Source organism: Pseudonaja textilis, chromosome 1 (assembly GCF_049901715.1).
Source record: "Pseudonaja textilis isolate UNSWEBS1 chromosome 1, rPseTex1.2, whole genome shotgun sequence".
Classification (NCBI taxonomy): Eukaryota; Metazoa; Chordata; class Lepidosauria; order Squamata; family Elapidae; genus Pseudonaja; species Pseudonaja textilis.
In genome coordinates, this window is record NC_141990.1 from 267,545,283 (window position 1) to 267,680,909 (window position 135,627).

At 40.2% G+C, this 135,627-nt stretch overlaps 7 protein-coding genes across 7 annotated transcripts; all 7 read right to left on the reverse strand.

Annotated features, from left to right (window-relative positions):
* Positions 1-3,197: 3,197 nt before the first annotated feature.
* Positions 3,198-49,063, reverse strand: LOC113441768 (deubiquitinase DESI2-like). Its single transcript, XM_026708942.2, has 5 exons — positions 47,669-49,063; positions 21,088-21,160; positions 18,146-18,239; positions 8,784-8,925; positions 3,198-3,706 (listed from the first exon to the last, which is right to left on the reverse strand). Exons 1-5 carry the CDS (start codon positions 47,705-47,707, stop codon positions 3,464-3,466), a joined length of 591 nt encoding a protein of 196 aa, XP_026564727.1. The 5' UTR covers positions 47,708-49,063; the 3' UTR covers positions 3,198-3,463.
* Positions 49,064-68,040: 18,977 nt separating this feature from the next.
* On the reverse strand, positions 68,041-79,537 carry SYNJ2BP (synaptojanin 2 binding protein). Its single transcript, XM_026708953.2, has 4 exons — positions 79,285-79,537; positions 72,379-72,515; positions 70,898-70,993; positions 68,041-69,679 (listed from the first exon to the last, which is right to left on the reverse strand). The coding sequence occupies exons 1-4, from the start codon at positions 79,346-79,348 to the stop codon at positions 69,533-69,535; spliced, it is 444 nt and encodes a 147-aa protein (XP_026564738.1). The 5' UTR covers positions 79,349-79,537; the 3' UTR covers positions 68,041-69,532.
* Positions 79,538-82,669: 3,132 nt separating this feature from the next.
* LOC113438475 (disintegrin and metalloproteinase domain-containing protein 20-like) lies at positions 82,670-85,479 on the reverse strand. The gene is made up of 2 exons (XM_026703860.1): positions 83,471-85,479; positions 82,670-82,712 (listed from the first exon to the last, which is right to left on the reverse strand). Exons 1-2 carry the CDS (start codon positions 85,477-85,479, stop codon positions 82,670-82,672), a joined length of 2,052 nt encoding a protein of 683 aa, XP_026559645.1.
* Positions 85,480-96,550: 11,071 nt separating this feature from the next.
* LOC113439137 (disintegrin and metalloproteinase domain-containing protein 21-like) lies at positions 96,551-98,740 on the reverse strand. The gene has a single exon (XM_026704852.1). It carries the CDS (start codon positions 98,738-98,740, stop codon positions 96,551-96,553), a length of 2,190 nt encoding a protein of 729 aa, XP_026560637.1.
* A 13,528-nt stretch (positions 98,741-112,268) lies between these two features.
* LOC148128196 (disintegrin and metalloproteinase domain-containing protein 20-like) lies at positions 112,269-114,458 on the reverse strand. Its single transcript, XM_087923081.1, is given in 1 exon segment — positions 112,269-114,458. A coding segment is annotated over 1 exon segment (2,190 nt).
* Positions 114,459-119,103: 4,645 nt separating this feature from the next.
* Positions 119,104-121,293, reverse strand: LOC148128197 (disintegrin and metalloproteinase domain-containing protein 21-like). Its single transcript, XM_087923085.1, has one exon. It carries the CDS (start codon positions 121,291-121,293, stop codon positions 119,104-119,106), a length of 2,190 nt encoding a protein of 729 aa, XP_087779211.1.
* A 6,635-nt stretch (positions 121,294-127,928) lies between these two features.
* LOC148128198 (disintegrin and metalloproteinase domain-containing protein 20-like) lies at positions 127,929-130,118 on the reverse strand. The gene has a single exon (XM_087923090.1). It carries the CDS (start codon positions 130,116-130,118, stop codon positions 127,929-127,931), a length of 2,190 nt encoding a protein of 729 aa, XP_087779216.1.
* Between the last annotated feature and the right edge of the window lie 5,509 nt (positions 130,119-135,627).

A 135,627-nucleotide genomic window follows, 5' to 3' on the forward strand; every position in this document is an offset into this window, starting at 1 on the left:
ACAATGTGGACTTTTGAAAAAACACCTTTGGGACAATCATGACCTAGATCAGTGGCCCCCAACCTTTTTTGTGCCACGGCCCGGTACCGGCATCACAAAATGATCTGTGGCCCGGTACCGGCATCAGCACGCATGACAAGGCAAGGCAAGCCGAGCGACCGGCCAGCCAGCCATCTCCCGCTTCTCCCCACCACCTTCAACTCCTCCTTTGTACCTTTGTCGATGGGCTTCGGGACGGCTTCGGGACGGTCACTCACCTCGCCTTGCCTTGGGTGCTGAAAGAATCCTCGCGCCTTAGTTTCATTCGAAGCCACACACCCCCTTTGATGAAACTAAGGTGTGAGGATTCCTTCAGGACCCAAACGCCGCTTTCCAACCGGAAAAGCTCACCCGGAAGCACTTTCGCATTGAAACAAGATGGCGGCGCCCAGCAAACCGGCAGCCCGGTAGAAAATGTTCCACGGACCGGTACCGGTCCAGGCCCCGGTGGTTGGGGATCCCTGACCTAGATGACTGAGAATTTCCATAGACATTGTTCATTGAGAAATACATGTGTATGGATAGGAAACTGTATTGTACATAAGTTGATTTAAAGGAAGTATGGATACATCAAATAGCCTTGAATTACAAAATATATATATATATAAATGTGGAGTTCAGAGTTGGTTGCTGAATATGAAAAGAGCATTAGATATATACAAAATCAAAGGAATAGATTAGGAATTCTTATTGTGGATGATTGAAAAATGTTGGCTGCAGATGTCTACATCGGTGTGCATTTTTGTGTATTAATGATGCTATGTTGACTGAAGACTCAGTGGTTGCTGTGACTGTTAGATTTCGTGATGCAATGAGATATATGGGTTTGAAGATTAATGAATATTTGGTAAGAAAAAATAAAGTAGATAAAAATGGATATCCTGATAAAATGCTTCTGAAAGATGGGGAAAATGAAAGGCTAAATTTTAAGGTGTGCACATACTGGTAAAAAGGTTGTATGAAGTGCGTTGTGAATGTTTGTCAAAATAAACAAAAACGGCAGCATATAAGAACATGATTTTGCTTATGTTTTACATAGCAATAAGAACTGGCATGACAGTAAGTTAATGTAGTGAGAATGGGGTAAGATATGACATAACGATACTGAAACAACAAAAGTTTAGAGAACAAGAAGTAACGCACAGAGTGGCATGGTTGAAGCAAAGATGGGTTGCGATGATTAAAAAAACCATGATAAAATATAATAAATGTTGGTATGTACTAACTTTAGCTCTATTCCTTTTTTTCCTGATCCTTTTCATTATTTAAATTTATTATTCCTTATTCCCTTCCTGGGAATAACTGTGTGATATTGCTTATCTGAGAGGAATATGTAGCATGAAGGTTATGCATGATATATAGGTCAGTGCCTGTACTTGTACATCATGCTAAACTGTTCAAGAGTACCTCTGTGCATATAAGTGAACTTGTGTGTCAAAATTGTCAAGATGGCGACCACAAGATTGAACCCCATCCCTATCTGTTACATGAACAATATATTTTAGAAAGACAGAGCTTTGATGGTGTGGTCATGTTTGCCATTCTTTTACCACTGCCACCCCAGATACCCCTGAAGCTTTTATGTATTATTAATGGCCATGCATGGGCTACCATGTTGCCATCATTAAATACAGTTCCTTAAGGAGATGGTAGTTTACTATTCTACCTGGATTCAAAGCAATGCCATCTTGGATATCCAAAGAAGGAGACGTGGCAAACTGCAAACCTCAGTTAAAGAACTAAAAGTAGTCCTTGACTTACAACAGTTCGTTTAGTGACTGTTCCAAGTTACAACTGCACCGGGGTGGGATTCAACCGATGTTACTGCTGGTTTGGTGACTATGTTTTGTGCGCATGTGAAACAAACATCAGCTTTGCCTCCCAGACATTATTTGTTTAGCAGAGTAATGGCTTTCAGGAAAAAACTGTTCTTGTGTCTAGTTGTTCTGGTGTGCAGTGCTGCTTTTTCAACCTTAGCTGTGCCGCGCAAAGTAGCTGAGGTTGAAAAAGCAGGAAATAAAGGTCAGGAAGTAAAGGTCAGGTAAGAGCCTGGGTAGGTGGGTGGGCCAAACAGCAGCAAACACAAAACCAGTTCGGTGTCTGCTGCTCTTCAGAGCTACCAGTTCTTTAGAACTGGGCAGAACTGGTAGCATCCCATCCCTGAACTGTACTAAAAAAAAAAAAGGACTTATGATCCCTTTTTCACTGTTACAATCTTTGCAGTATTCCTGTGATCATGGGATCAAAATTCAGCTGCTTGGTAAGTGGTTCATACTTATGACTGTTGCAGTGTCCCCAAGTCATGCGATCACCTTTTGCAACCTTCTGACAAGCAAAGTCAATGGGGAAGCCCGTTTCATGTAGCAACCAGGTTACTAGGGGTGAAGGTTCATTCGCTGAGCTTGGAGAACAAACTTTCACCCTCATCCTACACCCGAGCTACAAATATTCACCACTATTGCAAAACCAGGTTATTAACGTATCAGTTGCAGTGATTCACTTAACAACTATGGCAATTAATGTCGTAAAAAAGGGGAAAACTCACTTAACAAGTTCTCACTTAACCACATAAATTTTGGGTTCAATTGTGGTTGTAAGTCAAGGACTACCTGTGCTTCCTAGGTGGGGTACCTGGAGCACTTCCAAAGGACTTCTAATATGATGGTGCATTCATGTTCATGAACTGAACTTCACAATTTAGGATGTTCTATAATCATCAAGTTTCTCTTTCTTGGTTTTAAAAAAAGCAGACTCAGACACAAATTTCTAAATAATTTTTGCTACTGTAGTTGGAGAGTAAAGTGTCCTTTAGTCTATTATACAGTATTTGAATTCACACACTCACACACACACAAAATCTGCAGTGGTTGAATAGGAGCACCTTTCATTGATCCTTCCTGTGGCTTAAGAAACTAGTGATTTAAAAAGAGTGAGGAGACAGTTAAGTGGAGCTTGCTGCTGGTCTGAGAGAGGAGAAAGTGAGACTCTTAGTTTCAGCTCCTCTTTTCAATATTTAAAGGAGATACAGCTTTGGAGGAATGAGAGTGAAGGCTTTCTGCACGTAATGACCGGAGACAGAGAATTAAAAGAGTTCCAGATGAAATATCTGTCCCTCAATATGGCTTCCTTTCGGGGCTGCTGTGTCATATTCCAGAGACCATAGTACTTTTTGCTTTATTTTCACAATACAGAGAATGTCAGCTCCAGAAGTTCAAATCTCAAGACACGTGTTGATAACAATTCTAAATGTTGCTTTAAGGAACAGCAGCAGCCCCTTTGAAAAAGAGGCAAAGGTTTTGTCTTGTCCTGGCAAGGACGCTCCACGGGTTCTTGGGGCAAAAGTTTGAGCAGACGCAGGAAAAGATGGAGGAGCAACCAGTGGGGTCGGGGGAAAAGATTTGAGGGCCACTTCCACGGGCAGAGTTTAGACCCTTGTATGACGGCAGGTTCGTGAAGGCCCTGGGGCCGAAGCAGCTGCGGAAGTCGATGGAGATTCCTCGTCCGTCGTGTCTCCCTGCTCTTCCTTATGAAGGCCAAGGTTGATGTGAGTCTGCAGAGCGGCAGGGGTCAGCCATTCCTTGGGGAGGCAGCTTTGCAGGAAAGGAATGCAGGAGCTAAAGTAGGCCAGGCGGTTCACCCAGCGTGGGATTTCCTTCCCACACAGGATCTGAGAAACGATAGGGGAACACACACAGACAAAAACAATTATTCTTCGATTGGTGGATAATTTCCTACTGACTTTCCTTTTCCCGCTGGCAAGAGAAAAGAAAAAAAATCACGACTATGAGGCATAGAAGCAAGAAAAAGAATCCAATAAAATGTACTAATCAATAAATGAGTGGGGGGAGGGAGCAAGGTGACCTTTCAACAAGTTAGCCAGCATAGCTTAAACCAGGGCGGTCTCCAACCTTGGCGACTTTAAGCCTGGTGGACTTCAACTCCCAGAATTCCCCAGCCAGCTTTGCTGAGTTGAAATCCACTAGGCTTAAAGTCACCAAGGTTGGAGACCCCCTGGCTATGCCTAACTATATTTAATCCTAACTATGTTTAATCCTTAAACTAAAGAATCTTGAGAGTTAAAACTTACTCCTGCCATTGATGTGTGGATCTTACAATTTTTCAGGCTTTACAATTACCCTGAAAATGGGGTTGCCTGTGGGAAGGGGGTACTCTGCTGTGAACTTCCCTGCAGAGAAAAACAGAAGCTTACAGGAATCAATAACATCTGGAGAAAATGGCAGGATGCCATGTAGTTTATTCGGCAGGCACATTCCAGAAATAGAGCAATTTTCTTCCTGCTGTGTTAAGAGTGTATAGTTCAAAATGTGATGAATGTGATGAACACAAGTCCCGCATGGCATACCAGGAAATCTTATTCTACATTGTGCGGTGAAAGGTTTAATGAGTACTTGATTTCCTTCCAAAAGCACTCGGCCAAAAGCTTTCTGTGGTCACATGGTTTCCGGTTTTAGGATCGTCAGAAAAAAAATAACAACAATAATAACCTCATCTAAGCTCTCTACTATCCTTCGTGCCTTCCCTCCTCTTACACCAAAGCATAGCACAAACACGCTTTTTACTTTGCTTTCTGACAGGTCATCAGCTTGTCTCCCTTTCATCCCCAGCTCATGCTTGAAGCTGCTAAAAGTGCTTGCTGACTGATGTGGTGTCACAGTGGTGTTTTCTCCTTTAAGCAAGCAACAGGCCCCACCAGGGGTTTTGTTATTGTTGTTGTGGATGAAATCTGCCTCACAATATGGTGCACTCTGATGAGGTGGGATGAACCCAGCATCTTTTGGGCACTTTAGTTGGTGCAAGCATATCCCTTCTCTTTTGCCCCCACCTCCCAAATAGTACCTTACAGCAGTGGCCCCCAACCCTTTTTGAACCAGGGACCGGTTTCACGATTATTTATTCTTCCACGGACTGCACCCAAACGCTGCTTTCCAACTGAAAACCCGGAAGCACTTTCCAACCGAAAACCCGGAAGCGCCGTCGAAACAAGATGGCGGTGCCCAAGCTTTGCGCCCTGGTAAAAAATGATCCATGGACTAGTACCGGTCCGGGGACCAGTGGTTGGGGACCCCTGCCTTACAGGGCATTGAAATAGGTTAGTTCTTTGAAAGTGGACTCTCCCTTGCACCAGCTAGAACAATAGTTGATCAGCAGTGAAGAAGAGGGGAGCAGGATGGTATTCTCTTTGCTGCTTCTTACCAGAACCTTCTCTGCACCTATGAATTGTTGTTCAGGATGCATGAGTTGAGAGCCTCTCTACTAGTAGAGTTCAGAGGCTTTCTCAGTCTTCTTTGCCACCCCTCATCCCGTAAAAAAAAGGTGAAAGAGCATAGTTATAAAAGCAAAGATGTGTCATGGGGCCGACTTCACTGGTGGGATTCAATTTTTTTTACTACTGGTTCTGTGGGCGTGGCTTGGTGGGTGTGGCTTGGTTGGCATAGCAGGGGAAGGATACAATAAAAGGATACAGCTGGGACTTGGGAGGCAGAGAATAGATGGGGGCAGGGTCAGAGAGAAGTGGTATTTGCCCGTTCTCTGAACTACTCAAAATTTCTGCTACCGGTTCTCCAGAACTGGTCAGAACCTGCTGAATACCACTTCTAGCTGCCTTGCTCTCCCCAATTCCCTGCAGGCACCCATACATTAATGACTGGCCTCCCAAAAGCTAAATACATTGATCCTGGTTAATGCTTGGATTGGAGACCACTAGGAAATTCCAAAGCTGAAGAGCAGATAAAAGTTGAAAAAAACACTCAGAAAGAAGGCCCTGGCAATTCTCATATTGTATAATATGAGAATACTATAATATTATAAACTATATGTAGCCACCAGTAGTCATGCTCAGCTAAACCTTAACTTTTCTCTAAGCAAGACGGTATGAGTTAAATTAAACATACTGTAATTCTACAAGCCTACTGGATGGGGTTACACATAACATCATGTCAAAACAAGTGAATGCTCAAAATAATAGCTTAGTTCAATTTGTGAGCCCAGCCAATTTTTTTCCCCCAATTCTGCTCATGATGGGCATTTTGGCAAAAGGGTCGGGAAACAATATGATCCCTTTGGATGATTATTTTTCTGACCCTGTTTTCATGTTTTTGCTTTATTATTTGCTTAGTGTATTGCATTTATAAACATTTAATAGCTGTCTATTAATGATATGCGCCATCCTCAGATGATTGCCAAGCAGGCAGCTATATAAATCAATCAATTAACCTACTTTACAATTCCCAGAATGGGAACCATGGTGCCAATCCCTTAAAGAAAAAGTTTTGTCACTAAGAGAACACTGCTTTCCATAAGTCAATCAAATCAAATAGAGCAAGCAAAAAAAAAAAAAGTCACCACTCAAGTGCCTTCCACTAATAGCCCTTGATTCTTCCATTTATTTAGCTCATTTCAGAAGCGAGAGAGAAGGTGCAGCAAATGAGAAAATGCCTTGAGATGCTTAATGCTGCCTCAATTTCCCACGGAGTCTTGTAGGGGGGAAAAAAACACCGCATCACACGCCTACACAACTCAATTCTCCACTGCAAAGGAAGTTTGAATACATCTCAGTAATCTGATCTCCGAAACTGCAGTTTCCTTGCAGTCATCTGCATGAAGCAGTCAACCCCTTTTTCCACTGCAAAATGCTGCTGTGGAATAGACATTGTGCACCTTCTGGGGAAAGGAAAATTAACTCTTTCCTCTTCGCCACTTCATTTCCTCTATGTTCCCCTGGATTCCTTTGATGTCTGCTAGTCTTATAAATCCAGGTTTTGTCTTGCAATGTTTGTCTGTATCCAGCTCCCACCCCCAGTCAGCAGGGGATTGTGACTGTAGAAAATCAAGTGTTAGGAAAGGATTATTGGAGTGGGGTTAATGGGGGATCTGCTCAGTGGTGGGATTCAAAAACTTTTACCACCGGTTCAGTGGGCGTGGCTTGGTGGGCACGCTTTGTGCACGTGCACACACTTTGAATGCACACGCGTGCCAGAGAGGCACTTTGCGCGGGCGCAGAGGCGTTCCAACTCACCTCCTGCAATCCTGCACTCTCCCGGATGAAGACAGGGGTGGGATTCAAATTTTTAACAACTGGTTCTATGGGCATGGCTTAGGTGGTGGGCTTGGCTTGGTGATCATGTGACTGGATGGACATGGCTTGGTGGTCATGTGACTGGTTGGGTGTGGCCAACTCAACATCACTCACATCGTGGCACACATCTCCTCACCTGGCCTCTCATGACTGTGGGGATGCTGCAACAGTCATAAGTGTGAAAAATGGTCATAAGTCACTTTTTTCAGTGCCATTGTAACTTTGAACGGTCACTCCGCACAAGCAAAGTACCAGCAAAGGAGGGGGAAAAAAATTCCAGAGAAGTTCCTGAGACAGGAAGTCTAGTCCTGCCAAGAATGTAATAAGGGTTAATGGAGAGGCAGTTTCTGTAAGCAACACCAGAATGTTTCCTGCCTGCCTTCCTTACCGGATTAGTCCAGTAATTTCTTCTAACAACCGGTTGTCATAACTGCTTGGAATGTTAACAACCGGTTCTAGCAAATAGGTGCAAACTGATAGAATCCCACCCCTGGATAAAAGTGAGTATGGGAGCCCGAGCGGAGAGAACCGGTTTGGTCTCCGCTGCTCATCGGCACTACCAGCTCAGCAGAACCGGGCTAAACCGGTAGCATACCACCACTGGATCTGCTCCTCTGTTTTTCATCTGTGAGACCATCAAGCAGGTCAGAATGACTGATCTGGCCTTTTCCTCTTTTCCATTCTCATTATATTAAAAAAAATGCACAGCTATTTCATGATGGTCCAGAGGCACATAAATAACTCAGGAAATGAGAAACTGCTACAAAAGAAATGGGAGCTTGCGTCCTTTTCTGTGACACTTCATTTGGCTTGTACTACAAATATCAAAGATATCAGTGTCAAGAGAAATGAGATGTGGGGTTTTTTTCCCTTTCCTTCTTTCTTTTTTTTAAAAGAGGAAAATATCCGATCCTTAACTAATAAGCCCTACTTAATAATTTCAGTGCTCAAGAAAAGCAAATGAATGCCACCCAATCATTTTGGTTCCTAATCAAATCATGGAACCTTCGTCTTAAGAACACATCAACCAAGACAATCACTGACAGGAGCAAGAATGGATTGATGTGTCAGTTGTGTTTGCCTATGTGGCTACCAAAGGGCGCAGGAGTGATCCTCGTGTCTCTCTCCAGCTGGACAGCTGCCAGCACTAACCACTAAAAGATATGCTTTTTCATTCCATTTTGAAGGATGTTCGGTAACAAGAAAATGAGGGAGGCAGACAAAATATTAGGAAACATGAGAAGATTCGAAAGAATAGAAGTCAGTGTATGGAATCACCACTACTTCCATACATGAATAAATAAAGCAGGATAATTGACCAGAAGAACTTTGGGTTGTGAATTACACAACCTCTTTTGAATATAAAGGCTTTAAGAAAATATCAGGGTAAGAAACTGTGTCAGATTGCTTGGATCTTGACCTGAGTGTTAAAAAAGATTCACCTTGGATTCTTAACAAATAGAGACCCCAGATACTAAGGAGGAGAGGTGTGATAGTATCAATTAGGGTACTCTGTTGTGTTATGATAAGTGATTCAGCCATAGTTATCTAATCATAGTGGGAATTGTTCTGGCCCACAAACTGCCTCACCAACATTGCCGGAGGATTATAAAGTAATACCCAGAGAAAGAATAGAAGGTGAGTCCACCTCTGCCAGAGCAGCTGAGAAGTGATTGCAATTCTTGTGCATGAGATGGTAAGCATTGCCCTTGTACTCTTTGCCCAGTTCCTCCATGATTTTATCCACATCTTCTTCGGTGAAGTCTGTGGTGCCCAAGGCAATGGATTCTCTAGTTGAAGAGAGAGAGAAAAGATAAGAAAAGTGAAACAACAGAATACGGGCAGTCAGAAAGACAAGACACCAGGCATTCCTTGAAAATGAATCCTTGCAATGAATTAAAATAGCTTGGCTTCTTTTTCAGGCTTCCACATCAGGCTAAAAGAAGATCCTCCTGCTCAAAGAACTGGATTAACTTTGAACAGTGAGTCTTTTAAAGCAGCCACATTTTTTTTCAGGCTACTTTAATGAAAAGCAGAAATGAGACCTGAATCACTTCATCCAAGTCTTTTTTCAAACTGCACAATGCAATCTCTCTCTCTCTCTCTCTCTCTCTCTCTCTCTCTCTCTCTCTCTCTCTCTCTCTCTCTCCAGTCTGTTTATCTGCCTGGTCTATCTAATATTGAATGAAGCCTCCAGGCATAGCAGTACTATGCATTTAAATATCCTTTCAGTTTAATTCACCGTACCATTCACTTTAAATTCCCAAAGAACTGAAAGCCATTGTTCTATTTAGTCTATATTTATATTCCCCTTAGACAAATAGCAATACATACATGGGGTGCAAATAGTACCACTATAATAGCAATAGCACTCAGACTTATATACCGCTTCACAGTGCTTTACAGCCCTCTCTAAATGGTTTACAGAGTCAGCATATTTCCCCCAACAATCTGGGTCCTCATTTTTACCAGCCTTGGAAGGGATGGAAGGCTGAGTCAACCTTGAGCTGGTGAGACCCAAACTGCCAAACTTCTGGCAGCCGGTGATCAGCAGAAGTAGCCTGCAGTACTGCATTCTAACCACTGCATCATCGCGGGTCTAATCATTTAGCATTTGCATAGCCCATGCTTTAAAACAAACGCCTAATGTCTACGCTGACTAGTCTAATACTGAGCCTACATGCTCTTGGAGAAAAAGTTATCCCTGCCCCTTCTGCTTCCCAGCACAATCGTATTCAGTGTCTCAATGGCATCCCAAGCAGCTATTATGGCAAACAGCCAGCCAGCCAGGAACCTAATCCCATAGGGAGTTGTCAGGAACCCACCCATACTGGAATTTTGGCAAGGACATTCTTTGAGTTTCTCGCTGCTGAGATTCAAATTTGTCTGTTGACAAATGTTTTTTTTTTCTTCTTCTCCTTCCCCAAAGCATCGATCATAGAGATTGCCTTTCACATGGATAGCCCCAAGTATTCTTATACCACCCTGGAAAGATAACTCTATGGTCCATTGCTGATCTGTGCTGTTTCTGCAGCTTTGACTAACCACAGCCCTTTCTGGAGCCATCATTCACGCCCCCGTTGCTCACAGCTGAATTGCAGCAAACTGCTCTACTCCAGGCTGCCTTTTGAACATGATGCACAGTGGGAGTAGAATGCAGTGGGTGGAATCACTTTGGCAATGTTGGCTCTTGATTTCAGGGGCTGCATTTGTTGCTAAGATGTTTTTTGAGCAAAATTCCAGTCGATACTTTTGGCCAAGGAAAGCCCTATGTGACTTGGGTCCAGGTAACCGTTGACATCATCTTCTCCTTTGCAATCGTCTCATGCCTTCCACTCCAGATATTAAATGGGTGGCTTTTTCTGTAGTTCCTCTAGCTCTCTGGGGAAGCCTTCCCTTTCCAAAATTGAGCTATGCTGTGTTATGCTTTTTGCCAGCAAAAGAACAGTGGAGATTGTTGCCTGTTTAAGCTTCGGGGTATTTTGCTGTTTTCCCAAGGCTTATTTTTAAATCTAATGAATTCTTATTGTTTAAATTTCTTTCAGTTCTAGGTCTTAAATCTTTCTTTCTTTATTAAGTTGTGTGCCACCCATCTTGTCTAGAGGCAACTCAGAATAAATCTTAATTTGGTTTAGTTTTTTTGCTGTCAAAATTGATGGCTAACAATGATTTTTTACATGAAAAAATCACCCAAAGTCTGCTGAAGGGGGCAAGTCATAAATTATAAAGTAAATAAATCCATCTGAATCAGTACTTTTTTTCAACAGTGGGGCCAAAAAGGCATTTATTTGAGCAAATCTATTCAAATTTCCTTTGTTTGAGTATGAGATCACTGTTTTGAGCAGTGTTTTAAGTATGAGATCAACTTTGTATAGTTCCCGTCCCCTTATTTCAAAAACAATGCTTTATATAAGAAAACGTGTGTGTGTGTGTGCGTGTGTGTTCGCAGGTATTTATATATATGGTATTCAGCTGAAACATCACTACAACTTTAAAAGCATAACTGTAAAGATGTGGGAAAATACCCGAACAAAGCTGAATACCATACATACCATATGTATGTATGTATGTATGTATGTATGTATGTATGTATGGTATTCAACATAAGAAAACATATATACGGTACACACACACACACATACACACTAACCTCATAGAGTTTGTATCTTTCTTTGCCCTGTGTTCTGTTTGGCTAACAAAGCAAGCAAGCAAAGCGGAACAATTACAGGAAGGCTCTGTGTGGCAGCTAGCACCTGCTCCCCAGCTTGCTTTTTCTCAAAAAGTCCCCTCCTCCTTGAAATGTGCTTTCCTCCCCCCTCACCCAAGGTTCTTCAGGCACATCATAAATTATTTATTTCAAAAGTTTCCAATATTAAGACTGAGCAATTACTCTGTTGTCTTGCCCCTCCCCCCACGCCTAGATGGGTTAGATCAGCACATCAAAGGCCTTCTCCATATTCAGACATTCGTTTGTCCCTTCTGATTCCTCCTGTTTCTTGGCAATTTCATTTACTATAATTTAGCTTCCAATATGCTGATGACAGCCGCAGGGATGTTCCACCCAGGTCTCTCTTATGTGGAAGAATTGCAGGAAGACAACTGACCCTGAATTTAATGTTATTTCTCTAGTGAGAAAGAAGCAATCTGGTAAATCATGGGATGAACTGCATTTGTGTAGTCCAGAGCATATCCCCGTAACACAAAGTTGTGCAGCAATAATAGCTGATATGCTGTGGGAGGAAAATAGATATTCATCACAGCAGTTTAAGTGGAGGGGGGGAGATGAATCTGGGGGGTGGGGAGAGCATGTGAGAACTATAGCCTGTGTTCCTATGCTTTTTTTGACATCCTTAACTCACCATGGCTCTGAATTCAAAGGATGCCAGAACCGGTGCAGTCATTCAATGAATAGAGGTAGCAATGGCTTTTTGTTACAAATTTGGCACGTATGTTCCTCTTGGCTTCTAGGTGCTCACTAAGAAACTGGATTTTTTGAAATGACCATCAAAGCATTAGTATTTTGTATATTATTATTAACACACTCTGATACTAAGGAGTTCTACTCCCCGTCCCCACCTGAAAAGGAATCTGTTCCAAATGCAAAACACAAGCAGAAGAGAGGAGTTTCAGTTTCAGGTTTAGTTTCACAGCACCAAGCAGCTTTAGTACAGAACAGCTGAGCTAAGCCATGCCCAGGCTCCTTGCTGTCTCCTTCTTCCTCACACAGCAAATATTGTTTCACTTTCCAAACAGCCCTCAACTTTCTCACGCACTGACAGGACGCTAGCCAGATGAATACCGATGGATGCTGGTAGGCAGAGGCAGATTTTTTTTCCCCTTTATTTTCCTCCCCCAAAACTACGCCCGACCATAGTTTTGTAGCGAAGCATGGGTCTCGAGCTAGTAATCTCATAAAGGAGGTTGAGGGATAGAGACTGCCCTAAGGTGGTCCAAGATTCGAAACTGGAAAAGAGTTAAGATCGCCTCCTTACACCAACTTTTCCCAATCTGGCGTCAACCAAATATGGTCCCATTACCAAAGCCACCAAGGCAATTCACTGTATTGGCTGGGGATGTTAGGGGTTGGCCCAAACACATGGTAGATACCAGGTTGGAAGAAACTGCTGCACTGCAGGATAGGACAGGTTTTAACCCTCTAAAATCTACAACCTGTATTGTTTTAAATAGAGTGGGGAGACCATTTATTTAAAAAGGGCTACACTTAAGTCTGGGGAATGAAGCTGGGGGCACATTCATTTTAGCAAGATGGGAATTAACAGATAACAGATAACATAATCAGAGTTGGAAGGGACCTTGTAGGTCATCTAGTCCAACCCCCTGCCCAAGCAAAAGACCCTACACCATTTCTGACAAATGGCAGTCCAATCTCTTCTTGAAAGTCTCAAGTGATGGCGCTCCCACAACTTCCGAGGGCAAGCTGTTCCATTGGTTGATTGTTCTCACTGTCAGAAAGTTTTTCCTTATTTCCAGGTTAAATCTCTCCTTGTTCAGTTTCCATCCATTATTCCTTGTCTGGCCTATCGGCGCTTTAGAAAATAGCTTGACCCCTTCCTCCCTGTGGAAGGTCCTCAAATATTGGAAGACTGCTATCATGTCTCCCCTGGTCCTTCTCTTTACCAGACTAGCCAAGCCCAGTTCCTGCAACTGTTCATTGTATGATTTAGCCTCCAATCCTCTAATCATCCTGGTTGCTCTTCTCTGTACTTCTTCTAGAGTCTCAACATCTTTTTTATAATGTGGAGAACAAAACTGGATGCAGTACTCTAGGTGTGGTCTTACTAAGGCTTTATAGAGAGATATTAGTACTTCCCTTGATCTTGATTGTATCCCTCTGTTAATACAACTTAGGATTGCATTAGGTTTTTTGTGTGCTGCTCCACACTGCTGGCTCATATTTAGCTGGTTGTCTACTAGGACTCCAGGATCCCTCTCACAATTACTGCTATTGAGCCTAGTTTCACACAGTCTATATGTGTACTTTTGGTTTTTCTTGCCTAAGTGTAGGATTTTATTTTTCTCTACATTGAATTTCATTTTGTTAGATATGGCCCAGTATTCTAGTCTGTCAAGATCCATCTGGATCTTGAGACTGTCTTCTTGGGTGTTAGCTATTCCTGCCAGCTTAGTATCATCTGCAAATTTGGTAAGTTCCCCTTCTATTCCCTCTTCTAAGTCATTAATAAAGATATTGAAGAGTACTGGGCCTAAGACGGAACCTTGTGGCACCCCACTGCTTACTTCCGTCTATGTAGACTTAGACCCATTAAGGACTACTCATTGAGTACGGTTTGTCAGCCAGTTGTGAGTCCATCTAGTGGTGGTGCTATCTATTCCACTTTTTTCTAGCTTACTAAGAGATAGGTTGTGATCTACTTTGTCGAATGCTTTGCTGAAATCTAAATGTATTATGTCCACACAGTATTTTGCTGGTCTACTAATTTAGTCACTGTGTTGAAGAATGAAATAAGATTGGTTTGGCATGATCTGTTCTTAACAAACCTGTGCTGACTGCTAGTTATTACTTTACTTGTTTCTAGATGTTGGCAGATCTGTTTTTTTATTATCTTTTCCAGTATCTTCCCAGGTATTGATGTTAGGCTGATCCGTCTATAGTCTATAGTATCCTGGGTGTCAGCCTTCAAGATTTTCTCCCTTTGCTTTGCATCTTTCGGCTGTCATAAGTAATGGGGGGAGGAGGGGGGATTTGGTTATGGGAAGTGAGCTGGAGGTGTTACGAAACAGAATTGTATAAGCTGGGGGAGGGTAGATTCTTGCTTAGGCTTCTATCCTATGCTATGTGCAGCCGCAACTCTTTATCAAAATATGTCAAGGTCAACAGACAGAGGCCTCATCACCACCTGGAGATGTCCACATGATGATATACACAACTTTTAATTGGATGAGCCAACTGAACTATTGTCCGAAAATCCCATCTGTGCAAACATTGGCTAAACTGTTTATTTTACATATCTACAGGTTACATGGGGTTCCTGAATATATAATCTCAGACAGGGGTGTCCAGTTTACCTCAAACTTTTGGAAGGAGTTTCTGAAGTTGTTGGGCTCCACCCAGGGCTTAAGCTCCGCCCACCACCCACAAACCAATGGGGCTTGTGAGAGAACTAACTCGGTATTGGAACAATATCTTTGATGTTATATAAATTATCAGCAAGATAATTGGGCTGACCTATTGCCATTCGCTGAGGTGGCATATAACAATTCGGTACATAGTAGTACTGGGTTTACTCCATTTAAAGTGGTCTCGGGACAAGACTTTGTACCCATACCCGAGCTTCCACAGGAGAAACCTAACATTCAGTCATTAGATGAATGGATAACACAACTCCAGCTTACCTGGCCAGTTACCCGTATAGCATTAGATGGTGCTCATCAAGCTCATAAAAAATTTGCAGATAAAAGGAGAAGTCCACAAAAACCATATCAAGTTGGTGACAAGGTCTTTTTATCCATCAGATATTTGCAGACCACGCAAAAGTCAAAAAAGCTTGTACCTAAGTTTGTCGGACCTTTCTCAATTGAACGAATTGTAAACCCTGTGGCAGTCCAACTGAAATTACCTAAAACCCTCTGACGAATCCACCCTGTGTTCCATGTTAGTTTATTAAAACCGGAACATACCTCCAACTTGAGACCAACTCAGGTTGGTCCCCCTGTGCCATTGCTAATTGAAGGTGAACAGCATTTTGAGTTAAAGAAATTTTGGATTCTCGAAAACGAAGGGGTCGACTCCAATATTTGATTGTTTGGAAACATTTTCCTCCTTCCCAGTCTGAATGGGTGAATGAGAAGGATGTTAGAGCTCCTAATCTTATCAAGGCATTTCGTACTAAATATCCCGATAAACCCTAAAAAAATACTATTATGGTGTTACATGTATATTTTCTGTTACCTTCTATTTTTATCTTTTCTAGGACTAATGTCTCTTTTGCAGGAGGGCCAAATGTCAGCCTTCAAGATTTTCTCCTTTTGCTTTCTATCTTTCGGCTGTCATAAGTAACAGGGGGAGGAGGGGGGATTTGGTTATGGGAATTGAGCTGGAGGTGTTACAAAACAGAACTGTATAAGCTGGAGGGTGGTTAGATTCTTGCTTAGGCTTCTATCCTATGCTATGCGCAGCTGCAACTCTTTATCAAAATATATCAAGGTCAATGGACAGAGGCCTCATCACCACCTAGAGATGCCCACATAATGATATACACAACTTTTAATTGGATGAGCCAATGGAACTATTGGGGGTGGGAATGTCGCCATTACTTTGTATATGTGATTTATGCGCCCATTTTTTAGAGATCAGAATTCTTTTTTTGCTACCACTTGATTTCCAGCAAAAGATATCTTTTCTCTGATTAATAGAGTCTAAGTATTTCTTTCTTGGATTTTGAATGGAGCACCAGCTGACACTGGGTCTGTTTTTTTTTTCCTTTTTGAAGATGGGAACAACATCAGCTCTTTTCCAGTCCTCTAGTAGTTCCCTGGTGCTCCAGGATTTTTGAAAGATATGGTGCAGTGGTTCTGAGATGACCTCTGCCAGCTCCTTTAAAACTCTGGGATGTAATCCATCAGGCCCTGGTGATTTGTGTTCATCAAGATCAGACAGATGTTCTCTTACTATATTTTTTGCTTATTTTAACTTTTATTTCTGGTCTGTCTTTTACAGTTACGTTTTTGGTGGGTTGAGCTATAGTTTCTTTTGCGTGAAGACAGATGCAAAGAATGAGTTAAGCAGTTCTGCTTTCTCTCTGTTGCCTGTTATTTCCTTGCCATCTTCTCTCTTTAGTAGACTGACTGTTTCCTTTCTTGTTATTTATATGTTGGAAGAAACTTTTTTTATTATCTTTGACTTTTTTTATTATCTTTGACTTTGACTTATTATCTTTGTTCGTTCTGAGCCTTTGCTATCCTGACTTCATCTTTGCAGATTCTGGCTATCTGCTGATATTCTGCCGTAGTTGTATGTCCTTCTTTCCATTTTTTGTACTTGTCCTTTTTTTCTTTCAATTTGCCAGAGAGATCTTTGTTTCTTCTTGGATTTCTTGTTTTTCTTTCTCCAGTGGTATTGTGCTGGTCTGGGCTTCTATGATCATACTTTTTAGAGTTTCCCAAGATTCTTGAATTGTTTTCCCCTTCAGGATTTTCATCTATGGAATCTTTCCCAAGTTCTCTCTGAGTTTATTGAAATCAGCTCTTTTAAAATCCAAGACTCTGGTATCATTATATTCTGTTGCTTGTGATTGTGTTATGTTGAATTCTAGTATGACATGGTCACTCTCACCCAAGGTCCCTACAGTTTCAACTCCCTCTATCACTTCTTCTCTGTTTGTAAGAATTAAGTCCAGTACGGCTGTCCCTCTAGTTTCACCTTCTACCTTTTGGACAGCAAAGTTGTCAGCTAGGTTGGTTAGGAACTTATTTGATTTCTCACTTGGTGCAAAATAAGTTTTCCAATTGATATTAGGATAATTGAAGTCTCCCATTACTATTGCTGTGTGTTTCCTGTATATGTTTGTTAGTTGGCTGGCAAAAAGGACACCTATATTTTCTGTTTGATTGTGTGGCCTATAATATACACCTAGGGCCACATCATTCTTTTTTTCTTTTATATTGACCCATATGCATTCTAGGAGGTTTTCATCTTTGGTTTCATGCATTGCTGTAGCAATATAGTGGTCCTTTACATATAGTGCAACTCCACCTCCTCTTTTATGGGGTCTGGTTTTTTTTAATAGTTTGTATCCTTCTACCAGTATGTACCAGTCATGGGTTTCATCCCACCAAGCTTCTGTTATTCCAGCTATATCATATTTACCTTCATGTATTCATAGTTCAAGTTCACCCTGTTTGTTCTCCAGACTTTGTGCATTTGTATATAGGCACTTGAGATCTTTATGTCTGACACTGTGTTTACTGTCTCCATAACTGGTGTTGTGCCTACCTGCCCCTACTTTCTTGCCACCAATTTGATTAATGCACTTGGTATGGCACCCACTATTGAATGCTTGGTTTTGGTTGGCATCAAGGTTGATAATCTTACCTGCACAAACATCTATTTTGCATGCACTGGTATCCCTTATTAGTTTTAGGTTGCTGGGCACAGAAATGTTCTGAATCCATTAATTAATTAAGTTTGAGGCGGTTCTTTGTTTGCTACCTGTGATGGATTTCTTTTAAGAGTTATACTACAGTTATTTTCTATTTTCTCCCTTAATAGGAGACATTTTGCTGGCAGTTTTCAAGTTTCATGGTCAGAAGCAGCTCTGAAGAGTACAAAATGAGATCTTGTCCATGGCTATTTTATATTACACTATAAAATTAAGATGACAACCCTACATACTTGTGTATATGCTGATTTCCACCTGCTTCCTTGATTCTCAGAAGGAATCAAAGAAAGGAATGCCTTGGGAAGGGAGCAGAAAATGGGACAATGCCCTGCAGGTGTCCAATCCAGAGAAAGGGTAGAAGAGCTCTTACTTGAATTTAAAGGTCTCTCCAAGCTCCACCGCACTGCCTGGTGTGATCTCAAAAATCCCACTGAAAGGATAGGGATGTCCTCCATAGGCAAACTCTAGCAAGAAAAGAAAAAGACCGTAATTAAGAACGCAAGAGCAGCATTTGCGGTGGGATTCTGGCTCAAGTTAAGATAGGGTACAGTGCGACACTTTCCATCTACAGCTACGTAACTTGCTTCTCTTCCTCCTTCAAAGAGACCGGACTAGTCTGCAATCTAAGGTAAAGGTATCTCTGTCAGTCATGGTCATGCGGTCAGCGTGGCTATACACCAAAGATGCACACGACACTGTTATTTTCCCACCGAACTGGTACCTATTGATCTATTTGCACTTGCATGCTTTCGAACTGCTAGGTGGGCAGGAGCTGGGGAAAATAACAGGAGCTCACCCTGTTGCACAGAGCTCGAATCTCAAACCCAGGCTGTCAGTACTCCAGCTGACAAGCTCAACATCTTTAACTACTCTGCCCCTTAGTCTGAAATCTACTCCTATCTACTGCAATCTACTCCAATGTATTTGATCAAACAGGGCCTTTATGCTGAGCTAGCTTTCAGTCGGCATCAAGCACCAAGACTGAAAGGTAAGCTGATAGATTTCTGGAATATTCTGCAGCTTGCTCCAGTCCATATAATACCATGTGCAAAAAACAAACTTTTAATATGAATTCACTAAGTATTATTATCACACCTTGTTTCTTTTCTGGGATTAAAGGGTGGCAATCAAACTTTCTATGTGTGCGTGTCAGATGTAAATCCTGGATGGTCAGCTGCTTTGGAAGTGTCATCCAATGATTGGATAATGGTAATGATGGTAGAAGATATACTTGTAACAACACGTATAGCAAAATACCGATGCATGAAATGAAGCTGTACATGCCATTTGACTTGCCATAAAATGTCCTCTCCTTCCATCCTACTTTCCATTAAATCTTCCAAGATGTAATTCTGTGGCCCTTGAGCAGATTCAACCTCACTGAACTACCTTGATCCCTAAAGGATCCCCCCACCTTTTTTTTCATCATAACTTTGTAGTAGAGTTTGAAGCAACTGAATAAAAGTGTAGAGCAAAGGAGAAAATTCAGCAGCCTGAAACTCAGCCCAACTCTCAGATTATCTTGTTGCAATTCTAATTTTCTTTGAAATCTGCTCTGAGAGTTGAGTCCAATGACTAATACGGTAGTCAGATTCAGGAACCAGTTGATAATATATTTGTTCTTTCCCTGAAAGCAAGAACTAGCTAGTCTTAGTCCCGGACTTTTGTTTTTAAAATAGGACACTGCTGAATAAATATACAGCTTTGCAAATGAGGTTGCATTCATTGTTGAATAGTCAGAAACCATTGGAATAATTATGCTCAATTCTTAGCAACTCCATACAATTTCTAACAATGGCTGGGAATTGTTGGAATTGCAGCCCAACAAATCAGGAGATCAATCATGGGAATGCTGAGTGATGCATCCATTAAAATACAAAGAAGCTTTTGCATCCGAGAGCAATGTGACCAAGATCTTCAGATTATTTGTATTTATTACATGTGCCTTTCCAATAAGAGTTTAAGACAAATTTATTTGAGACTCTTCCTTCAAGTTATCCCAATTGTAACAACCCTATGAACAAAATTTGGCAAACATCACCTAATTAGTTTTCATGATGGAAGATGAATTTCAACTGGGATCACCCCAATCTTAGTCTAACACCTGTATCACAGTACTTCAAGTTCTGCAGAGCTACCATGCAGCTCAAAGCAGTTTAGCAGCACTTCCTTCTTTGACTGCACACCCCCCGCCCCCGAGTCATCTCCTCGACTCTTTAAGGCAGAGATGAGGAACTATGGCCCCTCTATGATTTGTGGACTTCAACTCCGAGAAGTTCACAGGTCATAAAAGGGCCATAATTCCCCACCCTTGCTTTAAGGTGACTCATAGCTCTTAGAACACAATTGTGTAAAATTGCGGAGTCTGTAATTTGAGTTGCTTTCTGCTTCCAAAATGGATCCCATGTTTGTAAAATGCAAGAAAAAACAACAACTCTCTTTTGGAGTGAGTAAAGAAATATATTGAAATAAAGGAAAATATCTGTGCTGCTAGAGATTTTCCATTTCAAAGATGCCGAGTTTCAAAAATTGCTGCCTCGAATCTCACAGTAACTCCCAATGATATACGGTATTGGCCTACAGTTTTAATGTACCTTATCATATCTGCAGTCACATGGTTGTTTACAGCCTTTGATGTCGAGACTTGGTTCACTTAGGGAGATGTCTTTGAATCAGAATCAGCCCTCATGACGGTGGACAAATGTCCACCATCTCTGCCTGTCTCAGCAGCAATCCACAGATCTTTTAAGGATATTTCAGTTATCCAGATCCTGTCCATCTGTTGTCTTTCCCTTCTCTTACTTGCCTCAACTTTGCCAAGTGTGGACTGCCATCCATTTGTATCAGATGCCCGTAATAGCTGAGTGCTACTTGCTGCGTCAGGGGAGCCATCAATCTTCATTTCATCCAGGATGGGCTGATTGATTCTTTTTGCAGTTCATGATCATCTTAGCAACCATTTCCCAATCCATAATTCAAGAGTATCTCCTATCCCTGGCTCTTTCTTAGTATCTAGTTCTCACAGCCATACATTATACCATTAGAAAAGCCATTATATTATTTTTAATATAATTTTTAATCTATTCAGTGGGTTTCCACCTGCACTTTTGCTTTCTTAAGTGACTGCTGCTCTTAACAGCTGTGCCAACCCTTCACCACATGTAGGGGTTTTTTTTTTTTGGCAGCCCTATTAAAAAATACCATTTTTAATTCTCCCTAAAACAACCTCAAGGAGACACCACCCCCTTTGTTTGTTTTTTAAAGTGGAATATTATAGCTATTTTTAGGCATAATTCACAGAAAACTCCATACCTCTACCGTAGATCTCAATTCCAGAATGGAAGACTCCAATACCCAATGTGGAGGTGTATTCATTTATCCAGTACTAGAGAAAAACAGATTTAAAAGCATTTAATGACAGAGCAATGCTAGAACATGTTTTTTTTCTTTCCCTTTCTCCTGCAAGCTTTGGATTTGAAGCTAAAATATAAAACCTTTAACAGTTGAAAATAAAATTGCACAAAAGGTAACAATTTTTTAAAAAAAAATCCTTAAGATAGCTTAGTCAACATCTGCTTAGATGTTCAGACTTGAAGAAGCTTCTTGGATGACAAGCCTTCAAAAAAAAAAAACCAAGAACACGTAGTTGCCTCTTGAAAAAGCACCTTTGGGACATCTGCTTAGCAGAGATTCAAATGTTTCTAGAAGGATCACTTCCTGGGTTTTTGAAGGCCATGACACATTTTTGGACAGCAGTTGTCTACAGTCTGTAGAACAACAGAACTGAGTGAGAACACAGGTTGTGACAGTATGTCAGAACTATCTCAAAAAACAGCCTGTCACATAAAATTGTCATTGGAGATTGTCAGGGGAAAGGGGTGGAAGAGTCATATGCTTGCACAAGAAAGGGCTGGTGTCCTGAGGTACATAAAGTTGGAAATGGGAGCTCCCTCAGATTTCAGAATATTACATGGCGTGTTGATTACAGCTGAGCAGAGAAAAAGAACTGCTTCCTTGAAGTAAAATGCACAATAAAGGAAGCTCAAGTTGAAAAAAAGTTGAAACATATTTCACAATTATCACCCTGAATGTGGTATAGATTGATATAATGATGACATCTTGTGTTAGCTTATCAGCCATTGTCACCCAAGCCTGTCTCTTTTAGCCTGGGCTTCCCCATTCTTTTGAGACTTTTCTTGATAGCTTGTATGTAATGTATGTGGGAATGTCCTTGGGAGACAGGAGGGGCAGCTGCAGATTGGACAACCAGCATATAAAAGTCCTCGGAAAAAGAGGATGCTGTGGGAAATATTTCAAAGGGAACCCTCCCTAGTTTTCTGGAGAGTAAAAGGAGGTTGGGGTGGGGGATACTTTCACTCTAGCAACATTTTGTTAATGTAATCTTATAATAAACAGTTCATACTCCTGGTTATGCCTCTTGTCTGGATTACATTGCTGGGATAACACAGCTCTGCAGAGATCTATGGGAAGATGGGACTATCGAAGAGAAAACATCACCCCCACCAATACTGACAGGACAAGCTATTGTATATGAACAGCAAATCCCACTCCCTTCCAGCATTGAAGATGTTACCTAGCCAGGTAATGAAACATCTGCACAAAAGCAGCCAAGCTCAAAGAGCGCCACGAACTACACAAGATGGGATTTTTATGGAAACTTTCTCTGCCATTTCTGAGGCATCTGCTTTTTGCTTGGTAAATTTCTGTAGGTCTTTTCAGGATAAGCACTGAGCCTTATTTAAGTGAGAGATGGGAAGGAGAGAAATGTGAAGGTAGACCCTTCACTGTTGAAAATACATTGATTGTAGCCTGTGACAACAGAGCAAAGGGGCTCTCTATGAACTGTGGAAAGATGACATTATAGATGGATGGAATTTCTTTTACTTTCTAGCTCTATCTCAGAATTTGAAGAAGTAGGGGACAAAATTCTTTCTTATACCTTTTCGGTATGAGGTGTAAAAACTACTTCTAGGCACCATATTGTTTTAATTTATGTAGAACTTCCCTTTCTCCTTCCCTAAATTCTGCACTTACTTTGTCATCATTTATGTTTGGGAATATTGAATGAGTTGTCACATAGGGTCTGGAGGGATGGTGATATTTTGGAACAGGAAAAAAAATGGGTAGTTAAAAAAAATGCACAGATTCCAAGACTCAGCCAACTTATCTGACTGCTAACTCTTTCCAGAAAGTTTACTGTCAATATACTTCTGCAAATTCTTCTGCTCTTTCATTCAAACTAGGAAGACAGACTAGGAAATCAGCTCCAAAGAAAATAAGAAGTACTTTTATTGAGGTTGGTTATAATAGCAGAACTCATAAGTCTGATTTTGAATATCTGCCTCCTCTCCCTTCTTATACTCCAGTGAATGGGAGCTGTATCTGCCTAAGCCACTTCCGAATGGTTTTTTATTTCTTAAGGCTTAAAAAATGTCCCCTTTGTCTAGGTAATGTTTATTTCCATCACAGTCTCTTTCTAATTCTTTACATTCACTGGTGTGGACAACTAGAAATCTTGCCTTTGCCAGCAACAACTTAACTGTACAGAAAGTGATTTCTTGATCAGTTTTCAAATCCTACAGTATGTAATACACATGCATGCAATGCTTTTTCCAGCAATTTAGTCCCAGATGTGTTAATAAGGGGTAGCATTTAAAATAATTTTCAAGAAACTTGCACTGGTTTAAAACTATTGTGATTCCCTTCTTCCTCATCACAAGGAATAAGCATGCAATTCAAAGAGAATGAATCTTCAACCTGTGTGTGCTATATTAATTTGCAAAAAAAAAAAGTGCTTATCATAAAGATCCACAGTGCTGGGTGAATGGTGGTGTCAAGAGAGATTTTAGGGTTTCAGTGTATTGGTTCAGTTTAGGATTTTCCAAGATCAGATTTTCACTTTTGAGAGACACACTCAAGTTCACTTTGGAGGGAGACACTCAAATAAATACGTTAGAGGTAATTGTTCTTCTTCTCTTTGTTTATATTGGAGCAAATATGTAGTTTGGGGGGAAGGGACTCCACAAGGATGAAGCATAGAGGCTGTTCTACTGTAATGATGAAAGTGAAATTAGATACAAGTTTATGGATTTAATATCTTCTTCAGATGAAATCTCAGCCTTCTGTCACAGATATTGAAGATCTAAGCCCTTCTGAATCTCTCTCTGCATTTTAATATGCCCATGAGGATATTCCATGTATTTTCAAACATCACAAATGTCTAGAAACCTGCTCAGATTGTCAATATGCTGATTTTATTTGATGTGCTAGTTTCAGAATCATTGATTCTGATCCTCTGATGATAATGAATCAGTTGGCAAATTTAGTTAATTTCTCCTGGCTAATTGACTAAGTTGCTGTCAACCAATCCCTCTGCTACAATGAGACTTTCTTGTCATCTGGACTGTATAGATCGACAATCTCTAGATGATCCTAATATGTTGGAATATCAATGACTGTAGCATGTTCGTGCATAATGATATGCATAATCTACTTTCCTTGCCTTTCTACTTGCATTATTGATAGTCTGCTATCCCTAGTAGCTCACTAAGTATCTGGCGATGCATTTTGAGTGTACATTATGGTTGCACATAAAACAGAGTTGCCTTATTAGTCAACAAACAAACCCCAAAGATGCTTCAAAGGAGGCAGCTGCAACTCAAATAATGTAAATTCCTAATTCCAAACAGCCCTGCCAGCAAATTTCTACAGCTCCACAAATGTATTTCCTTCCAGAAAGCCCCCTAGTATTTCTTGGTTACTGTCTGAGAAATCAAGGCCATTTAAGAAACTCTCAACAAGTGACAACACCTGGTTCATCTTGGGTAGACTCAGAAGCTAAGCTGAATTGGGTTTTGTCCACAATAAACAATTTTTAGTCCATCTGAGTTTCTCTATGAGACTTCTGCCTGTTCTAGAATAAGGATCAGTGTCTGGAAAAATCGAGATTGACAGCTATGCTAGGGAAAAGCCTGTCAAGAAAATTACATGGACCCACTCACCAGGAGTCAAGCTTGACCTATAGGAGAAACTTTACCTATTAGGAAAAAAATCTTGGAGATAACCCAAGTATTTCAACCTGTCAAGTCTTCCATTAAGGTACACATCTCAATATACCTGTAAAAAGGGAAACTTCTTTAGCTGGAGCTTTGCATAATCTTCTAAATTTGACAGCAAAAGAAAGGTGTTATAAGAATGTACGGTATCATGTAATTTTCTGAATGCATACTGCACTCGTCCTGACCCATGTCTGTTGGAGAAGCACATACTTTGTACTAAGCCAAAGTGTAATTAGCTTTTGGCTTAAAATATTATATAAATACAAGTGTTCCCAGGTAGGAAAGAGGGAAACAATATGTTTCTGAAGCTGACTTAATCAAATGCTGTGACTTACAGTATATACTTTCATTGGATGTTGAGATCCAAACTCTGTCAAGGACCTTGGAGTTCTTGTCTCTAATGATCTAAGTGCTAGAGCCCACTGTAACTACATAGCCAAAAAGGCATTAAGAGTTGTTAACCTAATCCTACGCAGCTTTTTCTCACACTACTAACGAGAGCATACAAAACATTTGCTAGACCAAAACTTGAATACAGCTCATCAGTCTGGAACTTGCATTACGTATCTGATATTAACACAGTTGAGAAAGTCCAGAAATATTTCACAAGAAGAGTTCTCCACTCCTCTACTTGTTGCAGAATACTTTATGCCACCAGACTTGAAATTCTAGACCTAAAAAACCTAGAACTATGCCGCCTTAGGTCTGATCTAAGTATAGTATATAAAATTATACATTGCAATGTCCTACCTGTCAATGAATACTTCAGCTTCAACCATAACAATACAAGAGCACACAATAGATACAAAGTCAAGGTTAATCGCACCAAACTTGATTGCAGAAAATACAACTTCAGCAACAGAGTGGTCAATGTCTGGAATACTCTACCTGCCTCTTTGGTTTCTTCCCCAAACCCCCAAAACTTTAACCTTAGACTGTCTACTATTGACCTCACCCCTTTCCTAAGAGGTCTGCAGGGGGTGTGCATAAGCGCACCAACGTGCCTACCATCCCTGTCCTATTGTTTCTTTTTTATTTTTCTTATAGGTATCCATTTCATGTATTCATAACTTTGTTTATACTTATACCTGTTATCTTATAATTGCTTGACAAAATAAATAAAGTAAGTAAATAATGGTAGCTTTTGTGTGATGACAACATTGGGCACTTGTCATTCTGAGAGGTCCTTGGTGTTCTCTGAGCTTGATTGTTTTCTTACAGACGTTTCATTACCCAAACTAGGTAACCTCATCAGTACTTGTGATCAGTGCACTAGCACTGGTGATGTTTACCTAGTTCAGGTAAAGAATATCTGCAAGAAAACAATCAAGCTCTGAGAGCACCAAAGTCCTCTCATTTCAACCCTGAGTTACAAATATTTTCCTTTATTAGTATTTGCCATACTGATCACATCACATTTTGCTGTGGACAAACTTGGCCGTCCTAGTTAGAAAACAATGGATTAGGGTTCAATGATTGATGTGAATCCAGCCAGAGTTGGTAAGTTTAGTAAATCATGGCTGAACACCCCATGATTTAGTGAGGTTTGGGAACCCTATGAAAACCTATAGAGCAGAAACATTTCATTTATCACTAATGTTATGGCTGAAAATGCCATGGTTCGGGTAGCTAAAATGATATCATTGGTATACCAGAGGAATTTCAGCAAGTTTCGGGGATACACACACACACACACACACACACACTGCAGAAGTACAGATCCCTGCTGAAGAAATTAAAGAATGCATTCTGATTCCAGTCTCATGACTGTTAGGAGAAAAAGCAAAACTCCCCAACACCGATGGGCTACAATTGAGTATAGCTGCAATTGAGATGCTTCAGAATAAAATATGGTTCAATTATAAAACAATGAATGACAAACTTCACTTAAATATTAAATATACCAGCATACGGTCTCACAAGGGGTCTGAGGATCTCATCTTGGTACCTCATGGCAGTCAGGCTACCTCTGGCGAGCACATGGAGGGCTGTGTGGCCCCCTAAAGAAATACCACCCCATACCATTACTGACCCACTGCCAAACTGGTCATGCTGGAGGATGTTGCAGGCAGCAGAACGTTCTCCATGGCATTTCCAAACCCTGTCACGTCTGTCACATGTGCTCAGTGTGAACCTACTTTCATCTGTGAAGAGCACAGGGCGCCAGTGGCGAATTTGCCAATCTTGGTGTTCTCTGGCAAATGCCAAATGTCCTGCACAGTGTTGGGCTGTAAGCACAAACCCCACCTGTGGATGTCGGGCCCTCATACCACCCTCATGGAGTCTGTTTCTGACTGTTTGAGCAGCCACATGCACATTTGTGGCCCGCTGGAGGTAATTTTGCAGGGCTCTGGCAGTGCTCCTCCTGTCCCTCCTTGCACAATGGCGGAGATAGTGGTCCTGATGCTGGGTTGTTGCCCTCCTACAGCCTCCTCCACATCTCCTTATATACAAGTCTGTCTCCTGGTAGCACCTCCATGCTCTGGACACTAAGCTGACAGACATAGCAAACCTTCTTGCCACAACTCACATTGATGTGCCATCCTGGATGAGCTGCACTACCTGAGCCACTTGTGTGGGTTGTAGACTCCGTCTCATGCTACCACTAGAGTGAAAGTACCACCAGCATTCAAAAGTGACCAAACCATCAGCCAGAAAGCATAGGAACTGAGAAGTGGTCACCATCTGCAGAACCACTCCTTTATTGGGGATGTCTTGCTAACTGCCTATGCTTTCCACCTGTTGTCTATTCCATTTGCACAACAGCATGTGAAATTGATTGTCAATCAGTGTTGCTACCTAAGTGGACAGTTTGATTTCACAGAAGTGTGACTGACTTAGAGTTACATTGTGTTGTTTAAGTGTTCCCTTTATTTTTTTGAGCAGTGCATATATATATGTGTGTGTGTGTGTGTGTTTTCTTAAGTTTTCATGGGTACTTACATGTATGGTATTCAGCTTTGTTCAGGTATTTTCCCACGTCATTATAGTTGTGCTTTTAAAGTTGTAGCAACGTTTCGGCAGAATCTCATCTGCCATCATCAGTGATGGTGATGATGGCAGATGAGATTCTGTCGAAACGTTGCTACAGCTTTAAAAGCACAACTATAATGATGTGGGCAAATACCCAAACAAAGCTGAATACCATCCATATATACACATATACACATATACACACATATACACATATACACATATATACATACACACACACACACACACACACAAATACACACACACACACACACACACACACACACACACACACACACAGTCCTAACACACACACAAATACAGTCCTAACTCACACATAGTTCTCCCAACATGTTTCAGGTCCTTTCAGCACTTTTAAGGTTAGCAGGAAGACTATAAGGAATGTGAAGGATTATATACCCAGACAATTAATTGCTGCTATTACAGCATTTGATTATGTCATATATCATATTCATTGCTTTATTAGATGTATTTCCATCCTGGTAAATTGCTCCCTTTTTCTTTGTGCAATTACCTATTTCTGAAAGCGCAAGAACAGAAAGAGACAATAAGCTGCCTCCTTTCCTGTTTCTTGTGATGTTTTCTTTTTCTTTTTTAAAATAATTGAGTTATAAGGATGATTTTGGGGGGGATGGTTGAGGAAAGCACGAGATGTTTCTCTTTCTTCGTGTTATAAAGAATTTCAGTTTTGTTCTGTAACCTCTTCATATTTGTTATATTTGTTCTGTACCCTCCTCATATTTGTCTGGTCCTTAAGAGAGTGCTAATGTTGAATCCTTCTGATTTGCTCCCAAGCACAGCAATATGGAGTGTATATTCTTGACCCCCCTCCTGCTCAGATGTGGTTAGGGGGATTTTACCTATTTCTATATTGTTTTTCCAGTAAAGAAATTTCCATACTGTTATAGTTACAAATCCTCAATAATCCTTGCTCAAGTTAGATTTCAGGTCTTAGAGAAGCTCAAACACATACACAGAATGCTTCTATTTCCAATGGAACATCCAGTCAATGAGGTTGGGGCTGAAATGGTGCATCTCAAAATATTAAATTAGGGAAAGTTATACATATTTTCAGATGTCAATGATGATTGCTTTCATATTGCTTTTATATTCTTTTTTAAAAACTTTAAGTTCCTCTATTTATAGTGTGTAAGGGAGCAGAAACATAAAAAAGGCAACTTGAGCTGAATTTTAGAGGGGAAATGTTGGGGAGGAGGGGGAGGAAGACAGTCTCTCCATGCAACATACTGTACTATTACAATATTCAGAAGCTGAACATTACATACAGCTTGTGACTTTGTTGTATTTATAAGCAATGTTGTTGTTTGAAAATGAGCAAGAGCTCCTAATCCAAACCTTTACTAAAAAAATGGACATTTCCCCACCGCCACTATCTCTACTTGTACAAAAACAATTGGAAGCTTCTGTGATCTTTTTCTTGTCCACAAACCTGCCTCACAATACTGAGACTGATATGAACTAATATTCTTAAGGAGAATACAAGGAGTAGCCTCCAGTCAAGGCCTTGCACTCCCCCATCCATTGGTTTGTTTCATGCAGTGTACATTTGCTTATGTGTTCCCCCCTTCCCTTGAAATGATGTTGGGAACAGAAAGCAAAGCTGTGAAGGCACAATTGTCCTTAACATTAAGAGATTTGTTGAAACGAGAGCACTTTGGCATGATGCCATGGCAGCTCAACCTCTACAGGGAAGAGAGAGAGGCTGGCTTAAATCCAAGAGTTGGAACAAATCAAGTTTCCATCAATGGGAAAATGGTCTGCCTGCAAGTTCTGCAGAGCTTCACTACTGCAAATAGTAAAATGGCCTTTTGGGCAACTCTACGTACACTGCAGCTGAACCAGAAATGAATCAGCGGAAAGCGAACAAAGATGACAGCGTGAGACTATGCACAAGAAGGGCTACTTCTGAAGGACCTGTTGTGGATGTTTTCCTTACCGAACAACTTTAATTAAATTTGACATTGGAGTCTGATAAAATGTTCTGCAGACATGGGCTTCCTGAGGATATTTTGCTTGTGGATATGCCAAACCTTCTTAATGGAACTTTTTGAGGGTCCAAATGTTGTCATTTTTCATTTATACTTTGAATTAGGGCTGCACATATCTTCAAAAGTTGTATTTTGGAATGCTTGGGAATGGGGAAGAAGCAAATTTGATGTGCATGTGCCCACATAGAAAAGCAGCAAGGAACTGCATCTCTGTTTGGTTTGGTGGCTGTGGTGCCTCAGAGAGAAAGTCCATTCAGAGAGGGGTAAGGACAGCTGAAAAGATTATAGGAAGCTTGCTTCCTGTCACTCAGGATACAGCTTATAAGTGCTATGTGCTTAGAGCTCAAAGCATTGTTAGAGACACCACACCAACTTCACGGTCTGTTTCTGTTGCTCCCCTCTGGGAGGAGCTTTCGAACTATTTCTAGCAGGACTACCAGATTCTGTAACAGCTTTGTTCCCTATGCCATCCATTTGATAAACTCGCAAGATTTGTTTCTCTCACCATGTACATGTATACATTTGAACTAGACTGTGTTGTTTCTCCATGTCATATAATATATGTGGGTATATGCATAATTTTGTATTTATTTATTTGTCATGTTTATGTACTGTATATCAGAGGTGGAGGCCCTTTGAGAGCTGTATGCAACGGAATTTCATTTTAATGTATTCAGATTAGTGTACTTTCAAAGTGATAATAAAGTTAGTCTAAGTCTAAGAACTTCTGAAGCAATTGTGTAGGGCTTGAAATATTAAAAAAATTTAAAAAAAGAAGGATTTTGTTATACCTCTTATATTTTCCAAAGAACTGTTTCAGTCAGAATCACAGCACTTGCAAAACTCCATTTTGTATGCTTCAGAGTTTCATACTTCTCGTTCCCTTGTTCTTATATCATCACGCCTGATAAATGTTCTAGGTAACTTGAAGGCTTACCTGCCATTTTCAGATACTTTGATTAATGTATCATCCAGCTAAGGTTTGGGTATTTTTTTGGATCAATAAAGATTCCGTTTGTAACCCAATATTCTTTACCCAACGCTGCTTTTAATGTGTTTTTTTTTCCAGAAAGAATTAGTGAAGAAGAAAAGGTCAGGATGGCTACATGTCTCTTTTAATGAATGATCTTTGGATCCCCCCTGAAGCAGTATTTCAGACTTTGGATTGAGCCAATCAGTGGAAAACAAAGTCTTGGTGTAGATGTGGGTTTGAATTTAGATTCCAATTTCCTGTACGATCACTAGATTTATATAACAATTAGTAGTATCTTTACCGGATGCAAAGAACTGAGTGAAGAGAAGAGAAACAAAAATGATTAGGGGATTGGAGGCTAAAACATATGAAGAACGGTTGCAGGAACTGGGTATGTCTAGTCTGATGAAAAGAAGGACTAGGGGAGACATGATAGCAGTGTTCCAATATCTCAGGGGCTGCCACAAAGAAGAGGGAGTCAAGTTGTTCTCCAAAGCACCTGAAGGCAGGACAAGAAGCAATGGGTGGAAACTAATCAAGGAGAGAAGCAACTTAGAACTAAGGAGAAATTTCCTGACAGTTAGAGCAATTAATCAGTGGAACTACTTGCCTCCAGAAGTTGTGAATGCTCCAATACTGGAAGTTTTTAAAGAAGAGATTGGACAACCATTTGTCTGAAGTGGTGTAGGGTTTTCTGCCTAGGCGGGGGGTTGGACTAGAAGACCTGCAAGGTCCCTTCCAACTCTGTTATTCTATTCTAATAATTGCTTTTATTTCATTGAAGATCCTGCTTTTTAACACTCTCTCTCAGACCTCAGTAGGCTCAAAGCCAAGGGTTACTTGCGTGTTCCTGGCCATGACTACCAAGGATTTACCTTCCAAGGAGGGTTCCCTGGTTTGAATTAATCATCTTACCAATAGTAAGAATTGGGTTCATATTCATCATGGCAACACAACTTGTTCAACTGGTTCAGTTCAAAAGAGAATTCTTGTCTTTCGGCAGGAAAATGTACAAGAGGTATACAAACTTTTTTTTAGGATAGGATGCATAGTTGGACAAGAATAAAAGCAAGATCGGTTGAAGAAAATCCCAATCGATTTTCATAATAAAAAGCAGCCTTAAGTTCCTCAGAGAAGTATGAGGGAGGAAGTATTTACAAAGATATTTAAGGATCTTTGGATCTGTGGGAGGAATGTGGCCTTAGACATCTATTCAACAATCTGTTTTGCAGTTTTTTTTCAAAGTCTATCAGGGACTTTTTACATAGACGTCGTTCCATCAATATGTAGCTATATTCTTACTGTGCCAAAACCAAACAAACCACATGATGCTCTAAGGTGCCATTTAAATTCAGCCACTGTGTCATATAAAGTGCACAAAATGTATAAAAGTAGAAAGGTTACTCAGATGTGGCCTACCACAAATAGTACATTCTGCAGCTATAAATCACTTGAAGACTGCCCTGCCTGATACTGTGAACAAAAGCAACCCACCCCCCCCCCGCAACTTGCATTTCACAGAAAAAAGTCAGGTTAAATCTCCTTTCCTTTCATTGGGATGACCAATATTCTCAGTGCTGACCCTTGTTTGAGAAATTCCATTCGCGGAGTTCTCCTTTCAACCCAAAGCAAAAGTGTTCTGATTCCTGCAGTTTTTTTTTTTAATGTAGTTTAACCACACCACAGGCAAATGGTATTTTCAAATGGCCCATCAAATGTATTGGCAGAAATATTAAGGCAAGGTAGGTCTCCAAATGTTTTCAGTGGTGATTGTAGCATGGTTCATTGAAAAAAGAAACAATGAGAGGATGTCTCTCTGGGATTAAATCCCAGGGTGGTGGGTGGGAGACATCCCTGAGGCAGACAGATCATTATAAAAGTGTTTATTTTGTTCCATTTGTTTAGAATATTTTACACATAGCTTTTAATGGCATGTTTAAGAATAAGATGTGCCTACCAGAATAGATGTACAACTCACATAAAATATCAGAGCACCCCTAAATAACCTCAAGATTGAAAACTAAGCCTAAACCATGATTCCTCAAAGTGATATTGATCCCATGAACCAGCTGGGTGCATGGAAGTAGAAGGGAAGAAAGAGGAAGAAGAGGAGGAAGGGGGGGGAGGAAGATAGCCCTTCCATGAACATCTTGAGCTTATAGCAACCATGTATAAAATAACAGCCTGAAAAAGGAAAGAAAAGCTGAGATTGTTTGAAAAATATAATGAAAATCGATGAGCGGATTTGATAGCTAGGATGTCGGAGCCTCAGTTCTTTGGTGAATAGGAGGCAGGAAATGAAGAATGAACTGCATGAGCAGACATTTTCCTGTCCCTCCCTTGCTTGTAATGAGAACATGAAAGGGGTCCTGCGGCTCAGATCTTGTGACTCCAATTCTGAAATCCTCCAGGGGTCAATCAGATATTGGAGAGTTTTGCATCGTGCATGCCCTGGAAGCAATGAATAAGTGCACCATTGTGCCTACCATCCCTGTCCTATTGTCTCCATTTATTCGTACCTATTTCCTGTATTCTTACTCATGTTTATACTTACACCTATTATCTTGTAAGCGATTGACAAATGAAATAAATAAATAAAATAAGTGCAAATGTGGATAGAAAGCAGCCACACCTAGCAGCACATTTCAGTTTTCAGCCCCTGCTCTTTAAACAACGTGCACCAGGAACCTTGCTCTGAGTTGAATCAGAAGGAGGGGAACAAAAAAAAAGGAAAAATAATCTAACCTGTAGCTCTATTCCTCTGTCCTGTTTCTTTGCTTACTTCAGTGGGATATAAGAAAATAAAATGTAGGAACCAATCACACCTCTTACTTCCTTTTAGCACTCTCTGTGTGCAGCATATAAATAAACTTCTTCCAAGTCTTTCACCGTGACATGCAATTATTTTGCAGCATGTAATTCAACACTTACATTTTAAGTGTACATTTCTGGAGTCATTAAAGCTATTACCAGCTGGAAAAAAAAAAGAATATGGTAAATTTAAAAGTAAAAGTAATGACTACTTGCATGCTTTCTGGCATGCTGAGCACTTTTTAAAAGTTTCTCCTCTCCAACCTTTTTTGTTCATCAGAATTCATGCAAGATTTCCCACTTTGTCCATTAATCTTTTCAAAATCTCATAGGCTTGTCTTAGTAAAACAGAATTATATCTGTGTTGTCCCTGTTCTCTTTCTTTAACATTTAAGTGACCTCTCATTTAAAGTCATCTGGGTTTAAGCCTAGGCAAACTTTACAGTATGGCCATAAGTATTTTAAAAAAATCATCATATAAAGAGTTTAAGTCCTGGATGACTGAGAATCTCCATGAATACGAGGAAATCCTACACTTTCTTTAGATTAGGGCAGGCCAGCTTCAGGCTGAATTTATATATGATCTAAGCTAGCAATCTGAGAGTTTTTTAATTAAACAAATTAAGTCAATATTACAGTCTAAGTCAAACTTGGCAAAAAATATGGTGACCAAAACTGGTGCGGCTCTACTAAGGCTTTATAAAGTAGTACCAATACTTCACATGAATTTCATTTGGTTAGATAGGGCCCAGTGTTTGTCTGTTGAGATCCATCTGAATCTTGGCCCTATCTTCTGAGGAGTTGGCTGTTCCTGCCAGTTTATCTGGCATCTGAAAACTTGATGAGTTCCCTTTCTAAATCATTTGGGCAAAGTCTAATCATTTATGAAGATGCTGAGAAGTACTGGGGTCTAAAATAGAGTCTTGGGGTACCCCACTGCATACAAGATGCAATTCCATTGATGTTGTGGTTAGCCAGCAGCAGGTACAGATGGCTGAGGAGAGTGAGGACTCAGATGAAGGGCTAGGACCATCAGGGAGTGGACTGCTGCCTTCAGAGATTGTGGGGGCCGGCAGCAGTGATGAGGGAGTTCCCAAAGAGCCTGTGCCAAGTGTGCGTGCGTGCAGGATTGCTCGCAGAAAAGACCAGCTACAACAGCAGGGGCAACTCGGGAGTGAGGCTGCAAGGTAATGCCCCTCCTTCAAGAAGGTAAAAGCCAGCTGTGAAGTGAATGTTCTTTGTAGGAAGCAAAGACATTTTGAAACTCAGCCTCATGGACATTACATTTGGTATATGAAGACTCTTGTGTTGTAAACTATTTCTTATCTTTTTTTTTTTTTTTGGCAGCCTTGCAAAAACTTGGCAAGGCTCTTTCTTGTCAGAGCTAATTAGTTGGAAGCAGCCTTTTATCTGTGAAGAAACAGAATTCATAGATGAAACACTAAAAGGTTCTGCTGCTGCCTTTGTCTTGTGTTTGCTCTCTTGGAAACAGGTTTGGGTCAGAACAATTAAGGATTATACCAGTGGTGAGATTCAAATTTTTTTACTACTGGTTCTGTGGGTGTGGCTTGGTGGGCATGGCAGGGGAAGGATACTGTAAAATCCCCATTCCCTCCCAATTTCTAGGGGAAGCATACTGTAAAATCTCCATTCCCACCCCACCCTACTAACCTGGTTTCCAGCTCCATTCTCCTGTGCAGGGCAACAAAAGACGGGCCAGACAATCAGCTGGGACTCAGGAGGCAGAGAATAGATGGGCATGGGGCAAGTCAGAGGTGATATTTGCTGGTTCTCTGAACTACTCAAAATTTCCACTACCGGTTCTCCAGAACTGGTCAGAACCTGCTGAATACCACATTGGACTACACATTGAGCGCACTTGGCCAGCCAGTTATGCATCTGGTGGTGATGCTATCTATCCCGCATTTTTAACTTTCATTTCATACCATCCCTTTATCACCATATTCATCTGAATAGTTTGAACTAAGATCAAAAATTTCAAGACTGCCCTAAAATGGAATAATATAAATGGGCAGAGCATATTGTACATTTTTCTTGCATGCCCAGACCATGGGGAAAAAATGTATAGGAAGATCTTTTCCAATGTTGTTTATAAAATTTACTGCAGAGATGATGATGAGGTGGTTCATTGGAAACTTGTCAGACAACTTGCTAACCTGCTTCAAAGAGTAAAGATGAAGATGTTTTTACCTGTCAACTTGGATTAAACACAATGAAAAGCTAAACCCCTTTGCCCAAAACTTGCGTTGTATTGACCTATTCCCAATGCCTGGGTTCTCACATTATGCTAAACATGTTTAGCCCCGGTTTATTGGATAAACCAGTGACTGAGCTTGCACAGCACAGGCAACTCAAACATTGTTTGCAATAGGAATATAATTCCTATTTGCTTGACAAGCTTCTCCAGTATCTTCTATTTTAATTTTTTAAAGTTAGAATCACTTTATTGTCACTTTAAATGTACACTAATAGGCATACATTAAAATTAAATTTCATTTCATACATCTCTCAGAGGGTCACCCCCTCCCATATATACTACATAATCATGACAAATAAATATATATATAAATGCATATAAGTTCCTTTCTAAGAGGCTTTTTCTGAGCATGTTCTTTTGGTACTTGCTTCATCCACGAAAGATTTATCTTCCTCTATTGTTAGTGTGATCTTATTCCAAACTTTTAAGGGGAAAGAATAACTGAAAATTTGTCAAAGTTATAATAAACAATCTTAGACAGTGTCTTCCAATTGGCAGCTTCACACCTAAGATCTCACGAGTTTACTATTGAGTTAAGAATGGCTCAGAGCAGAGCACAGAGATTTTTGAATGAGATGAGCTAGAGGTAGACAAAAGCAGGTGCTAATTAAAAATGTATTTTTGATGATGATAATTTATTTATACAGTGGAAATGTATTTTTAGAAGTGGATTTGGGAGATAGAGATGAAGGAATGTTTATTTTCAGAAAGTGGCTGCAGAGTTGCAAACACATTCACTGCTGTCTCGTTCAGCTTCGGTTGTCTGCTTTCATTAAGCTGTGACCTTGATGCCTTTTTTAAAAAAAAAAACAAAAACAGGAATAAGCCTTGGTCTTGTATATGAATAGGGTCCTTATAGGATGCACTGCACTTCTAATAATTTATCTAACTTTTCTATAGGAAAAAGGGGTACATGCAGATGGCTTTGTTCTGTTCAAAAAAGATGTGAGATAGAGAGATTTCTGTGGCAAATTTATTGAGGCTTCCCTGTAAACAAGCTACAATTTCACCAATTAACTGGGAATAAGCTCTATTACATTTACTGGGACTCGGCTTGGAGTCAGACTTAGAACTTAGAATAACTTTATTGTCATTTTTGAATGTACTCTATAAAATGCACACAACTCTCAAAGGGTCTTCAACCTCCAATATACCCTACATAAACATGACTAAATAAGTAAATACAAAATTATGCATATACCCACATATATTACATGACACAGAGAAACAACACAGTCTACTTTGGATGTATACATATACATGGCAAGAGAAACTAATCTTGTGAGTTTACTAGACGGATGGCATAGAGAACAAAGTTATCACAGAATCTGGTAGTCCTGCTAGAAATACTTCGAAATCTCCTTCCTGAGGGAAGCAACAGAAACAGACTATTACACAAACAGACAAACAACATAAACAGACCAGAAACATTAACAGAGACAGAGTTGACATGTAGTTTTCTCATCTGATGTGCTTGCTTGTTTCTGTATTAGCATTCAGGAAAAATATGTGTAACTGGGACCCTGACTTTGGAAGAGGCTAATACTTCTCGGCTTTGATGGGCTTCTGTCTTCAGAACTGATGGGCTTCTGTTTTTATGAAAATAGAGTGAATTTTTGATTGATCGATAATGTGCTGTTTTTAACTTTCAGCAATCACATGGATATATATTTCCTTCATGATAATATCATAGAATAAATCTTTTTAAAATGGATGACTTGAATCTTTTATTTGGTTAGATTCTCCTTCTAGGAGTTAAGAGGCAGAGAAGTGCCTGAGGAGGGATTAAAACTATTTCACACACGTTGCACACTATCCAAGGCACACTGAAATTAGCCATGATTCTGAAATGTTGATAGGCATCAATATACCAAGGCAAACCACTTTGGGTTTTTAGCACATTGCATGATCCAACCTGCCCATTTTCTCTGCCCCTCCCCCTCACTCCGACTTTAAATTTGATCTGCAGTCAAATTACATTTAATGGAAAAAGAAATCCCATTGAAACCAAATTCCTCTTTGTGCACGTAGCAAAGAGTATAATCCAAGTTTATATTTCAACAGAAAATGGGTGATAGAAGTATTTGGCAAGACAGCGATATGCTATTTATACATTGGGAAAATGATCAAGGAAGACTGTGTCGTTCTTTAAAACATTTTCCTTTGTATTGGATAATTAATACAATTTGTCTGTATATTCCCTAAGCAGGCATAAGTAATTTATTCACACATTAAAAGACAGGTAACCTGGGGACCATGTCTTCAAAGATGACACTATGCACAATCTTGTAAATGGTTGCACGATCTCTAACACTTTTGAGCGCAAGCAATATTCTCATAACCAAAGATGCAATGACTGGTTGCCAAGCAATGTTGCTAAGCACAATCTCTCCATTGGTGAGAAAAGAGCTATTGAATGCTATGATGCAACCACCCACGCCATGGATTCTTTAAAACTGCTTAAAGCCTGGACTGAGAATTGTCTACATATCTATCTACCTATTTATCTATCATCAGAAATGCAGCCACTACTATGGTTACTCTCTCTCTCTCTCTCTCTCTCTCTCTCTCTCTCTCTCTCTCTCTCTCTCTCTCTCTCTCTCTCCCCCCCTCTTATATTTTCCAGATGGGTATGATTTTTTTGTTGTTGTTTCATTGTTTCTGTGTCCTATGATGTAAGCCACTGAGTCATCTTGGAGTTCGACTTCTACGGTTTTTTGTCGGCATCTAAATAGCGATTTATCAATTCAAGTGTTATTTAAAAAAAGATTGGTGTTGTTAAAAGCTTTCCAAAACCTTGGGATGTGCATTATCTCTGTTATTTTTAAGACGTTAGGAAGCCCTTAAACTGTTGTGTTCCAATCTGCTGGAAAAGTAGATGGTATTATTTTGTTTCCAAACAGTGATCAGAAAGAACCGTGCCAGTGGCTCTTAAGTTTATCTTTTTAGACTGAGAACTTTATCATCATTGGGAGGATATGGAGACTTCCCCTGGCAATGTGGCACCCAGATTGTGTCTCCAGATATCCCAAAATAAGTACAACTAATAAGCATTTAAAAGAAATTCAGAATGCTGAAATTGCATGAAGTTATTGAATTTCATGACATTTTGGAGTTCTTGTCTGAATACTGCAAGCTTTTAGCTGGAAAGGCAAAAACCTTGAATGATCCAGCAACCTTCTAAAATTTTGGTCGTGTTTTATTTCATTTCACTTTAGTGCTAATCTTAAAGTCTGCCTGGGGATTATAGTGGAAACCACTGATCTGGTCCAATATGAATAAAAAAATGATCCAATCAGTAAGTCTCATTCCAAGTGTCTTCTGATCATGATGCATTTCTGAAAACAATTTCAGGAATCAGATTTGGGGTAACTACTTCATGTGATTCTCAACAACAATGAACAAATATTTGTTTTCCTTCCTGACTTTGATAAATAAACGTGTGTTGCATTTATGGCTTTCTCACATAGTAATATTGTTGTTTTAATGATGCTTCTTAGCTGGAAAAATGAAAGATCCATGGATAAAATAAAGTCAGAATGTAATCAGTACAGTGCATATACAGCTATATGTGTAGAGGTGTAAATGGCAGAATGGGAAGACAAAAGCCACAGAAGTTACCAACTGCCAAAGAAGTGATCAGTCACAAACTTGCTTGTCAGAGATATCACCAGTTTACCCATGGCTAAGTCACTTTGGTGGCCTAAGAGTTCAATCTGTCACTTTTAAAATCACTTTTAGTGTCATTTGTTCCACTTGCCTGGACCACTGAGCAAGAACTTATAAAAGGTTACTCACCCTTGCTTAGTTATTCCTATTGCAATCAATTAACAACTCTATCTAGAACAATTTCTATTTCACATAAAAAAATTTCCTTCCTTCCTTCCTTCCTTCCCACAGCATCTGCATTATTTTTCTATGGGTTATGGGAACAGTTCCAGTTTTATAAAACAGTTAGCTTGCTTGGTGAAATACAGCTGCTGATGTTCCTTCTTTATGTAACCAATTCTCCTTTATGGTTGGTTATTCTGCCCTATGTTCTGAATAATTTGGTCGTTGATCCACCTACATTTTAATTAGGTTGAGCATTTAAGTTGCATTAAAGATGCTCCCTAATAGGAAACAAAATTTCAGACTCAGAGGAGATATCAATACCAGAAAACATAGCAAAGATTTCTAGCACTTGCCTAATTTGGTTTAAGATCTAATATAAAGCCTCAATCACAAGATGGTCACAGATGGATGGCTATCAGGCTTGAGGTTAATGTGAGTTAACTGTTTGAAATACAAATTGTACATGCAGGTTCCAAATGACAGTTTCTATTTAAGAACCCCAGTTACCCTTTTCTTTACTGATTGCCTTCTCTTCTTTCTCTCCTGCTTCAAAGGAAACTAGGGTAAATGGTTTCTGGATTCACACCGTGCATTGAATTACAAACCATGCCACAGAACTCAGGTGAGGATTAAAAGTAATGGAGCACAGCATGGTTTGAGTGAGTGCAGCTACTAGGTCTTTAAACTGACCCAGCTAAACTCATTGTGCGAGCTCACTGGGGAGTTTGCATCTTGAACTCTCTGATTAAACTGTCCTTTAACATTATTTTATGTTATAACTGCTATTCATATCCTGACGTCATGCTGTTTTCGATTCAGAGTAGGTATATTTCATCTAGACTGAGCCTTGTTAGTTCTACAACTGCAGATGGATCACTGATCTTCTCGGGCCCCCATATCTGGGCTGTAAAAATCCAGATGAATATTGAATATTAGTTGTTATTCAATGATGATCTGGAGTTTGGCAGCATTAGTTCTGTTCACTAGTGTTTGGAATCCTCTAAAGCAGGGATCGCCAACCTTTTGGACCTCAGGGACCACCAAACTTATAATTTTAAATCCCAGGGACCATTAACGGGTTCTGTGGACTTGGCCTAATTTGTGGGTATGGCTTGGTGGTCATGTGACTGGCTGGGCATGGCTTGTATGTAAATATTATAAGTATTTATATAAACATTGAATTTTTTATTTAAAAAGAGCAACTTTTACCCAAAACCAGGCAAAGCAGGCAGGCAGACTGAGTTGTTCACAGAATCACAGATTCATTCAGAGATCTATCTGCCATTGGCTAGCTTAGTCTGTCACATAAAATTTGCTTGCAAGCAAACTCATAAAATTTGCTAGCAAGCAAACTCACATAATTAACTCACAACACACCATGTATGTAAATATTGAATTTTTTATAAAAAAGAGCAACTTTTACCCAAAATCAGGCAAAGCAGGCAGACAGATTGAGTTGCTCACAGAATCATTCAGTGATCTATCTATCTGTCATTGGCCAGCTCAGTCTCTCAAATTCACTTGCCGTGAGTCTGCACTGAATAATAGAACCTTCAGTCCTAAGGGAGGTTCGGCTGTGCTTAAAAGCAGAGCCGAAGATCTAAACTATCTAGAAAGCAAGAAATCCAACCATTTCCTGTTTCCTAGCTAATCTAAATCTCCCAGCACAGCAGAACAGCTGATGGTCAGAAAAATAGCAATTTAGCAGGCAAGTTTGCCTGGTAAGGAATGAGTGGGCAAGGAGTGTTCCCACGAGCCATGTGGGCAGCACAGCTTTGTGTTTCTGTGCAGCCTAGATTAATTGCTCTGGGGATGATATTTCTCTGTGGCCCACCAAAATTTTCTCACGGTCCACCAGTGGGCCGCAGCCCACCGGTTGGTGACCACTGCTCTAAAGTCTCCTACTTCACTCAAAGTTATCTTGGTTCTAGGTTAAAAGCTGTGATGGCACAGTAGGTAGAATGCAATATTGGAGACTAATTCTGCTGTCTGCCAGCAGTTTGATCCTGACTGGCTCAAGGTTGACTTAGCCTTCCATCCTTCCAAGGTTAGTAAAATGAGGTGCCAGATTGTTGGGGACAATATGCTGACTCTGCAAACTGCTTAGAGGAGGCTGTAATGTCTAAGGGATATTGCTTTTAATAGAAACAACTGAAATAAAACTTTCAATAAGAAGATCCCTTAAAATTTTGTTTTACTTGCCTTTTGATTGCATGGCCAAATGCTAACTATTTAAAGGAGATTTGGCATAGTTGGCAAAAGAAGTTTATTAATCTTTGGAATATTCTAGTTAACAGCCATTTACCTTTCCCATCTTTTCCTCAAATTATGTTTGTATCTAAACAAGAAAATATCTTCAGTCATGTGCAATGCTTTGAAGTCAAGAAAGTGCCACAGAAAAACCTAATCTGTCTTTAGAGTGGAGGATTCTTTTTCATAAAGTAAGTCTTAGATGTTCGTACACCTTATTTTATGTGACAAAAAATAAATCTTATGTACATGGTTCTCTATTCCAGCTATTAAAATTTCATTAAAGGCCATCTAATTCCTTCTGGTACAACTATCCAGCAGGGTGAGGATAAATTTCTGCAATCTGTAAATACACAAGACATCCAGGCTTCAAGAAGAAGCTATTTCATATCGGCACAGATGCTCATAATTGCGCTTTCATCCTCAGGCTAAGCTTTTCTTTGGCTAAAGTACTCCCATGTGCGGGAAGAGGATCATGCCAGCCATGGCAGAGCTTTAAATCCATGGTAATTGGTATCCCTCCTACCTGCCAAAATTGCACTTGATTTATTTTGTGACAATGGATGGAGCACTTCTATTCCGCCTCTCCCATGCTCACAAAAACACATACATACATCCTGGAGTGCTTTGTTGTATACTCACTATATAATTCATAGAAAATTATGGATTATATTCAAAACCCTCATAACAAGCCAGATCAGTTGTATCGTTTTTTTCACCCAGGTTGAACAAACAGTAAAACGGTTTGTTACCATTTTTATAGTAATAAAAATCCCTGTTTCCCTAGTTAAAAGTGAGTGACCAGTGGGCTCATATTTTAGCAGTAAACCATAATTTGAAATACCACTTCTTTGGTTTGTGGCTCTTTGTTGGAACCAGCTATGCTATGTGCGTGATGCTTGAACTCTGTCAATCATAGTCTATTCAATGTGTTAGGATTAAAGAAGCTGGGACTTGAGGCAGTAAGTTAAGCCAACAGTAGTGTGAGACTGGAATATACCATGACATGGCCATGACATGTTTTGATGATTAATGAAACAAGAATGAAAAAGAATGTCTTACTGCCCTTGAGTACAATCTAGAAATATTAGGTGATCCAGAAACTGCTGCCATAGCACTCTGGAAAGAGCTATAATGTGCAGTGCATTGTAACATTACTGCAGAAATGATTTGAATGATGCCATTTTATCCTACCATATCATGACATCATGGAGGAAATGGTGTACATGTACCATTGGTTTGTGAGATGTCAATTCCAGAGGTGGTATTCAGCAGGCTCTGACCAGTTCTGCAGAACCAGCAGTGGAAATTTTGAGTAGTTCAGAAAACCGGCAAATACCACCTCTGACTGGCCCCCATCTATTCTCTGCCTCCAGAGTCCCAGCTGATCAGCTGGGTCTTCTTTTGTTGCCCTGCACAGGAGAACGGAGCTGGAAAGCAGGTTAGTGGGGTGGGGAAGGAATGGGGATTTTGAAGTAATTTTCTCCCAGGGGAGGGGAATGGAGATTTTGCATTATCCTTCCCCTGCCATGCCCACCAAGCCATGCCCACCAAGCCAACCCACATCTACAGAACCGATAATAAAAAAAAATTGAATCCCACCACTGGCCAATTCCCTGGTTCTCCTCCCTCAGATTGCCCATGAATGTTGCTGAATTGTTACCAGCAATTACCAGGAAAACCTAAATTATTACTAGCTTTTTCTTATCTGACAAAGATTTCTTATCTGTTTGGTTCATCCGCAATTCCTTATCTAACTTCAAAAGCCTTCTACAAGAAATCTGTTTGACGTTTGAGAAGCATTCTTTCTTTCCTGGCAGCCTACTGGCAAGGAGGGAAAAGGGAAAGCAAAAGAAGTAAGTTTTAGAAAGAGTATGAGAGAAGGGCCCTCCCTCCCTCCCCCTTCCACTCACAGAGTTGGTACAACCCAAACTAGAAGAAGTCCCTCCTTGAGGGAACATGGAGCCCAACAGTTCTTTATAAATCCAAAACTACCTGGATAAGAGCATCCCAGGATTTGCTCGTCCTCTGGGACTTTTCTGAACCCTAATGAAGAAAAACCTTTGTTTATTCGTATGAATCTTTTCTAGCACTGTGTGGAAAATTGTGGAAAATAGCAATAGCACTTAAAATTATATACTACTTCACAGTGTTTTATGGCATACCCTCAGCAGTTTACAAAATCAGAATAGTGCCCCCAACAATCTGGGTTCTCATTTTACCAACTTTGGAAGGAAGGAAGGCTGAGTCAACCTTGAGCCAGCTGGTCAGGATTGAAGGAAGATTTAGGAGCAGTTTTAAATAAGCATTTTTTAAAAATCAAGGTAACATGTCTATTCTGCTGCTTAATCTCTTTTCCCAATTGTTTCAGTTTGTCTTTTGATTTTTGTCATATCTGGGGGTTTAACTTCTTATATAAGCATTTGCTTTGAGAAGTGGATATGTGAGGTATTACTATAAGGAATAGCTGGGTCACTGTGGGAATTTGCTCAGCTGATGGGTTCAGGATTACAGGAAATGTGTCCTGATGGGAATAAATTTCCTTGATAAATCAAGCAGTCCAGTGTAGTTCAATGTTCTTTTTCAACTAGGTGCAAAGTCAATATGTGATTATATTGCTAGACGTTATATAATGAGCTTCTTCTGCTTTGATCCATTTTTATAGCAGATGGGAGCACTTAGGTGACTTTGGTAGATAAAGAAACTATCAGGAAATTCCAAGACTGTAGATTACATTGGGAAACTGGGGGAAAAAACATTTCAGAAGAAGAAGGCAATGGCAAACCACATTTGTAATCTGGATAAAATTTTGGTGAAAATAGGAGGAGGAAGAAGTGTTGGATATATTTGCAGTTTTGGGTTGTTTGTAAAAATAATAAAGTCAGGATACCAATAAATAAATAAATATTTTTCCAGGTAGATATGTCATTGCAGTCAAAAAATAGGGGTTGACTTGGCCTTTAAACTCCTTCACAAAAATCTTGTTAATCTAGCAAAACTACTAAGTCCCATTTAAAGAGCATCAGCCACATTTAAATTGTTAGGTGTGATAAACGAATGGAATCTATTTAATCCTGGGTATAATGCCAAAGTAGCATGTAAGATCTACTAATGTTCCTTAGTCATACAAGGCCAAATATTACACTTCTGAAGCTTAATAGTTTAAAAGATCAGTGATGTCCATCTCAAAATGTATAGTGAAAGATAAAATCGCTTCCCTTCCATATTCCTTTCTGAAATTAGAAGCCAATTGGAACAAATTTCCAGCAAGACATTTAAGAACAATAGTCAATGGTTCCATTCCATCTTATGTACTACCGAAAGTAATGGGCTCTACATATAAAATAAAGAGATTATAATCCATTTCTCAGTGAACAATTGTTCCCCAAGGAGATGCAAATGGTAACCTGACTGACCTGCCATGCTACAAAAATAACTCCAAAAGTTGTTATTAGCTTAACAATTAAGCTAAAATCAAACGTTTTTTAAGTTTCATCAATCAACACAAGGGATATTTAAGCCTGTGCAAAATTTTCATTTTAAAAATCAGCAGACAGGCATGCATACAAAGCGAATAATCTTGGCCAGAGCATACTAGCCAAAATGTTCAATGTTCAATGAACAAATGTTCAAAATTTGTTATCATTGGAATAAGGCCATTGATTTGAGCACAGTGGTGAATGATCTTGAGCCAAAGCTTGTTCTCACAACACACACGTATGATGGCTCATACAAGGATAATCTGATGATAGATAAATAGATAGATAGATAGATAGATAGATAGATAGATAGATAGATAGATATAGAGATGATAGTGTTGCAGCATAAGAATATTTCTACATTCAAAGATAGGGTATGGAAAGATCAAAGAGATATTTATCACAATGTTATAGAGATATTCTTCTGGTAGCCAACATGGGGGACATGGACTTATGGTGCAACACATCTAGAGTGAACGCAGTTGAGAATGGTTATTGAAGATCTTAAATTCTATTAACTTATACATTACAGATTTATTTCAATACCAAGTGAACATGATTACCATCACAAATATCTCTTAATATCCTCACATATGCACTTCTTTGCTGACCAGTTCACAGAGAAAGGTTGTAACTGTTCAAGTGGCAGATTGATTATAATCAAAGCATACATCCAACAACCAACAAAAAGGGAAATATGTTATTTACTTGCAAGCAATACAAGACACAAAGTGTAATTTGGAACAGTTCTAGTTCAGTCTTATAATCAGGTAAGACCTTTATATTAATATCTTTCATTAATGGAACAACACTTTCTTTTTCACATAAATTTTTAATGTTTCTTTTTCTGATTTACTTCGCACTTATTAATCATGGAGTCAGCTTGAAAACAAAGTGAACTGAGATGCTTAAGATGACAGTGAGTTCCTAAACACCAGGAAAACAAATGACATCCCAAATTGCAATTTTATATTAAGCAATCCCAACAAATGAAGAATTACTGAATATTCCAGGGTTAACTGATTCTTCCATTCAGGACTTTTATCACTGAAATCCACTAAAACCTTTTACTATAATTCATATCTTGACTGAATAATAGAGCTTTTGTCTTCATAAATTTTTCAGAAGTGGAAATGAGCACTTTAAAAAAAGCCAATAGCTGAATCTAAATTGACAATCAAATTGGTTATTATTTTGCACATCTGCTAATCCTTTGAGTCTTGGATGAAAAAAAAAACAGAAGAAACATCTTATTAGTCAAGAGAATTCAAACTCATTTGTGAAAGTATCTTTTATTAAGAATTTAATATTGATAATCCAGAGGAAGATATAAACTAAATTTATCAGTGTACTTCAGACTTTCCTGTTTTTTAATTGATGTTGCTGATCTGATGTTGCTGATCTGAATATTCTTTTTTCCATTGACTCTAAACTTATTATCAGCATCACAAAGATCCAATGTAGAAAAGCAATGAAAAGTATTGTTAATCCAAACAACCTAAAAATAATATGTTCAGGTACCAATTATGCTTTAAAAATAATAATACAAAATTAAACGAACTTTGCTATAAAGCAATAATAAAAGACTTGCCAATTGAACCAGTTCCCCTGGTGTTAAAGCTCATCTTAGAATATTTCCAAAATACAGGAAAGAATTTCTTCAATCACACTCCTGAGGTCCTAATGTGGAATGCTAAGCAAGAAATAGCATGGTTATTTTGGAGCAATCCTTACAGAACACTACTGTATAAAAAAAGATCAAGCATTATAAGGGTTTCTCTGATATTTCATTTCACTATCCCCCCCACCAAGCTTCCTTCTTAGTCCAGAGCACTTGATTGTCTAGAAAGTCAAGGGTATTCAGTTCAGGATATAACCCATACAACTCATAGCCTTTCTTCTACCTGTGCTACTAAAAGGAGAGAATCTCTCCAATAGTAATTTCTTAACTGCATCTTTAGTCTGTTGTGATGGACTCCCTTCAAAACACAGTACTTTCTGAAGAAACCCAGGTGTGTGGGCAACAGTAGCTTCTCTGTCACCAATGGCTTTGGAGATTCAACCCAGCCAAGTGCCGTGCATGCTGCTTGGCTCATCATAATAGATTCTCTTGCCCAATCATATCCCAGAATTGTCTCCCCTACCTCCCACCTTGAAATGAAGGCATCAGCTTGTTTCTTACTCACCATGTCATAAACATTCAAGATCACCGGTTCATTTGCCATTGTAGATTGCAGTGATGCTTGGATTGAAGCCCTTCAATCCCTGCCAGATGTGGCAATACCCAAGGGGCGTGGGGGGGTTTTCACCCTTAGTTACACCAGAAAACCAATGCCCATGCTATTGAGGAAGTATCAGCTATGGTGGGGAGATCCAGAGTTGGTTTTCCAAGCCTTTTGATGTCAAAGTTTCTTGGTAACGAGGCTCCTTTTAAAAACTCTCAGCTGAATATTCAATCTTTTTTTAAAGAAAAAAAATCACTGCAGATGATTGATGTGCCAGTGTTTGTACAGCATGTTCCAAGTCAGTCCTTATCCTCCTGTCTCCTCATGGCAAATCATAACTAACCACCATCACAAGATAGAGTGGCTTGCTTTAAAAATGAGTCCCTCTAAACCTCCCAGAAGGGAAGAAACACAGAAAAGATTACAGGACAAGTGGATGGACGAATCCAAACTAGACATTTAGCCAAATTTGGAATACTTTAAATGAACATCAAACCATGGAGAAGGTGCACTGAGGGGTGGGAAGGGGGAGAGCTTAAAAGCAAAAATCTGCACCCTGTTTCAAGGCTAAAACAAATCCAAGCAGACATTTACAGGAAATCTGAGTTCCTCTGTATGTTGAGTCTCTAAATTCAGCAGAAGGGGGGAAAAAATTAGAACTGTCTACCCTGCTACTGTTTTGTTTTTCTTGTGCCTCAATCCCCAAAATGTAGAAATAATAGAACCTATCCAGGTGCTGAAATTTACCTTTCAGAGCTTCAGTTCCTCCTTCAATCTAGGTGATTATTTGGGGGGAAAAAATAGAGGTGGGGGGAGGCTTTGATACCAACTCCAGCTCACAAAATAAATCTGTGGGGAGAAGAGGAAGGTAATTTTTCTTAAAGGAAAAGGAGAACACGGCACTAAAGCAGTTCACTCAGTCTGAACCATAACAGGGAGCCGAGAGGGAACTGTCCAGGGTACTGAAGCCTCTTCAGCCATCTATTCCACGGAACAGCACTCTTGGTCACCCTTTAGGAGAATCGCGTGCAAAGCGCTCTCCGAGTGCTGATGCCAAAACCGTAGCAAATCAGAAAATGCCAAGCACCAAGTCTTGGCTCTTCTCAGCACTTTGTACAGGAAGCTAAAAAACCCTTTTCCCACACCAATTTCTCTCAACAGGAACATTGTCCAGAGACTGGAAAGAGCTGAAAAGTACCACTCCATCTTTTCCAGAGAGAAGGCATCTCCAAAGGGAGAAGTTTAAACAACCAGCAAGCGAATGAGAGCAGAAGGAATACATATTACTTTTGGTGGGGGTAGGAGTAGTTCTGGACTTTCTCTTATCCCGCGGCTGGCTAGGACTCTCGGGTCTGGCAGTGCTGCAAATTCCTGCTGGAGTCTCATAAATCCCATTCAGATTAGACCTGGAGGCCAGAGTAAATTGTGAAATCCATTGCGGTAAATTTCTTCCTGGGTTTGCTCCTCCCTCCCCTCCAAAGCATAGTGAGATGTGCATTAAAGAAAAAGGAGGGGGAGCTTGGGAAGGGAGTGAGGAGGGGGGCTCTTCCTGCATCCAATGAGTTTCGGGGAGGCGAGAGAGCTGACCTTAAAGCTGGAAAAGCACAGATCCTGCTGTAATATCCAAGAAAGGGTGCTGGGATTACCTCATCGGAATGGGAGGGGTAGCCGAGGCGTTCTGCCAGCTTGCAGCCAACCACATCTGAATGAAAATTGCAGAGAGCCTGTTACATCAGCATTGCCCAGCATTCCCCTGTCTTTCGCAGGCAACAGCTGCCCACTTTTTCCAGCTGAGGGTGGACCATTCAGCCGAAGAGAAAAATGTGTTAGCATCCACCAATCACATGTCAAGAACCAGCACTCGCTACAAATCAAGGGAAATAAAGAAGCAGATTAGCGTAGGGCAGCATGTATTCGTTTTGGTGCAGGCAAAAAAAAAAAAATCGACAGATTCATATTTCAGTTGATTTGAAACTTAGTTAATGATTTCATACACCTTCATTTACACATTTTATTTTGAATTAGAATAGAGAATTAACACTTAGTGTATCCCAGGACAGGACTGGATAATTAATCCAAATGCATATCCTATATATTTAAGCTACCAGAGCATGCTTCAAGTGTGTTCATATAAAAGTGTTTACATGTGCTAACAGCAGCTAGGATTGTATTTGCTAAAAACTGGAAAAATGAGAAAATACCATTGCAGGAAGAAATTATTAAGAAAATATTGGAATGTGCTGAAATGAGTAAATTGACATTTGAAATTAGAGAACAAGAGGATAAACAATTTTATGAAGTTTGGGGTCTTTTCTATCGATGGTTGGATGATAAAACATAATAAATAGAATATTTAGAATTTTAGATAATAATGAATATATAAAGAGACATTTTTTTCTTTTTTCTTTAATATTTATAAAATGTTTTTAGGATAGATTTGGTATGATTATATGATTTGTTATTAAATAAACTAAGTAAATTATAGCTATCTCATAAAGCATGAATGAATAAAATCATAGTCAAATGATTGTTTAATAGTGATACTAGGGTATATAATTTCCGATTGATAATATGAGTCATTATGTAATGTAACTGTAATTGAGACTATGAAATGGATGCACAAAAAATTGGTAAACCAACCGACACACTGTTTGAATACTTATGGGAAAGTTGGATGTTTTTACGTCTTGTTTGTTTTGTTTGTCTTTAAAAACTAATAAAATTGTTTTTTAAAAAAAAGTGTTTACATGTGCAATGAACAAGCACTTGTAAGCTTCCTCCATGTCATCTGCCAAATTAAAATTTTAAAAGTAACGCCACCTTCTTTGATAACTCAATAAGAAAACCTCCACCAATTGTATTGGAAGTGACTTGAATCCCAAACTGCTAACCTACTAGTTGAATACAATTCTCCCCCACCCCCATCCATTAAAAAAGAATAATCTCCTTTTAGGGGTAAATTTTATTTCTATAAATCCATACATCTGTTTTCTGCTTCTCATTCTTTTTACTAATATATTATGTTTCGTTACCAGCTTTATGGTAAATGCATAAAAAGATTTGAGGATCATAGTTATATGTAAAATGTTACTGGAAGATTTGGAAGACTGTGGCTGGCTCATCCGTACATGCATCTTTCTCTCTTGATTTTTCAAAGGAAGGATTCAGCCACTCTTCTGAATTCTGTGGCGATGTTCTAAAGGTTACCAAATGCACTTAAGCTAAGCATTTTCTTTGGCATTTTCTAAGGACACCAACCATAATCTGGTACTATGTAGATAAATTTTAAATGGGGTAAGAGTTTGCATGTACTGGAAGTTCCTTGAAGCAGATTTTATGGAGGAAATGAAGTGTGAAAGGCTAAAGAGAAAGTATATGACATTTCCCAGCAAGTCTGAAAACTGGAAAAATCTATCTCTTCAGAGGATCTGGTATCAGAACAACAGCATGTTGTACTATCAGGGTACATGTAGAAATAGAAGACCTGACCACAGGTTCTATCAGCAAAATGAGTTCACTGTTGGAAGCAAATAATTATCATCCAGGTTTCGATTTTCATCCACGAACTGGGAAAAACAAGAAATGAGGTTGAAAAAATAAAAACAAATTATTTTTGGAAGATTTAATATAATGAGCCACCACAATTTTTATCAAACCAGTTATCCCCACTACAATTTTTATCCATTTGGAACCAGCATGTGTTCTTTTCATCCAGCTGACCAACTTTTTAAAATTACACTGCAGGGCAAATGGAAGAAGACATAAACGGCTAGGTTTATATTTAAAATGCTTATTGAAATCGTCAGAATTATTTTCATGGATTGGGTTGGGTTGAGTTGGGTTGGGTGTAGCAAAGGCCACAGTGAGAGAATGCATTGGGCAGGAATAAAAAGAGGACAACTGTTCAGATGTGCAAAACTATAAATTAAATCAGTGGGCTATTTGGCCTCCCAGGGTGGCATGCCATATTTCTAAAAGGTCACAATAAGTTTATAAGGAGGCCACCCAGCTTTAACTGCCAGGCTTATGATCAATTTGTCATAATCTTCATTTCTGATTCTCTGTGTTAATTTCACTCGCATAAATATTGAAAATTATTAGAATTGGCACTAAGTAACATTAGTATCACCGTGTTTTGAGAACTATTAGATACTTCATCTTCTTTATCACTTCAGCACTCACTAGGCTTTTTTCAAGCCATAAAACAAAAAATCACTTCATTTATCTTAAGTGTTATTAATAACTGCAGATCTATATATTTGATTGTTGTGCTTGCTGTCCAAAGGACATCATAAAGGTTTGGTTTGAACCACTCCTACCTAGCATGAGTGTCTTCTTTTTTAAAAAAAAGAAAAAAAATGATATCAAAGTATCAAAATTTCAAGGGCTTCAGTTGAAGGTTATTTGTCTTAAAAGTGGCTTTTCCTAACTTGGCTCACTTTAGAAAAGATTTTAGAAAAGATTTCTAAATATACAATTATTTATTGAACTACAAAATGGAGGAAGAATTAGTCAAAGAAATGATGATCACCTGGGCAAAAAAATGTGGTTATAATATAGAATTAGAGAATTGGCAAAAACTTTGGGTTAGAAATTACAAAATGACTATGGCCTCAGCTTACAAAGAAAATCTCTGTAAGATGTTTTACAGGTGGCATTTGTCACCTGCAAGATTGGTGAAAATGTTTAGCAACTTATCTTCCAAATGTTGGAAATAAAACCAGGTCACAGGCACTTATTACGATATGTGGTGGACGTGCAAGAAAATATTAGGAGAATATACAAAAATGGCTGGAAATGATAACTGAGCAAAATACTGAGTTTAAACCAGAAACATGCCTTTTAGGTATACTATCAAAGGATTTTGACAAAGGGACCACATATTTAGTGTTACACATATTGATAGCAGCAAGGATTACATATACAAAATACTGGAAAAACATGAATACTCCACCGGACAAGATTGTAATTAGGAAAATTTGGGACTGTGCTGAAATGGACAGATTAACTTTAAAAATTAAAGACAAAGATGATTCAGAATACTATTAGACATGGAATTAATTTTATGAATGGATAGAGAAAAGAGGTAGAAATGAGAGAAAGTACAATTATGAAGGTTAATATTATATGTATTGAAAGTAAAGAGGTAGATAAATATAAATGTAGTAATTGATAAAAATGTAATTAATCTAGTGAAAGAAGAAACCTAGATCAACTTCTTTGGTTATATTATTGGTATTGTTATTATACCTTTACTACTGCTAATAGTTTGTATGTTGAGATTTTTTATCAAAGTATGTTGGTCGTGTTCTATTTGTAAATAATGCTCTGTCAATGCACTGTTATTCAAAAATGTTTATGAATAAAAACTTATAAAAATAAAATTAAAAAGAAAAAGAAAAGATATTTCTTCCCTCCACCTAAATTTGCTCACTTTTGGTTACCAAATTTTACTGATGCAGATTAAAGCGACAGAACGCTTAAGGGTGTTCAGGGATTCATACATATTACAAGATTATTTCCATCTATTTAGCTTAACTTCAGATACAGTCTTACATACTGTTATAATGTTACTTCTACTGAGTTAATCTTTCAAAAATACTGTAAATTGCCTTGTGAAAAATTGATTTAAAATGCAGGATATAAAGAAGTGGAATTATGCAGCTACTATTAACTAATAAACAATGAATAAGTTGTGTTTGGTTCCTTCCAAAGATTAATAATGGAAGTTCGGTGTTCTTTTTCATCTTTGAATGAAAGTTTATGTTAAGAAAGAGATTGCCTTCTATTGGAGCAAATGAATAATTGTATTGCTGATGAACTGGAACTATCCGATGCATGAGAAGTGAGGCAAATTCCAAGGAGGATGAAACTTAAATCTAAATTTAGTTAAAACTAAATCTAATTAAATGATCAACATAGTTTAACATCACTGAGGATTTTTAATATGATGCTGTACAACCTAAGTCCACATTTGTCAAAAGTTTTTTTTCCCTTCCTTCTTATAGACCCCTCCTCTAATTCTGTCTTCAGGCAAAACTTTGGTTAAAAGAGGCAGCCCAGTTCTCTGCTATTAGTTTCCAAATTAAATTCAATCAGTTTTAATCAAGAACAAAGAGTGTATTTAGCTCATGACATTAATACCATGTCTTTGCTACTCTAATTGTTAACCATTTTTGAAAGAAAGGGAATATTATTCCCCAGAGCACATTCTTCATCCAATTTTAAATACTGCCCTAAACTATTGTGGTTTGTATCTACCTACCTAGAAACTCTCAGATTTAGTCACTCTTCATCTTGCAGCTAAACACAGCTTTCAAAATGAGAAAAGCATGCCAAAGCAAATATTTGTATATTTATTTCTATATTTGAAGCATTCTTGATTACTTTAGGTCACAATTCTTGCCAGTTTTCTGAACAAAAAACTGAAGGAGAAAATGAAAAAAAAAGCCCACCAATTTAGGGGCAGAAATACATTTCTTTCTGCTCATTGCCATGCATGGTCTAGAAAGAATTCTAGGCCATTATGTTTCCACACATCTGCGTAAATCTTCCTTTTCTCCCTGTTTACAGTACGTTCCTTATTCTTAGCGTCTAAGGACATCTAGAGAAGATTTAATATATTATTCCATAAGTGTTTTTTGTCACAGTTTTATACAAGTAGCCCTCATTTAGCAACTGCCTTATTTAGTTAGTTACAGTGGTGATGAAAAAAACAAAAACTTGATGACCAATCCTCACATTTATGACATTTGGAGAGGTTGAGGCTGAAAAAGTCATTGACAGGCAAGACCTTGTAGCAGACAATTTACTGAACCATGCTTAGACTGGATGGCAGGTAACGCAGTTCCAGATTGTCCAAGCCCAAAATTTTGAGCCTGGAGGAATAAGGAATTCTATTGTGAGTAGAGGAGTGGAGTTACTTTTCTTGAGAAATACCTCTGAACCCACTCAATTGTGTTAATGTCCAATAAACAGTGTGGGTTCCAGGCTGATGAGCTGTATTCAAGAATTGGTCTGGCAAAGATTTTGTATGCCCTAGTTAGCAATCCACTGTTACCAGAGAAGAAGCTTCGCAAAATAAAGTTAACAACTCTTAATGCCTTTTTGGCAATGCTGTTACAGTGAGCTCTGGGGCTTAGATGAGCTCTGGGGCTTTTGAGATGAATACTCCTAGGTCCTTGACAGAGAGAGGGTCATCTACGAGATCATTTCTGCACAACTTGTATTTGGTGTTCCAATTTTTATTGCCAGTGTGTAGGACAGAGCATTTCTTCATTGAAATTTGGAGTTGCCAATTACACAACCATTCTGACACATAGTCAAGGTTGCTTTGTAGGACAGCAGCATTGTCAGTGATGTTAAATAATTTTACATCATCAGCAAAGAGGACGCAGATGCTTTTAATATGATCACATAGGTCATTGATGTAAAGCAGAAAGAATGTGGGCCCTGAAATGCTGCCTTGGGGGACACCGATGTTAACTGGTGCCGGATTTGATCTTGCAAGGCTTAAACATCTAAAGTTTATTTTAAAAGCAGATTTAAAAAAACATTCTGGGGAGCTTCCGGTTTGAGTCTCTTCGGCGACAGACCGAAATCCACGATCATGCACAGTTTCGATCTGTGCTCACCGCCGGAGAACCCCGAGCCGGCAGTTTCGAGGCTAAGCCACTCCGTATAGGTGGTGAAGAGGGGGGAGACTGCCAGCAGGGTCGAGGAGAGCTGCATCTCTCTTCCCCAGCTGGCCATTACTCCCTTTCTCAAAGGCGGTTACAGCGGTGGTCAGAAATGGCCACCTCAAAGAAGAATTGAACCAGAAAAGAATGTGCAGGAGGAAGATAAGAAGAGAAAGTTTTGGTCAACCGGGTTAAACTGAAAAAGCAATAACGTAAGGTACCCTGGAATTTAAACTAAATACCATTGTTCCCAAAGAAGATTTTGAAGCCGTGAAGGAGAGAAAAAAGGGAAAGGATTAGGGTTTTTTTTCTTCCCTTTCATATACTGACAGCTAAGAGACTTAAGCAAGAAATTGAAAAAAAAAATCCACCTTGCCATTAATAGGCATTTAAGCTGAAAATAAAAGTCAAAGGGATAATAAAGATTTCTGGATATTTAAAAGTTTTTAAAAGCAGGAAAGGAGGGAAAAAAAGAATAAAAGGGTAGGATCTGGAAAAATGGAGGAGACTGCCTGGAACTAAGGAATGGAACTGTAACTAAAAGGAACTTACAGTGAAACTTTAACAAGATTCCCCAAAGATACATCCTAACTGAAACTTGGCAACAAAATAATCTAACCCCAGGAAGAGAAAGTGGAAAAAAGAAGCAAGAAGAAAAAGCCTTGAATTATTTGGATTACTTGGTGATTTTTGGTTTTGCATCTAATTGACTAAAACTAATCGAATGGTTGTTTAAAATGGCATCACTCTTAGAAGAACTAAAAATGGAACTTAAAAAATGGAAAGAAGATGCACAAGAAGGGAGAGGTTCTTTTGGCTTCGTATTTCAATTCTTAAATATGGAGATCTGGAACTATGAGAAACAACAAGAAACGCTTGCAGAACAAGAAGATTGGGACAAAGAAGAAGCCATCTTTAATGATCAAATAATTTTAAGTGGGGGAAAAAAAGGAAAGGGGGGAAAGAGAGTGAAAGGTTTAAGACTAGAAAAAACATTCTGAATAACTCTTGCCCCAATATTCTCCCAGTAATTTTACATACTTATCAACAAATGGGGCAACAATAATTGACTATGTGTGTGTCCCTTTTGCTAAAATAGGAAGGTTATTCTATGAGTCTGTAGTGATCCCCAGTCTATCACATTCCAATGTATTGGCTTTGCAGATAGTGGAATGTTGAAAATAAATAATGACCACATACTTGCCTTAAGTTTCAGACCAAAAAAGAATTAAATGGTCTGTTAATTTAACTGATAGTATTGGTGCAATACTTCACCCAAATCATCTGGCAGATATTCAGTTTAAATTGATTAATGTTGATCCAACTTCTAATTATCTTGAACTCCGACTTGTACAAGCAGAGTCTTCTAAAGCAAATGAATTTCTCCACTCCTTCTTGCATCAGTTGCCTACATGCTCATCTAATCATGTGCATTCATTTAGTTTATGCCTAGAATTTCTTTTATATTCAAATAATGCAAACAATAATCTATTATTTAAAAAAAGGATACTGGGTATCTTTAACAACCCCCCCCCCCCCAAATGACTGTTTAAATGACCAGAAAATAAAATTCCCCTGGTATACACTTGATAAAGCCAAAACTGAGTGTGAACATTGTCTGAAATGGGTTCCAGTGCTATCCCACCATGTGGTAAAGCACCCTAAAACACCTCTAGGCCAGGAATAAGGAATAATGGATGGAAACCGAACAAAGAGAGATTTAACCTGGAAATAAGGAGAAACTTTCTGACTGTGAGAACAATCAACCAATGGAACAGCTTTCCCTCGGAAGTTGTGGGAGCGCCATCACTTGAGACTTTCAAGAAGAGATTGGACTGCCATCTGTCAGAAATGGTGTAGGGTCTCCCGCTTGGGCAGCGGATTGGACTAGATAACCTACAACCATGTTGGTGAACCTATGCCATGCGTGCCAGAATTGGCACACAGAGCCATTTCCCTGGCATGAGAGAGGTCACCCAGAAGAGCCCCGCTGCGCATGCGTGTGTGTGCCGCTGCCCAACAGTGATTGTCAGGTATCTGGCGCACATGTGCACAGAGCGGAGGGGGGTGCACAGGAGATGCACGTGCATGTGCAGGGATGCACTATGCGCGAGGGAATCACATGCACATGCGCAGATGTGCTGTGCGCAATGGGGGAATCTCACATGCATGTGCAGATATATGGCAAGGGGGGTCATGCATGCATGCGCAGGGGGCATGGGGCGGCCAGCACACGTTGCCTTCTGGGTGCTGGCATGCGAGTGCACACAAGCGAGCGAGCGCACAATTATCGGCATGGGAGCCAAAAAAAGTTAGCCACCACTGACCTACAAGGTCCCTTCCAATTCTGATTATCTGTTAATCTGTTTATCTGGTACTGATAAGACTATAGTTCAGCAAATGGTATCAGGAACTAGGGAGGGCCAATTTCTCAATATCCCATCCAATATGTGCCTCTGCCCTTGCTCCAAGGAAATTGTAGAAGATTTTATCTATTATGTATTGTACTGTCCTATTTCTACTTTAGAACATGGAAAGTTTCTGGAACCCCTCTTGATAAGAAGGGTTTTTTTGGCCTGATTCATATAAAATTGAATGTCTAATTAATTCAGACAATGAGACAATGCCATGGAAATTAACAAGCTTTGCACTGGCTGCTGCTAAACAGAAAGAATATTTTGTCACAAGTTTCTATTTTTTAATATTTAACTTGCTTTAATAACACTGTTTTAATATGTTGTGGGTTTTTGTACATTTTAATGAATTTTATGAATGTTTGACCGTTTTTATGCAGGTTTAAACTTATTTGTTACAAGTAGTGTCGATGCAATACATGAATTGATCGCTACTCCAATATTCATGCTCTGATGTGGTGCATGCCATAATCTGCCAGCAATACCTTATTACATCTTTAATGTTATCAAATCTCTGTAGAAGATAAGTGTTGTATATAGACATTTGCATACTTGTAATACTATATTCGGATTGGACCGCTATTGCCACGTAGTGATTGGTTACTTAAGACGGTTGCAATTGGTCCGCCTGATGGCGGGAAGTTTAAGAAAGTGTCATTGGCCACGAGCCGCGAGCAGCCGCCATAAAAGAGGCTGCCGCGGCTCCGGTTTTGTTGAGTTTACTGAGAGCTAATAAAGAGCTGAAATTCACACTGGTCTCGAGTCAGATCTTTCCCGCGACAGAACAATAAGGTAAGATATAATCTGACATCAGAAATGCCAAAACTCAGTAAGGAAATGCTTCAGTTCTCCAGGACAGTCTGTCACTACCTCAAAGTAACAAGAAATTAGAAACACTAATTTTAGTATGAAACAGCGGTGTTAAAATTCATTAGAAGAATGAACATCATTTCACACCCTCACAGATTTTAAAAAACAAAACAACTACAAGCGTTTCGTTTCACTACATGTATTAATTAGCTCGTCAGTGCAAGAACACTTTCTTCATTTTAGCAAAGTCACAATAGAATTACAGAATGTAAGGGTTGGCAGCAAACTCTGAAACCATCTAGATTGCACCTCTTGCCTGAGTTTAAACTTCCTTTTTACAACCCTGTAATCCCTTAATTTGGAGTAGAGTCGTGGAAACTGGATGAGCAGTTACTAGCTGGGTGCCCTTCCTGACATCACATGGAGTTCACAGCAGATTTTTTTTCTCCTTTCATTCAGATGCCCACTAGGAGAGAAACATCTGCTGCTACCTAGGATTGAACTCTCAACCTTCTGAGAGGTGAGCGACTTCACCACTAGGCCACCATACTGCTCACCTCTTGCCCAGGTAAATTGCACAAAAACAGATGGTAGGTCCAGAAGTGATTCTGGAGAGATGCAAAGACTACCTGTGAAAAAGTCCTAAAACACAATGTGGGAAATCCACTAGATGGATCTCTGAATTCAGAACATTAACTAAGAGTGAGAATACGAGGAAAGACAAATTAACTTTGTTTACAAGAGAAAGAGGAATCTGATTATTACAAGATGTGGGGAAAACGGTATGATTGGATTGAGCAATGATACATTGTTGGATAGATAAATGGATTGTAAATAAATAGGGATAAGCACTAGATAAGTTAATTATTTATATCCGCGCAAATTCTATATATTTGTAAATAATGCACAGAATATTAGTATAAGATTAATGTCACAAACTGTTGATGTTATAAGATTTATATTTTTTGTTGTTTGTCTTTTTAAAATTATTAAAAATTAAATAAAGTTTACTTAGAGAATATGAGGAAAGACTCAGAAAGATAACAATTTTCCCTTCAGAGATCTAGACGATGCTTAATAACCCAAGAAATGTGCCACAGGAAGTTGGTAAATTCAAAAATAAAATAGAATTGGTTCTATGTGAAACAAAGATTACTTGTCCACTATGAATAAGTGACTAGTATATTTAGCATGCAGAAGTTCATATATAGGTAAGGGGAAGGCTAACTATTTATCCTGATATTATCCATGCAAAAACTGACCAAGAACCAAATATGCAGGCTAATCAATTACCTTTAAGAGATTATTGATATTTTCATATAAACATATACTGAAAATTGAATAAAATCAATTTTAATGGGGTCCCAGTGACAGAAAATCAAATTTAAGAAGTCATTTAAATAATAACTCACAACTGTTTTAAAGCAGTGTCAAGCACAATGCATTTTAGAAATCAGTCTGGTCCTATACAAGTTGCTGAAAGCATTTCGGTTTTTTCTCTCTCAGCAACATGGCTGTGACACTTTTTCCTTAGCAGAGCCATGACAGATGAGGCATCCTGCCCTGTTGAAGAAAACATTGCCATGTAAAAGAAGTTTAAATGATTGTTTGGAAATCTGCCAAATCTTGGATCTTTTCGTGAGGCAGCTTTTCTTAACCTTGACAACTTTAAGATGAGTGGACTTCAATTCCCAGCATTCCTCAGTCACAAGTGAATCTGGCTTCTCCATTGACTTTGCCTGTCAAAAGGTGTTCACATGACCCTGGGACACTGTGATGTCATCAATATGAGTCAGTTGCCAAGCCTCTGATTTTTGATCACATGATCATGGGGATACTGCAATGGTTGTAAGTGTGAAAAATTGTCATAACTTTGAACGGTCACTAAACAAAACTGTTGTAAGTCAAGGACTGCCCGTATTGGGTGCATGGGTAAGAAAGGATAAACATATGAGAACTTTTTCAGGTCATCAAGGAAAAAGCAGATGGCAATATTCATAGACAGGTTGAAGCTATACACTAAGACATAAACTCCAGCCATGTACTCCCATAAATCCCATGCCATTTATTCCTTAGTAAATGTTAATTGTTGCCACCAAGGAAAGACAAGACTGAGGCGGCCTTAGTTTTGTCAGGAGTTGATCTACAACTAATGATGACATACTATTAGTGGATGTTGTGGTAAACCTCTTTAAGTGAATAATAATGAAGCCTGCAATTAAAGCATGCAGCTGGAACGGAGAACTGATTGGATTTGAATGGGAAAGCAGAATTTCCCCTTGAGTGCACTTTGTGCTCAAACCAGCTGAAGCATCTCTAACACGGAGGAGCACAAAGGAAGAAAGTGTGACTGATCTTCCATGGGCTTAATAAGCTCCATCGCTATTGCCCGGTCTGGTAAGTGGCTGGCATCCAATCACTATGGGAAATATGATGGCATTCTGGAATTTAAATATGGCATGGCAGCCTTTGCCCGAAAGGAAAACAATCCTTTAAATGTCATTGGTTCCAGAGAGTGACAGCCTTAAATCATGTCAGAGCAGAACCTCCCATTAAGAGAAACACTGTATGGGCATGTTATTTTCTTGGCACCATATGAAAATGGTTCGTTCTTACCTTATCTTTTTGATGTTTTTCATTTTTTCAATTCAGCCCACCACCCTGGCATTCCCTGATAATCTCCTATTCAAGTACTAATTGCGTCTGGCATTCTTAGTCTTTTCCAGATCAGCCCAAGTACAGTATGTGCTTTCAGCTGCAGAAATAGCTCCGTCAAACTTAAGGCTGCCTCTTCAGTTGAGCTTGATACGTAATGACTTCTTAAAGTACATCTATATCAGTGGTGGTATTCTACCGGTTCTGCCCAGTTCTGCCAAGCTGGTAGCTGCGATGAGCAGTGAAGACCGAACCAGTTCTCTCCACCGCTCTGCTGTTGGACCCACCTGCCTGCCCGGGCTCCCATACTCACTTTTATCCTCTGAATTTGAAGCGCAGCTGCTTTGCGCGGCACAGAAGAGTGCCGCGCGGCAGTTGCTGAAGTGACTGGGATCGTGCAGGCTTGCAGGAGGTGAGTTAGAACGCCTTTGCGTCTGCATAAAGTGCGCATTTGGCCCGTGCACTCAAAATGTGTGCATGTGCACGCCCACCAAGCCACGCCCACAGAACCGGTGGCAAAAATATTTGAATCCCACCACTGATCTTTATGTATATTTATTTTCTTCTAGATTGTCTGCATTAATTAATGGTGCATCAGGGCTAGCCTTTGGAGCAAAAGGCAAGGGCCTCACTCAGCAGAATGAGTAGATCTTTTCCAGGGTTGGGATTCAAATTTTTTAACAAATGGTTCTGTGGGTGTGGCTTAGTTGATGGGCGTGGCTTGGTGGTCATGTCACTGGGTGGACATGGCTTGGTGATCATGTTATTGGCTGGGTGTGGCCAACTCAACGTCATTCACATCGAGGCATGCATCTCCTTGCCTGGCCTCTCATGACTGTGGGGATGCTGCAATAGTCGTAAGTGTGAAAAACGGTCATAAGTCACTTTTTTCAGTGCCACTGTAATTTTGAATGGTCAGTCCACACAAGCAAAGTGCCAGCAAAGGAGGGAAAAATAACTCCAGAGAAGTTCCTGAAACAGGAAATCTAGTCCTGCCAAGAATGTAATAAGGGTTAACGGAGAGGCAGTTTCTGTAAGCAACACCAGAATGTTTCCTTCCTGCCTTTCTTACAGGATTAGGCCAGTAATTTCTTCTAACAACCAGTTCTCCTAACTGCTTAGAATGTTAACAACAGGTTCTAGCGAATAGGTGCGAACTGGTAGAATCCCATCCCTGATCCTTTCCCATAATACAGTAGGACTGAGGGAGTGGGCAGAAGACTTTAAGATAATTGAGACCTAACATGATGTAAAAACTGGATTGATTTCTAACCCTCCTGTTTTCACTTTTGATATCAGAACTCACAAGCAAATTCACTATTTAGGATACAAGAGCAGCTCTCTCAAAGCCCTGAATTAATGCTTTATAAACTAATACCAAGAGGGGGCTGTAAACCAGAATTATTGCTTTCAAAAAGCCCAAAGTGGCTACCAGGATGGAAGAAAAGTTTGAATAAAAAAAGCACTAGAAAATGTCATAAATTCTCCCCATTTATAGAAAATCTAAGCCCATTTTTCTGTTCTTGATCCCTACCTAGTTGAGAGTTGTATCTTTCTCAGATATATGGTGACTGAAATTTATCTCCTCTTTCCAGGAGACTTAATTTTCACCCACCGTCTCAACTATGAGCAATTCATCAAAAACCATTCAACCGCTGGAAAACGAATAGCCTATTTAAACAAAAGTTCTTTAGTAACGGGAGTACTCCCTTGGAGAAGGGAGACTTTATAATATTGGTGGTGCTGTTTGGATACTTGGAGGGATTTTGTTTGTTTTCAGTTTCTCTTGTGTCATCCAAAAAATGAAATTAGTGCACCCAAAGTTCATTAAAAAAATCTAACTAGGAAGCAGACAGGAGTCAATCTGGAGTCAATAGACTCAATCCCAAAGGCTGCAGCATTTGAAGCTCAGATAAAAGGTTCAGATGAAAAAAAGTACTTACATGTAACTGAAGGATAAGTAGATTCCAAACCCCTTCCCCAATAACTTTACTTTAACATGGGAGGGGGTTGTCTCTTGGGTTCATTGAAAACTATAATGAAGTTTCCCCCTTCCCCACATCTTCATCTGGAGCATCATGTTCAATGTAAAGTAACTTTTCTTTCAGGTAATTAGGGCAGTTTCCAAGAAGATCTGTGCATAGGACATAGCTGGCTTTTACAGATCAAAACCAATACTCTTCCTGATGATTGTTGGGTCTCTTCAGTAATAGGCACCCAGCTACCAACATTTGTCATTTATGATCAGCATCTCCAAGTGCTCCTCAAAGGAAACTCACTATTTGAATGTATTTCTTTAGTCTAAAGAGAAAACCCTATGACAAGTGATTAAAAACCAAACCAAGCCCAGAAGGTAGACTATATTAAATTTTAAAAAGCACTCCTAAGCATTGCTGTATCCAAAAGCAGAGGTAAATACAGAAAATTCTGCAAGCTGTGGTCCTAATCCTTTAAGGGAAATATTCTCAAATTTTCCAACACCACACCTTTTAAAATGATAAACACTTATTAATCCCACATGATATATAATACCAGCATGATATATAATAGTACTGTTTGCTTCACCTGATACCTCCTTCTCTCCAACACTTTCTCTATTCCACTAGCATGAAAAGTAAAATCTAGGAGAAAATAAAACTGAAAAAAGCCGAACTCATATTCAACAGTTTTGCTGCTGGCCACAATGTATTCTGCAAATGCAGTGTCCAACTTCAACACCAGGTACTGCATTAAAGGTAATCTCACAGAGTGGATGGTAGCTATTCCTGATGGGAAATGTTTGGATGAGTGGAAAGCTATGATACATGAGCCAGAGCCAACTTGTGGTGGCTGAAAGCAATGACAGGACTCTGCCTTTGTTATCTGCTCACAATCCCACAAAGACTCATGAGCCACACTTAGAAAACTCCTTTTTAAGCCATGCACGATCCCTTCCATTATAAAGAGGCCAGAGTCTTACTGGCTGACAGAGCATCCAATATAAAATCCACTTGGATATTAATATTTTGGTCTTTTATTAACTGATCAGGTGGGAATGCAAAATTAACACATCTTAATTTCGTTTCTTTTTTTCTCTCTTTTAGTCAGTGTTGATGACTCCTGGGGACTGGAAAAGTCCCAGAGTTTTCTTGGCAAGATTTCAGAAATGATTTGCTATTGTCTCCTTCCTAGGTCTTAAAAATTAGTGACTGGTCCAAAATTATCCAGTTGGTTTCATGTCTAGGACTAGGACTCATGGTCTCTAGCCTCAGGCCTTAAATACTGCACTATGATCAGACTGATTCTTGAACAGCAATAGCACTTAGATTTATATACTGCTTGACAGTGTTTCAGAGGCCTCTCTAAGAGGTTTAGAGAGTCAGCATATCGTCCCCAACAACCTGGGTCATTTTACCAACCTCGGAAGAATGGAAGATCGAGTCAACTTTGAGCCTGGTGAGATTTGAACTGTCAAATTGCAGGCAGCCGACAGGCGGCTAACCACTGCACCACCTCAGCTCTTTGCATTTTGGTAGTGCTTCATGCACTGTGTAGATCTTCATGATCTGTGTAGGCCTGAATGTTTATGGTGGCTTCAGCCCTAATCAATACAATACCTGTTTTGTTTTTCTGTTAACACCTGAAGATGAACAGCTGCAAAAGAGAGTAGTAAAAATTAGTAAATTGATACATATTAAAGAAATTAATCTAGGAAAGGAGCAGAGTTAGATTTATTAAGCAGCACTCTTTGGGTTTAAATTCAGGTAATAATACATGTGTTTTTCCACCTTTTTATGTATTTCCTCTTAAACTGTATTCCTTAGAAGCTGCCACCTTTTTTTCATGCTTGCAATAAAATTGCCACAGTTGTCCTGTCTCTAGTCCATAATTTATTATCACCCTTTCCTCCATTTCTTGGTAATTCTGTACAATATACCTTTTCTGAATCTACTAAAGTTACTGCTGCCAGCGCATTGTAGCTTATTGAGGTAACTTTAGCAGGCAAGACAAGAAGTTGGTCCAATCCTCCATTCTAAATACCACTCCATTGTTGTATTGATTGCCATTTGGATGCCACAATATATCTGAATACCCCTAGAGCTCTAAATGGTCATCACAAATTAGAGTAAGAAATGGTTTAGCCTTCTCTGCTGGCTGCAAAATTTAGTCTAAATTTTCAAACAACTGTTTTAAGCTGCATCCCTGGTTCTTTGCATTAGGTTTACTGAACCTCTTCTATGGGAATTCACTGTTCTTTGAAACAGAGGCATGGGCTGTTCTGTTCTTTGAACATTTTCATGTAGCTTCATCCACTGCTTCCAATTGCACTGGGAACACTGCAGCTGCATTGCAGTAAGAGTGACTGGGACATATTTACTGTGTGTGTCTTCATGGTAAAAGGAAAATTTCAACAACAGAGATCTGGATTCTTTCAAAATTTAATTTTTTAGGCAATAAAAATATTTATTTGTATACAGTTCTCATTTTCTCATTGCCAATAATTAATTTACCCACTTACTTAATTCAGATTCCCAACTCTGCTTTTATCCAAAACAAGAGAATTAAAAAAAAAATCCAAAGGGACATCTTTGATTACTTCCTGTATGGTTGTGTCAGGTACAGGGGAGGAAATCCCAAACATACTGTAGAGCAATGTTATTCTATTTTACTTACTCTACTCTTTATTCCTCATAGCTGATGCTACAGGAAAAATGTACAATTAGGAAATGAATTTTCTGCCTTCTTGTTTCCAAACCTTTCTGAAAATGTGCACACGAGCTTTGTTCCCTATGCCCATCCATCTGGTAAACTCGCAAGATTCATTTTTCTCACCATGTATACATCCAAACAAGACTGTGTTGTTCCTCTGTGTCATATATTATGTGGGCATATGCATAGTTTTGTATTTATTTTGTCATGTTTATGTAATGTATATTGGAGGTGGTGACCCTTTCAGAGATTATACAATGAAATTTCCTTTTAATGTATACCGATTAGTATACTTTCAAAGTGCCAATAAAGATATTCTAAGTTCTAAGAGTTTTGGATTTGATACTTAAATATTCATGTGTTTCCAAAGAGAGAAAAAATTCAGTACCAGTTATGCTTGTTTTGCCTGAAAGGGAAGCAGGAAGGTGAAGAATTTTGACAGCTCCCAGTAAAAACTATTGTGGCCTAGATCAGAGTTGCAAATCTTCTGATGGCATGAATGTTGAGAGCATGAACCAATCTGAACAAGTCAAGGACATAAAAGAGCAGAGCTAAAATTTTTGTGGGTTTGGGACTGAAGCATTTGGAAGAGATTACTACCTTGAAGCGTATTTGAAGAATTTGCATTTCACTATTCAGATACTCCCTTCAAATGGTAGGAAAGGTTTTTGATGTTAGTGGTCCTCAACCTACAACCACAACTGAGCCCAAAATTTCTGTTGCTAAGTGAGACATTTGTTGTGAGACTTTACGAGATTTCTTGCCACATAAGTGAATCACTGCATCACTTAACATGGTTGTTAAGTGAATCTGGCTTCCCCATTGTTGGCCAGGTCGCAAAAAGTCATGATCCCAGGACACTGCAACAGTCATAAATATGAGCCAGTCACCAAACGTCCAAATTTTAATCATGTGACCATGGGGATGTTGCAATGCTCACATGACAAACAGTCCTAAGTCACTTTTTCAGGGCTGTTGTAATTTCAGTCACTAAAAGAAAAGGTTGTAAGTTGGGAATTACCTGGAGTTGATGTTGAAGGCGGCTTTGGAGACCAAAACAGAGAGCTGCACCAAATGGGAGCTTCTGAAATATGCCAGCTTTTTACATGCCAGAAAAAAGGCAACTATGGGAAATATTTTTTTGGGGGGGGGTAGAGGGGGAGGGCAGAGCAACTAACGGGCATATATATCTATATCTATATGAAGTCCACAAGTTGCCAAGTTTGTAGGCCTCTGCATTAAGCAAAGTCAAAGGAGGAAAAAGCGGGGGCTGTAAACAGTGGTGGAATTCAAAAATGTTTACTACTGGTTCTGTGGGCATGGCTTTGTGGGCGTGGCAGGGGAAGGATACTATAAAATCCACATTCCCTCCCCACCCTACTAACCTGCATTCCAGCTCCGTTCTCCTGTGCAGGGCAACAAAAGGAGATCCAGCTGATCAGCTGGGACTCGGGAGGCAGAGAATAGATTGGGGGGAGGGGGCAGTCAGAGGTGGTATTTGCCGGTTCTCCAAACTACTCAAAATTTTTGCTACCGGTTCTCCAGAACTGGTCAGAACCTGCTGAATACCACCTCTGGTTGTAAAATCAGAATACCTTGGTAACAGATACTCTGATTTCTATTGGGGTCATAAATCAAGGATAATCTTTATCGCAGGAGATTCACAATACTCTAATACTTCCTTGCACACTAAAAGCTTCTGTTATCAGAGTTCCCACTTTGCACCTGTCCGCAAAATTATACTGTTTCGATTGTACCATACTTGTGGAAATTGTCTTTTCAGTTACAACAATCCTAATAATCCCTCTCCCCCCCAAATTGGAGAGGTCTCGTTGGTGTGGCTAGGTCCTCATTTACTGGAATAGGGTTCCCACAAAGGAACGACAACTTTCTATCTCAAGAAAGGCTGGGCATATTCTAGGTAAATGTAATTGGAGGACGGGCCTCCTTCCACTGTGCTAAAGGGATAAAAAAGGGGAAAACACAGCAGGCACGCAGCAGCATATCTCAAGCATTCTCCTGTACAGAAGTGTTTGAAATTTTAAAAGTTGAAAGAAAGAAAAAAAAAAACACCATTCAGCACAGATTAGTTTCAAGAGGTACCGCACATACATTTTTTTTGGCATTATGTGTTTCTCATACATCGATTTTCCTTTGCAAAATACAAAAACAGATTCCATTTCAGAATAAAATCAGTGATACTTTAAGGAGTTTAAATCATCCAACTCTGTGATACAGTCAACGTATGAAGGTTTGCCACCTAGAAAGTGAAGGCATTGTAGCTTTTCTTTCAAGTAACTTGTCATCGTTGCACAGACTTTTGCTTCTATAAACAAGGCTGCCTTGTTGCATGGCTAGAGAATTCCACTGGTGTAGTTCACACTCTCCCACACAAAAAGCTATCATGAATATATATTGCTTTTTACTGGAAAGAGCTATCTGGCACTTTAGCAATTTAAGAAAAGAGTATGTTTGACTATCCAATCTGAAACAAGTTGTGTGGAAGGAAACTCTGCAAGGGTCTACTTCCCAGTTACAGCTTGCAACCCACAGATAAAAGCAATGCATTCTTCCCCATCGTTCAAAATAAACCATCAAGTGTACACAATACTCGAAATTGTCTATTCTTAGAGAACAGAAAGGAACAAAGTATCATCTTTCCATGCTTAGGTTGGAGGAAATGTTTCGTTGGAAGGGAATGTTTTCAGCTAGAGAAGCGCTACAAAAATACAATTACATTTAGCCATAATTTAAATGATGTTTAGCCTGCCCTGCCAAAAATATTTTAGTCGTTAACTAAAGATGTGCTCATTATCACTTTCATCTCTCATTATTATGGACAATATTCTTCTGAGAAAACATAAAGAACAAAGATAAATCGGCATTTTTTTTTAAAAAAAAACACCTAATACCCTTTTCACTTTTACACTAGATTCTGCACCCGTAATCCACAATACTCCTGATCAGGCAAACCTGCTTTCTTGCATTTTCAAGGTCACTTCACTTCACCTGAGACTCAACCCTCCCCACGTCAAAGCATAACTATGCTGCAATTGTTCTGGAAGTTTCCTTCATGTTTCAGAAGCAGTTTCGCAAGTGGCCAAAAGGACAGTTCTCTTATCTCATCTGTTGGGGGGGACATAAAAATACAACCTGTGCCCTGTTGCTTAGCTACATGTGAAAAAAAAATGTTGAGTGTAGGAAAACTCACATGATAAAAAGAATAAATCCGAAAAGACCGGATTAATTTTCTCCAGGGCCAGTGAAGTCAGATTGTCCAGCTCATCAGTTTTCAGATTCTAAGTGTATGAAATTTGAAACTTCCCTAAAGGCAGCCAAAATGTTTAGTGTTCTCCAGCCTTTCCCAAAGTGATACCCACCAGATTGGAAATAATGGGAGTTGCAATCCAACACCATCTGAAAGGCACCATGTTAGGGAAGGCTGCAGTGAGCAATGATTCTCTATTACTCCTCTCCCTGTGTCAGTCCAGAGTGAAATGTCTGATTTCTTCTGTTTGAATTATTTTACAGGTACATAGGTTTTCCTAGACACCAAGATCTTTGGGAAATGATGCTCATCACGCCCGCTGTCGATATCTAAGGAAGGCCCATAACAGAGTTGCTGCTGCTGCTACGGCCAGCCCTGGCACCAAAATCATAGCCAAAGGAATGCCTCCTGGATCTCCATCTCCTCGGTGGCTTGAGGGACCATTCTGGGGCAGCAGCTGCAATCAGAAGGAGGGGAAAGGCATTAGCAGTTGAATCAAAGAAGGAGGTGGTTCAACTTTCTAAGGAAATTCAGAAAATCAAGGACAACCCATGTCTTCAAGTTGGCAACATTGACAATTCTCTTCCGAGGACGTATTCAGTCAAACTACTTTTGAAAGTTTGTGCATGTCCTAATGAGATTAAGTGAGGTTCCCATGTTATACTTGAGAAAAAGACAGAGGCCTTTGGGGAATTACTTTTCACCTTTGCTTTATGGAAAACTTGAAAAGATCTCCTTTTCACACCCACCCTAATGAGGAAGCTCTAGCCACCCTTCCGATCAATCATTTCCATTTGCAATCCCACCAAAACAAACAGAATCAAATAAAACTCCACTACATGCAACAACAGACATCCACATCTCTCTCTTCTGAAAAAAAAAATTCCAATAAAACTATAGGGATAAGTCCAGGCAGCTGCTAATTCAAAAGCTAGCTGTCTTTCTTCCTCTCAACATTAATCAAACCAACCTTCAGTGGAGATTTTGCTATGGCACGCTGTTATAGGTAATCTGAACATTTTGCCACTTGGTAGGTTACTTTAAGGTCTTCATTTGCTATGCATAAAATTTATCAAAATGCCCAGGGAAATTTTAAATTACATAACAGATATACAAGTGTACATCAGCTTCCCCACATTGCTCTTGTTCAGATGTGTGGGACTACAACAAGTTATTTGCATTCCCAACACAACTGAAGAGCACAACATTGAGGAGATCTGACACATTCTGCTCACATCCAACTTCTGCTACTTATGTTACGTTTCCCCCTAGTTTCTCTTCTTTATCTCTTGCCCAACTTACATTATAAGTATCCTAATTTTCCCACACCGTGGATTTTACTTGGAGGGGCGATATGGCAGCAGCAACAGTTTAAAGACCTTTTTTTCCCAGCATGGTGCTCTTCCTATACAATACACTGCAACTCCCCAAATCCCTCAGTCATTTGGCCTTGAGGATGGGAAAAACAGCAGTAACTTGTTCATCACATCTGGAGGGCACCAACTTAGAAAACAGTAATTTATAGTAGAGATGTTCAAAATCAAGGCTTATGTTCCTCATCCAAATCATGCCAATCCAACTACCTGGTGTAGCTTGGAGTTTTCCTGAAGTAAATTCTTTGAAGCCTTTTGGGGAAGTTCTACCAAGCAAAAACTAAGGAAGAGGGCCTACATACCCTGTGTTGAACTTTTAATGATACATTATCACCAGCTGTCCTGAAAAGTTCCACAACTTTCTTGTGCAGCATGTTCTTCAACTCCTGATCATTAACCTGGAAAAAAAAACACATGTAAAGACAATTAGGTACTCGCCTAAAACTGCCTGGACCCAAACCATCACTAAAGAACAAAAGCCTAAATAGAATGAATAATTCTACTCCATTAGATAGAATACAATAATTAGTACAGAGCATTTAAATAATGCATTCCAAGTGTTTTAAGAGCTCGAGTTTTCCCCTCATATTTTCATTAACTGCCAGCATTCTCAGTACATTCTGCACACAGAATAAGCCAGAACTGTATCTAAGTATTTAAGAGATGAGCTAGTATAGAATGCCATCAGCTTCAAAGAGCTTTAAAATGTTAAGAAATGGAAACAAAACTTCAATCAATATAGACACAATGCTGTAAAACAAAGGAAGGTAATTTGTGGCTCTTGTAGCTTCTTTTTGTAGACTTTGGACCGTCTGGTGAGGTTTACTAAAAACTGATAGCAGCTCCCTATCATTCTGATAGAATATAATTCTTTTTTGGCCGAGTGTGATTGGACACACAAGGAATTTGTCTCGGTGCAAATGCTCTCAGCGTACGTAAAAGAAAAGATACTTCTGTCAAGAGTCAAGAATCATAAGGTATAACACTTAATGATAGTCATAGGCAATCAAATCATACTAGGAAACAGTCAATATAAATCGTAAGGATACAAGCAACAAAGTTACAGTCATACAGTCACAAGTGGGAGAGGATGGGTGATAAGGAGTGATGAGAAGATTAATAGTAATAGTAGTGCAGACTTTGTAAATTGTTGAACAGTGTAGAGGGAATTATTTGTTTAGCAGAGTGATGGCTTTCGGGGAAAAAACTGTCCTTGTGTTTAGCTGTTCTAGTGCACAGTGCTCTATAGCATCGTTTTGAGGGTAGGAGTTGAAACAGTTTATGTTTCATATTGCTAAGGTTTCTTATCCCCCAGAGGCAAACTTTCAAGTCAGACAAATCACATACAGGATGGATTATTTCCATTATTTCTCAACCATTATTTATTTATTATTTCCATTATTTCTCAACCATTCTGGCTGGGGGATTCTGGGAATTGTCCACACATCTTAGGCTAAGGTTGAGAAACACTGAATTTATGCAGTTGGGGTTGAGGCAAACTCATATTGTGGCTGTGATAAAGCCTGCTCAGATGTTATAAGTGATCGTCAACCTTCCCCTCATACCAGTATTAGCTAGAAAAGACAGGTATTGGATTGAGGAAATCTGTTACACAATGGAGTGATGTATCAATTAAACTTTGGTCTTGAATTTTCAAACAGCTTAGTGAATACAGATTGGATGGATTTACAGAGCCAGCTAGTATTGTGAAGAAATTGAAAATGTTTCTTCATCATTCTCCGCCCCACCCCTCAATGAAACAACTTCACAGGACAGTATTTACTGCTAAAATCTTGTCTCCTTCCTGAAGGCGACCATCAAGTGCAGCAGCTCCATTTTCTTTGATCCGGCTAACGTAGATGCCACTGTCATTGGGGATATACTGCTGGTCAGTCCCGCCAACTATATTAAATCCCAAGCCTAAGAAAAAGATCAAAAAGAAAAGTTATTTTAAAAAATGGGATCACTCCCCAGCCCAAAACTAGCAAGAAAGAAAAAAAAAAACTCAGAACAATGAAAACTATTCCTTGCGACCGTCATAAAGCTTCTTGAACCAAAATAAACAGCGTTTGGAAACGATGCATATTTGGTTTGTATTTTCAAAACATGTAATTTTCATTAGCCACAGTGCACAGTCTGGATGGCAGCACTCAGCCTACCAGGCTGACCTTGCAGGCTAAATTTAGTTGGACCCTTGATATTCCGTTGTAGGCTATATCGGGAAGTTTCTTTTAAAAAAATCAAATCAAATCAAAATAGCTTTTGTACTATTGTGCAAAAAACTGTACTGCTTATGTAACTAACTGGAATCAACATAAGGGTGTTTGTACTTTATTTGTATCTACACAGATTTACGGAATACCAACTCCAACCAACTGTGGACATATTATATAATAAAAAGTCAGAACAATATCATAGATACCCATCAAGAAAAAGACATATGAAATAACATATAAAATTTTTACAAGGGCTCAGTCAACACCCTGCCCTAGGGAGTAGGGAAATAGCCAGGCTTTCAATGCCTCTTAAATTATCATCCCAATGGGAATCAGGCAGCTCTCTAAGGGGATACTTTTCTAAGGGCAGGTGCTGTGACAGAGAAGGTATCGGGTTCTGAGTTCACCCAAAGCCCATGAACTCCAAATATTCCTCACAGCAAGTCAGCTGCCCATGTCACCATATCTCTGCTGATGGCGGATCTGTATTTCTGCTTGTGTGCTGGCCGATGGCTTTAGAATGACTCAGCAGAGCTGAGGATGGATTCTGCAACAACTGCAGGGCTGCAGGATGGATTCTGCAACAACTGCAGGGCTGCAGGATGGATTCTGCAACAACTGCAGGGCTGCTGGAAATGCCTCCTTATTGATGGTGGTGCATATTGTTAAAGTGAGTTGGGGCACATATAGGTGGTTATTAGGACTTAGGTTAAAATATGGTGAAGGTGGCACCAGGTGGGAATCAGTTAGTGAGGGTTGGAATAGGGTAGGAATGTAGACATAGGGTTAATAGCATTTAGGGATAATGGGTTAGGCATGGCCAGAATTAGAACTGTGTATAGGCCTGGGTGTGGTGGGGTGTGTCTCATGATAATGGAGATAAAAGGGAGCAAACTCAAACCCAACTCTAACCTTGCTTGGCTTTTAGCCATTCTTGCCTGATTACAGTATTTGTTGTTTAATGCTATATTGAATAAAACATCATTGTCCTAAAGAGGGGCTGGAGTTTGATTTAAAGACAAATCTTCAATACTCAAGGACTGGCTGAGAGAAGGATCTATAGCAGAGTTCCCCAACCTTTCTGGGTTGGCGGCCCAGAGGGGGGGGAAGGAGGGAAGAGCAGAGTCCTTTATGTGTGCATCCACGAATGGGGCCACAAGCGTGCAATGCAAGCAGGGTAAGAATGGTAGCTGCTGCTGGCGTTCATGGCAATGGTAGCACCTGCAGAGCACTCACAGACAGCAGTGCCCTCATGGCACTCGCACAAAACTAGCACAATGGGATGTGCGCGCACATACATGCACTAGCCAGCCAGTTATACAGCCTGGTGGCCAGCCGGCCATGGCCCAGTAGTGGGCCGTGGCCCACAGGTTGGGGACTCCTGGTCTATAGGTAATATGGCTTACTTGGCAGAACCTCAAGGACACCTCACTCTGCCAAATCTTACTGGATGGGAAATAGCTTTCTCTCACAGAACCAGGCCCTCTTTTATTTCCTGGCTATGCAGGTTGTCCTTGACTTACAATAGCTCATTTAGTGACCGTTCAAAGTTACAACAGCACTGAAAAATGTGACATGACCATTTTTCACAGTTACAACCTTTGCAGGATCCCCTTGATCATGTAATCACAATTCAGATGCTTGGCAATTGGTTCACGCTTATTACTGTTGCTGTGTCCCAAAGTCCCAAAAATAGAATAGAATTGGACACACAAGGAATTTGTCTTGGTGCATATGCTCTCAGTATACATAAAAAGAAAAGATACATTCATCAAGAATCATAAGGTACAACATTTAATGAAAGTCATAGAGTACAAAAAACAATCAAATCATACTAGAAAACAGTTAATATAAATCGTAAGGATACACGTGACAAAGTTACAGTCATACAGTCACAAATGGGAGGGGATGGGTGATAAGGAGTGATGAGAAGATTAATAATAATAGTAATGCAGACTTTGTAAATTGTTGGACAGTGTTGAGGGGATTATTTGTTTAGCAGATTGATGGCCTTCGGGTGAAAACCGTGCTTGTGTCTAGTTGTTCTGGTGCGCAGTGCTCTAGATCCTATAAGACAATACTAAGCTAAATGGTTGCTTCAGGCACAAGTTGTGAGATATGAGATGCAAGTTGTATGCCATTTGTCTGATTTAACTTTGGTAAAGTAATAAAATGGCTATAAAAATATAAAACATTGGAAAAATATTTTTACCTAATGAAGAATATATTATGGTTACACATCATTTTGTTTTGATTTTTGTGATTTTAATATTTTTGATTGTACATTGATGTTGTTTTATCTTTTGGTTACGTGTTGCCCAGAGTTTGATACAAGATGGGCAGATATATGTTTTACAACAGTGGCGAATATCTGTAGCTCGGGTGTAGGATGAGAGTGAAAGTTTGTTCTCCAAGTTTGTGGGTTGGTTTCTGAACATTTTGTTACCAGGCTAGGCAACATTTTCAGCGGAGTTTAGGGGATGTCAGTGTCGTTTTTCTATTTATAACGGCCTCAGGTGTGGGTGTATCAAGTGAGGGTCTTGTGATGGATCAGCTATGCGTCATCCATGAGACTTGTGCAGGAATGGGATCCTACCAGCATAACAACCGGTTCGGTGAGCACGCGCTTTGCGTGGGTGTGCAATACTTGTAAATCAACTTCTCCTGCAAGCAATAACCTTCTCCTGCTGATGCGCGACACTCAGCTGTGCCATGCAAAGCAACTAAGGTTGCTTTAGCAGGGAATAAAGAACAGCCTGGAGCCCAGGCGGGCGGGTGAGCCCAACCAAAAAAAAAGACTATCTTCAGAGAGAACTGGTTTGGTGTCGGCTGCTGTTCGGAGCTACCAGATCTATAGAACTGGGCCAAACCAGTAGAATCCCACCCCTGGTCTTGTGAAGGGTCCAATATGTGTTTTAAATAAATAGATTTCTAAAGGCAATGAATACACAAAGTAGAAATGACAAAGAATGCAGCAATGATGTACTTGCAACAGCCTTGTGAAGGAAAAAAGAGGAATCATACAAGTGAAAGATATTTGTCCCAAGTAAAAATTGTTAAATGACTTCATATTATTAGGAGTAAAAACAAAATCTAGCCATTTTTGCCTACTATACAACTAGAGAAATTGGAAACAATACAGTTGAATTCAGGAAGGAGAAACCATGTTACTGCAATCCCAGCATAAACATTCACTTTTAAGACTGCCACACATCAGGTATTCTTTCTACTGTCACAATGGGTTAAAATTAGCATTCTTGCATACCTTTAATCTAAGAAATGCTTTAATCTGGAGTATCAAATGACATCCCCTTTCTTTGAGATGAGATATACAGTTGTCACTCGCCTTACCTTCTCCTCCCCACAACTCCATTGCTTTATTAAATCCATAATGACCAAAACAATATTCAGCAAATATAGACTCCTAATACACACTGAATTAAAATAGAATAAGACAATCATAAAAAACACATGCATGCATGCAGGCAAATAGACCCTCATTTAGACACTATAAGACACACATTTATTTCTGGACTAGGATCTGACTAATCCAGATTTAGCATAATGCTTGATATTCCACTAGGTGTCACTAACGTCCAGTAGGGCCTTCACGTACCCCTATTTTTAAACTATAGCTTGCACTTTTAAGATTTTGTTTTTTGTTATTTAGTGGCTACCTTTTTAAAAAAAACAACAACTAGCCATGCATTTTACTAGAGTTAGTGGGATGTTGATATTAAACTTAGCAATTTTGGAAATGCGTGGATTGGAATTTAGATTATGAATATATTTAATATAAACATAAACACTATCATCCCATAGTTTATTACAGAATAAATGAATCAAATTACCCAGACTGCATGCTAAGAAACCAGCAAAACTACAAAGTTTAAAACTACAGTAACTCAATAATTCATGGTTGGGTTTCCCTTGCATGTGCTTTTTATCCAAACAAGGATTAAACTGAATTTAAAAAAATGTTTGCCCTTAATTAGAGGATATAATCCCAAGAATGCCTTTATTTCTTCTCTTGCCAGATCACTTCTTTTAACAAAGAAACCTAGTGTGATCCATTTGCAACATAGTCTAGGCAGCACAGTGTTAATGAGCTCTCAGGAAGAATTTTACTGTTTACTTCAAAATGTGTGATATCAAACTTTTTACTGTAAAGCAGTAAACAACAGTATCAAGCATAAGCCATCAGACACAAATTTAAAAACACCTGTAAATCTAACTAGATTAAGTATCACATATATTCACTTCAAATCTCTGTACACACAGAGAAAAATACTTAAAATACTTTAATTCTACAATTAAAGACACATCTTTTGCGCCAATAAGCTTGGAATAGGGCAGACAGGAACCATCTGTTTTTCATAAGAATTATCCATAAGTAGAGTATGAGTAAGAAAATTACTTTAATAAATAGCTAAACAACTGTGAAGCTGAGTTGAGCCCAGAACAAGTCCAGGATGCTATCTTATAAACTGTTCTCACTGGTCAAGTTGATTGGAGCTTCCGAGAGTGGTAATTTTGCAACATCTGGAAGACCACAAATTGTTCTGCCTTAAACCATCCAGCTTGACTCTTGCTGTAATCTCCAGTGTGAAAATCAGATTATAGAATGAGATTTACATAGAATTCTCTCTCCCACATTTTCTGCATAACCAGCAACTCCCAACCTTCAATTTCCCTTTATAGTGTAAATCCTGCACGCCGACTTTAGAAGAGCCCCGTCAAGTTTAATAGGAACTGAAGAAGCTTCTTGGATGAGAAGCAAAAACGTCTTCAAGGAAAAACAAGAAAGTCGAGTTGCCTCTTGAAAAAGCACCTAATGACTGAGAATCTCCACAGACAAGTTTAATACAAGTAGTCTATGGAGATTCTCAGTCATCCAGGTTGTCCCAAAGGTGCTTTTTCAAAAGGCAGCTGGCCTTTGTTTTTCCTCGAAGACGTTTCACTTCTCATTCAGGAAGCTTCTTCAGTCCTGACTGAATGGTGCAGAATGGAAGGAATTATATTTATATAGTGTGCAGCAGCAGCCATAAAAGCCAATGCAAACCTAAGTGGCATTAACAGAGGGATTCAATCAAGATCACGTCCATTACTACTACCACTCTATAAAGCCTTAGTAAGACCACACCTAGAGTACTGCATCCAGTTTTGGTCACCATGCTATAAAAAAGATGTTGAGACTCTAGAAAGAGTTCAGAGAAGAGCAACAAAGACGATTAGGGAACTGGAAGCCAAAACATATGAAGAACGGTTACAGGAACTGGGCTTGGCTAGTCTAGTCCAGGGGAGACATGATAGCAGTGTTCCAATACTTTAGGGGCTGCCACAGAGAGGAGTGGGGGTGTCAACCTATTGTCCAAAGCACCTGAAGGCCAGACAAGGAGTAATGGATGGAAACTGATCAAGGAGCTTCAACCTAGAAATAAGAAATTTTCTGACAGTGAGAACAATCAACCAATTGAACAGTGGTGGGAGCTTCATCACTGGAGGCTTTCAAGAAGAGAGTGGATTGCCATCTGTCTGAAATGGTGTAGGTGGCGTCTCCTGCTTGGTCAGGGGGTTGGACTAGATGACCTACCAGATCTCTTCCAACTCTGTTATTCTACTCTATATTCCTCGCAGTCACCTAATTTAATAGGGGTTCCATACAGTGCTGCAGCCTCAATATAGCGCCACTAAAAGGCTTTATATTTTTGCTTCAACTTTCACACAGAAAAAAAAAACCCTCAGAGTTCAGTTTCAAGGGAAACCTGTTCTTTGAAGATTAAAATCTGTTTTTATAAAGTTTTCCTTTATTAGTCAAACACAAACAAGAACAGAAATTACAATAAAACGTTGAACCTGGCACAGTCTTCCTAACATCAATCTTTGTCATTACTTCGCTAAATCCAATAATAATGTTACATCATTTTATTCCATATACGTTAAATATACATATAATCATTCCTTATTTACATGAATCTTCCGTCTCTAGCCAACCATAAAACTTGTCCCGTGTTTTATAATAATCTGAATCCTCCTGAGTTTTTAGCCCCTTTTGTTAGTTTATCCATTTCTGCGCCTCTCATTTTTCAACTTCATTTGGGGATATCTTCACGTTTCCAATTCGTGCATACGCCAATCTTGCTGCAGTTATTGCATGGATTATTAGATATATATTTTCTTTAGAAGATTAAAGCCTTTAAAAGCAACCCTCCAGCGCTGTGCCGAGGATCCGAAGCAGCCCTGAAAGCCAAAGGGCCCCTTTCCCTCTCCTTTCAGGAGCAAAGGACCGAGGGAGAGGAGCGCCTTCTAAGCGGCGTAGCTTCCCCGGGACCCCGCTTCGGACTTTCCCCTTTCCCCCTCCCGACAAAACCCAGCCTGGCGCTCGCCTGCCCGCAGCAAGAGCAGCTGCTTCAGCCAAAGGCGGCGGCGGCGGCGGCGGCTCCCGGAGCTGCCGGCCGCGGATTTTCTAATACCTGAAGGTCCTCGGGTCAGATGGATCACTTCTTCCGACAGCAGATAGTCCACCCCGCCGTTCATGCTGCGCTCTCCTGCGGGGTGGGATCTCTGCTCGGCGCCCGAGTCTCGCTCCGCCAGGCGAGCGCTTGAAGGTGAACCCCAGCCAAGCCAAAGTCGAGGAGGAGGAGGGGGAGGGGGCTAATAGCGGCGGCAGGGGTGGCCGCGGCGGCACTTTCACTTTCAGCAGCTTCGCAAACCGGAAGGACGATGGCGGGCGCTAAGAATTCTGGGGCTTGTGGTCCTCCCGGTGCGGAACGCTTGCTCGCCCAGTCACGGGCGGTGGACGGGAAGCGAACCGACTGGGCTAGTAGTACACACAGTGCAGTTATCACATAGCGTGAAGGTGGCACTTTTTCATTCTGTTTTGAGACATACTTGTTCCCAAGGAATTAATTTGGAATTAGTCAATGAGGGGAAAACACCAATTTTCTCATATCCTTTATTTTTATAGGATATGATGGGGGGGAGGGTGATGTAATCCAGTGTGATCAGGGATGGGGAAAAGATGGGATGAGAGAAAATGTACAGATGGACCCTGTAGTCCACCTGTACATTTTCTAATATTTACATAATATTAGAAAATAATTATAATTAAATAATAATTAATATAACATTAAAATAATAATTATTATTTTCTAATAATATTACAAAATATTAGAAAATAATAATAATAATAATAATTGATAATAATAGTTACAAAGATTGGGGAAAAGTAGATTCAAATATAAATGTTATTTATTCTCTTCTGTTTTGTATAGTATTTCTGCTTTCCTTCATTTTCAATTTTTGAGACTTTTTTGGGGGGGGGGGTGTTCTCACTTCCAAAACCTTTTAAAAGTCCATTATATTTCTCAGCTTGCCATCTTCCTCGCCTTCCCACCTTTCTGTGACCACTTTATGATGTAATTCTTCTGGCTGTTCATTTCCTTACAAAAATACTGTAATAGGAACAAAGATTCATAATTACTGTGATATTGCTACAATTTGTGAGTTGGAGACTCTGGGCACTTCCCTAACATTTTAATTATTTATATTATTATTTAAAGGGGAAAAAGGGAAAACTAATTCTGATATACAGTAAGTACACATTTAAAAGAGAAAAGGAAGTGTAGTAGAGAAGAAAAATAATAATACAGATGGATAACTAATAAATTTTGAATTCTAAAGTAACATATGACTAATATACTCTCATACACCATTAACAACTTACAGCATTATAAAGCATTTCACGTCCATTTTCTACTCAAAATATGTCCCTGTGTCATAGTAAAATGATTCAGTTGGCACAATTGAAATCAATTAAAAGAGAAAAAAAACTAAACATAATAAATAATGCATTAAACAAATGCTCAAAGTCAGTGCTTCTCAAACCTGAATAAATTATCCAAAATTGGGTAAAAGTGTTTTTCCTTTGGGTAACAATATGTGGACTCATTATTGATCACAAGGGGACATTTAAGTTGACTTAAAAGATTGCCATATACATTACAATATATTCAAAAATATCTCAAAGTATCTCATTACAATGAAAATCAATGAAACTGCTAATGGTGATTTGACACGAAGAGTTATAACCATTCATTCAATAACCACTTGAAGTTACAACAGTGCTGAAGTAAAGGACTTAGCAATGAAGACCGCAAAGTTCATTAAGAGTTTTTGGTAGGTGGGTAATGGGTAATGAAGAAAAAGTTTGAAAAGCACTGCTCTAAATAATATACAGGCTATATAACAGAAATTATACAACACAAGGTTCCCAAAACCATTACTTTAGTACAGGGATCCTTCAAACTTGACAGCTTTAAGACTTATGGACTTCAACTCCCAAAATTTCTCCAGTTATGTTAGCTCAGGAATTCTGGGAGTTGAAGTCTACAAGTCTTAAACTTGCCAATTTTGAAGACCCTTGCTTTAGTGCTTGTTTATTTACGATGTTATTTATCTGGGTTTTTTTTTCTGGACTTCTCCAACAGGACTGAGATAATAAATTCTAAGGCTGAACTGGTTCTGCAATCAACAGAATGAATAGGTGGGTTAATGGATTAACTAATTCAATTCAAATCCTGTTCTAATGCAACAAAAACAAAAGTATCAAATATAAAGAAATACATCAGAAACTGAAAAAAACTTTAATCTGTGCAATCTGTGCAAACTAATTATTCTTAAGAAAGAAACCAATATTAAAACATAGAACAGATTTGTACCAGAAGGCAACAGGAAATATTTATTTAGGAGAAAGTTTTGCATTACAATTCAAAGATAATTATAAATATGCAATTTTCACTATTACGAGGTACAGTAGTAGATACCTCAAAAATTTCTACATCTTTAAAATGAAAACAGAAAAACAATAGGTACTGGAAAAGCTGGTCTTCTTTACAACACATGTCCTGGAGGTATCTAAAGTGGTGATATATTATTATTCTCTGGGTTACTGAATTCACATACATAGCATGTACTGTCATGTTCCAACATTCAGAGATATGTGAGGTATTGGTTTGAAGTGCAAAATCTTACATTTAACTATATTCCAATCTCTACCTTATCTGGAAGATGATAACTTCAGATCAATTTGCTTCAAAATAGGATTAAATCAATTAATTAAGAATATTAGAATTCTTATTATGCTCCTATTCCTTTGTTGGACTTCATCTGACTTTTAATCATTCATGTCAATTTGAGACAGGCGAAAACACAGGTAATCAAAAGCACAATCAACTGAATTCCCCGAAAAATAACTTTCCTAAAATGGTACTTCAAATGTTGCTTCTCCAAAATATCTACGTTAATCCTCAAATGCTCTGATGCTGTATTTATGTATTAACTACATTTATTAAATGCATTATGTGACCCCAGAATTCACACACAGTAATTCTTCACTAGGACTAACTATCCATGTCTCCGTTCCAGGATGAAAATGAGACTGAGAAGACTAGGAGAAGTTGGGGAAAAGATACCAACATCAGAGTTCAGATATTTGGGGATTCTGGAAGCTGTAGTTCTAATCCATCTAGAGCCCCTTTCCACACAGCTCCCAGTTCCCCTATCAATTCTCACCTTCAAGCACCTGTCACTGACACAGCACAAGGAACTATCTGACAGAACTCCTTCTGAAATCTCAAAAAATGAAATGGATTACTTCATGACGGTTCTCAGTGTTCTTTGTTGATTTTTTTCATGTTAAGCCATGAAGATGGTGCCTTACCTCTTGAGACAGAATTTGGAAGTATGCCTAGAAAGATTCATGTGTTAACAGAGACAATGCTAGTGAACTCCCGGGATAATGTAAGGAAACCTGTGTCCTCCCCCTGTCTTTCCTGTAATGTTTATCCAGCAGTTACATCACAAAACAATGAGAGCTTTTTGCACACCAATGTTGGGACTTCTTTACCTCATTGGACTGAACACAGAGAGAGGAAGTTTTCAAACATAAAAGCCCAGCAGTTCAGAGCAATGAAGAAAAGGGCCATAGTATCTTGTTCCATGTGACTTCATAGGTGCATGTCCTTTCTCATATTAGCTTCACACACTTTTAAAGTCATATGCATTTTACTCCAAAGCTTTCTTAACAGCCTTTTTAAAAGTCAGATCCAAACTGGGAACAAAAGCCATGGAACAAAACATTCCACAAAGAAATGGACTTTGGGAAGGAGAATAAAGTGATAGGCAAGTTAAATGGCAGGAAACAGGAAGTTGCTGCTTTCTCCAGAATGACGAAAGCAACGTTGCAATATGCCACCACAAGCTAGGCCCCTTTAAGGCATGCACACAATTTCACAATTCACATAGAAAAGGACCAGGGTTGAATCATGGCTGCACCATGCTGGTGACATCAGCCTGACCTCTGTTGGCATCCCTACAGAAGCCAATGCTTATTGAACAAGATACCAGTCTCTTTTGCTAATATTACCCAATATTATCTTGTTAAAAGATTTGATGTGTGAACCCTGCTTCATTTCTGTGACTTATTATGAGCTTTCTTTTTTCACTTTTCAGTCCGGCTGCCTCAATCTTCTCTCAGACTCTCCGATCCTATATACAATTTGCTTCCTAAAACAGGCACCAGAAAGGACAAGTGCACAAAGAGGAAATACAATTGCTAAGATAATTTTCATTTGGGGATGAAGTCTCTCGCTTTCATACAGAGGTGGTGGGCCACTGTCAATACTGCCACCGTTGCCTTCCTCTTGGCAGTCGGGGGGAGCCCAGCCTTGCTCACAGTGACAATGCTTGAAATTGTTGCATATTCCATGATTATGGCACTTTGTGACATTGCAATCGTATCTCAAGAGAGACACATTAACACACTCCCTGTTAATACACATCATGCCATTGCCACAAGGAGTGCCATCTCTCACTGCTCCAATATCAATGATCTTCATCCCACTGTGGTAATCGGTTCCCCAGCATTGTTTATTGCCCTTGGAAGTTTGAACTATGGTGGTGTGATTCTCCAAAGAGGGCAAGCTTTCCACATTTTCACACTGGATACGACCACATAGAATATTCTTAGGTATACATTTGCTATAAATTCCATGTTTAAGGCCACAGTTGCCAAACCGGTTGCCTTGAGTATTCATTTCTCTAAAGCAAACTTCTGAAGCAACTGTTGCTTTGCTGCCAAAGATTGCTTTGCATTGTCTATCATGAGTATTACAACTTCCATTATAACAATATGCACCATCATTGCATGGGGCACCATCTTGCACATAAACATCTTCGGGACATCTCTCAGAAACTCCATTGCAGTACTCGGGGAGATCACAACTGCTTTTCTTATTTCGGCAGACTGTTCCAGCAACTTCATACTGACACTTGGTACAACACTGTCCAAAAGCACAAGTGGCCCCTAAATGTAACTTACAGTTAGAGTGACAACATGGATCCAACTTGCATTCAGCTTTGGTACCACAGTCACATTGCTCTCCATTATCTACTACTTTGTTGCCGCAGAATTTGAATTTAAATATTTTATTAGGGTCTGGTGGAATTAACAAACAGTTCAAATTTCTTTGACTGAAGTAATCTATATAACTGCAGTTGCTAAACTTATCGGTTATTACTTGTGTTGGGGCCATAATGCATTTTGCTCGATCACATACGCAGTATTTTGAGTCATGTTGCATGCCAAGGTTATGTCCTAGTTCATGGATAAATGTGTTAGAAATACGGTACAAACTGGAAGTAATATATGATTCAACAGCTGATCCACTGTTATCATCACAAATCTTTCCTACGTATGCTAATCCTATTGCATGACCGAAATTCTTAAATATAAATAAGTGCCCAGCATCATTTGGTAGATGAGAAAGTAATGAGTCTCTTCTCCAACTAGTGAATTCTTCAAGTGTTTTAAAGATGTCATCATGAATTGATATAAGATTTCTTTCTGACCATATTTCTAGTCCCGCAATAGACAAATGAACAGAAAGAGGCTCATACAGTACATTTGCAATGTAGAAGATGTCCAGAATATTTATAGCAGTAAGAGTTTCATTTTTGCCAAATTTTAAAAAGCGTTCATGATCAATCACAATAGCAATCTCTGCATACCTCTCATGTGACCACCAGTTTGCTTTAGATATACTTTTGTCTGGTTTTTGGTCCGGATTTTGGATCATGGCTTCTTGATGTCTTTGCTCTTCCTGTGTTAGGCCGCACACCATTGGAATGACTCCCACCTTTTCTTCTAATTGAAAGACTACATGTTGAAATGTAGCAGATTCTGGAAGTGGCTCTATTTCATAAATCTTATTTTTAAATTGCAGTAGGCCCCTGAGCCCTCCAGAGCAAGTGCTGATGATGGCCAGAGAGAAGGGCTCACCTTCTACAACACCATCATAGTAACAGTCATCCCTGAAGAATGGATAATCTAGCTGGAGATCTCCATCCTTATTATAAGTGAAGATGGGTAGATGCTTCGGGATTAAGCCTCTTTTCTGCCTAAGGTGCATTACAAGATTCCTCCCGTCAATTTGAAACAAATAAGTCATATTCTTGGATTTCTGTTGTCCAAATTTGAAGGTTAATGATTTTGGGATAGTTATTTCATAAGAAGCATAAATAAAGCCCCAAGGAGGTTTGTGAGAGGCAGTATCAGTCAGGGAAGTTATCAAGAAGGTCATCACCAGCCAGGGAAGATGAATATTCATATTCTCTGGCAAAGAAAGGAATCCCTTAAAATACAAAATACATTTTCTGACATTTCAATTCAGAGAAGGAAGCCCCCAGCAACTGATGAGAATCTAGGAACAAGTTTTATCAGGCTGTAAACAAAATGTCCGCCACAAAGACGAAGAGGATTCTATACCAGGCAACTGTAAATGGAGTTTCCTTTGGGATGTGGGTGGAGCTTAGGGAGCAGACATGGAATAGAATGGCAGACCTAATCAAGGGGGTGACTTGTGTTGCTAGCACTTTCTGCAGATGGCCTTTGTAGTAAATGTTTGGTTTTCTTGGTAAATGTAGACATGTCCACTGGGTTATTTCTATTCTTTGGACCTAATTTGAACAACTTTCTACTTGGACATTTTCTCTTCTATAGTCTTCTCTCTATGAGTTGATGAAGTAAAAGGCTTTTTAAAGGGCGCACAACTATGTATTCATGATTAAGTACTTTGGCATTTCTCATTTGGAAGGGTTTACCAATTATTGTCAGAACTGATTTTCACCTAATTAAGGAGGGATGGATTGTGGGAAAATGCTGCACAAATATTCTGAATTAATAAAAAGGAGTTTTCTTTCTCTTTTGAGACCTGGATTTATTTATTTTTTTAAAAAAAATCTTTACCCCTAGATGAGTGTTTCTCACTTAGCAGAAGTGAGAATTCCCCAATCAGCATACTAGCAGAGAATTCCCCAATCAGCATACCAGCAGAGAAATGTAGGCGTTGAAGTCATTGCGGGAATTGAACTCCACACATCTTGAACTTGCTAATTGAGAAACATTACTGTAGCTAGTGGGGTAGGCAGGTTGAAAAGATATCCTCTCAACTTACCTGGGCCTGTGCAGAATTATTTCAATTGCTTGCTCGTTTACCTCACTCCATATGTACTCTCCTGTTTAGATAAGGATGTTGATTCCATGACTGGGAATCAGCAGTCAGTGATGCAATGGTGATAAGGAGGAGAATGAGGAGGAGGATATGCAAATATTCACACACATGCTCTAATATCTCTGCTAAGAAAGAAGAAGCAAAAGCGATCACATGCTTCTCCATTTGCTCTCTAGATCTTTCACCATTCCTTCCCACTAGTCTGATAGGAGAATCAGGGCCATGCTACTATCTACAGTAACCAGGGTAGCACCTGATCATTCATCCTTTTCTCCACCACAATGGATACCCTTCTTTTACTGGCTTGTGAGCAATTGGATCATTGCGATCCTAAAGCTACTCAGCTAGGCTCAGGAGAAAGGTGTAGGATTATTCCTTTTTTTGTTTTTGAATTTTTTTTTACAAAAAAAAAAGAAGTTACGGAGGCAGCTCCCCCACTCAAGAAGCAGCTAAAACACTTCCACGGTTCTCACCGCTGCTGCCGCTGTTATTGGAGACAGTGCTGGTGAGAGAGGGACAGCTGCAGCTCGGCCTGGGCGCTTGGAATGCAGGAATGGGCTGCGCTCCGGGACTTTTGCAAACTTGCAGAGCCCGAGGCTGGAGCACCAAGGGTAGCAGCAGCAGAGATGCTCACTTGGCTCTTCTCATGCCCATTGAGACACTTGGGATTAAACCAAAATGCAGCGTGGGGCTCTCCCAGGTACCTCAAAATCTATTTTTTTCCTGTTGTTATGGGGACGGGGGAAAAGTGGGAGCGACTCAGACGTTGTTGTTGGAGGCGGCGCTGGTGTGCAGGGAGGGGAATTAATTCACCCCCGAAAAGACATCCTAGCTGCTTTTTCGAGGCTCAAACAAAAATAAGGCCCGGCCTTATTTTGTGAGAAACACGGTATCATTATTACATTGTCATTAGATTTTTATTTCAATTTCAAACTATTCTTAAAGGGAAATTCCAACTTTTACAAAATTATAATCATGCTATAACTTATTCAAATATAATCAGTTGTATCATTATTATTACAATATCCTTTAATTTCTTACTCTACTTTCTACCATCCATAAAATAAATCCCAACTCTTATAATACTCCTTTCTTCTTGCTCTCTAATTGCTAATGTTAATCTATTCATTTCTATACATTCCATTATTTTCTTAATCACCTCCTCCTCCATCGGAATTTTTTCGTTTTTTCTAATTTTGTGCAAATACAATTCTAGCTGCTGTTAATACATTAATAATCAAATCTGTTACTTCTTTACTATAACTGTTGTAAATCGAGGAAATGAGAGGCTTAGACCAGAGCATAGTTGGAACAAGCTTTATTCTAAGAATAAAGGGTCGTCGCGTCTGCTTGCTAACAGGCAGACTTGCCAGCGAACGACGACTGGCTCAACCCGACAGCCGGCTTTTATAGCCGACTGTCAAACGGAGCCAGCCAATGGGAGCTGCTGGTGCTCCCGCTTAAAGAACGGACCTGGTTGGGAACCCCAACCAGTCCCAAAGACATAACACCCCTTCCCCCTAGATGGGAACACGTATAGTCCTTGAGATACGCCGGTGGTCTGTGTTGGCGACCGGAGCGACGTAGCTCAGGAGAGTCACTGGGCGACGACAAGTCCGTGGAGCCATGGTCAGAGTACGTAGGGGGGCGAGCTTGGCTCGGTGCAGGATCTGGGACCCGGGGAAAGTCTCTGCCTTCGGGCTGGGTTGGAGAACAGTCTCTGCCCGAATGGCGGGTGACTTCGCTGGGGAGAAGTGGTGGCGTCTCCGGCTGGCAGTCCCGGTCTACTGCCTGCTCCCTCTGCTCTGTTGGAGGCGGCTGGTCTCTCTGGAAACTCTCGACTGGACCTTGGTAGGGAACTTGAGAGCTGTCCGGTGGAGACGGATCTGGGCTGGTCAGGCTGCTCCGTCGTCTCCGCAGCTGGTCCAGGTGCCTCTGCCATACTCGACCGTCTTCTAGCTGGACCCGATAAGATCTCAGACCTGTGACAGCCACAACCTTCCCCGGCACCCACAGAGGATCCCCCGCGTAGTTCCTAGCAAATACTAGGTCCTGTAATGCGAAATCTCTGGCCAGACTGTCGGACCCCAAAGGGGTGTCTGGGCAGTAGTGGGGGTGTAGCCTGTCTAAAGTAGTCCTCAGGCGTCTCCCCATTAGCAGTTCGGCCGGGGATTTGTTCGTAACTGTGCACGGTGTGGTATGCTGGCTTAGGAGGAAACGAGACAGTTTAGAGTGCCAGTCCTCTTGGCCGAACCGGGCCAGTGCCTCCTTAGCCGATCTGACTGCCCTCTCAGCCAACCCGTTGCTAGAAGGGTGAAAGGGGGCCGTGAGGATGTGTCTGATGCCCAGATTGGTGACATACCTGCTAAATTCACTTGAAGTGAACTGGGGGCCATTGTCGGAGACCAGAGTGTCAGGAAGTCCATGAGTCACGAAAAAACAAGTCAGTGCTTTGGCAACTGCTTGTGTGGTGGTCGTTGGGAGTAATGCCACATCTATCCACTTAGAGTACGAGTCCACGACCACTAAGAAAGTCTTGCCATGCATTGGCCCGGCCAGGTCAATGTGAAGCCTTGACCACGGGGCATTGGCACTTTCCCACCTGGTGGGTGTGACGGCTGGCGGGGCTGCCCTGGATTCCTGACAGGGTCAACACGGGCTTACCCACTTGGCGATCTGGTCGTCCATCCCTGGCCACCAGACGTAACTGTGAGCCAACGCCTTCATCCGTACGATGCCCGGATGGCCCTCGTGCAGCACCTTCAGGATGGGTGTGCGAAGGGTGGTTGGGATGACGACTCTGGTACCCCACAACAGGCATCCCTGCAGCTTGGAAAGCTCCTGCTGGCGAGTTTTAAATGGGGTGAAATCAACTGAATAGTTAGTTTCCGGCCACCCCCTCCCTACCCAGTCCAGAACCTGGGCGATTGTTTTGTCCGCTTTTGAATGAGCCGCGATGTCATCGGCAGTCACTGGCAGTTTGAGCTCGTTGATCTCGAAAATAGCATGCACGGGAGCTGGGTCCTCAACTGGGGCTGGTAAGGGGCAGCGGCTGAGGGCATCTGCATGGCTCAGATTATTCCCGGGACGATAGACCAGTTTGTACGAGTAAGCCACCAGGAACAAGGTCCATCTAGTCATCCTGGGGGACAATACCTGTGGGGTTTGCTTGTCCCCGGATAACAGACCTAGAAGTGGCTTGTGGTCTGTTACGAGTTCGAAATGGTGCCCGAATAGAAATTTGTGGAATTTTTTGACTGCTGCTACTGCAGCCAGGGCCTCCTTATCAATTTGGCCGTAATTACGCTCAGTCGCCGAGAGAGTTCGTGAAAAGAAGGCAATTGGTGCTTTGGAGCCATTGGGAAGTCTGTGGCTTAAGACAGCTCCTATCCCAAAAGGGGATGCGTCTGCAGCTAGGACCAAGGGGAGGCATTTGTCAAATTGAATTAAGACGGCCTCAGAGGTGAGTAGGGATTTGACTGCTTTAAATGCATGGTTTTCCTTGTGTCCCCAATGCCATGGTGAGTTTTTATCTAAGAGCCTGTGCAGCGGTTCCGCGACTGAGGCTTTGTGTGGGAGAAACGAAGCATAGAAGTTCAATAACCCCAGGAAGGCTTGTAACTCGGTTTTGTTGGTAGGCGTGGGCGCCTCATGGATTGCCTTGACTTTAGATTCCACCGGGTGGATGCCTGAGGCGTCTAGCCTGTATCCTAGAAAGTCCACCTGTCTAGTGGCGATGGCACACTTCTCCCATTTTAGTTTGAGGCCATGCTGCCTGAACTTCTCTAATACTGCCCTGACTCTCTGGATGAGTTGGGGTCTGTCCCTGGCTGAGACCAAAATGTCATCGAAGTATGGCACTACACCAGGGAGGCCTTGGAGAATTTGCTCCATCAGCGATTGAAAAATACCTGGGGCTACACTTACGCCAAACTGGAGACGTTTACACCTGAATGCCCCTCTGTGTGTTACTATGGTCTATAAGTCAGCCGTTTGATTATCAACAGGGAACTGTTGGTACGCCTGTGACATGTCCAGTTTGGCGAAAATGGTGCCAGGTTCGAATGTGTGTAATAGGTGCTGAATAACTGGAACAGAATATGCGCTAACCTGTAGATAACGGTTTATTGACGTCTTGTAATCAGCACAAATTCTCAAATTACCGTCTTTTTTAAGTGGGGTGACTATGGGGGTCTCCCACTTAGCGAAATCAGTGGGTTCAATCGCCCCCTGTTTGAGGAGCTTGTCTAGTTCCGCGTCCAATTTTGGGCGGATGGCGAATGGTACTCTACGTGGTTTTAGGCAGATGGGAATTGCCTGGGGGTCTACTGAGAAGGAGATGGGTGTGCCATTATAACAGCCTAACTCGCTACTAAAAACGTCAGCGTAGTCTGAGAATAAGGAGTCAGTATCGGAAGTTGAGACAGCATGGATCCCAGTTACACTAAGGCCAAGAGAGGGGAACCAATCCAACCCCAAAAGACTAGGGAGGGCACCATTAACAACCATCAAAGGCAGATGGCCTTTAAAGGTTTTGAATTGGACTAGGAACTTGCCTTTCCCGAGGACGGGGATGTTCTTTCCTTGGTAGTCTCTCAGGGTGAGGTGGCACCTTTGTAGCTGCTTCCTTGCCAGTCTGGGCTGGATCTTCTTAAGCGTGTCCCAGGAGATAATTGAGAGCGCTGACCCCGTGTCCACCTCCATGTGGCAGGGTTTACCTTCTAAGGAGACAGAAAGTGTAATTTTATTGGGGGTATGAAACATGTGGTTAGCGTGGTAGCAAGTATAGCAGTTCTCTACTTGCCTTTGAGAACCAGGAGAAGAAGGAGATTTTTGTGGAAGAACGCGCGCAGCTTGGCAGACTCTTGCGAGGTGACCTTTCTTGTGACAGTTGTGGCAGCTGGCGTTTCTGAACCTGCAAGATGCCCGGGCATGGGAACCTCCACAGGTTAGGCACAAAAGGGTTTGTTTTGGGCCACTGTTGTTTCTCTGCCTGGTTCCTACCTGCGACTGTCTCACCGGCTTGAGGCGATGAATGTCAGAGTATTCTGCAGGGTCATCTTCGCTCACCACTTCTTCAGAGTGTATGGAGGAAGTGCTGGGCTTGGGTGCGGTGCCCTGGATCTCAGCTGCTGACTGGGCTGAGAGTTCAGCAGCTAAAGCTTCCTCAACGGCCTGGGGAAGGTTTAAATCTTTCCTGGCCAGCAGACGTCTTTGGAGCCTTAGATCTCTTACCCCACAGACGAGTTGATCGAGCAGCATGTCGTCCAGATAGTTCTTAAACTCACAGTGAAGAGCTGCTGTCCTCAGGGCGGCCATGTATTGGTTGATGGATTCCCCCTCGGCTTGCTTCCTCATTCTGAATGCGAAACGTCTAGCAATCTGGGACGGTTTCGGTGAATAGTGGTTGGAAAGTGTTTCCAGCAGCTCAGACCATGGAACGTTCCTGATCTCTCATGGTGCCAATAGTGCTGTGGCAGTATTGTAGACTGCAGCCCCGCAGTAGCTGAGGAAGTAGGATTTCTTCCTCTGCTCCGTAGCATCAGCCAATCCGATGGCATCGATAAAATGGTTGAAGCGATTCTTATACGAATCCCATTTTTCTTCATCGGGTTTGAATGGTGGGAATGCCGAATTGACATTCATTCTGGATCACTCAGTCTCTTGGCAGACTGGTTTGTCTCACTGGGTGTTCGTGGCCCTGGTTTAACGCTAACCGTGAGCGTTGGCGGCTGTGGCTGCAGCGCCCTTAACTCGTTCAGTGACTCCAGCCTCAAGGAGGCAGTTTGTATTTTTGCGCTCTCTGCGAGCGTTTGGCGGCTGTGGCTACAGTGCCGTAACTGACAGCAGTTTAAATTTCGCGCCATCTGGAGAGCATCGGCGGCTATGGCTATAGAGCCGTAACTGACAGTAAATTGAATTTTCGCGCTCCCTAGAGAGCGTTGGCGACTGTGGCTACAGTGCCGAACTTCGCTTGAGTGGCTGAATTCAAACGACAGCGGTTTGAATTTGGCGCTCCTTTGCGAGCGCGGGCGGCTGAGGCTTCAGCGCCCGACTTTCACTAGCTGTAGCGTTCTAACTCGAGCGGCTACAACGCTCGTGACTTTCACTCTTGGGCAGCAGCGGTCTGAGCCTGAGCTCCTTGTGAGCGATACGGCTGCAGTTCAGCGCTGTGATTCCGTGACTCTCAGCTCTTTTGAGTGCTTCTGGCTAGCCTTCCGATCCCACCTTCGTCGCCAGTGTTGTAAATCGAGGAAATGAGAGGCTTAGACCAGAGCATAGTTGGAACAAGCTTTATTCTAAGAATAAAGGGTCGTCTCGTCTGCTTGCTAACAGGCAGACTTGCCAGCGAACGACGACTGGCTCAACCTGACAGCCGGCTTTTATAGCCGACTGTCAAACGGAGCCAGCCAATGGGAGCTGCTGGTGCTCCCGCTTAAAGAACGGACCTGGTTGGGAACCCCAACCAGTCCCAAAGACATAACAATAACCTTCAGGCAAAATCCCCTTTACTATAACCTTCAGGCAAAAGTATCTCAGGGTTTAAATCTGTGTGTTGTTTTATTATTTTTTTCCAACCATGTGTGTATTTTAGTTCAATATCTTTTAGCTTCTGCACATGTCCACGACATATGGCAGTATGATCCAGGTATCTGATGACACTTCCAACATTTTGCCAATTTGTCTTTAAACATCTTTGCTAGTCTTGCCGGGGGTAAATGCCACCTGTAAAACATCTTATACAAATTCTTTTTATAGGCTGTTGACATTGTTAATTTATAATTTCTGGTCCATAGTTTCTGCCATTTATCCAAGTCTATCCCATATCCAAAATCCCCCCCACAAGCAATCATCGTTTCTTTAACTTGTTCCAGAGGTGGTATTCAGCAGGTTTTGATCAGTTCTGGAGAACGGGTAGCAGAAATTTGTCGTAGTTCAGAGAACCGGCAAATACCGCCTCCGACTGGAAGTTTTACAGTATCTTTCCCCTGCCACGCCCACCAAGCAATGCCCACAGAACCAGTAGTAAAAATTTTTGAATCCCACCACTGACTTGTTCGATGTAGAATTATTCCTGTTGCTATCAATTCTGAGTTGAGAACTCATTAATTTATACCCATGCAAATGATCTTCAAAACTTAGAGACTTCCACCCCACCCCCAAAAAAACCTGTTTTTTAAAAAATACAGGTATCTGTGTATGAAGAGGGTTTTTTAAATTCAGCTTTTCACCTTTCAAACAATAATGTTGGTGTTTCAAAAGCTAAGCAGACTTTTATTTGAAACAAAGCATAATAGTCATAATAGACCCGATGAGAAAATTTATAATTGAATAATACAGAGGACCACGCTGTCTTTCGCCATTGTCACTGAGTGGTTCACAATACTGACTGTTCATAATAATTTCATCACTAATTTTACTGAGGTACAGTTAGAGAAGGGTCAGTGTGCAGCACTGTATTGGCAGCCCAAGTTATCTCTTGATCTTTTTTTGACATCCAATGTACTGTTGGTATCGCTGTCTATTAGTCGAAGTATCTTCACCTCAAATTCTTCAATTTTCAGGCTATCCTGGAGAGTTATTTTTCTTTACAAATGAGAGATTTCCTCAACTTATTCTCAATGAACTCTACTCTGCATAGAGGGTTTCTCCCATTGAAAAAGCCAAACTTTTCAAAAAGAAATGTATCTGTGGGACATCTTTAATTTATAAATGTCTTTGTTTCTAAAATTGACTGTTATTTTCCATATTGTGCATTTTTAACAAGGGTGAGTTAAACTAGTGTTCCTTCTTTTGATTTTCTAGCATAGGCCCTTGCCTGAAATTTTCCAAAATTATCAGCCCATCCTTGAACCAGTTAACCAGGCCAGTAGAAACAATTTTGAGAAAAAAAGAGTATTCCAGCTACAATTGAGGTATTCATATTAACTTTAGCCTGTACCATAACTGGAGGTGACCCACTGTCTATTCTACCTCCATAGCCTCTATTTCTGCAGTCTGGAGGGACCCATCCAACATCACAGTGACAGTGTTTGAGAGTGTTACACACATTATGCTTGTGGCACATTGTGACATTACAGTGGTATTTTAGAATGGACACATTGAGACAACTACCCTCAATGCACAATCTGTTATTGCCACAAGGAGTACCATCTCTCACTGCTCCAATATCATTTACCTTCATCCCAGAATGATAGTCAGTGCCTCAGCATTGATTAACTCCAGTGGAAGTATGAATTATTATGTTGTGATCCTCCAAAGAAGGCATTTGTATATTTTTACATTGAATACGGCTACACAGATATCACATTTCTTGTAAATCCTATGTTTAAGGCCAGAGTTGCCAAAGCTATCATCATCATCATCTTCTTCTTCTTCTTCATCATCATCATCTCTTTGCAGAATTTTATTATTCCCTATAGTTCCTTCTAGAGAATTTTACTAAGAAAGATTGGGAATGAACCCTAAGGCTGGCCCCCATCCACTTGCCCAAATGTTGATTCATCAACCTGCAACAGGAATAGACTGGCAAGTACTAGAATTGATACTAATTTCCCAACTCATCTGTTATCTCTTTATGACCAGGAATAGTCTATCAAGAACTGGCTAAGTGAACTATCTTACTGGAAGTACCAAGTGTATATCATCGCCTCCTATTGGCTCCCAATGTTAGTTTAATGAGCTTCCTTCAGGCATTCATCATGCTTTTAAACATACAGAAAGATGTTAGCCGTTCTCATACATCTGAAAAATCTTTGTGGATAGCATTCCTGTCATGTCCCAGAATAAATAAGGGGTAAAATGGGAGTGGAAAGTAGCACAGGACATCCTTTCCCTCTTTAAAGCTGTACAAATGTTAGATAGCAACCCCAACAAATGCCACATAATAACAGGAAAAAGGAAATAACATTAAAAGAGAAAGAAATCATCTTTGGGGTCCCTTATTGCCATTTCATTTACTTAGTATGGCATGTTTTGGATGTGACACCCTGACGCTCCCCAATTTTAAAATGCATCAATACAGCACAAGGCAGCAAAGGACTGGAAATTAAACTTAGCAGTATTGGGATCATGGTCACCTGAGACATGGCTTTTTAAAAAAGAAGAAACATCACAAGCTGAGCCACATAGCAAGGGATCAAGGAAGGAACAGATCTTTGTGTAAGAACAACCACTGTGTAGAGAGTTGGCTCACTGGTAAACTTTCTTCTTTGTGGTAGTCCAGATCTCTGATGCACATAGGCACAATTGGTCAGCCTTGGAAGCAAAAGTGAGCCCTGTCCAGTTAAGATTGCCATTAAGGTGGAAAAGGGAGGGGGAAACACACTGGAGTTGTCCTCACTTGTGTGTTGAGTTTCAGTATTTTTTTGAAATAGCTTATCTGGGGCAAGTGCTATACAAGTGTCCTGAGAAAGGAGGAAGAAAGAAGGAAGAAGCAATGTGGCTCCATTTCTTTGTTAAGTTATCATTATAAATGGACTGATTCTTCTTGTGCCTGTGAGCCTAGAGGAGGAATAGGTGGTAGATGAACGAAGGGCTCTTTTACCAGACGTAGCAGGGGAGGAAGTCTATCAGAGTGTGTTTATATGAATATGTGGTTCTCCCTCTTTCTCTCTCTTCCTCCCTCCCTCCCTTATATGTGTGTCAGTGTGTTTTTTGCAGTGTGTGAGGAAGCGGTAGCTGGGCACACTGATGACACTAAGAGCTAATGTTTCCAGTGGGGTGAAACTTAAACAATCTTTTATTAAAAACAGAGCAATCATAATAGAACTGATGAGAACAGTTGTAACTGTTTTGAAGTGCAGTGTTGGCAGTCCAAATTATACATCATCATCAATGCCTCTTGATCTTTCTTTGACATCCAATGTAATGTTGATATAACTGGCTATTGCTTGAGGTATCTTCAGCTCAGACGCTTCATTTTCAATACTATCCCGAATAATTATTTTTCATCACAAATCAGAGATCTACTCCATTCATTCTCACATAACTTACCTTGCCTACATCACAAGGTTTCTTCACCTTTAAAGGAACCAAATTTTTCAAAAGGAAATGTGTCAGAGAGACATCTTTAAAACACTGATATTTCAAATGTCTTTGTTTTTCAATTTGACTATTAATTCCTGTGCATATACTGGATGTGTTATGCATTCTTAGCAAGGGTGAATTACACTGGTGTTCCTTCATCATTTGCTTTGGTAGCATGGACTCTTCCCTGAGATTTTCCAAATGGGTTTCTCAGCCCATTCTTGAACCAGATAACCAGGCCAGAAAAAACAATTGTGAGACAAAAGGCACAGAATATTCCAGCTACAGCTGTGGTTTTCATATCAGCTTTAGCCTGTACCAAAACTGGAAGTGGCCCACTGTCTATGCTACCTCCATAGCCACTATTTCTGCAGTCTGGAGGAGCCCATCCATCATCACAGTGACAGTGTTTGAGAGTGTTACATACTCCCCGATTGTGGCACATTGTGACATTACAGTCGTATTTCAGAATGGACACATCGACACAACTACCCTCAATGCACATCGTATTATTGCCACAAGGAGTACCATCTCTCACTGCTCCAATATCATTCACCTTCATCCCCGTGTGGTAGTCAGTGCCCCAGCATTGATTAACTCCGGTGGAAGTGTGAATTATTGTACTGTGATCCTCCAAAGAAGGCATCTCTATATCTTTACACTGGATACGGCCACACAGGCTATCCCCAGTATTGCATTTCTTGTAACTGCCATGTTTAAGGCCGCAGTTGCCAAAGCGATCACCTTTATTATTTACTTGTCTGAAGCAAACTTCAGAAGCGACTGTTGATCCTCTACCAAATATCATTTTGCACTGCATATCATGAGTGGTGCAGATCCCATGATAACAATACACGCCATCATTGCACACGGCACCATCTTGCACATGCACATCTTCTGGACAGTGCTCTGAAGTCCCATTGCAATATTCTGGAAGATCACAACGGCTAATCTTCTCTCGGCAAACAGTTCCACGTTGACGATATTGGCAGTTAGCACAGCACAGTCCAAAAGCACAAACAGCCTCCGGGCGCAACATACAATTAGTTTGACAGCAAGGATCTGACTTGCATTGTGTTTCTGACCCACAGTCACACTGCTCTCCCCTTTCCACTCTTTTGTTACCACAGAATTCAAACTTAAATGTTGTGTTAGTGTCTGGTGGGTCAAGTAAACAGCCATGGTTTCTAAGGCGGAAAAAATCTTTGTAACTGCAGTTACTAAATTTATCACTTAGAGATGTAGAGGCTCCCATAATGCAAGTCGGCTTTCCACAATAACAATATTGTTTATCATGATACATTCCAAGAGTGTGTCCCAGTTCATGAGCAAATCGTCCTGAAAACCAAAACAAACTGGTACCGCTATACGATTCGATAGCACTTGCCGACTCCGTGCTACATATAGTTGCAACATAAGCATGTCCTGTTACTGTCCCCAAATGCTGATATAAAAATAGGTGAGCAGCATCATTTTTTAAAATTTTAAGTAGATGATTTCTTCTCCAAATATTAAACAATGAAAGCGTCGTACCTGCTGAAGAGGTAATGTTTATGGGGTTGTTTTGTGACCAGATCACTAAGCCTGCTATTGACAAATGAATAGAAAGTGAATCATAGAATGAATTTGCAGTGTGGACAATATCTAGAACTCTCATCGTAATAAAAGATTCGTTTCTTTTAAACTGCAAATATAGTTCATGATCGAACACAATTGCTACCTTAGCATATCTTGCATGTGGCCACCAGGATTTACCCAAAATGTCTTTGTTTTCAAGATTCTCTGTTTTAGGAATTATGTCCTGTTGATGGCTCCATTCTTCCTCTCCTACTCCACAAGTCATCTGGAGAGCCCCTTCCTCTACTTCTAACCGAAACACCACGTGTTGAAAGGTGGAAGATTCCTGGACTGGTTCAATTTCATAGGTCTTATTTTCAATTTGCAAGAGACCTCTCAGTCCTCCTGAACATGTACTGAGGGTGACCCGAGAAGAGGACTTTCTCTGAATAAAGCCATGGTAGAAACAGTCATCCTTGATAAAAGGATGATCCACTTGGAGATCTCCTCCTGTATCATAGGTGAAGACAGGAAAGACCTTAGGGATGAAGTTCCTTCTTTGCCTGAGGAACACCACAAGGGGACTTGCTTCAATGTGCAGGAGGTAGCTCACATGCTGGGGTTCTTCTTGGCCATACTTGGGAGATAGTTTCCTTGGGATGATCACATCATAAGAGGCATATCTGAAGCCCTGAGGAGGTGCCTGTGTAGAAGCTGCATTTTGGATGATCTTAAGCGATATCACACTCAATAATGCCACAAAGGTACTCATTTTCACAGAATGAGGGTAGGAACTGACCCTATTCTAAGAAAGGAATCTCAACAGAGATGGGCCTAGCAGAATTAAGTGTGTGTGTGTGTGAGAGAGAGAGATAGAGATGTTAGGACTGGTTAAACATTTGAAAATGAAGATTCTGTACACAGCAACAGAAAATGCAAGATTCTGGAATGTAGGCGGAGTTTGAAGAATCAAATACTGAATACAAAAGCAAAGCAATATTTATGAAATGTCCTTATGATGACTCATTATTTAATTACTTGGAGTTCCCAGGAAAACTCCAAACAGCTTGTTACTGTTTGTATCCTCTTTTTTTAAAATACATTTTTCATTTTTTATTTCAACAAACATATAATTGTGTGAACAGTGTGTTTCCAGGGTGTTTTATATTTTAGAACAAACATGACAATACCTTTATATTAATACTACTGATATTCTTATATAGTTTGATGATATTAATACAAATTATTGAGCTTAATTATTCAATATTCCCATGTGCTATTTTTGTGTCAATCTCTGTATTCTTAACATCACTTCTTTTGTTATAAATATTATATTAATAGTCATATTTGCAGTGTTTAACAATTTATATAATTCTAATAACCATTCCTAAATTCATATTAATTCATATTTTACATTTTAGAACAAACATGACAGTAGTTTCATATTAATACTGTTAACATTCTTATATGGTTTGATATTAATACAAATTATCAATCTTAATTATTCAATATTCCCATGTGCTATTTTTATGTTAATCTCTGTGTTCTTAACATTATTTCTTTTATTATAAGTAGTATATTAATAGTCATATTTGCAGTGTTTAACAAATTATATGGATCTAATAACCATCCAAAAATTCATATTAATTTATGTTTGTGATTGTTTATGCCCTTCTTGCTTCTTGGTTGTGACACTATTATATTTAAAGCAAAATCCCTTTCTAGTTTCATTTTAATACAAACAACATAATATTCATCCTATTTAAACTTACACTATATTTAATTATCTTATTTTTGTATCTATCAAATTCTATGTCATTTCTTTTTCTTACAATACAATATTAATTTTCATGTTTATTACAGTTAGCAATTATTTATCTTAAGTAATAATCCTGCAATAGAATATTAATTTTCATGTTTATTTCAATTAATAATTTATATATCTTAAGTAATAATACACATATTCATGTGGAATCATAATCTTTCCCCCCCTTCTAACCATTGTCTAAATACTCTAAATAAAACTGTGATAAATCGCTTCCTAGCATGTCTCCCATTTTCTATCATTTTTTGACCATTCCCCTTTTCTATTATGTTCTATTGTCTCTTTTTCACATTATTTGCTCTCATCCCTATCTTTCTCCCAAAACAATCTTCCTGAAATTCCATTCCCTGTTGCATTTCCCTTAAAAAACTCTCCCCTTGGTATGTTGCATCAATCATCATCATTTTAAATTTTATTTCCTTTTTATCTTTTCTTTTTATTTGTTGTTCCATTTGTTCTATTTTTCTGGTTACTTTTCTGATTGATTCCTCCTCTTCCTAGATCTCCTGTTTTCTTTCTATTATTTGCATCTCCATTTCCAGATCTTCTGCCAAGCTCTGTATTTTATTCAAAATGTCCTCAAATCTTCTTTTCATATCCTCCAGTTCCAACATAATTGCAAATTCCATTCATCTTTGTTTCTGTTAATTCTGTTTCTTCTATCCAATTACCCAGCAGTCTTTTATTCAAACCAGAATCACTTTTCAGACTAAAAATCCAATTTCCAGGAGTCTTTATGACCCAAAATTAGTCTATCTGTTCTTTTAGATAAGGGGTCTTCAAACTTGACAGCTTTGTGGACTTCAACTCCCAGAATTCCTGCTCCAGTCATGTTAGCTCAGGAATTCTCGGAGTTGAAGTCCACAAGTCTTAAACTTACCTAATTTGAAGACCCTTGTTTTAGATAGTCCAAAGGTAATACTTTCATGAGTTTCTCCACCAGTTAAATTTTATATTATAACTTTCTGGGGTCTTTTAACAATACAATTTCTTTATTTATCTTTTCTAAGTCTCCTTGAGTCAGGTCTTATCAAAACTTTGGGAATCTGTAATGTCTTCTTTTAACAGCAGGTGGTGCCCTTAGATCAGTTTCCACTTTTCATTTTTCTTTTCTTTTTATTTTTTTCATCAATTTTTGCCAATATTCCAAAAAATAAATATATATTCCTTTTTTTGTAAATCAATTACAGCAATTTAAAACAATGCCTATCCCAAGCCAGAGTTTGTCAAATCACAAAGTCCAGTTTTCAATTATTCTTTAAGAAATTTACAGTATTCTTTCTACATTTTACTCTCTGTTTTCCAGTTTTTAAAATTAAGTTTTAATACTTTATAAATTCTACTCCAGTGTTAGGTTGCTGCCAGTTTAAAAATCCTTATGAGTCCTCTTTTCTGGTACCTTTATCGGGGTTACACTTAGAAATTCGAAAGTATTCTCATCCAGTTCACATACCATTCAGCATTTCCTTGGTCCTGCACAGTCTTAGGTATTCAGATTGTCTCCGTCTTCATGGCAGCCATTTTGGTTGCCACTGCATGTCGTCTTCAGGTGAAGGGGCTTTCCATGTCAGGGAGGAGAGATGCGCCTCTCTTCTACCTGCTAGGCAGTCCCACTTTTCTTCACCACCTCTCCAGGGTGGCTATGGCTTCAATTGGGGCCCTCCAATGAGGTGAGCTGTGGAACTCACAGTCCTCAACTCCAAAGGCGATGGAAGTCCAGCCGGAAGTCCCAGATACTGTTTGTATCCTTGTTGTTGTTAGTTGCGAAGTCATTTATGAGCGATCGTGACCCCATGGACAATGTTCCTCCAGGCCTTCCTGTCCTCTACAATCTTCTGGAGTCTATTTAAGCTCATGCCTACTGCTTCAGTGACTCCATCCAGCTACCTCATTCTCTGTCATCCCATTGTTCTATTGCCTTCAATCTTTCCCAGCATTAGGCTCTTCTCCAGTGAGTCCTTCCTCCTCATTAGGTGGCCAAAGTATTTGAATTTCATCTTCAGGATCTGGCCTTCTAAAGAGCAGTCAGGGTTGATCTCCTCTAGGACTGACTGGTTTGATTGCCTTGTAGTCCAAGGGACTCACAGGAATCTTCTCCAGCACTATAGTTCAAAGGCCTCAATTCTTTGGTGCTCAGCCTTTCTTATAGTCCAACTTTCACATCCACAATTGCAACTGGGAAAACCATAGCGTTGACTATATGCACTTTTGTTGGCAGGGTGATGTCTCTGCTTTTTAGTATGCTGTCTAGATTTGCCATAGCTTTCCTCCCCAGGAGCAAGCATCTTTTAATTTCTTGGCTATTCAATTGAGGAGACAGAAAAACAGACAAGTAGTCAGACAGGGAAACAAGCAAGCAGTCAGTCGGTCAGGCAGGCAGGCAGGCAGGCAGGCAGACACACAGAGAGAAGCATGTCAGTCTAGCTAATCTCAGATCTTCAAATCTAAGAGGGGACCACAATCTACCAGCAAACCATCAAATTTATATTTGCTATTTAGTTCTGAATACCTGGGTATGAAGAGTCATGAAACCACTGAAATTTTATTCAAGAACTGGGCATGGCTTTGAGACTAAAATATGTGAAGAACGGTTACAGGAATTGGGCATGTCTAATCTAGCAAAGAGAAAGACCAGGGAGACATGATAGCAGTCTTCCAATATTTGAGGGGCTACCATAGAGAAGAAGGGGTCAAGCTATTTTCTAAAGCGCCTGTAGGCCAGACAAGGAATAATGGATGGAAACTGAACAAGGAGAGATTTAACCTGGAAATAAGGAGAAACTTTTTTACAGTGAGAACAATCAACCAATGGAACAGCTTGCCCTCGGAAGTTGTGGGAGCGCCATCACTTGAGACTTTCAAGAAGAGATTGGACTGCCATTTGTCAGAAATAGTGTAGAGTCTCCCACTTGGGTGGTGGGGGTGGACTAGATGACTAACGGGAAATTATCTCAACAAGACTGACTACAAACAATGTCACAACACAGTCACTCAGATGGTCCAGTGGAATTTGTGTCACAACTACCATCTGCCTGTAGCAAAGAACTGGTGGGACCATAAGCCTGAAAAAGTCATCGAAAATGAGCATGCAAAACTACTGTGGGACTTCCGAATACAGATTGATAAAGTTTTGGAACACAACACCCCAGATATAATGATTGTGGAGAAGAAAAAAGTGTGGATTGTTGACATGGCCATATCTGTTGACAGCAGAACTGACAAGAAACTAACTTGAAGAAATCACCAGATATCAGGACTTGAGTATCGAACTGCAGAGACTCTGGAATAAACCAGTGCAGGTGGTTCCAGTGGTACTCGGCACACTGGGTGCTGTGCCTAAAGACCTAGGCAAGCACATGAAAACAATTGGTGCTGACAAAATCACCATTGGCCAGCTGCATAAGGCCACCATACTGGGATCTGCTCGCATAATCCGCCCATACATCACGCAGTCCTAAATACTTGGGAAGTGTTCGACTAGTGATACAAAACCCAGCATAGTTATCTTGTTTGCTGTGTACACTGATGTTTTTTGTGAATACTACTACTAATAATAATAATAATATAAACCCCATTCCTCTCAGCAACAACACACACTCAAACCCGCCATTTAAATGGCTCCATCCCATTCCTCTGGCGAAACCATGTCTTCAGGGTCTTATGAAAGAGTATCAGAATGGGGGCCAGCCTAATTTTTGGAGGGATAATGTTCCAGAGTCACTATGGAGAAGGGCCTTCTTCTGGCTCCAGACAGATTTACCTCTTTAAAGGATAGGACCCGCAGGTCCTTTTTGTACAGGCATTCAATACCATCATTCAGGAAGGTCTTCCAACTAAACTAAATCAGCAAGCCATGCCTGACCACACCTGTAAGTGGATCATAAACTTTCTAAGAGACAGGAAGCAGCAGGTGAAGCTAGGCAAACTCACATCAGATACCTTTACAATTAGCACAGGGGGTCCCCAGGTTTGTGTGCTCTCTCCACTTCTCTTCTCTCTATATACCAATGACTGCATCTCAAAGGATCCCTCTGTTAAAGTACTGAGGTTTGAAGATGATGCAACAGTGATTAGTCTCATTTTAATGAAAAGAAGGACTAAGGGCGACATAATAGCAATGTTCCAATATCTCAGGGGCTGCCACAAAGAAGAGGGAGTCAAGCTATTCTCCAAAGCACCTGAGGGTAGGATAAGAAGCAATGGGTGGAAACTAATCAAGGAGAGAAGCAACCTAGAACTAAGGAGAAATTTCTTGACAGTCAGAACAATTAACCAGTGGAACAACTTGCCTCCAGAAGTTGTGAATTCTCCAACACTGGAAGTTTTTAGGAAGAGATTGGACAACTATTTGTCTGAAGTGGTGTAGGGTTTCCTACCTGAGAAGCAGATAGGACTAGAAGACCTCCAAGGTCCCTTCCAACTCTGTTATTCTGATCTATTGTATTCTATTCATTTGAGACAACACCAAACCTGCATTCATATGGGAGGATGAACAACTAGTTTTGTTGTGCAGCCAGAACAATCTTGAACTGAACACATTCAAAACTGTAGAAATGATGGATTTTAGGAGAATCCCTCCTATACTACCACCTCTTACAATACTAGACAACATAGTATGAACAGTAGAGACCTTCAATTTTCTAAGTTCTCTAATATCTCAAGACTTAAAATGGACACATCAAAAACATCGTCAAAAAAGCACAGCAAAGAATGTTCTTTCTGTGCCAACTCAGAAAGCTCAAACTGCCCAAGGAGCTGCTGATAAAGGACAAAGGAATTACTGAGCCTGTCATCTGCACCTCTATATAACTGTCTGGTTTGTCACCTTAACCAAACAAGAAAGACAGAGACTTCAACAGATAGTTTTTGAACTGCAGAAAAAACAATTGCTACCAGCCTGCCTTCCATTGAGGACCTGTATACTGCTTGAGCCAGAAAGAGCGATATGAAAATATCTACAGGCCCCTCACATCCTGAACATAAACTGCTTCAACTTCTACTTTCAAGACTCCAGAACAACTAGACTCAAGGACAGTTTTCCTCCATGCCATCACTCTGCTAAAAACTAATTCTCGCACTGTCAAACAATTTAGTAAGGCTATACTACTATTATTATTCTCATCTTTTCTATTACCTATCTCTTTATCTTCTTATGACTATAACTTGTTGCTTGTATCTTACAATTTATATTGTTTTATTAGTACCCTACTATGATTTATGTTGATTTATTATTTAGTAGCCTATGACTATCACTGAGCGTTGTATCTTAGGATTTATGATGAAGCAAGAGATAACCTGGTCCCAAGCATGTAAGGCTTTAAGGTGTCAACCAGCACTTGAATTGCACCTGGAAGCAAATTGGCAAGCAATGCAGCTCCTGCAGGAGACATCAAGGTTTGTACAAAACCATGTGGGCTGCTATATTTTGAACCAACTGGGACTTCCAGATGCTTTTCAAGGACAGCCCCCTGTAGAGTGCAATAGTCAAGATAGGTGACTAAAGCATGAGTGACGGTGAATAGGGATTGTTGGACCAGGAAAGGGTGTAACTGGCCCTCCTGGCTAGAACTGTACCTACTCTTCGAGCAGGAGTTGCAAGTCCAGGAGAACCCCCAGATTATACAGTGGTCTGTTTGGAGCAGAGCTATCCCATCCAAGACCAAAGATAATTGTCCATGGACCAAATAGCCCCAACCCAGAGCCACTTGATCTTGCAGGGTTCAGTTTCAACCTGTTGTTCCCCATCCAGCCCCTAATAGCTTCCAGGTACTATACAAGGGAGGTCATGATATCATTTAACTCACCATGGGCTGAGACATATACCTGGATATCATCAGCATATTGATGATATCTCAGCCCATGTTGATAGATGATCTCACTCAATAGATTAATGTAGATATTAAATAATAACAGAGAGAGTAAATCCTGCAAGGCCAAGGGTTTGACCTCTTGCGTCCAATTAATACTGAGAGTAGCCACAGAGGAAGGAAGTGAACCAGAATAGCACAAAGCTCCCAACTCTCAACCCCTGAAGCTCCTTCAGAAGGATACCATTGGAAGCTGCTGAGAGGTCAAAAAAAAAAAGAATTGATGCACTACCCCCATCCTGCTCCAATCAGAAATCACCAAAAAGTCTGACCAATGCCATTTCAGTCCCATATCCAGGCCCAAATACTAACTGGTAGAGGTCTAGATAATCTATTTCATCCAGAAACCTCTGGAACTGCCACACAATTATCTTCTCAACAAGCTTCCCCAAAATGGGAAAATTGGAGACAGATCAGAAATTATCCAACAAAGTGAATCCAGTGATGATTTTTAAAAAGAGGTGGACCACTGCCTTCTTAAAGTGCTGGAGCACTTCCCCATGCTATAAGGAAGTATTAATCACTGCCAGAATCTACTCACATTTCACCTTCCAGGAAGCTGTCACAAGCCAGGAGACACATGAGTCTAAAACAAAAGTGCTTGTGTGCATACATCCTATGAACCTATCCCTCAAGAGCAACAAGGTAAAACAGTTCCCAGTGCTCCAGGAGCCTCCACTGGACCAGCAACCACGCCAGCATCTAACAAGGAACAAAATTGAGTGATGTTCTCTTCTAGAAAATCCACAGATTCCTCAGTGCGACCCTTCAGGTAACCTTAGTCTCCTCCTTCCCCAGGAGGTGACAGCTCACCTTAAAGAGGGCCGCTGATAAATTATCTGCAGATGCAATTAGTGTGGGGAAATATTTACACTTTGCCACAAGGTAGGCCTTAGTAGCAGCTCTTACCCATGTTTGTTTGGTCAAGTTCACCCCCTTGTCTTCTGCCAGCTGTGCTCTAGATGTCTTTTCATCCATCTCAGTTCCTCAGTATACCATGGAGTTCACAGAGATCTACAGGTGAGGAGAAGGTACCTGTGCGCAATCTGATCTGGAGTCTCAGTCACCTTCCTATTCCAAACCGTGATTAAGAGCTTGGCAGAACTGCACAGCAGATCTGCAATGATAGCCCCCACTTTCTTCTGGAACCCATCTGGATCCATTAGTCATTGGAGGCAGATCAATCTAACAGGTCCTTCCTCCTGCCGGGGTTGGGGGTACAGTCCTTGAAAAACTCATTGTCACAAGACAGTAATCTGACCATGTCAGGGGGACCAAAGACAGGTCCATCCACTCCAGGTCACATAGGCATTGCTCCAGGGGTGGGATTCTACCGGTTCCCTCCAGTTCTATACAACCGGATGTTATGATTCTGCTCAGTTCGGAGAACCGGCAAATCATGCGCCTTCCCCTCTGGGCCACTTACCTCTGATGAGCTGGAGCCTGGAGCAAGAATCCCTTTCTCTCCCCCACCCGTTCCCCCTATCCTATTTGGAAAATATTGAGTTTTGCTGTTGCTGATGATGTCCTCCAGGGTTCCTAAATGAGGTAGATGTAGCGGGAAGCGGCTGGTGTGTGCGCGCATGTGTGAATTTAAGCCTCCTTCCTTTAAAATCCATTCAGAAAATGAAGGAGCAGATATTGTTTAATTCTGCTTCAGCTCAGATTGCTGGGAGAGAAAGTAGTTTAAAAGTATTATTTAATTGACTGATTCATTGGCTTCCCAGCAATTCTTGTAGCACAGAGTAGATGCTTGCCTTTTAAAATCCAGCGCTGAAGCCCAAGAGTGCTGGATTTCAAAATAAAAGCCAAGGAGCTCAGTGCTACAAGGAGAAGTTCCAGGAAGCCTTGTTGGAGCTGAACCGGGATTTGAAGCATTTTAAAGTAGTCTGGAGCAAGAATCCCTTGGTGGGAGTGGACTTTAATATCTTTAAAGCTGTGTCCTTGTGATGAAGGGGCAGTTTATATTACATTTTATAGATTAATCCCCCAGTAGAAAATAGGTAACATGATCCATTTGAGGTCAATCCATGCATTTAGTGAGGAAGAGGAGGAGGAGGAGCAATATTAAATCAGAGCCATGGTACAAGGGGCAATCCAGTAGAAGTGCCTTGATGGTTCTGTCCAAGCAGAGACAGGAGTGTGGTAAGTATGGAATCTTACTAAATCAATTCATACAGAGATACGATGCTCAGTATCTTTAAAGTTGGTAATTCTTTCATGTTACCGACTTGGGAGTAATCAAATGATCAGGTCTCATGCTGCCTGGGGAATTCTGGGAATTGAAGTCCACATGCCTTAAAGTTGCTAAGCTTGAAAAACATCAGAAGTACATCTTCTTGTGAGCCTGGGTTATTTTCCTGCATTTTGGGAATAAGGAAATTATCCTATGTGCCTCGTACAAAGATGCAGCTGAAATTTAGTTAGATGCTAATTGGAAGGTTAAAGCCACAGATACTCTTTGACTTACAACTATTTGTTTAGCCTCCATTTAAAGTTACAACAGAACTGAAAAAAAATGACTTATATTCCCCACCCCAGGGACGGACAGAGAAAGAGAGAGGGAGGGAGGGAGGGAGGGAAAGAGAGAGAGAGACCAAGAGAGAGAGAGAGAAAGAGGGCGGGGGGAAGAGAGACAAGAGACACATACAGATAGAGAGAAAGAAAGAGGGAGGGAGGAAAAAAGAGAGAGAAGACAGAGAGAGAGAGAGACAGGGAGGAAGGGAAAGAGAGAGAGAGAGAGAGAGAGACAAGAGACAGAGAGATGGGAGAGAGAGGGAAAAAAAGAGATGAGAAAGGGGGAGAAAGAGAGAGACACAGAGAGAGAGAGAGAGAGATACCTGTTTAAAAGAAAATAGAAAAATGGCTCTTTGAGTGTTTAAGGTTGCAGACTCCGGGTTAGGCAAACACCATGGTCATTAAGTGAACCTTGTGGTCATTAAGCAAACACTGTGGTTGTTAAACAAGTCCATTTTCCCCAATGGGCATTTTTAACCAGAAACGAGAAGGAATTGTTGGAAACTGGCAAAAAAAACATAGAAAACCTCAGTCACAAGACTGTGTGGGATGTTGTAACTGATCCTAAGAGTGTGTGTGTGTGTGTGCATGTGCGGATGACTGTCAAAACACCAAAAAAAGGTCAAGTAGCTCTAGGGAGGTCAGTCATAAATTAGAACACTTGCTAAGCAACTGGCCACTAAGTGAGGACCACTTATATTTGGTTTGCTAGTCACATGGCCACCTAGCCATGCCTACCCCAGTTGCATGACAACCTAGCCACACACACCCAGTCACATGACCACCAAACCATGCCCAATCAGCAAGCCATGCCCACCCAGTCACACGACCACCAAGCCACACCCACAGATCAGGCCACGCCCACAGAACAGTTGTTAAGACATTTGAATCCCACCCCTGCATTGCTCCAACAAGTACACAAAATCAAATGTGTGACCTCTATTCCTAGTCAAGCCATGGATAACCTGGGACCGGCCCATGAGAGTCATGGTTTCCATGAAATCCTGCTCCAACTCCATCCCCTGGATTGGCAGGTTAAAGATCCCCAGAAATATAAGCCCAGGTAGGGAAGCTGTTGGTACAGTAGCAGGAATCCCACCTAATCCCTTGAGCCCAACCTAGGAAAAAGAGTCCCACATACGGGCACTTGTGGAAGCATGACCCAGAGATTGTCTGATAACAACAGTAATACCCACTCCCTGACCCTAAGGTCTAGGCTAGTGCCATTGCTCAATAACAACTAGGAAGATTTCTGAGAGGAGAACCTCTCCCTCTGATCAGGTAAATAAGGCTGAGTGCAAGCGGGTAGAATACAAAATTAAATACTGAGCTCATGTACACTATAAGTACACCCCTTGCCTCCTGTGTCTCCTGTTAGCCGAAACCCCTGAAATAAACTCAGCTCCAAGAGATCACAGCACACACAGAAGGCAGTTAACTGAGATCCAAAGCGGGAGTCCAGGGAAGCCACACAGTCATAAATCATGCACCTCCTCTTCTCCGTCTCACCTTCCAGTTGCCCCTTTCAAATCTCTCTGCTCTTCAGGCTCTTGGCCATTCTGATTCTCCACTTAGGGTGTTTTGGAGAGCCTTTGTTGATTTATATGCTATGATGATATGTTGTTCTTATACTAGTCAGTGATAGCAGACCACCAGGTTAGCAGCAATCAACACCCAGGTAAGCAGCGATTAAACCACACTAAATAAACGTTGAACATACAATCTCATTAGAGCCTTTAGCAAAATTGTTGAAATTGACCCGAATCAACACTATGAGATTTTTTTTTTTAAAAAGTGTATTGTTATTTAGATGAAAAGCTTGGCTTCACTGTTAACAAAAATACCAGGACCACATACCTGAAAAACTTTTAGCAAATATGCCGGTTGAGATCTTGTGGGATTTTAAAATATGGAGCAATATTTGGAAGTGTTAATTTATTCAATTTGACACATCTGACTGCAAACATCCCCACCCACCCTACTGTAACTTCAGGATTCAGAAGCCTTCACTTAGAATGTACCCAATCTAAACTCTGTTGAAATTCACCGTATGAGTAATCGTCATGATTGTCATTATCATCATCATTTATTTTCTTGTGATGGTTGGGTTGTGTCAGGTCGCTTAAATCCCTATCAGGACATTGCCATTCTAGTGGGGAGGGATGTATGCTCCATTTACAGCCTCTTTCCTGTCTCCAGCTTTCATGTCACTTTGATGTACCTGCTTGGGTAAGGCAGCGGGAGGGAACTGCCTGAGGTGATCTGTTTTGTCTCTGAAGAAGTGACCAGTACGTTGCCTGGGAACAACCTTTCTCAGCTCAAGTTCTCAAAAGAACTTCACACCTGTGGATTGACTCGACATATAGGAAGGCTTTTTTCAATGTTTGGGCGGGAAACTCAGATCCTGCTCTGCTATCCTTGCTATCACTTTTCCTCAATAAAAGTTTGAAATAATGCTTGTTTCAAGACTTCTGGTTTCTTCAGGAGAGAGGAAAGGCAAGTCCTTACAGGTTGTGAATTGGTGCAACTGAGCATTGTTATACAGTTCTTTATGCATCTACTCCAAACTCCCTCATAAAACAAAACCATGTGTATAAATATCCTTTGTTCATCTGTTCCTCAGATCTGTGGCTTTTCACCATCAACTTGAATAATTTTCAAAAATTTTAGAGGGAAATTTCCACAAGAGTGTGAGGGGGAAAAGAATCCACAAAGATTAAGGAACTAATTATTACAAAACGTTTATCTCTTAGTCCTTTGAAGAGAGGTTTCTTATTCCACATAGTTCCTTCTAGAGAATTTCAGTAGAAAAGATTGGAAGCAAACCCTAAGGCTGTCCCACATCCACTTGCCCAGATGTTCATGCACCAGCCCGTAACAAGAATAAACTGGCAAGGACTAGGACTGATACTAAATTTCCATTTCACCCTCCATCTTTTCATGTCCAGGAATATCTGGTCTAGGTTACTGGTTATGTGAACTAGTTTACTGACAGTATCAACTTTGTATCATCCACTTCTGCTTCACCCAAATGTTAGATGAGTGAGCTTCTTCCATGCATTCAACATGCAGAATGACATGTTAGTCTTTCTCATATATTTGAATAATCTTCATGGATAGCATCCTTGCCATTTCTCAAAATAAATAAGTGGAAAGTAGAACAGAACATCTTTCCCTCTTGAAAGCTGCACAGAAGGAAGGAAGGAAGGAAGGAAGGAAGGAAGGAAGGAAGGAAGGAAGGAAGGAAGGAAGGAAGGAAGGAAGGAAGGAAGGAGCGAGCAACATGTCTCCATTTATGTTTTGAGTTACCATTAGAAATTGACTGATTCTTCTTCTGAATAGGAGCTAGAGGAAGAATTGTTGATAAATGAATGAAGGGAATCTTCTACCAGCTTATGAATAGCAGGAGAGGGAGTCTATGAGAGTTGCTTTATATGAATATATGTTGTGTTCTCTTCCCCTCTCCCTCTTATATGTTGCATGTATATTTTCTGCTATGTATGAGGAAGTGATAACTGGGTACACACACTGATGGCACAGAGAACTAAAATTTCCCATGAAAACATAAATAACTTTTTTTAATTCCAAACAGATCAATCTTAGTAGAACTGATGAGAAAAGTTGTAATTGAATAACACAGAGGACCATGCTGGAGATGTCTTTCTCAATAGTCACTGAGTGGCTTCAAAATACTGAACATCCATAATAATTTCATCAATAATTTACTAGGGTACAGTTAGAGAAGTGTTGGTGTGCAATGCTATGATGGCAGCCCATATTATCTATCATCAACAATCCCTCTTGATCTTTCTTTGACATCCAATGTACTGTTGATTATAGCCAGCTACTAATTTAGATGCTTGATTATTTTTTCATTGCAAATCAGAAATTTCCTCAACTCATTCTCAAAGAACGTGGTTTGCCTATACTGGAGGGTTTCTTCACCTTCAAAGAAGCCAGATTTTTCAAACGGGTATGTGTCTGGGACACATTTAAAATACTGAATTTTCAAATTTCTTTGTTTTTCAAATTGACTATTAAAACTTCCTTTACTTATGCTGGATGCATTGTGGATTCTTAGCAAGGGTGAGTTATACTGGTGTTCCTTCATCTTTTGATTTTGTAGCGTGGACTCTTCCCTGAAATTATCTTAATTGAATTCTTTGTTCACCCTTGAAACAGATAATCAAGAAAACACAAACAATTATGAGACCAAACGCAGAGAGAATTCCAGCTACAGCGGAGATTTTCATATTACCTTCAGACTGCACTCTAACAGGAGGTGGCCCACTGTCTATGCTACCTCCGTAGCCTTTATTTCTGCAGTCTGGAGGGGCCCATCCAACATCACAGTGACAGTGTTTGAGGGTGTTACAAACTCCTCGATTGTGGCACATTGCTACATTACAGTCATATTTCAAAATGGACACATCAACACAACTACCCTCAATACACATCATATTATTGCCACAAGGAGTACCGTCTCTCACTGCTCCAATATCATTCACCTTCATCCCCGTGTGGTAGTCAGTGCCCCAGCATTGATTAACTCCGGTGGAAGTGTGAATTATTGTACTGTGATCCCCCAAACAGGGCATCTCTATATCTTTACACTGGATACGGCCACACAGGCTATCCCCAGTATTGCATTTCTTGTAACTGCCATGTTTAAGGCCGCAGTTGCCAAAGCGATCACCTTTATTATTTACTTGTCTGAAGCAAACTTCAGAAGCGACTGTTGCTCCTCTACCAAATATCATTTTGCACTGCATATCATGAGTCGTGCAGTTCCCATGATAACAATACACGCCATCATTGCACACGGCACCATCTTGCACATGCACATCTTCTGGACAATGCTCTGAAGTCCCATTGCAATATTCTGGAAGATCACAACTGCTAATCTTCTCTCGGCAAACAGTTCCATGTTGACGATATTGGCAGTTAGCACAGCACAGTCCAAAGGCACAAACAGCCTCTGGGCGCAACATACAATTAGCTTGACAGCAGGGATCTGACTTGCATTGTGTTTCTGACCCACAGTCACACTGCTCTCCCTTTTCCACTCTTTTGTTACCACAGAATTTAAAAATAAAAGTTGGGCTAGTGTCTGGTGGGACAAATAAACAGTCAGTGTTTCTATAGTGGAAATAATCATTATAACTGCAGTTACTAAATTTATCAGTCTCTGCTGCAAATGGTGCCATAATGCATTTAGGTTTTCCACAATAACAAAATTTTTCATCATGTTTCATTCCAAGAACGTGTCCAAGTTCATGGGCAAATATTTCAGAAATCAAAAACAAACTGGAAATTATATATGATTCGATAGAACTTGCCCAGTAAGTGCTACATATACTTCCAACATGTGCAAGTCCTACTACTGTCCCAAAATTCTTATATGCAAATAAGTGACCAACATCATTTTCTAAAATGTGAAGAAGGTGGTTTCTTCTCCAAATATTAAACATTGAAAGTGTGCTACCTGATGAAGAAGTAATGCTTATGGGGTTGTTTTTTGACCAGATGATTAATCCTGCTATTGACAAATGAATAGAAAGTGAATCGTAGAATGAATTTGCAGTGTGGACAATATCTAGAACTCTCAGCGTAATAAAAGATTCGTTTCTGTTAAACTGCAAATATAGTTCGTGATCAATCACAATTGCTACCTTAACATATCTTGTATGTGGCCACCAGGATTTACCAAAAATGTCTTTGTTTCCAATATTCTCTGTTTCCGGAATTATGTCCTGTTGATGGCTCCGTTCTTCCTCTCCTACTCCACAAGTCATCTGGAGAGCCCCTTCCTCTACTTCTAACCGAAACACCACATGTTGAAAGGTAGAAGATTCCTGGACTGGTTCAATTTCATAGGTCTTATTTTCAATTTGCAAGAGACCTCTCAGTCCTCCTGAACATGTACTGAGGGTGACCCGAGAAGAGGACTTTCTCTGAATAAAGCCATGGTAGAAACAGTCATCCTTGATAAAAGGATGATCCACTTGGAGATCTCCTGCTGTATTATAGGTGAAGACAGGAAAGACCTTAGGGATGAAGTTCCTTCTTTGCCTGAGGAACACCACATGGGGACTTCCTTCAATGTGCAGGAGGTAGCTCACATGCTGGGGTTCTTCTTGCCCATACTTTGGAGACAGCTTCTGTGGGATGATCACATCGTAAGAGGCATATCTGAAGCCCTGTGGAGCTGATTGTCTAGAAGCTGCATTTTGGATTGTCTTAGACAATATGATACATAACAGTGACAGAACAGTACTCATTTTTGCAGAACGAGGGTAGGAACGGACCCTATTTTAAGAAAGGAATCTAAACAACAACGGGTCTAGCAAAATTAAGTTTGTTTGCGTGTGTGAGTGAGAGATGTTGGGAGAGGCATAAACGTTTGAAAATGAGGATTCTGTACATAGCAACAGAAAATGCAATAGATTTTGGAATGTGGGCGGAGTTTGAAGAATCAAATATAGAATAAAAAAGCGAAGGAGGCTTCCAGTTTGCAAGGCCTTGGCGGCACAGGAATCTGCGATTGTGCACAGTTCCTGCTGTGCTCGCCACTGGAGTGCCCCCGATCCAGCTGGATTTGGGGGCTAATAGTTACCCCGTAGAGGTGACTGAAGACAGGGGAGATCCAGCAGGGGTCCCGGGCAATCGCAATTCCCCTCCTCAGCAGGCTTAACTCCCTTTTCCAAAAGCAGTGGAGAGGCGGTCAGCAATGGCCGCCACAAAGAAGCTTTCATCTGGACAAGAATGTGCAGGAGAAGCTGAGAAAGTGAAAGTTTTTGGCTGAACCGGGATAACAAGTAGCATCTAAATACCCTAGAAACTTAACTTCATTAAAGATACATTGTTCCCAAAGAAGATCGTAAAAAGCGGCGGATGAAAGTTAAAAGGGAAAGTTTGTTTTTTCTTACTCTCCTTCCCTACAGAGATAGCAGATGGAAATCAGAAAAACCCAGCAGGTAATTAATTAGCAGGTAATTAAATTAAATAAATCAGCAGGTAATTAAATTTGAAAATTAAAGCCCAGGGGACATTAAAGATTTCTGAACATTGGAATTAAAAAAAAATTCTTTTTTTGCTATAAGTGGGAAGGGGGAGGTAAAGAATTAATATTAAAACTTCGCTGGAGGAGGCTGCTTGGAGCTTATAAGATCAGAGTTAAACTGTAACAAGACTTCTAAAAGATACATTTTGGAACTTTGTAATGGGACTGTACCCCAGGAAGAGAAAGTATAAAAAGAAGAAAGTGCTAAATGAAACAGCTTGTGTCTATTTGGATTGCTTGGTGACTTTGGGAGCTTTGGAAATTATTATTTGAAAGACTAAAAACATTTGGGTTGTTTAAAAAATTTTCACAATGGCATTATCTGTTGAAGAACTGCAAATGGAATTTAAAAAGCTAAAAGAAGAGGAACAAGAAGGGAAGGGCTCTTCTGGATCTGTTTTTCATTTTTTAGAAATGGCGATTTCTACCTATCAGGAATTACAAGAACAAGAAAGTTGGGATGAAGAAGAAGAAGCCATCTTTAATGAACAAACAACTTTAGGTGGGGAAGAAAAGGGAAAGAGGACAAAGAGAATGAAGAATTTAAGACTTAAAAGAACAACCAAAAAAGGGAAAAATTAGGTGAAAAATTGATACAATGTCAGAAAGCAACAGAAAAGAGGAATACAGAAGAGACTGGAGATTAAGAGGGTGGAGATCAAGAGATGGGGGGGTAAAAAGGCTAGATTGGAGAAGAAAGGAAGGGGAAAAGGGAAGAGAAGTTACAAAGTTTGAAACAAGATGTAAAGAAACAGGTTTTTTTCAGAGATAAAGGGTAAAATCATAAATAAAAAAGAGACTGCAAAAGTACATAAGACTGTATTGTTGTATTTGAAATAAAGTTAGAAAACTGGAACATTATATGATTTAATAAGATATTAAAGGGATTGTGTAAAATGCTTAAGATTTAATGATAGAGTTTAATTTGCTATGGATTATTGTCTTAATTATATTATAAACTTATTATTTTCTTATTTTAAAATGTAGTATGTAGCTTTAGAATGTACTAAGCAGAATCAGAATGAAAATTATATATTATTTTAAGTGTTAAATTTAGGGGAAAGATATAAAAGCGTCATACTTCAGTGATTATAGGAGAAATATTGTGTTAAAGAGAAAAGATACTTAGATAATTGAAACAGAATGGACAAAAGATACAAGTATAATGATTTAAATTGAGATGAAATAAATAAAATAGAATTAAGAGAGTGAAAAGAGGGGAGAAGCCATATAGAAAATATAGAATGGTAAATAAGATATGAAATGGTATACAAAGTGAGAATGAATTTGATTTATGTCTGTACAAAAAGATATAACCCGGGACTAAGCCGCTTTCCAAAAAGAAATTTTATGTTTTCATGTTTTGTGTTTTGTTTGTGTATGTTTGTTTAAAAAAAAAAGCAAAGCAATATTTATGAAATGTTATTATGATGACTCATTATTTAATTATTTGAGCTTACCAGGATAACTCCAAACAGCCTGATTACTGTTTGTATCATACTGTTGTATAATCTATCTAGGATAAATAAGATGAATGTTTTTTTCTGGTTGGCTGAGGTTATGAATTGAAGTCAATCAGTTCAAGTGAAATAGTCTATCACATCAGAAGTATGGCTTTGTCAGAGCTGAAAACCAATAACCTTCTGAACCTTCTAATTTCTAATTCATGGTTATTTGACTGTTCTTCCTTTCCCCCAGGTGATCTTTAGCTATGAAGAGATCTGAGGCTTTTTCATACCAAATGGCTCAGTCTTTGCCTTAAGAATTTTTACAACTATTGTGGATGGGGTGGAAGAGAATCTGTTAAAAGACCACCACCTTATCACAAACAAGCACAATATTAAAGGCTCAAGAGACTGTTTTTATGTTACATGAAACATCAATAAGAAGGATAACTATGTTCCAGAAAGACTCCATTGTGTTCTATAGATTCTATGCATCTGATGTTGAGTAAGGTCAAAAACCTACTAAAAATAGATAATAAAAATGAATGTTTTTGTCTCTTTGCTTCCTTTTAAACTTTTTTTATTATCATTTCTTTCCAATGTTATATAAATATTATATTTTTGTGTGTCTGTTGATGGCTGACTTTTCCAAATACCTAGTTTTCAAGAATTCCCTTGCAAAGATTGGAAATAAGCCTTGACCCCCACCCGCTCGCCCAAATGTTCATTCACCAGCCTGCAAGAGAAATAGACTACCAAGTACTAGTGCTTATACTAAATTCCAGATTCACCCACCATCTTTTAATGAGTAGGAATAGTTGGTCCGGAACCAGCTATGTGAACTAACTGGCAGGACCAGTTTTGTATCATCCACTCCTCCTTCAGCCAACATAGTAGATGAGTGATCTTCCTCCGTGGTTTTTTAAAACTTGCATAAACGTGTTAGTCTTTATATATATCAGACCCATCTTTGCGGAGAGCATTCCTGTCATTCCCCAGAATAGATAAGGGGTAAAATGGGAGAGGAAAGTAGCATGGCACTTCTTTTCCCTCTTAGAATCTGGAAAAATGTTAGATTGCAACACCACCAAATTCAACACAGTACCAGTTTAGATAGGGCAGCCATAGGCTATAACAAGGGTGTCAAACTGGCGTCTGTAGGCTGAAGGTGTCATGTGCAGGCCACACCCACCCCAGCTCTGTGAACAGAAAATATGCCACGATACGAGTTTGACACTCATGGGCTATAATGTTAAAACAGAAAGAAATCATCTTCTGGGTCCGTTATTTTCATTTCATTGACCTAGTGTGATATGTTTTGGATATGACAACCTGTTTCTCCACAATTTAAGTATACGTGAATAGAGCATAATGCAGTTAAGGACTGGCAATTAAAACTAGTAGTATTGGGATCATGGTCACCAGAGAATCACAAGGAAAACCACCAGGTGAATAACATAACAATGGTTTAAGCAATGGATCAACTGGGGGACTTTATTCTTTGTTAATAGCCCAGCTCTCTGACCAAAATTGCCCAGCCTTGGAAGCAAAAGGGAAGGATTGCCATTAAGGTGGGGAAGGGAGAGGGAGCCACACTTGGGTTCTCCTCATTTATGTGGTGCATTTTTTGGAATAACTTACCTGTGGCAAGTGTCTTATTGGTGTCCTGAAAAGAAAAGAAAAGAAAAAGGAAGGAAGAAGCAACATGGCTCCATTTCTTTGTTCAGGTACCATTAAAAATTTACCGATTTTTCCTTCTGGGTGGGACCCTTTTACCTGATGAAGAGCAGCAAGAGAGGGAGACTATGAGAGTTTGTTCATATGAATGTCTCTCTCTGTGTATGTGTTTGTGTGTGTGTGTGTGTGTGTGTGTGTGTTTTGCAGTGTGTGAGCAAGTGATAATTGGGTACACTGATGACACATAGCTATTTTTTCCAGGGGCATGAAACCACAAAGAACATTTTATTTAAAAGAGATAAAATATACTGGAATTGATGAGAAAAGTTATAAGCTAATAAAACAGAGAACCATATTGGCCAAGTCTTTCTCCAGTTGTCACTGAGGAGCTTCACAATCCTGAATGTCCATAATAATTTCATCAATAATCGTACTAGAGCAAAGTTAGAGAACGGCAGGTATAGTGCTATGTTCATAGCCCAGATTATCTATAATCAACAATGCCTCTTAATCTTTTTTTGAGATCCAATGTTGGTAAACCAGCTACTAGTTGAGGTATCTTCAGTTCAGATGGTTCATTTTCAAGGCTTTTCTGGAGAGTTATTTTTCATTACAAATCAGAGATTTCCGCAACACATTCTCACAGAACTCTAGTTTGCATTGAAATTCCAAATTTCTTTGTTTTTAAAATTGACTATTAATTCCTCTGTGGGTGCATTGTGGATTCTTACCAAGGGTGAGTTACACTGGTGCTCCTTCATCTTTTGATTTTGTAGCGTGGACCCTTTCCTGAAATTTTCCAAATCGGATTCTTAGTCCATTTTTGAACCAGATAACTAGGCCAGTAGAAACAATTATGAGAGAAAAAACACAGACTATTGCAGCTACAGCTGTGGTTTTCATATTAGCTTTAGCCTGTACTGTAATTGGAGGTGGCCCACTGTCTATGCTACCTCCATAGCCACTATTTCTGCAGTCTGGAGGGGCCCATCCAACATCACAGTGACAGTGTTTGAGAGTGTTACAAACTCCCCGATTGTGGCACATGGTGACATTACAGTCATATTTCAAAATAGACACATCAACACAACTACCCTCAATACACATCGTATTATTGCCACAAGGAGTACCGTCTTTCACTGCTCCAATATCATTTACCTTCACCCCCATGTGGTAGTCAGTGCCCCAGCATTGATTAACTCCGGTGGAAGTGTGAATTATTGTACTGTGATCCTCCAAAGAAGGCATCTCTATATCTTTACACTGGATACGGCCACACAGGCTATCCCCAGTATTGCATTTCTTGTAACTGCCATGTTTAAGGCCACAGTTGCCAAAGCGATCACCTTTATTATTTACTTGTCTGAAGCAAACTTCAGAAGCAACTGTTGCTCCACTACCAAATATCATTTTGCACTGCATATCATGAGTCGTGCAGTTCCCATGATAACAATACACGGCATCATTGCACACGGCACCATCTTGCACATGCATATCTTCTGGACAATGCTCTGAAGTCCCATTGCAATATTCTGGAAGATCACAACTGCTAATATTCTCTCGGCAAACAGTTCCATGTTGACGATATTGGCAGTTAGCACAGCACAGTCCAAAAGCACAAACAGCCGCAGGGCGCAACATACAATTAGCTTGACAGCAAGGATCTGACTTGCATTGTCTTTCTGACCCACAGTCACACTGCTCTCCCTTTTCCACTTTTTTGTTACCACAGAATTCAAACTTAAATGTTGTGTTAGTGTCTGGTGGGACAAGTAAACAGCCCTGGTTTCTATAGCGGAAATAATCCTTGTAACTGCAGTTACTAAATTTATCAGTCTCTCCTACAAATTCTGACATAATGCACTTAGGTTTTCCACAATAACAAAATTTTTCATCATGTTTCATTCCAAGAACGTGTCCCACTTCGTGGGCAAATATTTCAGAAACCAAATACAAACTGGAACTCCTATACGACTCGATAGAACTTCCCCAGTGAGTGCTACATATAGTCCCAAGAAAGGCAAGTCCTGCATGTACTTCAAAACGCTGATATGCAAATAAGTGACCAGCATCATTCTTTAAAATTTTAACCAGATGATTTCTTCTCCAAATATTAAACAATGAAAGTGTTCTACCTGCTGAAGAAGTAATGCTTATGGGGTTGTTTTGTGACCAGATCACTAAGCCTGCTATTGACAAATGAATAGAAAGTGATTTGTAGAATGAATTTGCATTGTGGACAATATCTAGAACTCTCAGCGTAATAAAAGATTCATTTCTGTTAAACTGCAAATATCGTTCGTGATCAATCACAATTGCTACCTTAACATATCTTGTATGTGGCCACCAGGATTTACCAAAAACATCTTTGTTTGCAAGATTCTCTGTTTCAGGAATTATGTCCTGTTGATGGCTCTGTTCTTCCTCTCCTACTCCACAAGTCATCTGGAGAGCCCCTTCCTCTACTTCTAACCGAAACACCACGTGTTGAAAGGTAGAAGATTCCTGGACTGGTTCAATTTCATAGGTCTTATTTTCAATTTGCAAGAGACCTCTCAGTCCTCCTGAACATGTACTGAGGGTGACCCGAGAAGAGGACTTTCTCTGAATAAAGCCATGGTAGTAACAGTCATCCTTGATAAAAGGATGATCCACTTGGAGATCTCCTCCTGTATTATAGGTGAAGACAGGGAAGACCTTAGGGATGAAGTTCCTTCTTTGCCTGAGGAACACCACATGGGGACTTCCTTCAATGTGCAGGAGGTAGCTCACATGCTGGGGTTCTTCTTGCCCATACTTTGGAGACAGCTTCTGTGGGATGATCACATCGTAAGAGGCATATCTGAAGCCCTGAGGAGCTTCCTGTCTAGAAGCTGCATTTTGGATTGTCTTAGACAATATGATACATAACAGTGACAGAACAGTACTCATTTTTGCAGAACGAGGGTAGGAACGGGCCCTATTTTAAGAAAGGAATCTAAACAACAACGGGTCTAGCAAAATTAAGTTTGTTTGCGTGTGTGAGTGAGAGATGTTGGGAGAGGCATAAACGTTTCAAAATGAGGATTCTGTACATAGCAACAGAAAATGCAATAGATTTTGGAATGTGGGCGGAGTTTGAAGAATCAGATATAGTATAGAAAAGCAAAGCACTATTTATGAAATGTTATTATGATGACTCGTTATTTAATTACTTGAAGTTACCAGGATAACTCCAAACATCTTGATTACTGTTTGTATTCTACTGTTGTATAATTTATCTAGGATAAATAAGCTGGATATTTTTTCTGGTTGGCTGAAGGTGTGAATTGAAGTTGATTAGTTCAAGTGAAGTACCTATCATACTAGAAGATGTGTACCTTTATAACAGCTGAAAAACAATAACCTGCTGAACTTTCTGATTTCTAATTCAAGGTATTGTGATTTTTCCTTCAAACACAAAGGTCATTTTTAGCTATAAAAAGTATTGAGGCTTTTTACATACCAAATGGCTCAACCTTTGCCTTAAGAATTTTCCATGTTATTCAATTGAGGAGACAGAAAAACAGACAGGTTGTCAGACACGGAAACAGGCAAGCAAAGTTAGTCAGTCAGTCAGTCAGACAGACAGACACATAGAGAGAAGCATGTCAGTCTAAGTAATCTCTGATCTTCATGTCTAAGATGGGACCACAATCTACGAGCAAAACATCAAATTTATATTTGCTATTTAGTTCTGAATACCTGAGTATGAAGAATCATGAAACCACCAAAAGTTCATTCAAGTTTTCAAAGCTTTAAACAGAAGCTCTGCATAGTGGAAGATATCAATAAATATGAATTTATTGCCTAACCTCCTGTTGATTTAGCAATAGGTAGGAATGATCCTTGGAATGATTGACAGTAACAAACAGAAGGTTTGGGAATGGAAGTTGTATGGTGACTACAGAAAACAATTCCAATACTCAAAATATATTTTGTTTTTCAAATATTTTTCCCTAAAGTTTGTACCTGATGAAATTTATAGGTATTGTGGCATGAAAATGAATTAAGGACCACAAGCTTGCATTCTTAGCACAAAAACCCTACTCATAAGGCTGATCAGACTGAACTCTTCGTTTTTGAAAGGGTAGAGCAAAATACAAGAAAGAGGAAAAAAAGTGGCAGAAGTATGTATCATGTTAAGGTCTTGGGATTTAAGAGCCAATCAGCAGTGAGCTGATTCAATATAGGCTGATGCAACAAGAATGAATCAGCATTGTATGGGTATTTCCCTTTAAGACTGGGGATGGGTTCTACTCCTTTAAGAGTTATTTATATAAAGCAGCCATTAGAGGGCGTATCTTCTCTCCTTGTGTCTGGTATACATTGCAGAAGTTTTCTGTGTAAAGAAGAAAGATTGCTTTTAAGTTATTTTGCCTACCACATATGTGTCTGTATATAACTGTTGTATATAAACCACTGTTAAATGTCTAAGTCTCTGTGTGCTTCGTTTTGCTCCTGGGTTGTCTCATAATAGTAGTCACGTTGCAAATGCTCTGACATATCATGTATAAAATAATGTAGTTTTGAGCTACATGAAATAGCAACAAGAAGTATAATTGTCCTGTTCAACAAAGAGTGCATTGGATACTAAACATTCTATATCGCTCACGTTGAGTGAGGTGAAAAGCCTACTAAAATTAGATTCCAAAACTGAGTGTTTTGCTCTCTTTGTTTCTTTTTTAACTTCTTGATGTGTGTGTTGATGGCTGACTTGTCCGAATACCAAGAATGCAAGAATTTCCTTGCACTTTGGGATTTAACTTGGTCAAGGATGCTGATCGTTTCCCCATTCAAATTATGGACGAGTCCATCTCTGTGTTATGGGATTTAGGAGTTTCATCTTACTGCTACCGTGTTTCTCCAACAATAAGCCCACCCAATAGGAAGGTCCAACATGTTTTATAGGCATGAGGTGAAATTAAGACCCGCCTCCAAAATTTAGGCCTATTTAAAGCATGCAAAATGGGGGGAAGGGTGGGGGGGAGAACTTGTTGTTAGGAGCAGCCCGCAGGCAGACTCGCCTCGCCACCAGGCCATGCCTAATGGCTGATCATGGTGGAGCGCTCCCTACCCCCGCCAAGCGCCTTTGCTGCACACCTGGATATGGTGCTGGCTGCAGGGTGGGTCAGCGAGCAGACGGCGGTGGCATGGATGTCCACGGGGCGCTCTAGGTGAGGGTACGTGTGGGGGGAAAATTAAGTCACTCCCGAAAAGACGGCCTAGCCGCTTTTTCAGGGGTCAAAAAAATAAATAAGGCCCAGCCTTATTTTCTGAGAAGCACGGTAGTTAGTTTTCATGGATGTGGCATGCTAGTCATCTACTGTCTATCCTACCTAGTGGCTGTTACAGTCCTTACTCTGTATATTATAGATGACACCTGTTTTTTCCTGTTTTGGGGCTACGTCTGGTTCAGCAAACTAGTAGTTTTGACAACCAGCTGATTCTACCCCACCCCACCCCGCCTCTCCCAGGAGTCCCCAGGCAACCCATTTTGAATCCCAGGTACATGTTGTAAACGGACTACCCAGTGGTTCGTGGAAGGCAAAAATGGGACTATTTACAGCCTCCAGAGAACCTCCAGAGTCTGGGGAGGCTCTTTTTGCTGACCTGGAGGCTCAAGGAAAGCCTCCAGAGCCTGGGGAGGGTGAACAGTGGGCCTTTTAGAAGTTAGAAAAGTCCAGAATTGGGCCAGTTTCCAGCCTCCAGAGCCTGGGGAGGCCATTTTCACCCTCACAGAGGCTCCAGGAAACCTGCCAGAGCCCAGGGAGAATGAAAATGCCCCCTCCATTGTGGTGCAGGAGGCCGACTAGGCCATGCTCAGCATAGCTATGCCCACCCAGCAACAGGGCAGAGAACCGGGTGCTGAATCCCACCCCTGCTTAATGGTAAAGGTTCCCTCGCACATGCATGCTAGTCATTTCCAGTTCTAGGGGGTGGTGCCCATCTCTCTTTTTAAGCCAAAGAGCCAGCCCTGTCCAAAGGCGTCTCCTCGTGGTTATGTAGGTGGCATGACTACACGTTGAAGGTGCACAGAACGCTGTTACCTTTCCACCAAAGTGGTCCCCATTTTTCTACTTGCATTTTTTAATGTCCTTTCGAATTGCTAGATTGGCAGAAGCTGGGACAAGTAACGGAAGCTCACTTTATTATAAGGCGCTAGGGATTCAAACTGCTGAACTGCTGACCTTCTGATCGACAAGCCCAGCCTCTTAGTCACTGAGCCACCGTATCCCTTAGGTGGCTTACAGTCAAATAAATAATGCATAAAAATAAATAAATTAGTAACCCTCCCCCATCCTTCTCAGGCACTATACACACATATCCCTCAGTGATTACTCATACTAAATCAGCCATTTAAAGGGCTCCATCCCATTCTTCATTCCCCAAACCTACTGGTGAAACCACATCTTGAGGGCCCTACAAAAGAGTTTCAGAGTAGGGGCCAGTCTAATTTCTGGAAGGATAATGTTCCAGAGAGAGGGAGCCACTAGGTAGAAGGCCCTTTTTTAAAGGTCCCCCCAGATCCTTAGAGGACAGGACCTGCCACATTGTTTTCCTCCATACTTTAGTGGGTCAGCTGGATGTGATCAGCAAGAGACAGCCACTCAGATAACCTGGTCCCAAGCCATGAAGGGCTTTAAAGGTGACAACCAGCACCTTGAATTGCACCTGGAATCAAATTGGCACACAATGCAGCTCCCATGGGAGAGGTGACACATGTTCATGTAGAGGTCCACGCAAAACCATGTGGACGCCTTCATTTTGAATCAACTGGAGCTTTCAGGTGCTTTTCAAGGGCAGCTCCATGTAGAGCACATAGCAATAGTCAAGACAAGTGACTAAGGCATGAGTGATATTGAAAAGGGATTGTTGCTCCAGGAAAGGGGTGTAATTGGTCCACAACTCGCAGTCGCAAAGTGTGACAAAATGGTAGTTGAGTACACTGTTGACACCAGGAGCTAATATTTACTGTGGGGTAAAAATCTAAGCAACTTTTTATTTAAAACAGAGCAATCATAGGAGAACAGATGAGAAAAGTTGTAACTGAATAACACAGAAAATAACGCTGGAGACCTTAGACATGAAGTTCCTTCTTTACCTGAGAAATACCACATGGGGACTTCCTTCAATGTGCAGGATGTAGCTCACATGCAGGGGTTCTCCTTGCCCATGCTTAGGAGACAGCTTCTTTGGGATGATCATGGCGTAAGAGGCATATCTGAAGCCACGAGGAGCTGGTTGTCTAGAAGCTGCATTTTGGATGATCTTAAGCAATATCAAAATGAACCATGACAGACAGGCATTCATTTTCGCAGAATGAGGGTAGACCCTAACCTTATTCTAGAAATGGAATCCAAGCAAAGTCAGAGAGAGGGGAGAGAGAAACTTAAGGATTTGAAAATGAGGATTTGGGAATGTAGGCAGAGTTTAAACAACCAAACGTAGAATAGCTATTATTTGTATCCAACTGCTATCTAGTTCATCTAATGGAAATGAATTGTATATTTTCTCTTGTTGGCTCAAGGGGTGAATTGAAGTGGATTACTTCATAATTTCAGTGGGAAATGAAGTAGCCTATCACATCAGAAGCTTGGCTTTGTCAGAGCTGAAAACCAATAACCTTCTGAACCTTCTTATTTCTAATTCATGGTTATTTGACTGTTCTTCCTTTCCCCCAGGTGATCTTTAGCTATGAAGAGATCTGAGGCTTTTTCATACCAAATGGCTCAGTCTTTGCCTTAAGAATTTTTACAACTATTGTGGATGGGGTGGAAGAGAATCTGTTAAAAGACCACCACCTTATCACAAACAAACACAATTTTAAAGGCTCAAGAGACTGTTTTTATGTTACATGAAACATCAATAAGAAGGATAACTATGTTCCAGAAAGACTCCATTGTGTTCTATAGATTCTATGCATCTGATGTTGAGTAAGGTCAAAAACCTACTAAAAATAGATAATAAAAATGAATGTTTTTGTCTCTTTGCTTCCTTTTTAAAAAATTTTATTATCATTTCTTTCCAATGGTCTGGAAATGTTATATTTTTGTGTGTCTGTTGATGGCTGACTTTTCCAAATACCTAGATTTCAAGAATTTCCTTGCAAAGATTGGAAATAAGCCTTGACCTCCACCCATTTGCCTAAATGTTCATTCACCAGCCTGCAAGAGAAATAGACTACCAAGTACTAGTGCTTATACTAAATTCTAGATTCACCCGCCATCTTTTAATGAGTAGGAATAGTTGGTCTGGAACTATCTGACAGGACCAGGTTTGTATAATCCACTCCTCCTTCAGCCAACATAATAGATGAGTGATCTTCTTCCAGGCAAACATGCCACAATACAAGTTTGACACCCGTGGGCTATAATGTTAAAACAGAAAGAAATCAATTTCTGGGTCCCTTATTTTCATTTCATTGACTTAGTGTGATACGTTTTGGATATGACAACCTGTTTCTCCACAATTAAAGAATACACGAATAGAGCATAATGCAGTTAAGGACTGGCAATTAAAACTAGTAGTATTGGGATCATGGTCACCAGAGAATCACAAGGAAAACCACCAGGTGAATAACATAACAATGGATTAAGCAATGGATCAACTGGGGGACTTTATTCTTTGTTAATAGCCCAGCTCTCTGACCAAAATTGCCCAGCCTTGGAAGCAAAAGGGATGGATTGCCATTAAGGTGGGGAAGGGAGAGGGAGCCACACTTGGGTTCTCCTCATTTATGTGGTGCATTTTTTGGAATAACTTACCTGTGGCAAGTGTCTTATTGGTGTCCTGAAAAGAAAAGAAAAGAAAAAGGAAGGAAGAAGCAACATGGCTCCATTTCTTTGTTCAGGTACCATTAAAAATTTACCAATTTTTCCTTCTGGGTGGGACCCTTTTACCTGATGAAGAGCAGCAAGAGAGGGAGACTATGAGAGTTTGTTCATATGAATGTCTCTCTCTCTGTATGTGTTTGTGTGTGTGTGTGTGTGTGTGTGTTTTGCAGTGTGTGAGCAAGTGATAATTGGGTACACTGATGACACATAGCTATTTTTTCCAGGGGCATGAAACCACAAAGAACATTTTATTTAAAAGAGATAAAATATACTGGAATTGATGAGAAAAGTTATAAGCTAATAAAACAGAGAACCATATTGGCCAAGTCTTTCTCCAGTTGTCACTGAGGAGCTTCACAATCCTGAATGTCCATAATAATTTCATCAATAATCGTACTAGAGCAAAGTTAGAGAACGGCAGGTATAGTGCTATGTTCATAGCCCAAATTATCTATAATCAACAATGCCTCTTAATCTTTCTTTGAGATCCAATGTTGGTAAACCAGCTACTAGTTGAGGTATCTTCAGTTCAGATGGTTCATTTTCAAGGCTTTTCTGGAGAGTTATTTTTCATTACAAATCAGAGATTTCCGCAACACATTCTCACAGAACTCTAGTTTGCATTGAAATTCCAAATTTCTTTGTTTTTAAAATTGACTATTAATTCATTTGCTTACACTGGATGCATTGTAGATTCTTACCAAGGATGAGTTATACTGGTGTTCCTTCATCTTTTGGGTTTGTAGCATGGACCCTTTCCTGAAATTTTCTAAATCGGTTTCTTAGTTCATCCTTGAAAAAGATAACCAGGCCAGCAAAAAAAAATATGAGACAAAAAACACAGAATATGGCACCTATAGCTGTGGTTTTCATATCAGCTTTAACCTCTCCTGTAACTGGAGGTGGCCCGCTGTCTATGCTTCCTCCGTAGCCTTTACTTCTACAGTCTGGAGGGGCCCATCCAACATCACAGTGACAGTGTTTGAGGGTGTTACAAACTCCCCGATTGTGGCACATTGTGACATTACAGTCATATTTCAAAATGGACACATCAACACAACTACCCTCAATACACATCGTATTATTGCCACAAGGAGTACCGTCTTTCACTGCTCCAATATCATTCACCTTCATCCCCGTGTGGTAGTCAGTGCCCCAGCATTGATTAACTCCTGTGGAAGTGTGAATTATTGTACTGTGATCCTCCAAAGAAGGCATCTCTATATCTTTACACTGGATACGGCCACACAGGCTATCCCCAGTATAGCATTTCTTGTAACTGCCATGTTTAAGGCCACAGTTGCCAAAGCGATCACCTTTATTATTTACTTCTATGAAGCAAACTTCAGAAGCGACTGTTGCTCCTCTACCAAATATCATTTTGCACTGCATATCATGAGTCGTGCAGTTCCCATGATAACAATACACGCCATCATTGCACACGGCACCATCTTGCACATGCATATCTTCTGGACAGTGCTCTGAAGTCCCATTGCAATATTCTGGAAGATCACAACTACTACTCTTCTTTCGACAAACAGTTCCATGTTGACGATATTGGCAGTTAGCACAGCACAGTCCAAAGGCACAAACAGCCTCTGGGCGCAACTTACAATTAGCTTGACAGCAGGGATCTGACTTGCATTGTGTTTCTGACCCACAGTCACACTGCTCTCCCTTTTCCACTCTTTTGTTACCACAGAATTCAAACTTAAATGTTGTGTTAGTGTCTGGTGGGACAAGTAAACAGCCTTGGTTTCTATAGCGGAAATAATCCTTGTAACTGCAGTTACTAAATTTATCAGTCTTTGCCGCTTTGGGTGCCATAATGCATTCACTCTTTTCACAATGACAAAATTGTTCATCATGTATCATTCCAAGAATATGTCCCTGTTCATGGGTAAATATGAGAGATATAAAAAACAAACTGGGTGTTCTATACGATTCAACACCACTTGCCCAGCGACTGTTACATATAGTTCCAACATAGGCAAGTCCCACTGGTATCCCAAAATCTTTATAAACAAATAAGTGACCAGCATCATTCTTTAAAATGTTAACCAGATGGTTTCTTCTCCAAACATTAAACGATGAAAGTGTTGTTCCTGGGTCAGACGTAATGCTTATGAGATTTTTTTGTGACCAGATCACTAAGCCTGTTATTGATAAATGAACAGAAAGTGGATCATAGAATGAATTTGCAGTGTGGACTATATCTAGAACTTGCATAGTAATAAAAGATTCATTTCTGTTAAACTGCAAATATCGTTCGTGATCAATCACAATTGCTACCTTAACATATCTTGTATGTGGCCACCAGGATTTACCAAAAACACCTTTGTTTCCAATATTCTCTGTCTCGGGAATTATGTTCTGTTGATGGCTCTGCTCTTCCTCTCCTACTCCACACGTCATCTGGAGAGCCCCTTCCTCTACTTCTAACCGAAACACCACGTGTTGAAAGGTAGAAGATTCCTGGACTGGTTCAATTTCATAGGTCTCATTTTCACTTTGCAAGAGACCTCTCAGTCCTCCTGAACATGTACTGAGGGTGACCCGAGAAGAGGACTTTCTCTGAATAAAGCCATGGTAGAAACAGTCATCCTTGATAAAAGGATGATCCACTTGGAGATCTCCTCCTGTATTATAGGTGAAGACAGGGAAGACCTTAGGGATGAAGTTCCTTCTTTGCCTGAGGAACACCACATGGGGACTTCCTTCAATGTGCAGGAGGTAGCTCACATGCTGGGGTTCTTCTTGCCCATACTTTGGAGACAGCTTCTGTGGGATGATCACATCGTAAGAGGCATATCTGAAGCCCTGTGGAGCTTCCTGTCTAGAAGCTGCATTTTGGATTGTCTCAACCAATATCATACTCACCAATGCCAGTAAGGTACTCATTTTCACAGAATGAGGGTAGGAAATGACTCAATTCTATAAAACGAATCCCAGTACCGACAGGCACATGGGAATTGAGGGTATGTGTGTGTGGGTGAGAGAGATGTTGGGATAGACTTAAAGATTTGAAAATGAGGATTCTGAACATAGCAACAGAAAATGCAATAGATTTTGGAATGTGGGTGGAGTTTAAAGAATCAAATATAGAATATAGAAGCATAGCAATATTTGTGAAATGTTAGTATGATGACTCATTATTTAATTGATTAGTTCTAGTGAAGTAGCCTATCATACCAGGAAAATGTCTCTTTGTAAGAGCTCCAAACCAACAACCTGCTTAATCTTCTAATTTCTAATTCAAGGTCATTTGATGTTTCCTATGTGCACAAAGGTCATTTTTAGCTTAAAAAGTATTGAGGCTTTTTATATGCCAAATGACCCAGCATCTGTCTTAGAATTTTCAACCTTATTGAATTAAGAGACAGAGAGATAGGCAGGCAGAAGCATGTCAGAGTAGTTAATCTCAGATCTTCAAATCTAAGGGGACCACACTCCAGCAGCAAAACATTAAATTTATAAGTGAGATTTAGCTCTGGATACCTAATGTGAAAGATCATGAAACCACTGGAATTTCATTCAAGATTTCAGAGTGTTAAACAGAAGTTCTGCATAGGGGAAGATATCGATAAATATGAATTTATTGCCTAATCTCCAGTTGTGTTTGTGTCGCATATGAAATGAAATGGTTTTAAACTACGTGAAACAGCAAACAAGAAGAATAATTGTCCTGTTCAACACAAGACTACATTGGATAAGGAGTTTCATTTCACGGCTAGTTGGTGTTCATGGATGTGGTGTTCTAGTCTTCTGCTGCCTGTCCTAGCTAGTGGCTGTTATACTCCTTACCCTGTATATTGTAGATGACACCACTTTTTTGGTTTGTTTGCACCTTATTCATTTGTTCATTCATTCAATCATGAGAATTTATATAGCAGCCTATTAACACACAGTGACTCTAGGTGGCCTACGGACTATAGAAAATGTATACAAAATAATAATAAAATAATAACTGCCCATCTCCTCAGCAACTACGCACACTCAAATCAGCCATTTAATGGGCTCCATCCCATTCTATGTTCTCCAAACCTGCTGGTGAAACCACATCTTCAGTTCCTTACAAAGAGTGTCAGGGTGGGCGCCCTGGAGGGATAATCTTCCAGAGAGAGGGAGCCACTACAGAGAAGGCCCTTTTTTCTGTGTCTCAACATATGAACTTCCTTAGAGGACAGGACACACAACATTCCTTTCCTCCACACTCTAGTGGATCAGCTGTAGGTGATCGGCAAGAGATGGTCACTCAGATAAGCTGGTCCAAAGGATGAAGGGCTTTAAAGGTGACAGCTAGTTTCTTGAATTGCACCTGGAAGCAAATTTGCAACCAACACAATTCCTGCATGAGAGGTATCACATGTATATATAAATGTCTGCAGAAAGCCATACAGGCCGCTGTATTTTGAACCAATTGGAGCTTCCTCTGCGGCGCAGTGGTTAGAGTACAGTACTGCAAGCTACTTCTGCAGCCAGCTGCCCACAGTTTGGCAGTTCAAATCCCATCAGGCTCAAGGTTGACTCAGCCTTCCATCCTTCCAAGGTAGGTAAAATAAGGACCCAGATTGTTGGGGTCAGTAGGCTAACTCTGTAAACCACTTCGAGAGGGCTGTAAAGCACTATAAAGCGGTATATAAGTCTAAGTGCTATTGCTATTCTGGTGACTTTTCAAGGGCAGCCATATATAGAACGCATTGTAATAGTCAAGATAAGTGACTAAAGTGTGAATGACCGTAAATAGGGATTGTTGGCCCAGGAAAGGATGTAACTGGTGCATAACTTGCATCTAAGTACTGTTGCAAAGGCCCTCCTAGCTACAACTGCCACCTGCTCTTCAAGCAGGAATCTCAAATCCAGGAGAACCCCCAGTTTATGCACTGGGTCTGTTTGGAGCAGAACCTCATCCAAGACCAAAGATTGCAACTGTCCATGGACCAAAGAGCCAGAGCCACACAATCTTGCCAGGGTTCAGGTTCAACCTGTTGTTCCCCCTCCAGTCCCTAACGGGTACTGTGTGAAGATCAGAGCATCACTTAACTCACCATGGGCTGAGATATATAGCTGACTATCATCCGCATATTAGATTAGGTTAGATTAGATTCAACTTTCTTGTCATTGCCATGGATACAGGCAACGAAATACAGTTAGCATCCAACCAGAGATATTGATGATATCTCAGTCCATAGTGACAGATGATTACACCCAATGGCTTCATATAGATGTTAAATAGAAGTAGAGAGGGTACCAAGCCCTGTGGAACTACACAAGACAGTGCACAAGGGGTAGACCCTTTGCTTCCTGTTACCACTGGGAGTGACTACAGAGGGAGGACATAAACCAGGATACCACAAAGTCCCCTACTCCCAAACCCCCAAAGCTACTCCAGAAAGATACCATGGCCAATGGTATCAAAAGCAGCTGAGAAGTCAAGGAGAGCAAGGATGAATGCACTATCCACACCCTGCTCCTGCCTGAATCCATCAAAATATGCAACCAATGTTGTTTCTGTCCTATATCCAGGCCTGAATCCTGACTGGTAGGGATCTAGATAATCCATTTCATCCAGAAACTTAGGGAGCTACGACACAACTACCTTCTCTTCAACCTTCTCCAAAAAGGGAAGACTGGATACAAGTCAGAAATTATTTATCCAACAGCGTGAATCCAGTGATGGCTTCTTAAGAAGATCACAGCCTACTCAAACTGCTGAGGCATTACACCTCTCCTGTAAGGAAGCATTAATCACCACCAAAATCCACCCATCATCTTACCTCCCCGGAAGCTTTCACAAGCCAGGAGAAGCATGGATCTAAAACAAAGGTGCTTGTGGTCATACACCGTAGAAACCTGTCCACTTCCTCAGATCAACAGAGTGACACTATTCCCGGATAACAGGGCAAGAACGTGCCCCAGCAGCCCCCAGGGGACCAGCAACCATGCCAGTATCTAACTAGGAACAAAGTCTTCCAGAAAATCCACAAATTCCTCAGTGTGCCCCTTCAGGTGGACCACAGTCTTCTCTTTCCCCAGGAGGAGATAGCTCTTGAGCTTTCAGGCCAGGCCTTAGCTCCAACTGATCACAGCACACAGAAGGTAGTTCACTGAAATCAGGGGGAGTCCAGGAGTGTCCAGGGGGAGTTCAGGAAGCCACACAATCATAAGTCACCCATCTCCTCTTCTCTGTCTCACCTTGTAGCTGCTCATTTCCAATCTCTCCACTCTTCAGGCTCTCAGATTTTCTGCTTCTCTACTTTACTTAAGGTGTTTTGGAAAGCTTTAGTTTATTTGTGTGCTATGGTGATACCCTGTTGTTATAATAGTCAGCAGTAGTAGATGACCAGGCCAGCAGAAATTAACACCCAGTTAAGCAGGGATTAAACCACATTAAATAAATGTTGAGAATATAAGCTCATTAGTGGCTTTAGCAAAATTGTCCAAACTGACTCAATGAAGCAACACCACGAGGAAAAAAATATATCAAAAATCGTGCATTTAGGTGAAAAGTTTGGCTTCACTATTAACAAAACTACCAGGACCACATACTCAAAAAGTTTTAGAAAAGATGCAGGTTGAGATCTTGTGGATTTAAAACACAGGGGGTTATTTAGAAGTGTTACATTTATTGGACTTGACACCACTGACTGCAAATTCCTCTCCTGCCCCACAATACATCCAGGATACAGACGCCTTTAGTTACATAGAACATACCCAGTCTAAACTCCATGACGTTCACCATCAACTTAAATGATTTTCAAAATTTCAAGAGGGAAAGCTTCCAAAGAGTTTAAGGAAAAACATCCACAAGGATTAAGGAACTAGTTACTACAAAAGTTTTCTCTCTTAGTCCTTTGCAAAGAGATTCATTATGCCCTATAATTCCTTCTAGATAATTTCAGTAGCAAAGATTGAGATTGAACCATAAATCTGGTCCCATTCACTTGTCCAAATGTTAATTCAACAGCCTGCAATAAGCACAGACTGCCAAATACTAAGACTGATACTAAATTCCCAATTCACCCACCATCATGACCAGGAATAGCCTATCCAGAACCAGCTATGTGAATTATCTTACTGACAACACCAGGTGTGTATCATTCACTCTTGCTTATCCCCTCATGTTAGATTAATGAGCTTCCTGCAGGCATTCATCCTGTTTTTTTTTAAATATGCAGAAAGACAGGTTAGTCTTTCTCATACATTTGAATAATCTTCTTGGATAGCATTCTTGTCATTTCCCAAAATAAATAAGGAGTAAAATGGGAGTGGAAAGTAGCACAGTACATCATACAGCACAAATATTAGATTGCAACCCCACCAAATTCCACACAGTACTAGTTTAGTAGGGCATCCATGGGATATAACTCTCTCTCTCTTTCTCTCTCTCTCTCGTTGTTGCATTGTGTGAGGAAGTGGTAGATAGGTACACTGATGACACTGAGAGCTAATGTTTCCAGTTGGGTAAAAAAAAACCTAAAGAACATTTTATTTAAAACATAGAAATCATAGAACTGATGGGAAAAATTATAACTGAATAACACAGAGGACCATGTTGGAGATGTCTTTCTCCAATTGTCACTGATTGACGTCACACTACTGAACATCCATAATAATTTCATCATTAATCTTACCACGGCAGGTTAGAGAAAGGTCAGATAACAGATAATCAGAGTTGGAAGGGACCGTGTAGGTCATCTAGTCCAAACCCCCACCCAAGCAGGAGACCCTGCACCATTTCTGACAAATGGCAGTCCAATCTCTTCTTGAAAGTCTCAAGTGATGATGCTCCCACAACTTCCGAGGGCAAGCTGTTCCATTGGTTGATTGTTCTCACTGTCAGAAAGTTTCTCCTTATTTCCAGGTTAAATCTCTCCTTGTTCAGTTTCATCCATTATTCCTTGTCTGGCCTTCGGATGCTTTAGAAAATAGCTTTACCCCTTCCTCTCTGTGGCAGCCCCGCAACTATTGGAAGACTACTATCATGTCTCCCTGGTCTTTCTCTTTGCTAGATTAGACATGCCCAGTTCCTGTAACCGTTCTTCACATATTTTAGTCTCAAGTCCCCTAATCATCTTGGTTGCTCTTGTCTGTACTTTTTCTAGAGTCTCAACATCTTTTTATAGTGTGGTGACCAAAACTGGATGCAGTACTCTAGGCGTGATCTTATTAAGGTTTTATAGAGTGGTATTAGTACCTCACTTGATCTCAGTTGTATCCCTCTGTTAATGCAAGATTGCATTAGCTTTTCTGGTGGCGGCTGCACACTGCTGGCTGATATTTAGCTGGTTGTCCACTAAGACTTCAAGATCCCTCTCACAGTTACTGCTACTGAGCCTGGTTTCACCCAGTCTGTATGTGTACTTTTGGTTTTTCTTGCCTAAGTGTAGGACTTTATTTTTCTCTACAT

Excerpts from the sequence above, each read along its gene's own strand:
- LOC113441768 (XM_026708942.2), bottom strand. The coding sequence starts at position 47,707 with ATGGCAAATGAACCGGTGATCTTGAATGTTTATGACATG. Across the intron at positions 21,161-47,668 it reads TCTTGAATGTTTATGACATG|TACTGGATAAATGAATACAC; the intron begins GTGAGTAAGAAA and ends GTTTTTCTCTAG. Across the intron at positions 8,926-18,145 it reads GGAGAGACCTTTAAATTCAA|AGAATCCATTGCCTTGGGCA; the intron begins GTAAGAGCTCTT and ends CTCTTCAACTAG.
- SYNJ2BP (XM_026708953.2), bottom strand. The coding sequence starts at position 79,348 with ATGAACGGCGGGGTGGACTATCTGCTGTCGGAAGAAGTGATCCATCTG. Across the intron at positions 72,516-79,284 it reads TCTGACCCGAGGACCTTCAG|GCTTGGGATTTAATATAGTT; the intron begins GTATTAGAAAAT and ends TCTTTTTCTTAG. Across the intron at positions 69,680-70,897 it reads CATTAAAAGTTCAACACAGG|CTGCTGCCCCAGAATGGTCC; the intron begins GTATGTAGGCCC and ends TTCTGATTGCAG.
- LOC113438475 (XM_026703860.1), bottom strand. The coding sequence starts at position 85,479 with ATGAATATTCATCTTCCCTGGCTGGTGATGACCTTCTTGATAACTTCC. Across the intron at positions 82,713-83,470 it reads GACAGTGGCCCACCACCTCT|AAGTCCCAACATTGGTGTGC; the intron begins GTATGAAAGCGA and ends AATGAGGTAAAG.
- LOC113439137 (XM_026704852.1), bottom strand. The coding sequence starts at position 98,740 with ATGAGTACCTTTGTGGCATTATTGAGTGTGATATCGCTTAAGATCATC.
- LOC148128197 (XM_087923085.1), bottom strand. The coding sequence starts at position 121,293 with ATGAGTACTGTTCTGTCACTGTTATGTATCATATTGTCTAAGACAATC.
- LOC148128198 (XM_087923090.1), bottom strand. The coding sequence starts at position 130,118 with ATGAGTACCTTACTGGCATTGGTGAGTATGATATTGGTTGAGACAATC.